Source organism: Hermetia illucens, chromosome 3 (genome assembly GCF_905115235.1).
Source record: "Hermetia illucens chromosome 3, iHerIll2.2.curated.20191125, whole genome shotgun sequence".
In the NCBI taxonomy this organism is placed as follows: domain Eukaryota; kingdom Metazoa; phylum Arthropoda; class Insecta; order Diptera; family Stratiomyidae; genus Hermetia; species Hermetia illucens.
In genome coordinates, this window is record NC_051851.1 from 103,280,013 (window position 1) to 103,413,586 (window position 133,574).

Consider the following 133,574-nt stretch of genomic DNA (forward strand, 5'->3'; position numbering starts at 1 on the left):
AATCATTTGCAGAATACTTCAGAGAATTTTTCCAAAAATTTTTTCGGGAGCCCGACCGCTTTCAAAAGGACTGCCTCACACTGTCTGTATGACCCGTGATTCTACGTATTGTTGGGAGAAAGAGTAAACACCCTAGCAGGGCATCAGCCACGTTACATCTGATGAATTCATGACTACGATTTCCTTGTTATGAGTGGAGAGATGTGAAAAAGATCAGAAAACTGATCTTACATTGAGCTCCATGCTCACAACCCGCAGAAATGTTCATCACGATTCTCAGGTAAATCTCAATCGTGAGATACATGAGATTGCCATTAAAGTATAAATTTAGAGGACAGACATTTGGCTAACATAACCGGGATATATTATGCTATAATGAAGAAGGTCATTGCCATAAAACGGTAATAAGCGAGAATGTACTCTCGGTGTTATATTTGAGTACCCCAGGGGGAACTAACTAACCCAGGAATTGATTATGATAATGAACCATATCATCAATATCCTCGTATTGAGAGTAATGATTAGCCATTAATTCAAAAACTAGCAAGGAGAGTGGTGGTGGCAGAGAGTACTCTCTCATACTGAAAATCCTTGCGGGACTAAGAGACTTTGTGAAAATTAAGTAGGGTGGTTTTAAAGTATTCTAATCATAATATATAAGCCGTTGTAGTAGTAAGTCATTGTAAGAAAATTAAATGAAGCAAATTAGAGAATTAGAGCTCTGGGACCTACCCTTTGACCACCCTAATCACGGCTTTCCATAACCATATTTTGCTCTTATGGGTCTTTTCTGGATGCTGTAATGTTGCCCACAGTCTCTTTCCCATTTGGAAAAGTGAGTGTTGTGTGGCTTAAATGCGATTTTCTTCTTAGTAGTTACTCCATAGGCCAGATATAAGCAGCAGGATTACTCTCGAGACCATTCAACATCAACAACGGTTTAAGACATGGATGCGTCCTGTTCAACCTGGCTCTCGAAAAACCGATCCGCGATGTAGATGCAAATGCAAGAAGCACCATCCCCTTCATGTCGACCCAACTACTGGTCTATACTGACGATATTGACATTATGGGGAGAACAATCCGAGATGTATAAACTGCTTTCATCCAGATCGAACAGGCGACGCGTGATCTTGGGCTGCACATTAATGAAGGCAAGACGAAGTACATAGTTGCAACGCCAGTACCAAAGAACAAAGAAGCGACAACATCAAATCGCACTGGTCAAATAAGGACAATAAAGATAAGAGACTGCAATTTTGAAATGTTGATAATTTCTCTTATCTAGGGTCGAAAATCGCAACCGATAAAGCTACTTTGATTGATATCTCACCAAATTGTCAAAGCTCTTATTGTACAACACAATAATCTTGCCAGTTCCAATGTATTCTTCGGAGACTTGGGTTCTTAGCAACAAAAATTGCGTATTGTTGGTTGCGTTTGAGAGAAGGGTCCTCCGAAAAATATTTGGCTCCCTACATGAGGATAGGCAATTCCGTAGCCTACATAACGACGAAATCTATGAGCGATATCACGACCATCTGGTTGTGGATAACATCCGGCTCAATAGGTTTCGGTGAGCGGGTCATTTAATTCGTATGGAAGAGGATGATCCAGCCCGGAACGCCTATAAGAGCAATATCTATGGTAGAAAGGACTCTGCCTGAGATGGAGGGATGTCTTAGCGTATTTTAAGCCAATCAAAAAAGTGAAGAAAAAATAGCCAAACAGATATAATTCCTTAAGGTAAAAGGGCAATCGCTTTACAAGCAAGAGGAGCGTGGAACGTGTTTCTCGGCTAATACAAGGGGCCGGGTGGCGTCTCACAGAAGTCGTTATAATTATAAAATACTTTCGAACGTCAATACTTTCGAAAAATAGATAGGAAACACAAGGCGCTCTACCTGCGCATGACCTGTTGAAGAGTTGAATATTGGGGGATTCATTAAGGAAGGCAGAGCCCCGCGGAAAGCCGCTTCGAGGGGTGACACTATGTAAATTCAGCTATACATAGATAGAGAAGATAATAGCCTGAGGCGTACCAATGCCCAGGAGGGCGCTCAGTGGTAACGAGCTTTTTGTGCATCGGTGGGCAACGGAAATTATCGAGCTGCAGAAGGAGTGTCGAACATTCCGCTATTTGGCACAGTATTCATACGATCGGGAGGAAGCAACCACCACAATGATGGTAGCTGCTAGTTGATGAGGTACAAGGAGATTCATGAAGACTTGGTTATAGACTTCTTCTTCTTCTTCTTCAGCCTTTGCCCCGTTCACAACCGGGGTCATGTCGTGATCGACTATGGGGATTGGTCGTCAAGAATTTAGTTTTATTTAGATTCACTATGAGACCGTGTTGCATGAGCCGATCATTCCACTTTTGGACAAGTTGCTCGAAATCATGATTACTATTAGACGCTAGCAAAACATTATCTGTATAAAGCATTGTATAGGGCGCTGGAGGTTAGATGTCCCGTGTGACAGTGCTCATAATAAGAACAATGAGCATTGGTGAGAGATCGCTCCCTTGATGGACACCACCAGACACAAACCGGTTTTGATATACCCGCCACACTTCGAACTTTGCTTTTTGGATCGTAGTAGAGCAATTGAACCCAGTGCACGAGTCCTTCCGGCACTAAGTGTTGTCATAGAGCATACCAGATGAGTTCGTATGGCACATGGTCAAACATCGACTCGTCGAAGTGATCCTTAAGACATTTTTTAGTTTAGAGCAAAGAGTTTCAGGGTTGACGTTATCATGGAGGTCGTGCATGCGTTTCATCGAACTGAGGCATACAGCCACCGATATCGTTGTGTTCTGTCCCCTCCTTTTCCTCTTTATCAGGTACTTTAACATACGCTGAATGCGTGGCAACTCTCTTGGGAAATGTCGAGAGCGGTTCAGACTTTCGCTACTCATCGAAAACCCCGATCATGTTTGCACCGATGTCATGAAGAAATTGATTGAAATTGGCACGATCTCCTGATTTTTGATGAGGCGGTGGACGATACCGATCACACCTGTTTTTTTTTGCGCAATGTGAGATGCAAGATGGGATTTTGCCAGGAATTCTGTGCAAACAGAGAACAGTGCCGACCAATTACGTTCGGGAAGGGATCGGTTGGCAGGGTTCAACAAACTAAGAACTTCATTTTCTCCTCCCGGATCTGAAGAATGCTTAAGGCTGGATAGGGCAAGGGCTAACCCGACGCATTGTGTCAAATGGTTCAAGGCTGGTTCTCTGGAGGGATATATGTAATTTTTTTGAAGAGTAGGCTTTATTTTCTTATTAGCGACATTTCATCATTTCCAATAGAGGAGCGCGATGGATTCATTCGTTTCAATGGGCGACCCCACTTTTCTTTTTTGCTTTTTATCGTTAGCAAATTTATATGTATAATTGATGTTTGACACTAAGGGTTTGGATTCCTTTGTGGTCCCGGGGGTGGTTATACTTACATCTGCTGCATGTAACACACAGCGTGTTTGAAGCAAACCGAAATCATAAATTGGGATGCATACAAACATATATCGTGAGTTGCAGTTCCGAAACATACTTAGGAAGTACAATTCAAAATAACTTCAACTAACAACCAAACCAGTTCTTAGTTCCTCTGTTCATTGCTACCTATTCACAAGTCTGTTTAATTAATTTTTAAAACATTAACGGCACTTTCTAGCGGAAATAGCGGCTTGCAGCTGGGACTCAAATTAAAATGACAACAACATCAACAACAAACACAACCAGCAATAGCCGAAATTTTGAAAAGGAGCAACAATAAATCCATTTGCTAGAAGCGCTAAGTTGCGACGGTCTATTGAAAAAGTAGAAAGGCCCACTGTCCCAATGGTGAAGGTGACTGGAAGTGAAAAAGGGAGTGATATTGAAGAAGCTAAGAATTCTGGCGACCAAAATGGAGATACGTCATTAAATTCGAGTTCAGAAAAGGAGCCACGAGATAAGATGACAAACTCGGAGTTGCCTGACACCCCTTTATCGGGAAAAAAGGGTGACCAACTCTCCAATCAGGCGGAGATGTAAATCATCTCACCGAAGAGGATGGACCTCATCCGAAAGACAAGAATAGAGGCAGAAAGGCTACTTAAGAAATGCGGAGTGGTCCTACGGAAAATGAAGGCTACTACCATCGTCCCGCGAAAAATCTCTATGGATGTCAAAAATGGCATAATGGAGATGGAAGAACACACAGAACACACCAGTGAAAATCGTGAAAGATCGCGAAGAGGAGCTGAGGAAAAGGTACATTGGTAGACCAGCAGCTGGTTGCCGAAAACGCAGTGCTCTCAACCCGCTGGAGGGGGGACAAAAAATCGACGGGATCTGCCGACGAAGACGCAACAAGAAGAATTCCGGTAACCAAGCGGACCAAGCAGCGTCGGCAACAGAAGAAAATTCAGCAACAACAACTATGTTGGATAGCGACAGCAGTGGCTCGACTGTTGTAAAGTTGACGTCGACTTCGACATCAGCGTCAAAGTAAAAGAGAAGGGGCCAACCACGATCAGAGGTCATTATGCCGAACGAAGGGAGATCTTTCGCCGAAGTCCGCAACAACGCTATACCAGAAAACGCTGGGGTAGATGTCAAATCTATCCGGCGGACTCGCACCAGCGATATACTTGTAGACAGTTCAGAGCATTCTAGGCACCGTTGAAATAAGGGATCTGGATTGTTTCACTAATATGGAAGAGGTGGAGGGGGCGATAAAAATGTGTGGGCAACTTTAAGGTGGGAGTTACGTCTGTTAAGTCCAGAGGATAAAAATCGGCCATTGTGACTGTCCCTGAAAAGACAGCGAGCCAACATTTTCATTGCGGAAAAATAAAGATTCGGGTGAATTATTTGCAGAATAAGGCAAAGGGCAGTTCCAATTCGCTGCTGGGTAGGGGTAGGACAGAAGCACTTTGTGTTACAAGTGTGGCGAACCCGGATGAAAAGCGAGAACTTCTGAATCAGGAAAGTGCTGTGTCCTTTGCAAAGACAGTGGTTTGCAGAAAAAATATGTGACTCATGTTCTCGGTTCTGGGCGCTGCCAGGTCTTTAAGAAAAGGTACAGACAGCGAAAAGTCAAGCACTATGATTTACATCTTGCAAGCGAACATGCATAGAGGTGCAACTGTTCACGACCTGATGTGCAAGAAAGAAGAGATGAAGCGCTCTCAGCGAACAGTATCGCTGCCATCTGGGTGAGAGACACGATTAACTTGCGAGTGCGGGCCCATGGTCTTGGGTTTTTTGTACAGAAGGACGTTTTCCAGCGTTTGCCTCACACCGAACGAATCTATGCAATCTTTTCGGAATAGGCTCGCCGCTCCCGGAGGACGAGATTAGAAACACGGAAGGGAGAATTTTATTAGGAGGAGATTTTAACGCCAGAGCCCTCGAATGGGGCATGCCTTAACCAGATTATCGAGGCGTAGAGATTCTAGAGATGGCCGCTAGGACCGAACTTATTGTCCTAAATACCGATAGGACTCCGACATGCCAGCGTCGTGGTTGCAAGGCCTTATCCTTCAAGTAATTTTGCTACGCTGTCCTTAGTGTCAGCGGCCCAACGATAGAAGGTACTGGAATATTCCATCAGTACATTTCCTTCGAAGTGATAATCGGCTCTTCCCAATTTTCCATCGAGAAAATCGACGTTGCAAAATTTGTCGAAACTTAAGAGTGGTAAATCAGCGACAAGACCCAGGTGCCGACAGAAGAACTGCAACTGAATCGCTAGTTCATTCAACAATGAGCCTTATTACTGCACCTTGTAATTATGATTATTATTCTGTTAAGGGGAAGTCGCACCGCGTCCTTAAAGAACATTGTGCCCCTGTTGCTGGTTATAGTGTACCTATTAATCATAGTATCAAGGAAGTCTATAACGGTTAGGAATTTTGGTATATTCCCTGCTTCCAGTTCTTTCGACTTGGCATCTGGTATTAAGTTTCTCCCAGATGACTCGGCATACTTTGCACAATTGCCGAGCACTGCCCTAGAACGTATATAGAGGTTTAATTACACTCCGTACAGAACCTGAAGGAACCGTCCGTAGATATCCCTAGCTTCCCTAGGTGATAGTTCAGCCGACAGTGACCTGTGAGGATTCCCACTATGATTCGGAGGTTCCTTTGGTGAGGTTTAAGCAATCTTTTGTGCGCTTGCGCTCGTATCCCCAATAAGCACCATGAACTACTCCGTTCCTGGTAGGTCCACCCAACGGTTCCTCTTCGTTTCTTAATGTCATAGCTATGAGCCCGGTTCCACAGAAGGGTTCTGGCCCATGTATAGGCTTGGCTAGTTTGTCCGCTGCCTCATTACGTTCCAACCCTACATGGCCTGGAACCCAGAGTATCCAGACCTTGTTGAACGAGCCGAGTATATTCAGTCCCCTAAGGGATTCCCATATCAGTTTAGGGTTCACCTGGTTGGATCTAAGTGTCTTGATCGCTGCTTGGCTGTCGGTGAGAATAGCAATGTTCTTCCCCCTGTAGTTCCTTTGCAGATTAAAGGAGGCACATTTGTCTATGGCGTATATTTCCGCCTGGAATATGCTAGTGTACCTGCCCATTGGCTCAAAGTACATTTTCCTCGGCCCAATGACACCGGCCGCCGCTCCCTCTGCTGTGAGGTATCCGTCAGTGTACCAAGTAATCAGTTGCTGGTTTAAGCCGTATGTCGCAGCCACGCTCTCCCAGTTTGCCTTGTTACTCCAACGTGTTTCAAACTTCTTATCGAAGTGAAACCTCGTTGTCATGTTATCCCTTGGTATCAATAATTCGGGATACACTGTAAAAAGTGTATCAATCTTCTTTCGGTTTTGGCAGCTCCCCGCCTCACTGATACTCCCGGCCATCTTGAATATTTTCCTCCGTGCCTGCATCTGTATGTGCAGATGGAGAGGGGTTAATCCTAGAAGGACGTCCAGGGATGCCGTTGGGCATATCGTCATTGCCCTACTGACACACTTGCAAGCCAATCTTTGGAGTTTGTGTAACTCCCTGCCTTGTGTGCTGAGTTCAGTTCTTTCTGTCCAGACTACCGCCCCATAGGTAATCATTGGCCTAACTATTGCAGTATATCTCCAAAGTAGTATCTTCGGGCTGAAACCCCATTTTTAAGGTTTTGTGTAAACACAAAACCTTATTAAAATCGGTTTACTGTCTGTCTGTCTGTCTGTCTGTCCGTCTGTCTGTCTGTCTTTTTTTTTTTTTTTTTTGTTGAGGAGGTGGAAATCTTCAAAAAGACACTGGTCTGGACACACCAGCGTGTGGGATTTTTACCCACTAAAACCACCCCCGACTCCCTCCCTGCCCCGCGGAACCACCATAAGGTATTACATCACGGGGCGGAGTCAGCTCACTCTAGCTTTGTCACCTTTCTTCTATACGCGGCGCACGTGACCGCGCTTTCCTCCTTTCCTCTGCCTTTCGCAGTTTATTTTGAATAGATGCGATCATGGAGTTGACCGCATCCCAATTCTCTTGATGTGCTAGCATTTTCGGTACCAGATTTTCTGGTACCAGCACCTCTCCTAGAGTCTCCTCTAGATTCCTCCTTTCTTCCACAAATCTCGGACAGTGGAAGAATACATGCTCTGGCTCCTCTGGGACTCCATTGCAATTTGGACAATCGGGTGAGGTCTCCAATTTAAACCTGTGAAGGTATTGGAGATATCCTCCGTGTCCCGTGAGAAACTGGGTGAGATTATAATTAGTCTCACCGTGTCGTCTCTCCAATCACTCCTTGATGGCAGGAATGAGCCTGTGCGTCCACCGGCCCTTTCCCGAGCGTTCCCACCGCTCTTGCCATCTATTTATGGATCTCTCCCTCTCAGCGTTCTTCGTCCGCGATGAGGAAGAGGTTGGCTTTGCATTGTATATATTCGCCATCTCATCTGCCAAGATGTCAATGGGCATCATTCCAGAGATGACGAATGCTGCATCATCTGAGACAGTCCTGAAGGCAGAGCATACCCTCAGGGCTGTCCTCCTATAGACTGAACTCAGTTTGGTAGCATTCCCTGACATCCACAACGCCTCCCTCCAAACTGGGGTCGCATAGAGCATGATCGAGGTCACCACCCTGGCTATAAGCAACCTAGAGGTATGCCGTGGCCCTCCCACGTTCGGCATCATCCTCGCCAGGGCCATACTAGCAGTGGATGATTTATCACAAACATACTGTAAGTGTTGCTTGTAGCTGAGCTTCCTGTCTATCACCACCCCCAAGTATTTGATGGTCGGCTTGGAAGTGATGATATGATTCCCGATTCTAACACAGGCGTAATTTCTCTTCCGGCGCTTAATGATGAGGACCGCTTCTGTTTTTTCCTCCGCAAGCGTCAAACCAGAGCTTTCCAACAAGCATTTGACAGCACTGATTGCCTCGCTTGAGTATAACTCAGCATCTTCAAGATGCTTTGCGACAACAACCGGCGCTATGTCGTCAGCGTAACCCACCACTGTGGCTTCCTCCGGAAGGGGAAGATTAAGTACATCGTTGTACATGATGTTCCACAATAGTGGGCCCAATACGGAGCCCTGTGGGACACCGGCGGAAACAACGTACTCCTGCGGTCCGTCATCAGTGTCATACCATAGCCTCCTTTCAGTTAAGTAACTATTGACGATAGCAGCGAGATAGGCGGGAATACCAATCTTCGCTAGGGATTTGCGTATTAGATTCCAATTGGCCGAATTGAATGCATTTTTCACGTCCAGGGTTACTACCACGCAATATTTGCTGGTACTACCCTTTCCGTGAATTGCATCTTCGGCCAAGCCAGTAACCAATTTGATGGCATCAATGGTTGATCTGGCTTTTCGGAACCCATACTGCCGATCTGAAAGGCCGCCTTGGCTCTCAACAACCGGGAGTAATCTATTATAGATTACCCGCTCTAACATTTTCCCCATCGTGTCCAAAAGACATATGGGTCGGTATGACGATGGTTCACCTGGAGGTTTACCAGGCTTAGGCAGAAGTACCAACTTCTGTCGCTTCCAAGCCGCCGGAAATATTCCTTCGGACATGCACGCTTCAAACAGCTCAGCGAACATGTCCGGCCTGGATTTCACGGCAAGTTTAAGGGCATTATTCGGCACTCCGTCCAGGCCCGGCGCTTTATTGTCTCCTATTCTGCTGCAGATCTCCATCAGCTCGTCTCTGGTGACTGGCGGAATTGCCGTCACATTCAGAGGTGGTTGGAATATGTCGGTGCTCTCCTCTTGCTGGGGGAATAACCCCTGGATGATTTTCAGCAAGAGGGTGGGACACGTGATCTGCGGAGAGGAGCGGCCTCTGAATCGTCCCATCACTATTCTGTAAGCACTCCCCCACGGGTTGATGTCCGCTTCTGAGCAGAGCTCCTTAAAGCATTTTGTCTTGCTTCGCTGGATGGCGAGCTTGAGGGTTTTGCGGGCTGCCTTATATGCGCACTCTTTCTGCCCCTGATCGACTCTACCTACCGCCCTCTGAGCCGCTCTTCTGGCTCGGTGGCAGGCTGATCGAAGACCGGTCAGTTCATCATTCCACCAGTAGTTTGGTCTTCTACTGGGGAATGAGCACCTCCTAGGCATAGACGCGTCACATGCTTTGGCGATGCATTGAGCCAGATGGACGGCTCTTTCCGTAGAGGCGCCAGCTATATCAGGTTGATCTAACCACACCTCTAAGAAGCTCTGCTCATCCAAAGATTTTGCAGACCAGCCTGAAACCTTTTTCGGTTTCGGGCATGATAGCTCTTTGCCCTGTGGCTCGACACATGTCTCAAAGAAGATTGCCTGGTGATCGCTGTGGGTGTAGCGTTCGCTGACGCACCAGGACATACCACGCGCCAGCGCAGGGCTGATAAAGGTCAGGTCCACAACCGACCCTGACCCCCCTTTCTGAAAGGTGTTTACGGCACCTTTGTTAGCCAAAACCATGTCCAGCTGCGCAAAAGCCTCTAATAGACTGCGCCCCTTAGCATTTGATTCTCTGCTACCCCACTCTAGGGCCCAAGCATTGAAATCACCAGCGACTTCGTCCCCTTGCGTCGAGAACAAGATTATCAAGCATTTGCTCGAATTCAGGCAGTGTCAAACTTGGTGGGGCGTAGCAGCTGTATACATATACACCACTTATTTTCGCCCACACAAAGCCACTGGCTGCCTGACTTGCAGTACATTGTATGGCTTGTCGACCACAAGCCCATATCGCCGCTCCACCAGTCGAATCTGTGACCCATACGCCACTGTGGCGGTTTCTGTACGGTTCACTTATGATGGCAACCTCCATCTTAGATTCGAACGTGGTCTGCTCAAGTAAATCCTGAGCGACCCTGCAATGATTGAGGTTTATTTGAATAAACCTCATTTTCTCATTGCAGTGAGCGCCTTCCTAAATTCCGGACATTTGGCACTTCCGGCAATGTGCCGGTTATCCCGTCCCTCTTTGGCTACGCACAATAGGCATTTGGGGTCCCTATTGCACTCTCTGGCAATATGGCCTTTCTCCCCACACCTTCTGCATCGATCGGACCGATCAATGTTGCTGGTGCATGCCTTCGCGAAGTGCCCAAACATGAGGCATTTAAAGCACCTCTTTAGTGAAGTTTGCTCCCTTAAACGGCAAACAACCCATCCAATCCGAACCCTTCTGGCAGCTAACAACATCTGCACTGCCTCCGCTGGCACTCGTATGGTGGCCGTTTGAGTGCCACCATAGGCTTTCCGTAGACCGACAACAGACTCCTCTGTAAGTTCTTTCAACTTGAATTGCTCCTTCAGAGCAGTACAAATTTCTCCTTTCGATGTAACTTCATCGAGATCCTTACATTGAAGGTAGATCTCATGTTTTTGGGCACGCACTGCGGCATTCTCCCCAAGTGAGTTTTTCACTTGAGTGCGAAAGTCATCAGTTTTGCCACCGCTGGATCTTTTCAGCTCGAACATGAGATCCCCTTTCTGGGTTCTTCGGATTCTGTTCACATTTCCGCTCAGATCTTTTAGGTCGGGATCAGCTTTGACCTTTTTGAGTATCTCCGCGTAGGACAGATTGCCCTTACTGGAGATAACAATCGCATCCGGACGAGTTCGCAATTTTGCTTTTCCTTTCGCTTTTTTGTTGGTTACTTTAGTCCATCCATCGTTTTCGTTCGTCTTGGGCTTCGCAACGCTGGTCGAGTTTCCTAGATTCGAGGTATGCTTTCCTCCTTCTGAACTGTTGGTGTTGGTTTTCCGGATGTCCTGTCCGCCTTTTTTTCTCTTAGGCGCCTGCTGATTATTTAAAGGATCCCCCTCTTTTTCACGTACTCGCTTATTTCGCTGGGATTCGATGGTAGTACGGTTAGGCGTCACTTGGGTCGCTTGTGATACTGTTGGCACAGCGGGGTTCGGCGTGTTGTTATTATTCTTCTCCTCCATCTGTGATCTATTATAGAGAACTCTAATGGCCCTCACCATATTCTTTATGGCTTGGTGCACGTTGTGCTTGTCCTTGATAAACTCGGACAGCTCAACTATCTTTGCCCCAAGCTGGGTGAAGGGTAATTCCTCCGGATCGGGACTCCGCTCCTTATAAGCCCCGACAGGGTTACTCCTTTTATACGCTGTTTCACTTTTGCCAGTTATTGACCTTGCCTGTACTTTTTCCTTCATCGCCTTTAGCATTGGTGGAGATCTCAAAGTTGATGAGCTTCTTTTGAATGGATCCTTATCTTGTTCCTGGAGCACCTCTTGCTGTCGCGCATCTTGAACATATGCTGTGGGTGTTGTTACAGTTTTTGTCGTCCAACGATCCATCTTCAGTTCATCCTTGGTTGTTCTTGCTACTGGTGTTCTCGGTAAGGTCGCACTTCGCTTGAACACTTCCTTCTCCTGATCCAAATCACTTGTAACATTATATGCCAAGGTGGCCAAGTTGTCCACCACCGAGGCACTGCGGTCGAGGGATATCGACGACCGGGAGCCCGCTTGCTCACTCCCAAAAGCCGCCGGTACTGGGGTTCCGAGCCCCTGCACCGTAAGTTTACTCCTTCTCTCGTCTTCCATGGTGGTTTTATGTTCTGGGTATCCTTCCCATAGCCATTTTGGTCCACGCACCAGAGATGAGCAAACACTAGCCCATACACAGTCAGAAAAGAAAAGTGCATGAACACATATTTACACATCAATAGGTATGCCCCTATCCGCCACCTGGGGTCGCGCCTGATGGGAGATCTGGTAACTCCTCTGTCTGTCTGTCTGTCTGTCCGTCACACGCATTTTTCTCGGAGACGGTTATAGCGATTGACACCAAATTTGGTAGAAAGGTGGGAACTGTGAACGCTCACGCATACAGTGAATTACATCCTTTTACGTCGAATTTAAGGGGGGGGTCCTCATACATGCAAAAGGGAGGTGTAAAATTTTTTTTCATCAAATATAGTCATGTGGGGTATCGAATGAAAGGTCTCGATTAGTACTTTTCAAAGCCGATCTTAGTTTTGACATTCGTTGGAAGGGTGGGGAGGGCGGGGGGTGGAAAGTGATCACTTCTTTAAGGGGGCCATTCTCAGGAACTACTAAACCGAAAAATCTGAAAAAAATCAGGAGGCTGCCACTATATGGTGCCTGGGCTCCGAAATACCTTCCATGCCGGTATCTGTTTAAATAAAGTTAATAATAGTATATTACTACATTTTTTTGTAATTGGTTGGAAACCCCCCTTAAGTTCACCCTAGTACTATGAAATTTTGCAGTGATATAGGCTATAATATAGAGCATGATCTTACCAAGTTTGGTGGAAATCGCACTATTACTAACAAAGTTATAATACCTCAAATTTGTTGCTTCTTTGAAAATTGAAGACTATGAATGTCAATATCACCCGAAACTGGATACTCTCACATAATAGATGGATATATTACGTGCTACGTACTAAGAAATACACAAAACCTTTCGTACCTGAAGCGTCCAGCTTCCGGTTTCCCGACTTGTTATGGTTTTGTGTAAAACAGGGAGGAGGAGTAAAACAAAAACCTTATTAAAATAGGTTTATTGTCTGTCTGCCTGTTCGTCTGTCTGTCTGTCTGTGTGTCACACGCATTTTTCTCGGAGACTGTAGCAGCGATTGACACCAAATTTGGTGGAAAGGTGGGAACTGTAAATGCTCACGCATACAGTGAGTTACATCTTTTTACGTCGAATTTAAGGGAGGTCCCCATACATGCAAAAGAGTGGTGTAAATTTTTTTTACTCCAAATATATTCATGAGGGGTTAGTTCTGTCATTTGTTGGAAAGGCGGGGAGTTCGGGGGTCGAAAGTGATCATTTATTTAGCGGGACCATTCTCAGAAACTACCCAACCGAAAAATCTGAAAAAACAGGAGGCCACTATAGTGGCTAGGTTCTGAAATACGTTTCATAACGATATCCCTTCAAATAAAGTTAATAATAATATATTATCATAATTTTCAGTAATTGACTGCAGAACCCCCCTTAAGTTTATCTTAGTACCACGAAATTGCACAACGTAGGTTATAATATAGATCTTATTTCTACCACTTCTATGGAAATTCATGATTTTGAATGTCAATATCACCCGAAAGTGGATATTCTCACATAATATATGCATATATTGCGTGTTACGTACTAATGGGACAAATTCACACTAAAATGTCTTTATAAAAGAAATACACAAAACCTTTCATATCTGAAGCGTCCGTTTCCCCGATTTGTTTTTCTTGCTATGGACCTACAAGTCATCAGAGCCCCCCTGAATGGTACTATGGTGGTTTTGGTTGGATTAATCCACAGTCCCACCTTCCTGCACCTGGCACTTGTAACCCTTAGTCCAGTTTGGATTCCTCATATTTGCCCCTACAGATTAAAATAATGTCGTCCGCGTAACCCTGGACTTATATTTCAGTATTTGTTAGGACGTACAGGAGTTCGTCCACTACCATACTCCACATAAGCGGGGATTATACCCCGCCCGGTTGACAACCTTGAGTAGTATTCATGATAATAGAATTTGTACCTGTTGGTACTTCTATTTGCCCACTCTCTAGCATTTTGCCCATCCAGAAAGCCAGGATGTTTGCCACTCCCTTGCGGCTCAGGGCATTTTGTATCTCTCAATGCGATATATTGTCGACTGCTCCTTCGATATCGAAACAAGTTGGGATACCAAACGAACATTGAGCGATATCGAGTTGCAAAAGATGCAACTTTGCAAAGTCAGCAATTTGCACCCTTTGTTCACTTAACTATAAAATATAAAGTAGAATTGATCTAAGTCTTTAGTCTTTGGCAAATTTTCGCACAAAATAAAGCTTAATTACTCCAAGTAGTTTCTCGATTCTTTTATTTTTAAGATGATGGCAAATTAACTTGTAACTATATATGCACAGATATAAATTGATCGTACCCATATTTCCGATTTAGTTCGTGCACAAAAGTATACATATGTACATATATAATACGCATATTAGATACGACTGGCCTACATACACACCTGTCTGTTTGGAGTAATTGATATTCATATACAAATAACTAAAAAACTAAAACAAAATAATTCTTTGGTAAACTTCTAAATTGTGGAAATATATTGTTATTAACTTTATTTGTATAGATATCGGAACCGGATATATTTTGAGGCCTAGATTTAGTAGAGATTTTTTTCAGATTTTTACGTTGGATATATTCTGAGAACGAGACCCGTTACACTGTTTGTGGGTCATATTTTGAGCCCGCATCCCCCTATGTTTGACCCGGTGTCCAATATGGAACCAGTTTCGAAAAGTACTAATTGAGCCCTTTTGTTTGATACTCCACATGGCCACATTTTATGAAAAAATATTGTGCACCCTCCATTCACATGTATGGAGAGCCCCCTTAAACTTACCACAAAGTAGTGCTACTCCCTGCATGTAAGGAGAACAACAGATTACACTTTTACCAATTGTCGTGACAATCGATCGAGCCGTTTCCGAATAAATCGGGTGTGACAGACAGACAGACAGACGAACAGACAGACATCGAACCGATTCTAATAATGTTTTGTTTCAGACAAAACCTTAAAAATTACGCAGTGCTATTTGTTTTGTTTTTATGGCATCCCTTAGTACATCCGTCAGCTGATACAGAGCAGTTTCAGTTGACCGTCCTGCCCGGTAAGCGTGTTGACACTGATGTAGGGGATTACGCTTTAGAACGTTAGTTCTAATATGGTTGTCTATGATCCTCTCCACTGTTTTGAGAAAGAACGATGTTACGTAAATTAGTCTTACAAATTTAGGGTGAAAAGGATCCTTTTTACACGGTTTCGGAATAAAAGCCACTTCTGCCCGTCTCCATGTCCTTGGTTTATATGCCAGGGCTATGTTGCTCCTTATCACCTTCAGAAGAAACTCGAAGATGATTTCTAGGCCTCTCTGGATTAGTGCTGGAAAAATGCCATCTACTCCGGGTGATTTTAGTGGTTTAAAAGTTCCCACTGCCCACCTTACCCAATTTTCTGAGCATACATTTTTTGCTAGTTTCCAGTTCTCCTTTCTTCTCCTTTTATTCGCTGTTGGGATGTTAGGCAGAATACTGTCACCTGCCGCCGTGGGGTAGGATCCAGGAAAATGAGTTCTGAGAAGCGAGTGTACCCTGTCCTCCCTGGCCCTTTGAGGGTGGGCTATGTTGTTGCTCAGGTGCGTTGTATAGGATTCCCAATCCTTTCTCCTGGGACTCCTTATTATTCACTTTATTTCGGAGTTACCCTAAATGTCGAATCTGATTATTTTGTGATCAGACATAGAGGGTTCATCCGACACCTTCCAACTCCTGACCAGCCCGTTCATTAGAGTATTTCCTAGAGTTATGTCTAGTACCTCCTGTCTAGTGCTGGCCACAAATGTTGGAGTGTTCCCTATGTTATATATTTCTAACTTATTGCAAAGAATAAACTCAAGAAGTTCCTCACCTCTTCGACTTCATGATGGGCATTGCCATCTCAGCTAAAGAGAAGTGGTAACGCCCTTTTTTCACAGTTCTTCACCATTTTAGCGACTTTTTCCGGTGGAACCCGGATGTCGTTTGCTGGGAAGTATCACGATGCCGCGACTGCTTCTCGAGTGCTCCTCCCGGTTTCCAGTGAGACTTGAATAGCAAGAAGGTCCCCGGTCAGGAACTCTGAAAGACATATATATTTTAAATTACGTTTAAGAATTATGCAAGCTCTTGGTTTTCCACAGGAGGAGTTCCAAATTACCTGCATGCTTCCCCCTTGCAGACCGTGAATCTGCCCCGCTACACCCAGGCTTCCTAAGCTAGCACTATTCCAGTGATTTCCTTGGAACTTGCCCTTGCAATTACTGCAGATTCAGTTTTCGCATGATGGACGTTTATCTGGGCTATCTTTGTGCTGACCATTAGCTCCATTATTCTTTGGGGCTCTTCTCCACAGTCGGAGTATCACCATCCTCCTCCGACATGGCGCTTTCCTGTGCGTCGCTGGCCACCCTGAGCCCCAGAAGTCCTAGGTCTAGGTCGTCCAGCTTCTGCTCTTCACTGGTCAGCAGATCTACTTCCCTGGCTGATCCATGCGCCTTTATGGCTTACGAGACTTCTTCGGGGATCTCGGTATGCTTTTCACCCGGTATCTCCTCCGAGATGTCTTTCCTCGGCTTTTTTTCGAATGTCCTTGACCGCATTGGCATAGCCAATGGTAGGCTTACTGATTCACCTTCACCTTCGCCTTCATCCCTGACCTACCCGGGTTTTCTCCCCTCTTTGGTTCAGGTTTGAATTTTTCGGAAACATCTTCTTCATGCGGGCTAATCTCCGCTGCTCTCCGTTTTCTTGACTCTGATAAAGATGGCTTAAGTCAGTCATGAGCCTTCTTGAGGGCCTCTTCTGGTTTCAGGACTTCCTTCAGGTAATGCAGGTATCATTTAGCCCCCGTGCCACTGAGAGCTGTCTCCTTCCTGACGTCTGATATATATATCCCAGACGTGCTTTTGCTTGTCCCTGCTTTTTAATCAGTGGTGTTTGTTGGTTGTTGTTCTCGCAGTATACCTATCTTGACCTTAGTACCACTGCTTGACGTCCCAACTTTCTCCTCTCTTGGGTTTTATCACCTGGCTATCAGTATTTCGGAGATGTGCCTTCGCCTGGTTAACTAGTTTATGTGCGACACGGAGTCCCCCTTGTTTGGTTGTAGTTTTTCTTGTTTTAAGACGGATACTCATTTGATGCCCACGAGTATGCGGGTTAGGAGGTCCGCCGTGTCATAGCCCCGGTAGCATTGTAAGGTCTAACTTACTCACTGAGGCAACCAGGTATTAGTGAGGCTCCGTTTGAATTAATCAGTAAACTATGCGATGAGCACGATTCGCCTGATACCCTGGATTGGGGGAGGTGTATTTCGATTCCCCAGTCTAGATCAGTAACATTTTGTTAATAGTAGGGTCACCTCTTACAGGGTGCGGCTATCACCATTCACTAACGGTCTTGGTAATCGAGAGGTTTAGCCCCCATGAAGAACAAAAAAGCACCAGGACCGGATGGTATTCTCAACAAAGTGTTGAAATTCGAATGTAAATACAAGCCGAAATTACTACTCGACGCTGGAAAGTTGCGAGATTTGTACTGATCACTAAGGGCAAAAGCGACCGCGGGGTGTCGTCAGCGTTTCGTCGCTCAGTATGTTGGACACAGCAGAGAAGCCGATCAAGCCACGACTGACTGACGCAATATGTGCTGCGGGGGACTACGGGTGGAATGGATACCATTGAGGAGGTGGTCCAGGCGGCAAAGCTGGGTGAGGCGCACAGTCGCCATTTTTGTGAGTGGTGCTTCTTGTGATCCCCGACGTAAGAAGCTTTTTTAATTCCGCGAAGTTTAGCTCCAGGTGCTAATTACAGATGTTAAGGGACTATTTAAAGGACCGCTTCCTACTCTACAAGACCCGAGAAGGACTGCGCCGAATGAAGGTGACATCGGGGCGGCTTTAGTCCGAACTTTTGGAATGCCTTATACGAGAGTCTTCTATGACTCGAGATGCTTGATGAGTCGCACCTGGTGGGGTACGCAGATGATGCTGCAGTACTGAGCAAGCTCAGCGCACATCGGGAATGGTGATGCGACGAGCAAGCAGATGTATGGCAGAGTATGGAATATCCCTAGCTCTGGATAAAACTTAGGTCGCTATTCTGACCGAGGAGACGGTCCTCACAGTTCATTCTATTCAAGTGGGTGAATCCATAATCTTGACGCAGCCAGGCTGTAAAATACCTAGGCGTCATGATAGACACGAAGATGAGATTCTTCGAGCCGACCCGCGACACCGTAGACAAAGCTGCAGCTAGAATGTTTGCGGTTTTCCGGCTGATGTCCAATGTCGGAGGTTACTTAGCTAGTAGGCGTCGCTTGCTGATGAGCGCGGTTCAGTGCGTCCTCTTTACAGTTTCGGAATATGAGTTGACTCCCTTAGTAAATACGCGCTAGTACAAAGACGGAGGTCTGCCAGTTTTTGACCACTTATTGTACCGTCTCGGAGCCAGCTGTAATGGTGATAGCGGGAGTTATTCCGATCGCTTTGCATGCTGCCAAACGAAGGCTTATAAACCTCGGAAAAGGCGAAAGAAATAATGAAGCTGCCACTTGTGAGGAGAGAGCCTGTACCCTCTGCGCATGGCAGCAAGAAGACAAAGAAGGAGAATCAACAGGTAGATGGACTGCGCATCTCAAAAAAGACCTGTGGCCGTGGTTCAATTGAAAGCTCGGTGAGGTTGACTATTACTTAACCCAGCTGCTCAGCAGGCATGGGTATTTTTAATCTTGCCTGCACACAATCGAGAAATCACAGTCGCCCGGCTGTATTTATTGCAAGGACGTGATGGGTGATGCCCACCCATCTTTTTCTTCTGCAGAAGGTGGGAGCGCCATCGCCATCACCTTTCGATGGAAGAGAATCTTGGGTTGCCAGATACCATAATTGAGGCCATGTTGCACAGATAGGACACGTGGATAGGATGGATAGGAGCTATACCAGGGTAGCGGAGGGTACCTGGGGGCCCTTCGGGGTCCCCGGGATTCCTTCGTGTACTGAATAGGCCTGGCCTGAGGTAAAGTGTTAAATGGTTCCGGGTTTGAGTCCTGGATACTACCCGGTAGATTGTCTGGACTTTGTGCGCAAATGCACAATCCCTCTAATGCCAAAAAAAACGGTGATTACAATTTCACGATTACCATCTGTGGCGCGTATACGGTAAAGAAATGAATTGTGCGATTAGCTGATGTAAAAGTGAGCTTCATCAGCTTCTCATTAAATTTCACAAATTCTTCAACGCTGACATCATATTGTGCGCGTGGACGACCGAAATAGAGAAAATTATAGCCATTTTTAGCGCGTTTGCGTTCTGTGTCGCAGCTTATGAGTTTCTCGTATAGCGTGAATATCAAATCGCTTCTTCCGGAGGGCTTCTTGTGAGTTTGTTCGTCTTTCCAATAACCGTACCAATATTTGCTTGGTTTGGACTATTTTACTTGCGTCCTGATAGCGTCCATACGTCAAGAACCCCTGCCAATTCCGCAACACAACCGGGGTCTGATCGACGACGTCGATGGAGGTGAACATCCAAGCATTTTTCCGAGGCTTTATGCCGTGTCTACACGCTTTTCACTTGCCGGAAACGACAAACCTTCAACAATATTTACCTTTGATTTTGCGTATCAACATCATCATCATGTGCAAGTGCGTTACACTAGCCAAAGACGTGCAACGATGCTGTAAACTAAGTTGTTGGTTGGCGCGAGATTGCACATGATTGAGCAAGTTGCGGTTGCCGCAACGTGATTTTTTACCTTCGGAGCCGTTCGGAAATTATAGTGTTAAACACGTAATAAGTCACATGTCAGATCTCTCTCGAAAGCGCATATTGAAAATCTGCTGCCACCATAGCTAAAAATCTATCAAACGAAATTCTTTGAAATTTTCACGACTTGTTCAGAACATATTTCTACGGTCCGCAAACTAGGATAATTGGGATTCGTTCAGTAGTTTTTTTTATTCATTGGAAAAGTCATGAAAAAACACCAAAATTCACAAAAAAAGTTTAACACGGCACCAAAAATTTAGTTTTTAATATTTTTCAATAATCCTAGTTTACGGATTGTAGTTAAGTCTGCACGTTGAAATGCCGTTTACTTTTTTTCTTTAAGATGATTGTAACGCTCTCTAGCGTGGCTGCAGAAAAACACCTTTTTTTGGAAATGAATGTATAAATTGCTGTGTATTTCAATAATGAACTATGCTATCTGGCTGGAAAAATTAATACGCATGCTCAAGATATTAATAAATATATGGTGAAAAATTCGTATTGGTATCTTTATCCAATTCTTCACAAAAAAATTTCGAAAAAAAGTGAAAAAACGGCCTTCACACGGGATGACTCCCTTAAGCTAGTGCAACATATTTGCCGCTTGCCGCAACCAAAGCCAGAGCTTCCATAAAGATTCATTTAGGATTAATGGCAATTGATCTTATTGCAATCTGTGAGCAAATGATTCTTCAAAATTCCTCCGTAAGAAAATTTGTGGATGTACACAGGGGAATGTATATTTTTATTCTTTTGTTTCTGTTTTCGGGCATGAGCTTTTTGGAGAGTTGTTGAATGATCTAAGCCACTTACTCAAAGCCAGTGAAACCAATAAAAGTTTTAAATACAACAGTGCGGTGTGGGAAATACAGTGGAATCCTGATAATCCGTACATCGATAATTCGTATTTTCGGCTAATTCGTACAAATTTGGTGGCCCCCAGAGTTAATTTTCTTTATTTTACACTGCCAATAATTGGTAATCCTGATATTTCCTACTAAATCGCCAGTCCCTTGTAACGAATTATAGGGATTCTATGTACTGTATTATATTTACAATATAGGTATTGTAGATATATTAAAGAAGAAATTTAAGTTTCATTTTTAAGGAGCCTTGGGTCGGAGGCAACCGAACCATCAAAGGGCTCCAAAGCAAATATGATCAGGATAGACCTATAGCATGTACCCTCGCGAGGAAGAGTCCGCGTATTTTTTTGTGTCCGGACCTGAGTTCTAGCGACCTAGTCGTGGTGAAACCTGAACAGGCGAGGGCAGAGAACGCATATATCCCTCAGAAGGAGAAATTGAAGCCTGTACACCCCTCTATGTCTGCAAGAGGATCTTTGCAAAGAAATCAAGTCTCCAGCCGAGAATGGTTCTCCGGATGTACACCGCTGTGGTGCGCCCAATCCTAACGTATGGCTCTTTTGTATGGTCACAGGCTTTGAGCAAAAAGTACAACTGAACGAAGCTTAATAGAATTCAAAGAACCATGTGTACAGATGCTACTGTAGTCCTACCCGGCAGATGCTCTCAATGTACTGTTGCATCTCCTCCCCATAGACCTCCACAATATGTTGTAGCGTGCAGTGCCGTCAGACTACGTGAGTCTGAATGCTGAGCAGCGAAGTCCTACGGCCACAGTAACATCCTAGACGAAGTACCTCGGGAAATGGGATTATGCCACACGCATGCTGAACTTCACGAGAAACTTTGAGGTGACTTTCCAACCAGGGGAAAGTGGAAGACCGGCGATGTGTTGCAAGGTTAAGGAACAGTATTCTTTACCGATGGATCAAAGATGGTTTGGGGACTCGGCGCGGGGTTTTCTCGAACAGTGTATCCGAGCCGAATGGTCCCCCGATACTGAAAGTCTGTCGATGGCTGGAGCGTGATCCGAGCTCCAAGCGTAACAAAGCCATTTTGACCGGCAGCTAAGCGGCTATCTAGGCCTGGTACTCAGCGACGACATCCTCCAGGCTGGTGGGACAGTGCAGAGACGCGCTGAACAGTTTGGGTGGCACGCTCAAGGTCATCCTCATCTGGGTTCCGTGGCATAGGAACATAGAGGGGAATGAGCGTGCTGACGGATTGGCCAAGCGGGGCTCTGCTCTTGGGAACCTTTCGGCGGGTACAGACGGTGTCCCACTGGCGGTTGTCAAGGGTGGAGTCTACTCGCACTGCTTAGCAGCCGCGGCCTTCACATGGTGAAGGTTTACTAGCTGTGCCAAGTCAAGGAGGATTTGACCCACTTATAACATAGCCCGATCACGAGAGCTCCTGTGCCACACGCGTGGAAATGCATTCAAGATTGCGACGGTCTGCACGGGGCTCTGGCCCATAGGGGACCATGCCGCCAGGCTCGGCATACGCTATAATTCGCATTGTCGAAGCTACGGAGAAGGGGGGCGGGAAAACCTTCAAGCACTTTCTCTCCAATTGCCCGGCTTTAGCTAGAGTCAGGCTACGGACACTGGGTAAACCATTCTTTGTGGACCTCAGAAAGATTTCTAGCTGCAGGTTGGAAGAGCTGCTTTCCTTCATGAATGCTACGGGCTGGCTCTCATAACACCAGTCACGGTCTTAAGAGTTTGTGGCATCAAAGGGCGCATCACAGCGCTAATTGGGCTCATCGAAACGGGCACTAATACCTACCTACCTTCATTTTCAAAGTTAGTAAACAAGGCCAAGCTACGCCTGAAATTTAAATATTCTCATGACCTCGTTAACTATATGTATTCCTGGTCCCTATGCAGAGTTTCATTTTGAATGTTGGTACATTCTAAATGGTATATCCGCTGATCAGATTTGAAATATATCTGTTTAAGGACTGGTTCTATATTTGTTAAATAAAGCCTTTAAGTTTAAGATTGCTTTCCTTTCCGTTCTGCAGTTTGTTTGCCATAGTTCACTATGTTTCTGTTCAATTAGTTTGTTGATCTCTACATGACAGTCAGTACATTTCTTATCTAGCCCGTAATGAGCAGAAGTACTTTTGCAAGCTGCCCATTTTATTTTCACTGTTAATATATTGATTTCTTCCTTCAGTTTATAAGCGGAATTCCTTTACGTTTTAGCCTCTGTAATTCTTTCGCTATTTTGCAGTCTCTGAAGTGAGCCATGTGTTGGTCCTTGCAATTTGCACACGTTTGTTGTCGAGACATCTCGATGATTCATGACCAGCAGTACATTTCACAGGGCTTAGATTTTAATTACAATAACTTTGTGTGTGGTTGAATCCTTGCCATTGGTTATAATGCCGCATTCACATATTTACTAAGCCTTAACAAAAAGACTCAAGTGCCAACGAGTGGACAGTGTGTTTCGCTTGGTTGGCAGCGCTTGTTGACGATCTGGCGCTTCCACACACTCGCCAAATCTTAACAAACCGTCGTAACGTAAACGGTTGGACAGGGTGTTTGGCTTGCTATTTGTACGTTCGCTAGCGCTTGCCGCTGATCCTGTGGACTGTCGGTTTTTTGGCACAAATCAAACAAAGGGGACCCGGGAGCGCAAAACAAAGAAAATTAACTCTGGAGGTTGGCTAATTCATTCGAATTTGCTGGCCCGCAGAATTAATTTTCTTTATTTTGCACTCCCGATAATTGGTAATTTTGATAATATACTGATAGGATCATACTCGATGTTATAGCCTACATTGTTGCAAAATTTCGTGATTCTAGGATAAACCTAAGGGGGGTTTTGCGGTCATTTACTGAAAATTATAGTATTTGAATATTTGAGCAGAAGTCGCTATGGAGAGTGCTTCGGAGCCTAGACACCAATAGTGGCGCTTTCTTAATTTTTTTTAGATATTTCGGAAGTGAAGTGAATTTGCTCCATATTAAGACCACGCTATCTCCCATTTAGCAAGTCATATTGCTAAATTTTTCACCTAACATAATGGGACAATTTCTGTCAACTTTGCAGGTTTGTAAATTTAGATGAAAAATTAATTTTAATTTTTTTTATCTTCAAAGTGATGATGACTTTTGCAAAGAATATCCATCTATAAGAAATTTTATATAGATTCTGAAAATGATGTCAAATCTGAGATTAATGATTGAGGGAGTGGAAAATTGTGATTTTTTGAGCAGGTCAAGCTTTTTGAAACTATTCACGAAAAATCCTATAACTGTTTAACGGTAAAAGATAGAGTTCTCATTCCATGGACCAATTTTCCTCAAACAAGTGGTACTATTTACTATTAAAATTTATACTATCATAATCATAAACTAGACTTGTCGGGAACTCTGGTGACGGCTACCCGAAACGTAGCACTACATCACCTAACAGCTTAAAACCCTTTGAATCGCGCTACTACCTAATAAATACAGGCAGTGAAGTCACGGTTCTCCCCGCATTGTTTTCTTGGTGCTTCATTATAGTGGATTCCTATCTCAGGCGTTGACTTCCCGTCTCACCAACAACCTCTTTTAGGTCATCAGAAAAAACCTCAACAGCTTTTTCTTGGTTTTTGATGACGGAGGGCGGACTACGGGCTTGTCTGTCGGAAACTTGCCTTCGCTTCTACCAGGAAAAGCGGAAGAAATTGAAGCTGGTGATGTTGACACAACTGGTCAAATTCCAGTATATAGAAACATATCGATGCAGTCCGGACACCGTGTACCTGAGTCAGTTCCCAGCCGATAACGACGGAAGGAAGGTGAAGTTTCTTGAGAAGGATAACATTGACGTCAACGTCATTAAGTGTGGCGATATCGGCGGAAGGTGACAACAAGATGGTAAACCCGGTGAGATCTACACTAGATGCAACTGACTTTTCAGTTTGTGGCGTTTCACATTATACTACACTTATGACAGCAAACCTAAAGGTTATTCAAATTAACCTGCAGCATGCCAAGGTCATCCGGATAGCTGAGTGGTTAGAGCACAAGGCTGTCGTACGGAAGGTCGCGGTTCAAATCTCACTGGTGGCAGTGGGATTTGTATCGTGATTTGACGTCGGATACCAGTCAACTCAGCTGTGAATGAGTACCTGAGTCAAAATCAGGGTAATAATCTCGGGCGAGTGCAATGCTGACCCCATTGCCTTCTATAGTCTACTGTAGTGTCCCGTTACGGTCTTGAATGAAGTGCTCTAACACACTTCAAGGCCCTGATCCAATATGGATTGTTGCACCAACGATTATTATTATGCCAAAGCCGCTTCTTATCTACTGGCAGCAAGGCTGGAAAAATTGCAGGACTGTCTTTATATATTTCTTTTGTAATATATGTCGTTATTTCGGCTTATTTTATACTGGGAAAAAAGACTAAGTTTTGTTTTCTAAATGCAAAAGAAAAAGTTTTTATTGCTCACATACCGATATTTCCAGGAAAAGTTGTCAGCAAGTTTTAGTCTGCTTTATATATTTCTGGTAGAAAAGCAATGGGTTCGTTTTAACAAATTCTATAGTATAGAACCAATAAAGGGGACTAGGATCTTCTTCGATGAGAGATGCTTGAAACCGAGCGTCTGCGTGCTAATGTCAAAATTGTTAGAGGCAACCATGCTGAGGCAATTCTCTTCCAAGGACCTAGTTACGGTCAATTTACAACACCAGGTTAATAGCAAGAGGAGACATGTTATAGTTGCCTCTATTTACTTACCCTATGATTCTTTGTGTCCTCCGCCAACGCAAGAACTAAGTGATTTGGCAGTGTATGCGGAATCAAGGGGTCTTGAACTATTAATAGGTTACGATGCGAACGTTCAGCATATTTGTTGGGGCAGAAACAAATGCAATCTTAGAGGAGACAAGTTGTTTGATTTTATCACTTCGCGAATGTAAGTTGCGCCGCTACGTTCGTGAGGCCAAAAAGAAGTGAAGTAATTGATAACAACCTGCACTAAGTTATTAGGGTTGATTAGCGACCGGTGAGTGCTAGATAAAGTCTGACTCTCAGATCATCGTTACTTAGAATTTAATCTGACTATTGCAGGCGAAGAGTTTATAATACAAATGCGGCAACAAGGTGCAGCTCCCTAGATGACAGCGGACTCCGCTCCACTCCGCTTGAGTGTCAATTGGAAATTCTGAATCGCACACTTTTAGAGTGACGAATTCTAAATCGTGCTTGCAAAAGCAATAAGGATGAAAATTGGCTAAACTTCCGGAAATCACAGTGTGAAAAGGCTCGTAAAATGTTCGAAACGAGATTCCTTTAGAGCATACTGTGAGGAACTGGAAGATGAAAGGGAGACCTCCCGGCTGTGCTGAGTCTTTAATAAGCATGACTCCACCAAGGTGGACTCTCCTAGAAAACCATAAGCAACTTTCAAGTTGAGTCTATACAGCCTCTCTTGGAAGTACATTATGCGGAAGAACATGTGTTAAAAGTGGGAGGAAACCTTTCAATACGAAGGTGTTGCCAAGTTCTGTCAAACAAAACCCATGCATACACTCACTGAATTCGTGGGATTTCATAGTTATGTTTTTATTTAAATTTACGTGGATTTTAAAGGGGGCTCCCCATATATATAAAGGGGAATGTTGTTTTTTTTGTGGTATCAAATGAAAGGCCTCCTTTCTCCTTCCATGTATAAAGAATCCACTTCTCCCCAGCCCTTTTTAAGCCTTTGCGTAAAACCTGGGACTTAAACATTATTGTAAGTGTAAGGCAACCTTAGTTTACTTCGGGTTAAGGCAGTTTGTAACAGTAAATGAGTTAGAAAACGCGATGGGAGAAGCATGGTCGCAAATCGACCCGAATTAAATCAGAGATTCGCTAAGCAACTAATATGCGTCTATTCATTATCCGTTTCTGCTCTGAAAGTGTCCTGTGATATACATGGGTTGCCCTATAGCTTTGTAGTAGCGACCAGTTCTAATTATTTTTCTTTTTTAAATACTTTGCATTTCTATTAATGTTCAGATTTATATTATATTTAATGGCTTTAATATTCAATCCAATAAAGACAATAAATTTACATTATTAGTGCTTGTAGTTTTCTCAATCTTGGTCTCATGTCACACGCACTTTGTAGTGGGGTGTACTTAACAGGAGGGCACGATTGCCACTGAAAGATACAAAATTCATTAAATATTTTTTAAAAAAAATCCCAACTTCTAATCATTTCTTTAATGAAATGAACTTACATACTTTGGGTTGTAATCTGGTATGCCCATTTTTTGCTTTGTGTTTCTTATAGCAAACAATAGATCGAGAATTGATGGGACTATTCTTCCGGTTCCTAAGTTTGATTGACTTTCCAAAGAACATTTCATTTTCGTGCTGCACGCAATTCCTTTGATGGCGGATTCATTTCTGGAGCTAATCTCTTTTCATTTGTTTATAATTTATCAATCAATGTCTCCAGCCACTTGTTTTCAACGTACTTTTTATATGTATTCAATGTCGCTTTATTGACTTTTAATTGAAGTGTCCAAATTTGTTTTCAAATACCGGCTCAAATGATCTCAATTATATTTGAAAGATTACTATCATTCATCCGTGATGAAGAAAGTTCCGTTTTAATCGTTCTTATTTCCGCTTGAGAATCATACATTTTTTACTTCACCTTAGTAGAGAGATCGATTCTACCTGGAGGAAAACAATCAGAGAGGTATACTTTTTAAATATGGAAGCTGTACAAAGAGGTAGTTACTCTAGATTTTTCCTTTTATTTTTTGCAGTATATCTTGACTCACCATTAGATAGTCTATATTTGGGATAGTGTTTGCCTCAATAACATTGACAAATTGCCACTACTGGTTACTGGGAGACACATTTTCATGGCTATTTAAATTTACCAAAAAGCCCAAATTTGTGGCGGTGACCGGAGTTTCGATTTTATTGCTGATAAGTTTTGGAATTTAGAAAGGAAGAAAGAAAGAAAATCTTCACTGGGTCATATATTCCAACATGAGGGAATTTTACTCACTAGCTATCCAGTTTGAATCTATACAGTAAGTTTATTCATCCATGCCTTCTTTCTGTTCACCCCTTGATGCTGGGAGTCAACCTATGGGTCCATCGACAATTTTCAACCCAATTTTAAGGTTTTGTGAAAAAACAAAGCCTTAATAAAATCCGGTGTCCGGATAGCTGAGTGGTTAGAGCGCAATGCTGTCGTACGGAAGGTCGCGGTTCAAATCTCACTGGTGGCAGTGGAATTTGTATCGTGATTTGACGTCGGATACCAGTCGACTCAGCTGTGAATGAGTACCTGAGTCAAATCAGGGTAATAATCTCGGGCGAGCGCAATGCTGACCACATTGCCTCCTAGTGTACCGTTACGGTCTTGAATGAAGTGCTCTAACACACTTCAAGGCCCTGATCCAACATGGATTGTTGCGCCAACGATTATTATTATTATTAATAAAATCGAGTCAATGTCTGTCTGTCTGTCTGCCTGTCACACGCATTTGGTGGAATTCCCACGCATACAGCGAGTGGCATAAATTTAGGTGGAGTTTAAAGGGGGGCTCCCCATACCTGCAAAGGGGGAATTCAAACAATTTAGTCGTGTATGGTATCAAATGAAAGGTCTCGATTTGTACTTTCCGAAGCTGACATTAGTTTTGACTTGAATTGCAAAGTCCGTGAGTAAGGAGTCAAAATGTACGCACTTAAAGTAAGACAGGATTCATTTTCGGAATCCGCCCAACCTAAAAATCCGAAAAAAATTAGGGTGATGCACTTAGATGAAATCTAGGCCTCAAAATATGTCCCATTCCGATATCTGCTCAAATAAACTTACCAATAGTATATTGCCAACTTTTAGAAATTTACTGAAAAACCCCCCTTAAATTCATTCTAGGTTTTCCGAATTGCACCAGCATAGAGAACAATATTTTGTATATACGTGCTAAATTTCATGGAAATCTGGCCATTAACGCCAAAGTTATAACAGCTCAAACTTGGCAATTTCGCACGAATTAACTGCTTCCAAAGCCATGCAAATAAGATGCTGACGTCAATTAACGAGAATAATTGACATTCGAGTGAAATATTAAAATCCCATTCAACAAGAATCTAATTCTCCCCAGCCTTTTTAAGGTTTTGTTTGCAAAACAAGAAGTCCCCATACATGTAAAAGTGGGTGTAAAATTTTTTTCACCAAATATAGTCATGTGGGGTATCAAATGAAAGGTCTTAATTAGTACTTTCCGAAGCCGAATTTAGTTTTCCGATTTGTTAAAAAGGCGGGGATTGACAGGGGTGAAAAGTGATGATTTCTTTAACGGACCCATTCTCAGAAACTACTCAACCGAAAAATCAGAAAATCATGAAGCTGCCTCTATATGGTGCCCAGACGTCAAAATACTCCCCATATCGATATCTGCTCAAATTAAGTTAATAATAGTATATTATGGTATTTTTGGGAAAATTGAGTAAGACCCCCCTTAAGTTTACCTCAGAGTTATAAGTGAGTATAAAGTAAGTGGTAGAGTGGTAGTAGTATAAAATACAATATGAGGCATGTTATCTCCAAGTTTGATCAAAATCATACTATTAGTAACAAAGTTACAGTAGTTCAAAGCTGTCTTTACCGTGTAAATTTACAACCCGAAATAAATCTGACATGCTAAATGCATATTCTTAACGGGCTACGTATAAATGGGATTGTTCTACACGCAAATATACTCACACAAGAAACAGACAAAACATTTCAAACCTGAAGCGTCCAGCTTCCGGTCTCCCAACTTATTTACATTTGATGTAGGTTACATTCTCGGCATTTGCTAATACATGGGTTTCCATCAAATGATTTATTTAAATCGCTTTCTAAAAAGTAGAGGGCCATGGAATTTTAAGCTATGTGACACGGAGCTGTTGTGCACACGGCGCTCCTCACCCCTTTTTCTTTTTCTTCATCCTTTGTCCCGTTCACAAGCGGGGTCGGCTCGTCGTGATCGGTTTCGTCATTTTATTTTATCAAATGCCTGATCAGAATTTAATCGCAAGTCTTTTAAATCCCGATCCAGCGTATAAAGCCCCTAATGTTTCGGCCGGCCTTTTGGTCGCATACTATCGACTTCGATGTTCAGACCAATCTTGTTAAGTGAATTCTCGTTAGTGCAAATTACGTGAACCATTGAAGACGCCTCTCTTGTAGTTTTTCCATGATCGGTGCAAACCGATATCGATCGCGGATATTCTCATTTCAGACGTGCTCAAAATGTGTCACGCCCCCAGTGCAATGCAACATCTTCGTTCCCATTACCGCAAGAGGCCGTGCATTGTCTTTTATGTTCGGCCAATACTCAGAACTAGAGAGTTGTGGAATGCCACTTCATCCAGGTTGCGTTAATGCGTGAAGCAATTTCATTACGCAGTTCTCAATTGGCTGATAGCGTTAACTCGAGATATTTAAATCCCTGAGTTCTGGCAATGGCGTTAACCTGCTCAGAACTGAACGATCAGAGGAGGAACCGGGCCCACCATAGATTTGCGTCACTTCATCGGCCAAAATTTCGATCGGCATCATTCCAGTGAGCGCGCATTCTTTGGGCATCGGATGTAGTAACTGGCGGAAGATCCCATCCACCAAGCATGGCTCAAACAAGCCCATCAAATTAAGAGCTAGTTTAAGGGCTTTGTTTGGTATACCGCCAAAGCCCAGTGCTATGTTGTCGTCGATCTTACTCCGCTATGTAGCTAGCTGGGTGGCTTAAATCAGATGGTTCACTATTTGGCCCGAAAGTTCGGCCTTCTGATACCTGAGTCACAAGCCATCGCGATGTATGCCGTAATATGGAAGGCTCTGTGAGACTATGCCTAGTACACTGTCCTGGTCCAACCACATTTCCGTATATGTCCATTCGTCAATTGCTTTCACAGACCAACCTAAAGTTCTCTCCATTCTTGGACGTACAGGTCCTCGGCCGCTCCATTTGTTGTTCAGGTTGAAGACGGTCTGGTGGTCGCACAGTGAACAATGCTCCAGGACATATCACGTCTATTTATTTACTTGCTTGTCCGTCTGTTTGCTGGCTTCTGATACGAAATTTGGTGGGAAGGTTGAAATTACGAATCTACCCACATGCAGTGCATAATATCGTTCTATCATACTTTCAGCTTAAGAGGGTCCCTATATATGCAAACTGCGAAAACATGGGAGTTGATCGATGAAGGTAAGAATCAAAGCTTGTACTGTTGTGCTGACGAGGACGGTACATCTACGCACTTGAAATCCCATGAAGTGCAGTGTAGCATGCACAATGAGAAAACGAAATCCACCATTGTGTTGATTATGGGAGTAGAAGCAGCCGCAAATAATAATGATTATTGCATACTAAATCATAAAAGAACTTGCTTTTGATCGCAAATTTTCCGATGTTTCAGTCAGGGATCGTCCGTAATAAGAAGGTGGATGAAATATAGTGCAGTAAGTCACCGTAACAGTTGGATATGGTCTGCTTCTTCAAATAAAAAGCGGAGTAAATCGATGTTGTTTCTGCTAAGCTGCTACTTCTACTCGTGGGGGCGAAATTGGAGGTATATTTGCGTTCTTTTTGCTGTCCTAACGATAATGTTACTGGAATGCATCAAACGAAGTATTATTGATCGACAGAGTGCGGCTGGGTTGAATCCTTCTGTAGTGACTACGTTAAACTCCTTCAAGTCATTAGAGAACAGTATGCGGGGTCCAGATCCCCACTCCATCTGCCTTTTATCAATTTGGAGAAAGGTTCCTACGATAGGAACAGGGAATGAGTAATCTGTGGAATGTTCTATTCAGGAGAGTTTTCGGAGAAACTAACAGTTATTATCAGAGTGACATATAGTGGCACAAAATGTTGCTTGCAGGTAAAATTTTGGAGGAATTTGAAGTTGAAAGCGAAGTTCGCCAGGGTTGGATTTATCCTACGGTAATATTCGAATGGCATTTTCCATACAATCTTGAAAACGTAGAAGATTTCAAGGGACAATGACATCTTTGTTCAAATAATTCGACCAAGCGGATGACACCCGTTTGCTCTCCCTTCAAGTCATCAACCTTAGCTAAATAGCTCTGGATTTGAAGAAAGGAAAAGGTCGGGTCGGCATGTTTCCTATCTGTATTAATGGGCAAAACATGGACCAATTATTTATATATAGGAGAATTTATTATGGCCAACGACACTGAACTGAAAGATATCTAATGGCGCATTAACAACATCAGATCCGTCTTCACACTTTTATCCGGGACAGTCATCTTAAAATCAACATCAAGTTGAGGTTGCTCCGCCGAAAAGTTCTCGCTTGCTATACGCGAACGCTTTGAGTTTTTGTCATCAATTGCGTTTTCTAACACGATTTTGAGCTGAGATTTGTTAATCAGAAAGCGGAAGTTGCAAAATATAGGTCACGTATGAAGAAAGGGGCACAATTCCATTGCTAGCTGCGCTCCGTAATTGAATCCACTATTTCAGAGTGTCTGCCTAATAACTACATTGGGCAGAACAGCCGATAAAGAGGTCAAATTTCTCGGAAAGTCTTGGATGTAGCTCAACCATATAATCGTTACAAGTAGATCAGGGTACTTTCCCACGGATCTACGTCCGCGTTCTTACAAAGTTATTTAAAGCAATCCCCAACTTCCCTAGATGCGTATCCTAAGATTTTGACTTCCTTAGCTGGTAAATCATATCTATTCCTCTCTAGGCCGTTCATCTGGCATTATTCCGTAGAAAAAGGCAACAAGTGGCTGCTGAAATACATATTCGTAAAGGAAATTAGAATCTGTTTATTTGTTCGAACATGAAATATGTCAATGCAAACACGGGGTATGCTCCAACCGCATCCGTAGGTATCAAAATAGCTTTCAACGAAAGACAGAAAACACCTTGTTCTTCCAAAAAACGGGGATTCTATAAAAATGTCACTAACTTAGGTCGTGAAAATAACCTCGATCTGGAGCAGGCGGATGACTTCTACAGAAGTGTTTGAAGCAAACCCAGCCGTGGCAATTTAGAAGCAGCGTGGCTCCAATCACCCTATGCGTTCATGGGAGACCATCTCCGAAATGACCATGCCTGACGTAACTGAAGTCGACCTAGAAGCGGCGCTTGAAAAGGCAGGAAATTGGAAGACGCCAGAAGTTAGCAAGATTCACAGCTTCCATCTAGTTCAGCAGGGATATCGGCATGCAGCTAGTTTTGGAGAAATCTCGCATAAGAACAATTGTTGGGGGAAAACACCGACAATGGAGTATGCAGCCATAATAATATCTAAATTGAGGATATCGATTCGGACGATGTCTACAAATACGTCGGCATATTGCAAGCAACCACACCTGATATGGCAATAATGAAATGTAAGTTGCTGGGGGAATTTGAAAGGCGTCTGGATCTTGTCCTGAAAACAGAGCTGTTCGGTAAAAATAAAATCATGGCAACCAACACCTTCGCCATTCCCCTCCTTCTATATATATTCGGTTTGATACAGTGGAATAAACCTATTTTGAATCGATAAGGGTAATTTTTGCAAACAATAACATGCACAATAGAGCTGCCGAAAAATTGAGGATCACTATCCCACGTCATCAGGGAGGAAGGGGGGTAATTGATTTAAAAACATTGCACTAAAATCAAGTACATTTTCTTTGTGAGTTTTTCTATGAGAAATAATTTTCTAACCAATTACGTCAAATTACCGTCAAGGCAGATAAAAAATTGTTTCCTGTAAACTTGAAAAGCAGAGAATGAGATCCCATCCCAAATATCACTGCAGTCCAACAAAGGGTCGACATGTGGAAAGAAAAACCCATTCACGAAGATCATATCAAAAATTTGTTGTTGACAGGCATTAACATCGAAGCCTCCAACAAATGTCTAACGGTGTACCATTTTATGAGACTAAAGCCCAAAACACTGCAAACGGTATATCCTTCCTCAATCACCAACTCCCGTTGTAGGTTATGCAACTGTGAAGAGGAGACCATCCAGCACATAATATTTGCGTGCGGGATGTTGAGCAGTACCGAGTAAACCAGTCGTCATAACTCCGTCTGCAAGATTCCCCATCAAAACCTTACGTTGAATTATAACTGATTGGCAACCTACACAAAGAGGGGTTGACTATTTTGATGAACTATTCAACAGCCAAAATATCGGTGAGTTATAGGTCCCATCAACTGAAGACGAAGGACAAATGCTGCCACCACCAAGTACAGAAAAAACAGTCCGTGCAATCTACCGGCTTAAAAACCGTAAATGGTCAGGAACCGATGGAATGGAATTAGCAAGGTCAGCACCAAAGAACAAAGAACCAACAACACCAAATCCCATTGGTCAAACGAAAATAATGAAGATTGGAGGCTATAACTTTTAGACTTTGAAAATATCTCTTATTTAGGGTCGAAAATCGCAACCTATAACAGCTATGACGATGAAATTCACGCACGGTTGTTGGCACCCAACAGAGCCTATTTCAGTTTACAAAAACTATTCCACTTGAAACGTCTCACTATAGGGTTAAAACTCTTTCTATACAAGACAATGATTTTGCCAATCCTCATGTATTCCTCGAAGACTTGGGTTCTTAGCAAGAAAAATTGCGAACTCTTGGTCGCGTTCGAGAGAAGAATCCTCCGAAAAGGAGTACCTTATTAAGGCAGGCTTAGACCGGATACCGGTTGTTGCGCCGTTGATGATGATGAATCCCGTCGCTGAAATTACCGCCGGGAGTCTATTCATATCGCACGCCAAAGGGCCCTTCCCGATTTTTTCCTGCTGTTTTTTAGCAGTGCTTCGGACCAACGGTACGGCTGCATCGATTATGAACACGCTTTGAGAAGCAGAATTATATTGGATGTATTATGATTAACACTGTGGTCGATGGCAATAGTGTGATCCCACAATAGTTAGACCCGATCATTCTCCAAGATTCTCTGCGGAGTATAAGTATACTATGGATGGTATGTTGAAACTAGGTTATACTTCAACGTAAGGTTTTGATGGAGAATCATACAGACGAAGTTTTGACGATTAGTGGACTGCAGATGTTATGTGCTGGATGGTCTCTTCTTCACAGTTGCATAACCTACCACTAGAGTTGGTGATTGAGGAGTTGTGAAGTATGTTCCGGGTATTTTTTTTGTTGGGAGCGAAGCATCCTAAAGTCAGGAATGTTTTGGTCTCATGGAATAGTACGCTGTGGTCACCTATTTGTGGAAGGCTTCGACACCAACACTTGGCGACAAAAAATTTTTGATATGACCTCCGTGAATGGGTTTCTCCTTCTACATGTCAACCTTCTGTTGGATTGAAGTGGCATGCGACATGGGATTCCATTCTCTGCTTGTCAAATTCAAAGGAGACAATTTATCATCTGCCATGAACGTAGCCTGATGTGATTGGCTAGGGGATTGTTTCTGATAGAAAAATTCACGATAGTGATCCTCAATTTTTCGGCAGCTCTATTGTGTATGTTGTTGTTTGCAAGAACTACCCTTACCCGTCTATTGACAGATTCTAAATCCGTATTACTTCACTGTATCACACCGAAAGTATGTAGAAGGACGAGAATGGCGAAGGTGTTGGTTGCCATGGTTTTACTTTTTCCGAACAACTGTTTTCAGGACAAGGTCCAGACACCTTTCCCCCAGCAGCTTACATTTCATTATTGCCACAGCAGGGGTTGTTGCTTGCAATAAGCCCTGTCCGGATAGCTGAGTGGTTAGAGCACAAGGCTGTCGTACAGAAGGTCGCGGTTCAAATCTCGCTGGTGGCAGAGGGATTTGTATCGTGATTTGACGTCGGATACCAGTCGACTCAGCTGTAAATGGGTACCTGAGTCAAATCAGGGTAATAATCTCGGGCGAGCGCAATGCTGACCACATTGTCTCCTACAGTCTACTGTAGTGTACCGTTACGGTCTTGAATGAAGTGCTCTAACACACTTCAAGGCACTGATCCAATATGGATTGTTGTGCCAACGATTATTATTATTATTATTATTAATAAGCCGACGTATTTGTTGGCATAGCCCGAATTCATAACCTCAATTTAGATTTTATTATGGCTGTATCCTTGGTTGTCGGTGTAATTTCCCCGAAGAATTGTTTTTAGGCGATATTTCTTCAAACCCAACTGCATGCGGATATTCATGTTGAACTTTACGGTGATGTCCAGGAAAGAGGGAAGTTGATTCTCATCTTTGGCATACAATTTTTTCTCGTCAATATACATTAAATGACTTAATGTACATTTCGACAATATGCCATGTGTAATTTGGAATCCATATTTGATTTCATGCAGAAGATGGGATAACGGATTCAAAGCCAAACAAGACGACAGTGGACTTAGAGAGTCGCCTTGGAAGATGCCACGCCTGATTGGTATCTCTCCTGATGTTTGTGAGGATACCGATAGATGTTCCCAGGAGACTCACTGTTCTCGGGTGGAAAACCACATTCGGGTTGATTTTATACAGGCGTAATACTTGTTTCATTCATTGGAATTCGGAACACTCATTTGTTAAATATGATGGTTTAAAAATTGAATTCTCACAAGGCGGAAAAGAAAACACGGTGACGTCAACGAGCAAGCAACTTGAATCTCATCTACATGAAAGCATCCGGTTTAGTGTTTGTTACTTGTTACTTTTCAAGTAATCAATCAGTTTTTAACAGGATAGTAGTAAATTGATACGTGAATGGACAATCCTTCAAGTTATTTAACAAGCCATATAGAAAATTCTGACACTTTTACCTGAACGGCAACAAAACGTACGTTTCTGAAAGATTCACAGGCTGCTAAAACAAGTCGGGAAACCGGAAGCTGGGCGCTTCAGGTATGAAAGGTTTTGTTTGCTTCTTCTGTGAGTATATTCGAGTGTAGGGCTATCCCATTTGTACGTAGCGCGTTATGTATATACATCTAGCATGTCTGACTACCCACTCTAGTGTGATATTGATATTTAGTTGCAGTAAATTTACAGGGTAAAGTCAACTTTGAACTACTGTAACTTTGTTACTAATATGATTTTGAACAAACTTGGGGATAATGTGCTTCATATTATATTTTATACCACTACCAAGTTTTATAAATCTGGGATAACCTTAAGGGGGTTCTACACAATTTTCCCAAAAATATGGTAATATACTATAATGAACTAAATTTGAACAGATATCAATATGGAGAGTATTTTGAGGCCTGGGCACCATATAGAGGCAGCTTCATGAATTTTTTCAGATTTTTCGGTAGAGTAGTTTCTGAAAATACTCTCCACTCCCCCCACTCCCCGCCTTTTTAACAAATCTGAAAACTAAGACCGGTACTAATTGAGACCTGTCATTTGATATCCCACATGACTATATTCGGTGAAAAAAATTGTTTCACCCCCCTTTTACATGTATGGGGACCCCCCTAAATCTCATCTTTTCCGTCTGTGAAGTCGCTCCTCCGCTCGATGGAGTTCGTGAGAAGTCTGCGCGCGTGCCCGCGTTCTTTGGAAATGCGGCATTATTCGTTCCGTTGCTAGCTTACATTCATCGTCAAACGAGCCTTTCCGACTCTTTTTGTGGCTGGGGCCAAGTATGTTTGTGGCCGTATTTGTGATAACGTCCTTCAGGTGGTTGTGAAAGTCATTTGTTGATGCTTCATCTCCAGTATCTCTATTGACTGCGGTTATTGCGGCATCCATTTTCCTCTTACAGGTGTTGCGGAGGCCTGTGTTGTGGATGGTTTCAGTGCTAACTCTGACCTGATAGTCAGAGGAGATTCTGGGTGGTGTTATTATTCGAGCTCGGAGCACCATGCCAACGAGATAGTGATCCGAGTCTATATTGGCCCCCCTATATGTTCTGACATTCACCATCCCACATAAATATATAGGAAGATGATAGCTATCTTAGTGTGTTCACAAATGGCAGAAAACCAAATGGTTAACAAAATAAATAGGCTCAGGATCGCCAGCAGAAATATAGCTCCATATCATTATATTAAGGGGATGTTTCGCTTGTTTTTGGATGAAATCATCACAATAGGGCTCTTGGAGATTCCCAAGCAAATTTTACGGATTCTGTTGGAGTTTCTAGTTTCCACTAAAGATAGATAGAAATAGGCAAATATATATCAAATAAAATATTTGAAAGATATTTCCTCCAAATTTCCTTATCATGAAAAGCGAATAGATCAAATTAACCACGAGGTTAGCTTCAACACTTCAATCAATTCAATATTGTAGAAATTCGTTTGACAGTTTCCGGTTATTGGAGTCATAAACTGGATTCTTATATACATAACATTAGATGTACACCATAAACTAAGTTATCTTCAAATTTTCGTAATGAATAATAGTCCACAATTTTTGTGCTCGGTGTACGTAATTGCCTTGTCATCATGTATAGGAGTATATTATTTCGAATGAAAACTGTCGCCAGCCATGGCATTTCACTGTCGATTGAGTTGGTACTCGTAACATTGGCTTCATGCTCAGCTCAATTTGCGAATGTTTCACTCCGGACCAGTTTCTGGAAAAGTTGAATCAAGTGGACAAGTCTGAGAATGGAAACTTGCACTGGCATTAACCTACAGACGGTGAATCGTAGTCTGTTTTCTGGTCATTCTACCGTCATGGAAAGCGAGAAAGGCGTTTGCAGTGAAAATTTGCGGTTTCTAGCAAGTGTAAGGGAAATTCGCAGGCAGAAGGCAAAAATGCAAGTAAACTGTATTTGTGCTACATCCTATAGTTCTACGTTTGATTTGCAGTAATGAAGGTAAAAGTTTGCCATCATATTTACATTTTTTCTAGGATGCGTATGTTTGTTGGATAAACCAATGTTGGAAGTCCACAAATTAATTAAACTTCTAGTTTTCTTTGAAAATGTGATGTTGGCTTAAACTATTTGGGGTAAGTATACATTATCGTTAGCCCCAAAGGGTTCTACCATCATAATTTGCAGCAAATACAATCGAGCGGGGTATCAAATAAGAAGTCTCGGCTAGTACTTTTCGTAGCCGGTTTTAGCTTTGCCGCTTTGTTGATAGGCGGGTAGTGCGGGAGCTATAAAATGATCACTTATTTCACGGACCTAATCTCAAAATGTACCCAACTGAAAAATTTTGAAAAAAAGTCACATAGCTGCTTCTATGCGGTGTTCAAGTCTCAAAAAGCCTGCACACTGATATTTATTCATATTAAGTTAATAATAGTATGTTACTGTGTTATCTTAATTGAATAGAAATCCCTTTCAAGTTTCTGCAAGAGTCATCAAAATCTCGATAATTATATCATCATCATACTATTGCTGACAAACAACCCAAAACATTGAATAATAATTTCCCGCTAAAGTAAGTTGTCTGGCATGTTAAATTACAAGCTATGGAACAAATGGAACAAATATACTTATACCAGAAATACAAACAAAACATTCATACTTGCTGCCGGTTTTCGACCTGTTTCATAACCAACCTCCAATGTCCTAATGTCCACATCCATATAAGTGCCAATTTTCATTTCAATGGTTATCGTAATTCCGCTTAGACATTTTAATTAAAAATCCTGCAATCCTAACATCCCGGCTTTTTGTTGTTCTCTCCTTCTTTTTCACCTTTTTTGTTCTAGTTTTTTGTTACGGATGATGGTTTCTGTTTAAGATTTATCAGGCGCCTCCGAAAAGGCAAAAAGGACGAACAACAATATATTGATTGCCCCATGCTCTCAATTTAAGACGACTTTGAACCAAATTGACCACGTGGTGATCGAACGCCGCCACCTGAGAGGTGGCTTGGCCTTGATGAACGTAAGAACATAAAAGCGGGCCAATATAGACTCGGATCACTATCTCGTTGTTGTAATGCTCTGAGCTCGAATTAAAACACCACCTACAAACCCCTCTGACAATCAGGTTATCATTGATACGGCCACAAAGATACTTGGCTCAATCGCAAAAAGAATTGGAACGGCTGGTTTGACGACAAATGTAAGGAAGCAACGGAACGGAAGAATGCTGCGTACCGAGTAATGCTGTATTCTCAAAGAACGCAGGCACGCGCAGAGAATTATCACGAACTCCGTCGTGCAATCCACTGGCTCAAAAACCATAAGTCACCAGGAGCCGATGAATTACAGCCGAATTGGTTAAATATCGAGGCGACCAAGTGGTTCAACTTGTGCTCAAGGTATGGGACAGCGAATCAATGCTTGACGATTGGCAACGAGACATTAACTGTTCCATACATAAAAAGGGGTATATCACGCAGTGCAGCAATTATAGAGGTATCGCGTTGCTGACTACCATCTATAAGATATTCTCCGCTATATTGCTAGGCCGGATAGCACCATACGCCCAGAACTTCTTTGGTCTATACCAAAGAAACTTTAGTCCAAGAAAATCAGTAACAGATCAGATTCTCTCTGCGACAAGCGATGGAAAAATTGCTGGAATATGGTCATCAGTTGCATCATCTATTCATCGACTTTAAAGCCGCCTATGACAACATAGCCAGGGTAAAACTGTACACCGCGATGAGAGCATTCGGTAACCTGACGAAGTTAATAAGACTGATTAGGCTGATCCTGACCAATGTGCGAGGCCAGATCAAAATAGCAAGATCACTCTCGAGAACATTCAACATCAACAACGGTCTAAGACAAGGGGGTTCCCTATCATGCATCCTCTGTAACCTGGCCATCGAGAAAGGTATTCGCGATGCAAATGTAAATGCGAGACATCATCCAGTTCAAGGCGACCCAACTACTCTCTACTCTACTTGACATCATAGGAAGAACAACCTGAGATGTAAAATCTACCTTCATCCAGATCGAGCAAGCGCGCGAGATTTTGGGCTGCACATTAATGAAAAACGGAAGAACCAACAACAGCGAATTGCACTGGTCAAACGAAAACAATGAAGATAGGAGACTACCACTTTGAGATAGTTGAAAATTTCTCCTATCTAGGGTCGAAAATCACAACCGATAACAGTTACGACGATGAAATCCGCGTCCTGTTGTCGGCTGCCAACAGAGCCTATTTCATTTTACAAAAACTGTTTCGCTCGAAACGTCTCATCATAGGGTCAAAGCTCTTGCTGTACAAGACTAACATATTTCTCGGAGACTTGGGTTCTTAGCAAGAAAAATTGCGAACTATTGGCCGCGTTCGAGAGAAAAATCCTCCGAAGAATTTTTGCCGCCTATATGACGGCGAAATCTATAAGCCATCCTACGACCATCAGGTTTGGATACAATCCGACTCAATAGGTTGTGATGGGCAGTTCACCTAATCCTTATGGATGAGGATGATCTAGTCCGGAATGTCTATAAGGGCAATATCTATGGTAGAAAAGGAAGACGAGGCAGACCCTGCCTGAGATGGAGTGATGACGTAGGTGAGAACACCAGAAAACTTTTAGGGATATTGAATTGGTGGATCTCAGCGCAAAACTGGGGTGTCTGGAGTTCCATATTAATGCAAGTCTAGACCGGATACCGGTTGTTGCGCCCTTGATGATGATGAAGTCTCCAGGGCTGTTTGTTTCCACTATTTCTTGTAGTCTAGTGATCTACACGAGCTTAGAAGCTAAATAAGTCGAGAAATCGGAAGCTTGATGCTTCAGATATAAAAGGTTTTGTGTTTCCCTATGTGAGGAGCATAACGTAGTTCTCCATTGGCTGATAGCATTGACCTGAGATATTGTATTTAAATCGCTCAGTTCTGGGCAGGTTACTACCATTGTCAGAACTGAGCGATTAAAATATCTCAAGGGGCAGGTTACTGTCATTGCCAGAACTCAGGGATTTAAATATCTCGCGTCAATGCTATCAGCCAATGGAGAACTGCACAATGAAAGTGCTTCATGCATTAACGCAACTTGGATGACGTGGCATTCCACAACTGGTGTGCTTTGTGATCAGCCCACGTCCCAAATCTAAAATTTACTGCAATGTTGTCCGTCTGCCGCTCTCTATAGTTCTGAGTGTTGGCCGAACATAAAAAACAATGAACGGCGTCTTGTGGTAATAGGGACGAAGATGTTGCATTGCACTGGTGGCGTGACACGTTTTGATTACGTCTAAAATGAGAATATCCGCGATCGGTAGGGGTTTTCACCGATCGTGGAAAAACTGCGAGACAGGTGTTTTCGATGGTGTGGTAACGTATTTCACGCTAACGAGTGTTCACTTACCAATATTGGTCTAAACATCGAAGCCAATGGTAAGCAACCAAAAAACCGGCTGAAAAAACGGTGGCTTGATACGCTGGATGAGGATTTAAAATCCTCGCGATTACATCCTGATCAGGCATTTGACAAAATAAAATGACGAAACTGATCACGACGGGCTGACCCCTCTTATGAACGGGACAAAGGCTGAGGAAAAAGAAAAAGATGTGAGGAGCGACGAGTGCACGACAGCTCCGTGTCACATAGCTAAAAATTCCACTGCCATCTATTTTTTAGAAAGCAGTTTAAATAAATAATTTGACGGAAACCCCTATATTGAAAATAGTCAACCTCATCCGCTTTACACTCTGAGTTTAATATTATTAGCAAATGCCAAGAATATAACCTACATCAAATATAAAACAAGTCGGAATACCGGAAGCTCGAGCTTCGGATATAAAGGTTTTGTGTTCATATTATGTAAGAAACTTCAACGCATATTTTTCTATCCATATATCCAACACAATCCTTCATAATTTTACAAACTATAAGACATGCATACATATTACAGACATAGGTATTATGTTCACCCTAAACAAACAAACTGCCTATTACCGAATACTGTACATATACATGCCCGTACATATATAAATGGATCGTACCCACATTTCCGATTTACTTCGTGCGAAAAAGCATATATAAGTACATATACAGCACGTATATTAAATACGGTTGGTTTAATGTACAAATATATCTACCTGAATTAGGCACTAGACGCAAACTTCATTAGCACGCATATACAATATACCTACACACGTCTGTTTGGAGTAATTGATATTCATATACAAATGACTAAAAAACTAAAACAAAATGATTCTTTGCAACCCCATTCATACGAACTCCCTTCGGTGTGGTGTTGACGTATTGATATGTGATGATGCCCTCATACAGGTTGTAGAGTGCACGAAATTTACAAATATATATATATAACTTTGTTAATAATGATTCGATTTTCTTCAAACCTGACCAAATTATGCACTATATTATTTTTTACACCCACTTCTGGGATCAATATAAAACTCCCCCCGGGTAAATTTCTAAAATGTGGAAATATATTATTATTAACTTTATTTGTACAGATATCGGAACCGGCTGATACTCCACATGGCGACATTTTATGAAAAAAAATTCGCACCCTCTATTCACATGTATGGGGAGCCCCCCCCCCCTTAAACTTAACACAAAATGGCGCCACTTCCTGCTTGTAAAGGGAACGATAGATCACATGCTCCTATCAATACCAAGCAAATCACTAGCACAGTCCTTAACTGCAGAAAACGTATTGCCCTCAGTCCGCTAAAGCGTCAAAATACAATTAATAGAAGGGAACGACCAAACGGACTAAGTAGCGTCGAAAAAAGGAGAAAATTTACCAATAGTAATGTAAGTTGAACAGCGACGACAGTGGCTCCACTGTAGCATAGTCGAGATCAACTACGACAGCAATATCAGTTCCAAAGGAAAAGAGAAAGGATAAATCGCGATCAGAGGCCATTCTATCAAATTGGGGCCGATGGAAGGTCTTTCGCGGAAGCTCTTCGATAAGTCCGGGACAATGCCAAACGGGAGGACACTGAAGTTAAATTTAAAATTTAATTTACGCAGCAGGCTCAAACCGGCGATATATTTGTCGAGTACTTTCTAGGAGACAGCCCAGAGCATTCTAGGTACGAAATCAGTAGTCTTCAAATAAGGGATCTGGATTGTTAATCGAACGCAGATTCTTGATTGCAACTACTCATGACCTGATGGGGCAGATGGTGCAAAGAAGAGCTGAATTATGGTCGAGGAGATGGTTTCGTTTAGGGATCATTGCGTGGGAATGAATTTTTTCAGAGTTAGCCTTACACATAACCTATCTGTGCCCACCTTTCAGAATAGGGAGTGTTCTATTTGGAGCAGACTTTAACGCCAGAGCTGAATGGGGCATACCCAAATCAGATTCTCGAGGTATACACATTGTTGAGATGGGCATCCTAGTGCCAATAGTGCAAAGATGGAGAGGACTGGAAGATTTCACGGCCAGTGATCATCAGCAAATTTCTTTCGAAGTGACAAATGGCTCTTCATAATTTTCTGACGCCAGTTAAACACCTATCGAGTGGAACATCGGGAATATCGACGTTGGGTAATTTACTGAAGCCTCTCAAGAGGGGTAAATGAGCAATAATATGAGGGGGGAGGGGGACGGATAGAAGAATTGCGACTCAATTGCTAGTACATTCAACAATAAGCGTTATCAGATCAATTTGTCTCCTGACTGGTGGGCGCCTGAAATAGCAAGTCTACGAGAGAATTGCCTCAGACTTTTTTTTTGTTTTTTGGGGTAGGGTAGGTGAATGCAATTATGCACACAGTGTTGGACTCCCGGGTCGGTATGTCGTCGGACGTACGTCCGTTGTCACGTTACTTCGGGCTAGTCCCCGTACTTTCCCGCCTTGCGGAGCCTTCAAATCAGGGAATTCCTTTCACCAACGGGAAGGGAGAGGAAACAGTGCCATCCGGCCTCTCCACCGGTCGAGATCTATTTTCTTAGCAACGAGAAGGACCCGAATAAAAACTTGCAAACTTCCATGCCCACTCAAAAATTGGGTAAGGAAATAGTAAGCTTCACCATGCTTCCGAATCAGCCACGCACCTAGTGCCTCTGGTTTCATTTTGCCGAGAGAGTTGCCACTCGTCTAGAGTGCGTTGCCATTCTTCACGAGCAACCACCTCCCTTGGGTTATCTCCTTTGCGCTTGTATATGGCTTGACGCTCCTTAGCAAGAAGGGCAACGGAAACAACTCCCGCGATCACCATCACGGTCGGTTCAGAGACAGTGCCGTACGCAGACGCCACCCGCAAAGCTTCCCGTCCCTGCGAGATCTACTTCCTTTTTAAGAGCGTCAGCCCATACCTCTGCGCCATAAAGCTGGGCAGACTGCGTTGAAGTCATCAGGAGACGTCGCTTGCTAGACGTAGGACCCCCAAGAGTCAAAAGTCAACCCGAGGTACTTTACCGCCGGTTTTGACTCGATTATCGACTCGCCGAACGTTATGAGACGCAAGGTCGGAATTCTCTTTTTAGTCAGGATGAGGGTTTTTTCCAGTGCAAGTTTGCAAGTCTCGCTTACCCGTTGCATCAATATGCCGAACCTGCTTTCCACCTGTTTGACACTGCGTCCAGCAACAAGCGCCGCGACATCATCTGCATAGCCGACCAGGCACGACTCTTGTGGCATGTCGAGTTTAAGTAGACTATCATAGGTAGCGTTCCAGAAGTCCGGCCCTAGGATGGATCCCTGTGCTACCCCCAACGTGACCTTCATCCTCCTTTGACCCTCTAACGTTTCATAGAGCGGGGGCGGTTCCACAGATAGTCCCTCAATATGTGTAAGGGATAGTTCGGCACGTGGAAAGTATTGTCTAGTGTGCCTCGAATGTCTTTACTTCCTACGGAATTAAAGGCGTTTCTGACATCAAGCGTTACGAGGAGCACCACCCGTCGAGTTCGGCGGCTATCTGCCTCCACTCGTCGAACGGCATCTACGACTTGCATGCGAGCATCAATTGTGGATCTTCCTGCTCTAAAACCAAACTGCCGGGGAGATAAATCTAAGGTAGCGCGTATCGCTTTAGCGAGTCTACTTCTGATGAGCTTTTCAAGCACCCTCCCAGCAGTGTCAAGCATACATAGTGGGCGGTATGAAGACGGCAACTCGGAATCGCCTTTCCCTTTAAGGATCAGAGCAGGGAAAGTGCCCTCTTTCGGGCAAGCGTTGAGTGCGCCGAGTAGTAGGTCTGGCCGGTGTTGGAATATTAGTTTGCATACCTCTCCTGGAATACCATCGGGTCCTGGTGCCTTCTTGCTTTTCGTAGAGAGAGTTACAACCCTTTTATGGAGAAAAGTGGATAGTCCTCTGCGCCCACCGCACCGACGTCATCACCCCATACGAGGTGCGCAGGGAATAATGCCCTTACAATGCGGTCCATCTGCTCGGCCTTACGTGAACAGGGCTTTCGCAGAGCCCCGATTTTTCCGGTTACAAGTTTATAACCGAATCCCCATGGGTCCCCATTCACCTCGTCGACCAGATTTTGCCAGCAGCGAGCATTGCTCTTGTTTATTGCGCTGCGGAGTCTTTTTCAGCTGATTTGTACTCCGTCATGATGGTACATGCCTTCTCCCGGTCGCTTAGACGTTGTGTTAAGCGGTGGAGTCTGTGACACTCCTTCTGGAGCTCTATGATTTCCACTGTCCACCAATACATAGAAGGTTTGCCGCGTCTCGATGTCATCTAGGGAATGGAGGCTCCGCAGGCCGTCGTTATCAGGTTCATAACTGAATTTACGACAGTTTCAGCTGCGGCGCCACCGCCCCCAGGAGTACCCTCCAGCGCGGCCTCACTTGTTCCAAGAGTTTCGACAAACTTCTCGGTTTTCACTTTCGTGACGTTCCATACACAGAAAGTTCGCCGGGGTGGTGCACACCGAGAATTTCGAGAGGTCTTCCAGAACTCGCCACCCATCCACCAGCGACACCAGTGATTCCGACGCGAAGGTTACATCTGGAATGCTTCCATTGCAGCCTGGGCGCCGGAACGTTGGGGTGGATCCGGTGTTTATAATTGCACTCCGGTACATATTGATTTGTTGGATGCGAATCATGATTCAAGCTCTTTCTAATTCTGTTCTGAAAGCTGGATACCGCCCCGAGCCAGCAGTGTGCGCAACGTTCTCATTAGTCGCACCACGATCCCTGCATAGGACGCAGCTTTCCTTTTCATTGCAGGTGTTGGCTTTATGGCCTGCCTAACCGCATTTAGGGCATGTTGCCTTTCTGTCAGGTCGCCAACAGTTTGCAGATGTGTGCTCATAATCCAAACATCTGTAACATTTGGTTGAGGTGGCCTGGAGTCGTATCTTACACACTACCCAACCAATTCTTATTTTCCTGCTGTTTAGAAGCTTCCTCGTGAACTTCCACCACAGCGAGTTTTTGGCCTCGGGGGTTCGCAGAGGTGATACCAATCCGGACATTGGTTACCTCTGGACATTCGCGTTTGATGGTCTCTTCTACCTCTTTCTTTCTTGTGAGACATTCAAGGTCTCGACGTCTCGGGATTTCAAAAGAACACGTGGGTTCCAGGCGGGAAACCAAAGCTTTTTCTCCCAGAAGCCCCTTGTCTGCTTCGACTAGGACTCCACCACCCTTCGTTTTACGAATGGAAGACACTTCTGTTCCGTTATCTTCGGGTTTAATCTTGTAACGGATTTCACTGAGGCTTTTTTTCCACTTAATAACCAGAGCTGAAGGTTTAGTCCTCCTTCGTCTTCCCACCTTTTCTTTTGGTGCTCCGTCCTTTGTGGCCGTCTTAATTTTAGGTAGAGGCTTTTCTGATGGCGCGACGTGTTGTTGTCTCTTGTTCATCTTCTCCTTCCTCTTTTGAGCCCAGGAGAGTACCTGAGTGAAGTCTCCTTCAGATGTCCCTTACTCCTTTCTTTTTTTCCCAAGTTCGTTCTGCAATGGGCTGTCAGCGATCCGTTTGGTACTCGTAGTGTTCCCGTCGGGAAGCGTGGCTGTTTCTGCTTCCCGCGGATTTTCTCTTACTTTCCATGTCCGCCTATAATATGAAATTCTGTGCAGGAGCTCCTCTAGTTCCATTAGCCCGTTTTTCACTCCCTTGCCGATCTTTTTCTGGAGAAACGTCGCAGATCGCCTGCGTTTCACAACTGCCGCGCATTTCTTAATAAGCCTTTCCTCTGCAGCTTGCGCCCCTGAGCCATCACCAGGATACCGTCATCTCAGTATATTGGACGGGGCAGGGAAGTTACTTGAGAAGCTCATCAAGCCAAGGCTGACTTTCGACATACATGCCGCTCGGGACTACTCACGAACACAACATGGATTTACAGCGGAGCGGTCCACAATTGATATGATTGAGAAGGTGATCCAGGCGGTGAAATTGGTTGAGGCACACAGTTGCAACTGTCGGCGAGTGGTACTTCTTGTGACGTTAGATTTAAAAACACCTTCAATTCTGCGAGGTGGTGCTACATGCTTGATGTACTGGAAAATCGTCTTTATATTCTAGGCCAGATTTTGCATTGCATTGAGGCACTATTTAAAGAGCCGTGGCCTGCTCTACAAGAGCCTGGAAGGACAACGTAAAATGAAGGTTACATCGGAGGTGACTCTGGGATCTAGTTTCGGACCTTTAGAGCGCTTTATACGATACTCTGCTACGACTCGAGATGCCTGATAAATCGGGTCTGGTCGGACTGGTGCATGATATTGTGGCACTGCTTGCCATGCACAGGATTGAATAAGCTCAGGGCCTGCTGGGAATGGTAATACGTCGAGTTAGCGAATGGATGGCTGATGATGGATTAGTTCTGGGGAAAACCCGGTGTCGTTGTCCTGACCAAGAAGAGGGAAGAGGGTTGCCACATTCCTTCCTATTCAGATTAGTGAAGCCCAGGCTTTTTCGATGCCTGCGATAAAATACCTTGGCATCATGATAGATACGAAGATGAGCTTCTTCAAGCAGATTCGGAACATAGACAAGGCTGCGGCTAGAGTGTTTGCTATTTGCCAATGTCGGGGTCCCTTATCCGGTAGACGTTGTTTACTGACGAGTGCGGTACAGTCCCTCCTTCTTTACGGTTGTGAAGTATGGGGTGACTCCCTCCGTAAGGAGGGTGCACTTAGCGCAGTTTACTGTGATTTACTGCGCTTAATCTCTGGGTACCCCTACCAAGCAAGGAGTGTCAAAAAAGAAAAAGAATGCGGGTTTGGCAAAGCCAAGAAGTCAATCATGTGGCCAAGGAGATTATCATCATCAACAACCGATATCCCGCCTAGGCCTGCCTTAATATACAACATCCCGGGTCGCGCCGTGGTCCTTAAATTTGATATCCCCAAAAGCTGTCTGGCGTCCTGGCTTACGCCATCATTTCATCTGAGGCAGGGTCTATCTCGACTTCTTTTTCTACAATATCTATGCCCTTATAGACTATCCGGGCTAGATCATCCTTATCCATACGGATTAAATGATCCGGACACCGGAACCTATTTAGCCGGATTTCATCGTTATATCGGCAACGGAATCATCCATTCTCTTGTAGAGCGCCAAAAATTCTTCGAAGTATTCTTCACTCGAACGCCACCAAAAGTTCACAATTGTTCTTCCTAAGAACCCAGGTTTCTGTGGAATACATGAGGATTGGCTAGATCATTGATTAATAAGAGCTTTGACCCTATATTGAGACGTTTCGAGCGGAACAATTTTTGTAAGCTGAAATGCCGCCAACAACTGGGTGCAGATTCCATCGTCGTAGCTGTAATCGGTTGTAGTCTACTATCTTTATTGCTCTTATTTAACCAGTGCTATTTGATGTTATTGTCTTTTGGTTTCTGGTGCTAATGTTGCCACCATATATTTCGTCTTGCCTTCATTAATGTACAGATCACGTCAGTATAAGCCAGTAGTTGGGTGACAGCAAACTGTTTCTTCTATGATCCAACCCGCCGATATTCTGGTTGTTGAGTAATTCATCAAAATACTCAACCCATCACTCCAATATGCCCATTCTGTCGGAAATCAGATTTCCCTCTTTGTTTCGGCAGGATGAACATCAAGGTGTATAAGACTTAATTCTGCTGAGTTATTGGTAAAGCTTCCGCCTGGCGCGGTTGCTGTCTATACTTTCCGAGTTCGCGGACCTGTTTCTTCTCCCAGACTTTCTTTTTCCGTCTGTGAAGTCGCTTTTCCATTCGACGAATTTCGGGATAAATCTCTGCGAGAATGCGACTTTACTCGGTATGTAGGGTTACATACGCGGCTTCCCACGTCAACACAATATCCCCTAAGCCAATCTTCGCTTACGACGCGTCCCATGCCCCAGAGACAAAAGCATTTGGTCACAATCACTACTAGTTACGACCCGACCAATGCCCCAGACACAAAAGCGGATGCAACACAAATTAAAAACTCGCCTCGCATCCGCCTAAGGAGAACGTTATCAGCCAGCTTAATTGGAAAGTCAGATCAGCATCTTTCCTCAGGAGTACGAACGGAGGATCTAGCAGTCCTGTTACAACGGTGGAAGAGCGAAGTGCTCTGGTTGAAAAACCACGTCTCGCGTAAAATAACCCTTAAAGCCTAAGTCTAAATTTGTGAAATAAACGGAGTATTTTTACTTTAATAAGCGTTTAACTTCATTTAAACTTAGTTGTTTGAAGATCGGATCCCCTCCGATCGAGTGAATAAAGACAGTGGGAACATTGAATGATTTAATTTCATTTAATGCTCGATTGAACACGTAAATAGTAGTATTCTTCCGTTCTATTGCTAGCTTACATTCATCATCGAAGAAGCCGTTCCGACTTTTTTGCGATTGGGGTCAAGTATTTTTGTGGCCATATCAATGATAACGTTTTTAGGTGATTGTGAAGATCATTTGTCCATGCATCATCTCCATGATTGCGGCATCCATTTCCCCCTTATAGGTATTACAGAGGGCTCTTTTGTAGATGGCTTCATTATTCACGCTCACCTGAGGGGATTCTAGGTGGTGTTATTATTTGAGTCCGGAATACAATTCCAACATGGTAGTAATCCGAGTTTATATTGGCCCCCTTTAATGTTCTGACATTCATCAAAGTGGGAGGGTGGTGGCCTTCCACCAACACGTGGTCAATTTAGTTAAAAGTGATCACGTATGGAGACGTCCACGTTTGTTTGTGGACTGCTTTCCGCGCAAACCAGGTACCTCCAGCAACTATTTCGTGCATCACTGCTAATTAAATAATCCGCAGTCCGTTATCATTGGTATCCTTATGTAAGCTATGGGAGTCAATGTATCGCCTGAATGCGGGCCCCATCCCTAGTTGGCTGTTAAGATTTCCAAGTATTATTTTAATGTCATACCTAAGACAGGCTTCGAGGATTCGTTCTACTGCCTCGTAGAAGGTAACCTTCTCCGGTTCTGCAGTCTCCTCTGTAGGGGTGTGAACGTTAATGAGGCTTATATTTGTATAATAAATTTGTCTTCCTTTATCTTTTCAAAGCCGATGACAGCAGGTTTCATTTTTTGACTGGTCGTCACTATAATTTATGGTGTAGTGGCTCTTCTCCAGGAAACCGGTCTGTGCCCAACGAACTTCCTGTAATGCTGTTACATCAACTTTATATTGGGACGGGGTACTGGTTAGCTGGGGGCAGCATTCGATCTATAAAGTGAGCGCACATTCGATGAGAAAATGCGCAAATCGTTAGTTGTTAGTTAGAGTGCTTTGCTACCCTGTTAGAATATATTGTAGTGACCGCGGCTGCGCGACGGGAGCGGAATCTCATTCGGCTTTTTCTTAATTAATTTGCTTAAATAATGCATTTAATAATGTGCAATTGCCCTAATGTTCGCCGCAGATTGCACATTATTGAATGCATTCGGGCGAATTAATCTTGACAAGAGGCGAATGATTTGCCGCATCCGCAGGCGCATGTGCATGTTGCCGCAACATTGCCTAGAGAGAGTTGAAGGCAATGTAACGGCAAATGAAGCGGTGTTGGAAAAAACAGGAGGCGAAGCGGGGCTAGAAAAGAAAACGGAAGGCCGAGGCCCGAGAGTTCTTTGTTTTTGGGTGATCGGTTGGAGAAGAAAAAGGAGAGGTTTTGTTTGGTGAACGATTGGCGTGAAAAAAATGGAATTTGTTTGGTGAACGATTGGGGTGAAAAAAATAGAATTTGTTTGGTGAACAATTGGCAGGAAAAAGGAGAGGTTTTGTTTTGTGAACGATTGGGGGAAAAAAACTAGAATTTTATTTGGTGAACGGTTGGCGGGAAGAGAGTTGGGTGGAAGTCGGAATCGTTTGAAAAGATCCCGAGAATAATTTCAAATCGTTGGCAAAGTAACAAATGGTAAATCCACAGTGATTTAAAGCAAAAAGGAGAGGCCTAAGACCAGGAAGGCTGTTTTTTTTTTGTGGCATGTGGCACGAACCCCTTGTCGTCTCTGTTCCGGACAAAGGAAGCCTTCGAGACTGCATCAGGAAACCGGAGAAGAAAGGAGAAGAGGCGGCTCCAGTGGAGGTGAAATTTTCGGGCAGTCTTGCCCGCAAGTACACATTCGCCTGGCGGATTCGGTAGAGAAATTATAATAAAATAAATAAAAACAGAAGAATCACAATCAATGAATTAATCTATTATAAATTATTTTAGAATTTTCATAGGGTCATGCTAACAACTTTCTTTGTACCAGAATCATCCTTCGAGCTCGGAGTGACGACCTGCGTAAGTTTTTCTTTTAATTTTCTTTTGGTTTTCAGTAAATTTTTTTTCCTTTTAGTTTTTTTACTTCCTTGAATTTAATTTAATTATTTTTTTTTTATTTTGTTATTATTTATATTTATATATTTGTTTTTATTTTTTTTTGCTGCGTAATTCAAAATGATTTTTGAGTAACTCTGAGGACTTCCTCCCTCTCTTTTCCTCCGTGCTCCCGCAGACCCCCTATCGAAAGGGACATCCTCAAAAATGATAAACTGGCCTGAGGATGTCGAGGAAGGGTGGGAAACTCAGGGGCCGCGCCTCATTCAAAATCTGAGGCAGAAGAGGCAATAATTGGGACTGTGATCCGTCGTGGATCTTCCCCTCCTTGATCGCGGCACTCGGGTCCGAAGACTTACGGCTCCACGCGCGTGGTCGAGCGTTTTTTTTTTATTTTCCAATTTTAGTTCGCGTTCGGGTTGCTATTTGATAGGCCGTCGCGAAGTCCCTATTAATGTCTATTTTGGAATCCGGTGCGGACCCACGCATCGGAATAGACACGTTGATTTGTAGTAATGAAGCGTGAGGAATCAAAGGACCGCTCAAAGGCGTGCAAGAACGTGTCGAGCGTGCACTTTGATGGAGTTTCAATCTTTGCGGACGGACCTTCACGGTTAACTTAGCCAATTTTTTTTAGGTTTCTGGGATAGCTCTGCCCTCTAGGTCATTGTCGGCCACTTAGGACGATCAATCTGATCATTCTATCCTACTTATATCATTACAAGATGTTCAACAAGTGGGATTGTATCTTTGTCCGTTCTTTCAAAGAACCTAAGGTTGACAACAAAAAGGTTTTATCTTTACTCGCCGATATAATCCCTCGTTGTCCTGCAATTATAGGGCAAACCAGTACAGTGACGTAAGATTCGGCGTTCGAATACCTCAGATCTTCGGATGGCAAAACAAATAATGGGCAATATAATGGTTTTTGAGAGGAGTGGGCTTTCTTTCAGGAGTATAAACCTACTCTCCTATGAAGAATAGCGTGAATACTACTAACTGGACTCCGTGCTTTGCTAATAGTGAGCTCAATATGTGGGTTAGGTATCAGAAATTCATGCAATTTAATTCTTAAATTCTTCATCGTTCTTAAACTGCTTGTGCCCCTGACGTTTAATTTCAAGTGTTTAGCTCTTTTGTGAACAGATTTAGATCGACTGAATCTAGACGGTCTCCGAAGGGTACAGATTTGGGGTTGGTTACATCGATTTTTACACCCCAGCTGCGATGGTATTTGTCAACAGCTTTCGATTGCTTTGGCTGCGTTGCCAGAACGAACGCTCGAAGGGAAGATAAGTATGTCATTGGTAAATTAGAGTGCATCTATGCCGTTCTTAGGAATTGGAATGTCAGCCGTCACATTATTGTAAAGGGTTCGACCTTGAAATAGACCTTGTGTGTAAATTTTGAAACTTTATTGTCACAGGAACCTCAACAGCGTCTTGGATAGGCACTGAAATCGCGCATATGAATTTCGGCTATCGAAAATGGACTATGATTGGTTTTGGGAATGTGCGTTCCGCAAAAACGGTCGCGAGGGCCTTCAGAATGCACGCTTTCTCCGATTTGACCAGGAATTATAACTATATAAGCTGAACATCCTAAGCGAAGTAAAATAGTGGGCCCCGGAGAGTATTACTCTCCCTTTTGAAGCAATATGCTTTTGTACTGTGGAAAGCCGAGTGTTAGCAGATGCGAATCTGGAGTTGGATTGTTTTCGGTTTTTACCGCAAAGAGCGCTTTCTTGGCCTGGGAGGCGGTTTCTGACAGACAACTAACTGTTATGCATCAACGGGAACTCCTGATCTAATGGAAAGGAATGATCTCTGTGAGATATTACACGCAGTTCAGTAAAGGCTTTGCAAATGTGACAGCACCGTGTTTGGACATGTGATGGGGAAACGCGATCTTGGCGACCGTAATGATAATGTAGGAGGCTTGTGGATTTCTGCACTTTCCACCGCCTCATTATTTGTGGCACATTTTACGAGCATAGAACTTGCCATAAGATCAGTTGAGTTTCAACCGCAACCGGAACCGTACTAGCAATCAGATGGACCTGCTGAGGTTCCTCTTTTTGTTAATGTAATGGCTAGTCATGTTAACATACGGATACGGACTGTTCCTCCAAGAAGAAGAGAAATCATTTCGGTCATCAATGCACTCAAATAGAGTAAAGCCGCTGGCCTTGACGGTCTCCTTGCTTATTGTTGCATCTGCAGTTACTTCAGATCTGCTACTTCCACTCGTATGGAAATTTTGGAAATACGAGAACTTTCCTAGAGAGTGGAAGAAGAGGATGATCGTTAAGATTCAAAAGAAGAGCATCCGTTTCGAGTATGACAATCGGAGGGGCATCTGCGTGTTCCCTGTTTTTACAAAGACAATAGCTAAAATAATCCCGGTACTCATCAAGGAACATCCCGAAAGCTTGATTGGCGGAGAGCAGGTTGATTCCAGCATTGGTCATATCAACACCTTACGAATCATTTACGGAATTTATATTTCCGTTTCCCCTATTCTTCATCGATTTCGAAAAAGCTTTGGATTGATTGAACAGGGAGTGTATTCTCTACGCATGGAGAAACTAATAGCAAATATCATTTGATAGCGTAATTGTAACGCGCTGTATCGATATAAAATCTGGGATTAATTTTTGGTCCGCAGTGGTGCAAGCTGCCACTGTATTATTTCTTCTTATTTTCGGGGACGTTCTTCATGCTACCTTTTTCGGAGAACGTGGAAGAGTTCAATGGATGATGACATCTTTCCTCAAAGATTTCATCTACGCGCATGACATTTGTTGTTTGCTCACCGCTTCTCAGTCTGGCAGCTCGTCATACATTCCCTATCTGTATCAATGGGCAGACCATCGAGTGCGTTTGGCACGGAACTGAATGTTGCTTGATGCATTAAAAGCGCTTGATCCACTTTCGCTGCCTTGTCGTGAGTTTTACACTCCGTATTAGGTTACTTATAGTACATACGACTTTCTATTAAACCTAAACGGGATGTATTTACTTTTGTCAAACCACAGAAGTGAATGACAGAAGTAGAAAGTAGGCTATTTTCTTAATTATTTTCGAATATGAACGATTTTGTTCGCTACTCACAATATTCCGCTCTAAATTTAACCGATTCATTCGTGTATTTCGCGACATCCTCCTCCAATGGTGTCGCGTTTTTGTACTTTTTTTCGATTTGCCAGTTTCCGCAGGGGGTTGTTCCACTTTATGTCCAACTCGGTGGGTTTCTTTATACCTCTTATGACGTGCTGGACCTTTTTCACCGAAACCGTTACTTTGTTTTACGATTCTACAGAAACTTGAACCTGTTTCACGAAGTGACCACAAGCAATGTAATGTTATCGGTTGAACTTTTCGGTCATTCTATCATCACATATATTGTGATATTGCCAAATATTAACTTCGTTTCCGGTCCGTTGAAAAGCAATGAGGAGTACCCATTTATCTGAGAAAGTACTGAAAAATGAATCAAATTAGGTATTGATAAACTTGAAAAGGCACTAAATTTATTACTTTGGTACTAAAAAGTCAACACTGATGGGTGAGGATTACCCAACTTGAAATGTCCATAAGGGCTAGATGAAGCGATGGCGTCGGCCAGTGGCCCAGCGAACTTTTAGGAAAATCAAATTGGTGATGTGTCCGGATAGCTGAGTGGTTAGAGCACAAGGCTGTCGTACGGAAGCTCACAGTTCACATCTCACTAATGGCAGTGGAATTTGTATCGTGATTTGAAGTCGGATGCCAGTCGACTCAGCTGTGAATGAGTACCTGAGTCAAATCAGCGTAATAATTTCGGGTGAGCGCAATGCTGACCACATTGCCTCCTACAGGGTACTGTAATCCTGTAGTGTACCGTTACCGTCTTGAAAGAAGTGCTCTAACACACTTCAAGGCCTTGATCCAATATGGATGGTTGCGCCAAAGATTACTATTATTAAACTGGTGAGCCTCGGAGGAAAACCGGGATTATTGGGGTTCCGTACTAAGGCCGGCCTAGACTAGTTGTTGTGACGTTGATGATACGATATTCTCGCATCGTGCTAGACACGCGGAAGGTTTAAAAATATTCCGGCTTGAACACTCCTTGAGACAGGAGGTAGTATCTCAGTCTAATCTTGTGGTGTTTTTAGCGATTAAATTATTTGTAATTTTTAGACGTTTTTGGCTTTTTCGCTAGTATTATTTATTTTATTCGTATATACTCCAATTATTAGCATTGGTATGCAAAAACCGTCTAATTACTTTAAACAAATCAAATCATCATACCACTCCACTTTTCGGTACATCTACGTACTATTAACCGCGTCTCACTTCGGAATTTTCCTTGCATATTTTTGCTTTGCCATCATCAAATATTAACTACCACTTTTTCCCTGTGAGTAATATTTAGGCGTGCAAAGTAGATAATACAAAAGAAATTACATTCGCATCAATATCTCTTTTGATCTTCAGATTGTTAAATTCCTTCGGAGTTGCCTCAGGAATGTAGCACCTCGTTTTTGATGCAGTTTGTGCAGCGGAATTATACACTTTTGCGTCTACTTTTGTAAGCATCATTGTATGTTTTATGCAATACAACCTTCCTTCCAGTAAACATATCGTTTTGATGACATTCTGAACATAGTGAATTTCTTCTTGGGTTATATCCACCGTTTCTTTTACGAACCTGATTCGTCGACGTGTTGATGAGGAAATGTAACTGGCAGTGGATAGGTCACGCGTTGAGGAAGGGCAACAACTTCATTGCGTGGCGTAGCCAGCGTCGCTACAATAAGTTATTCGACAATAGGGTAATCCCAGAAACTAGATGACACTGGGTGAAGAGAGCAGGCTTCTTGAAAAGCCCAGAATGGGTCCAATTTTGTAACTTTTTGGGGAGGTCATAAATTGTTTAAGTATACTTAGGCATTTTTTCCAGATATTTGTAAACGACTTTGACGATCGACCATAATTGCTAGGCTGCACTCTTACTATTTCGAAAGTCTTTCTTAACCACTTGCCGTTAGTTTGAAGAACCCTAGCTAAATTCTAACAATGATTCAAACTCAGATCAAACCAGAAACAATAATTTCCAACCTAAAAATTTCATAATTCAAGTCAATATCGTCACAAAGCCAACAATAATTATCGCGGACAATCTGACAAAAATTGCAGACGTTTTGACACCAGACTAAAAGACAAGGACATTTCAATAACAATAACCCTGGACATAACAACTTTAATAATTCTGGCTATAGCAACCAGGGTCAAAAGTCCCTTGACCCAACGGAAATTGAAAATATTCAGCAACAAGAAGTAAATTTTTCCACAGAGCTTTTGGAAACAAATCGGTACCAAAATGTTTAAAGCCTTGATCGAAACAGGATCGGGAACTAACATCCTTAAACCCAGAGGAAAAGTTTCCAAAACCCCTCTTTTTCTCTAGTCTAAATGGAATCAACGAAGTCAATAGAAAAATGGTAACACTTATACCTTCTGAATTCAAAATACTCGGAACATTATTTTGGAAAATGATGGACTTAACAGGCAAATACGATGCGATTGTTAGTCAAAACATTCTTATTCCACTAAAAACGAAAATTAATCTAGAAGACGGATATCTAGAAATCAACAGCAATAAAATATCTTTTGAATATAGCCACCACCATTGGTTATTAATGAAATTTTTAATTTAGAATTTGGTAACACTGACCATATAAATTTTAATCATATAAATATTGTTGAGAAACATAAATTGATAAATTTATTAAGGGAATACCAAAATTTCATCTATAAAGAAGGAGAGCAATTAACCTGTACCCATGAGGTTCAACACGAAATCGTGATAACAGTAAATGCCCCTATTTATTCCAAAATTTACAGGTACCCTCGAATTCACGAAAATGAAATCGAGAAACAAATTAAAGAAATGATGGACCAAAAAATAATAGTGCCCAGCAGTTCTCCTTAGAACAGTCCCTTCTGGACAGTATCTAAAAAACTAAACAATTCGGGTGAACAAAAATGGCGTGTGTCTGGATAGCTGAGTGGTTAGAGCACAAGGCTTTCGCAGCAGTTGACTCAGCTGTGAATGAGTACCTGAGCCAAATCAGGGTAATAATCTCGGGCAAGCGCAATACTGACTACATTGCCTCTCAAAGTGTTGCTGAAGTGTACCGTAACAAACTTCAAGGCCCTGATCCAAAATGGATTGTTGCGCCAAAGATTATTATTAAAAATGGCGGATAGTGATTGATTATCTTTGCCTAAATGAACTATAGGTGATCAGTTTCCAATACTAAATATTGACGATATTTTAAATAAATTGGGCCACGCGCCATATTGGATTTGGCAATTTGGATCGAAAGAAAACGGTATTTTCTATTCCTTCTGGTCATGACGAGTACGTAAGTTTGCCATTCGGGTTGAAAAATATGCCTGCCACCTTCTTCCTTCTGAAGGAGGTTATAAACAAAATTTGCGTTGTTTACCTCGATGAGATACTGATTTTCAATACGTCGTTAGAAGAACATTGAGACAACTTAAAACAAGTCAGGAAACCGGAAGCTGGACCCTTCAGGTACGAAAGGTTTTGTGTATTTCTTAGTACGTAGCACGTAATATATCCATATATTATGTGAGAGTATCCAATTTCGGGTGATATTGGCATTCATAGTCTTCAATTTTCAAAGAAGCAACAACTTTTACGTATTATAACTTTGTTAGTAATAGTGGGATTTCCACCAAACTTGGTAAGATTGTGCAATTGCACTAGCCTGCTTAACGATTTCCGAGTGTAATTCCGATTTATTTGAAAGGAAAAGCACGATGAGACCAGAGCACGGAGTAATCACAAATTTCAAATGACGTCGTTACGAATTGAAACTTTTATTTAAACAATCGAAAATAATTTAAGAAAGGAAAGAATATATTCAAACAATCGCAAATAATTTACGAAAGGAAAGAATAATGGAAACACTTTTTGAACAACGCGAGCGATCCGTCGTCGTTTAAGGCTGGAGGCAGAAGAGCACGAACCGTCTCCATGTGGTTCTTTCTGCCCCCAACTCATGGCCCACTTTCCTCACTAGTCCTCCACTCCCGTGGCGAGCTCTACATAGTGGAAAGTTCCGTGCCATCTATTTGTTCGCATTCGCAACATTCGAAATAAATTTCGAATGCTGCGAATCCTGCCGCGCCACATCACTCCGCCCTCAGGTGAAACCTAGGGGTTTCGGCGACTGATCCCGGAACTTCGTTCACCGTCAATCCACAAAACGGACACGACGCTGCTTCGGGGCGCACACGGGTTTCAGCCCCGCTCGAAAACGCGGTATGGGCCTTCATATGGAGGCTGCTGCGGCTTCCGGATGGCATCCGCCCTGACCAGAACGTGCGTGCACGTGTCCAGTTCCTTGGGCGAACAGGCAGGTGTGAACGAGTGTCGGGTGGGTGGTGCGGCTTTGATGCGTCGGAGATTGTCCCTTAGCAGACGCATCAACCCCGACTCTGTGAGACCCGATCTCTTATCGAAAATCGGATCACTTGGGAGTCTTGGGTTCTCCCCGTAAACCAGCTCCGCGAGGCTAGCAGCAAATTCCTCTCATCGTGTTATACGTAAGCCAAGTAGGACGAGAGGCAAGACTTGGGACCAGGATGGATCACCGCGTGCCATAATGGCGGCTTTCAGCTTCCGGTGCCAAGGTTATAGCATCCCATTGGATTGCGGGTGATATGCAGTAGTCCGCTGGCGTTTAAAACCCAGGAGTTTGCCTAACTCGGAGAAAAGCGTGGACTCAAATTGCATTCCCTGGTCAGTGATGACCACTGAAGGGACGCCAAAGCGAGGTATCCACTCTCGATAGAGGGCTTCGGCACAAGATTGCGCCGTAATGTCTTTCAGAGGTATTGCCTCAGGCCACCGCATAAACCTGACGATAATTGTGAGACAATACCTGTAACCGTGCGAGTCTCGCAAAGGCCCTACTATGTCGAGGTGTATTGTGTGGAACCGCTTGGTAGTGCGGAGGAATGAGCCCACTTCTTTCCTTACATGCCTGGTGACTTTACACTTTTGGCTTGCGATGCACTCTCTGGCCCAGGAATTGACATCCTTTAGTATTTATCGGTGACTAACCGATTTGTTGCCCTGTTGCCTGGATGGGCTAAGTCGTGAAGCGCGTGGAACACTTCCTCGCGAAACGTGGCCGGAATGTATGGCCGAGGTCCCTTTTCCGAGTCTTCGCAGCAGAGAGAGATTCGAGCCGAAAATGGGCAACTCCCGAAATTTGTATTTGGGGTTGGATTTGAGGCTCTGAAGTACTGCGTCATCCTCCTGCGCCTTGGCGATAGCCGAGAAGTCAAGTGATGGGGGGATAACCTCGGAGACACGTGACAAAGCGTCAGCAACTATGTTGTCCTTGCCGGACACGTGTTGGATGTCTGACGTAAACTGGCTTATAAAGCTCAGATGTCGAAGCTGACGAGGGGACGCTTTGTCGGGCTTTTGTTTTAAAGCATATGTGAGAGGCTTATGGTCCGTGAACACTGTGAACGGTCTGCCTTCTAGGGAGAAGCGGAAGTATTTGATGCTCAAGTATGCGGCGAGCAGTTTGCGATCGTAGGTACTGTAGTTCCGTTGAGCGTGGTTCAACTGCTTAGAGAAGAAGCTCAACGGCTGCCAAACTTGATCCACCTTTTGGTAAAGGGCAGCACCTACTGCATCAACAAAAACGGCTAGAGGTGCATCTTGCAAAGGGAATGCCAAGAGTGTAGCGTCGGCTAGTTGTTGACGGGATTTGTCAAACGCGCGGATAGCCTCTTCGGACCACACGATCTCTCATGTGTCCTCAGTTTTGGGGCCAGACAAGTACGCGTTCAAAATGGACTGGTGTTGAGCGGCCTTGGGCAGGAAACGACGATAGAAGTTTAGCATGCCCAAGAACCTTCTCAACTCCTTCACTGTCTTTGGCCGCGAGAAGCTTGTTATCGCTTGCACCTTGTCTGGGTCGGGCTGTATTCCTTCAGGGGAAATGAAGTGGCCGAGGAATCTCACCTGTTTTTGGAGAAATTTGCATTTCTCAACGTTTAGGACTAAACCGGCTTGAAGGAGACGTTGAAAAATGCACTCGAGATGGGCTAAGTGCTCAGACTCAGTGGAAGAAGCGACCAAGCATCATCCAAATATACGAAACAGAAATTGAGGTTTCGCAGGACTGAGTGAATGAACCTTTGAAAGGTTTGCGCCGCATTGCACAATCCGAAAGTCATTCGGGTGAACTCGAAGAGGCCAAAGGGTGTACATATTGCCGTCTTTGGAATGTCTTCAGGAGCTGCTGGGATTTGGCGATAAGCCTTGGTTAAGTCCAAGGTCGAAAATATGCGGCAATTCGCGAGGTGATGCGCAAAGTCGTGGATGAGTGGAATTAGATATCGGTCAGGAACAGTCTGTGCATATAGCCTTCTGTAATCCCCACATGGGCGCCATTCGCCGTTTGGCTTAGGGACCATATGCAATGGGGAAGACCAACAGCTGTTTGAGGGCTTGCAGATACCCTGTTGAACGAGTTGTTCAAACTCTTTCCGTGCAATAGCCACTTTCTGGGATGGTAGAGGACGCACCTTCGAGAAAATGGGGGAGCCAGTGGTGTTAATGTGGTGCTGCACATTGTGCTTCATTGGTTTTGAGAGACTACACTCGATAGTAATCTGGCTGAACTTTTGGAGGAGTGTCCGAACACGAGAGTCGGTGATGTCTTCCAAAAGAACGGAAAGGTTATTGTCAGTGTGAGATACTATTTGGCCCGACAAATTAAGGTTGGTCGTGGGGTCTATAAGGGACTTATTTTGCAAGTCTACCAGCAATCCATAGTGACACAGGAAGTCTGCGCCTAGTATGGGGAAGCTGACATCCGCCAGGATGAAACGCCACGAAAACGTCCTACGCAAGCCAAGACTCATGTTCACTTGCCTATACCCGTATGTGTTTATGCGGGAGGAATTAGCTGCCGCCAGTTTGAGCGGTTGTGGAAATAGTTGATGTTGCCGAGGTACGGGAAAAACCGAAACCTCCGCACTAGTATCGATGAGGTAGTTGCGCCTACTGAGAGGGTTATAAATTGTTAGGCGACGTGGCGCTGCTTACTGGGTGGCCGTCGCCAGGATCCCCCGCGGACCTAGTTTTTTGCGGCAGGCGTCAATTTACATGGTAGCGTACATCTTGTCGCTTTATCCCCGAATCTAAGATGGTACCAGCAAATACCTTTGGGCGCAGGCTGTTTTGGCGACCTAATACCCGAACGCCCTTTTCGAGTGGCAGACCGTGAGCGAGCTCGCGTCCAACGTCGCCCGCATCTCGGCCACACTGACTGTTAAGGCGGCTATCTCGCGCCTCAAGCCGTTCACCTCATTCGACGGTGGTTGAACAGCCGCCATGGTTGGGCGTACGTACACCTCCTGCACCTGGTCGGCCGTCGCTGCCAGTTCCTCCAAGGAACCGAAGACGCCAGCGAGGATCGCCTGGCTGCCCTCCGGGAGCCGTCGCAGCTAGAGCGACTTGATCAGGTCATCGCCGATCTTGCTCCCACCCAATTGCCTCATTTCGCGAAGCAATTGGCTGGGAGTTCGATCACCCAATGTTAAACCCGCCAGCAAGTGGTCTAATTTTGCCGACTAGCTTGCCGACAGGCGTTTGATCAACTCGCTCTTGAGCTGCGGGTATGATGTCGACTTCACTACGTCGGACACCAGAAGAATCGACTCTTCATCCAGGCCGACCACCGCATAGTTGAAGTGGGTCGCGTCCGATGTGATTCCGGACATTTGGAACTGCGCTTCCAAATGTATGAACCACAGCTCCGGATTCCGCCGCCAAAATGGAGGAACACGCACGGCGAGGGCGGTCACCTGCCGGTCCAATGGGCCTGCCGCGTCTTTGTTGTCAATCGACATCTTGACTAACAAAAAGAAAACTTCTTTTCGACGCGAATGTTAAAGCGAAGACGCGGTGAAACTGTTCTAGTCGACACGGCAGGCCGAACCCACAAATGCACGCACGCACAAAGAAACCACCTCCCAGAATTTCGCCCAGAGAGCAGACAACCAACGATGACGAGCACTTTAAAGACCTCCGCGCCGTCTCCTGCAGCGGATATAATATTTACTGATTTTTCAAAACAAATTCAACTAAAATAAATTAAAATTCAATTAAAATAAATTACAATAATGATTCGCTGCTGCGGCGGCGATGGTGACGACGGCTGCGGCGTCTTTGGTGAAGACGGCGTCGATGGTGAAGACGGCGTCGATGTGAAGGCGGCGGCGGTTTAACTTTATTCTTCAACTAAAAGAAACGGCGGCGTCTGCTGCAGCGATGGCGGCGAAGTCTTCGGCTTCTGCCTGATAACGGTAGCTGCGGCAGTGATGCTGGTGTCGGCTACAACGGTATCGTTTACGGCGGTGATGTTGACGGCGGCTACAGAGTTTGAGATGGTGATGGCTGCGGCTGCGGCGGCAGCAATAGTGGCTGCGGCAACGATGGTGGCTGCGGCAGTGACGGCAGCGGCTACGGCGTCGGCGATGGTGGCGACGGTTCCGGTTGCTTTCTCGCCTTGTTGGTGCGTGTTCCGGGGTCACCAATTGTGTAATTGCACTAGCCTGCTAAACAATTTCCGAATGTAATTCCGATTTATTTGAAAGGAAAAACACGATGAGACCAGAGCACGGAGTAATCACAAATTTCAAATGACGTCGTTACGAATTGAAACTTTTATTTAAACAATCGAAAATAATTTAAGAAAGGAAAGAATATATTCAAACAATCGAAAATAATTTACGAAAGGAAAGAATAATGGAAACACTTTTTGAACAACGCGAGCGATCCGTCGTCGTTTAAGGCTGGAGGTAGAAGAGCACGAACCGTCTCCATGTGGTTATTTCTGCCCCCAACTCATGGCACACTTTCCTCGCTAGTCCTCCACTCCCGTGGCGAACTCTACAAAGTGGAAAGTTCCGTGTCATCTATTTGTTCGCATTCGCAACATTCGAAATAAATTTCGAATGCTGTGAATCCGGCTGCGCCACAAGATCATGCTCTACATTATAGCCTATATCACTGCAATTTCGAGGTGCTGGGATAAACTTAAGGGGGGTTTTCAGCCAATTACAGCAATTTTTAGTAACATACTATTATTAACTTTATTTGAACAGATATCGGTATGGAAGGTATTTCGGAGCCCAGGCACCATCTAGTGGCAGCTTCCTGATTTTTTTCAGATTTTTCCGTTTGGAAGTTTCTGAAAATGATCCCGTTAAAGAACAAGAAGAAGAATCATTTTCAACCTTTAAAACAAATGTCAAAACTAAAACCGGCTTTGAAAAGTACTAATCGAGACCTTTAATTTGATATCCCATATGACTATATGTGATGAAAAAAAATTTTACACCACCCTTTTGCATGTACGGGGGCCCCCCTTAAATTCAACGTAGAAGGATGCAACTCACTGTATGTGTGAGCGTTCACAGTTCCCACCTTTCTACAAAATTTGGTGTTAATTGCTATAACCGTGTCCGAGAAAAATGCGTGTGACGGACAGGCCGACAGACAGTAGACAATTAACAATAAATGACAATTAACAAAAATTTTGCTAGTTATATCATAGCATTCGATAGATTGAAGGATATCATTACAAACTATCCAATTCGTAAGTACCCTGAGTTTAAGGAAAGGTTTAAATTAACGACAGACGCTAGTAACTTCGCTCTATGTGAAGAACCCATTTCCTGCGCAACGCGAACACTTAACGATCACGAAAGGAATTATTCTGCGATTGAAAAGAAATGCTAGCTATTGTCTGGGGAACAAAATATTTTAGACGCTACTTGTTTGGTAAAGACTTTGACCTTAAAACGGATCACCAGCCAATCAAGTGGCTAATATCTCTTGGAGAATACATCATGAAAATAGAATATATTAAAGGAAAACATAACAAAGTAGCAAACTTTTTAAGCAGAATAAATGTTGAAAGAAATGAGATTACCCCAACAGAGGCTAAGAATTTGAATCCCTGTCTACAATAAACATATCAAATAGAGAAAACCAATGAAACTAAAAATGAAATAAATGCCCTGGATAATGGATCATTAGAAATGCAAACGTTTCACTCTAAAGAGGAGAATCAATGATCATATATCAATCTTAGAGACAGTTGTTAATCGATTCAAAACTCAAATTATTTTAAAGGAATCTAAAGAGACTGAAATCGAATATCCATTTAGGAAAAGAATATTCGTGGATATATCGGATCTGGAGACGGTAACGTCAACATCTTAGGGCGATACATTAGTAAAGGGAAAATAGGCACCTACTCGTATATAAACGATCATAAATATAACAAACTACAGCAAATCATAATTAATTTAATTTCGCAACGGACATTGAAAACGAAGAGGAACTGATTAAACGATAACCTTATTTCACAAAAATAAGACAGGTCACTCAGAAATCATTGCAACTTATGAAGGAATTAAGAGCAAAATTTACAACCGAAAGCTAAAGGCAGCGCTACTTCAAATTATCAATAATTGCGATGTCTTTACAAGAGGAAAATATGACGGAAATTCCATTAAAAAGAAATTTGGTCTAACAGAAACATCTTCAATTGTTGACGAAATTGTCTGTATCGACCTTCACTTCATTTGTAAACACACATTTATCAATTTCATTGACTTCTACTTAAAAAGCAGTAGTAGTATAACACTTATAGAAAAAATATTTATCTATTAAAGGAAAAATAAAAAAATTCATTTTAGGCAATGAATTTAATGCAATCAATATAGAGAACTTTCTAAAAGAAACCTAATAGCCATACTGCAATCTCCGATATTGAGTGTTTCCTTAGGCCAATTGGTGAACGTATAAGGACTGTGAACCTAGAAGAAAGACTACCCATACATATCCAGATGCTAAATACTGTAAATTACTCTAATTGTACATATCATTCAACAGAATCAAAGAAAGAAGAAGAATCAAAGAAGTCCAAGAACATAAAACTGATCATAAACCAAAGAATTGAGAATGTAAAGCAAGGAATAATAAATAAAACAAACAAAGAAAAAGAAAACTATGCAGAAACTAGAGAAGGTTTTATAAAAAAATTACAAATCCCTTCGACATAAAGAAGAACCTAAGTTTAGAATTAGTAAACTTAAGAATGTTCACGAATATAACATTAAGAGACCTTCAAGGTTTGACAATCACTCCAAGAAACATAACGACAATAGCGAAATAAGCTCAGAAGAGGACGGATTTACACAAATGACTGTTCAGTAGCAGATCTTATACAAAACACCAAGATAAGGTTTTAGTAAGCAAGTCCAATATGAACATAACTAGACGTGATCTCAATATGCTTGTTACTGATAGATGGTTAAATGACAATGTTATAAATTTCGACCTAAATTTAATCGCAGATCGTAGTGAAAAAGAAAGAAATCATCATTTCACGAAAGTGTATACAATGAACACATTTTTCGTAGAACGACTTCTACAATCCGGTTAGGAAGCTGTTGAGAGATGGACCCGAAAAGTTAATATCTTTTTCTTCGATATTATACTGATCCCGGTCCATATTGATCAATCTCATTGGTGTCAGGCTACTGTCAACTTCAAAGAAACAAGTCGGAATACCGGAAGCTGGAGCTTCGGGTACATTTTATGTGAGAAACTTTCCACGCACATTTTTTCGTTCGTGTATGGCTAAAAACCACTATTCTTCCATATTTTTTTCAAACTATAAGATATACATACATATTACAGACGTAGTTATTATGATCACCCTAAACAAACAAACATTCCTTATTACCCAATACTATACTTATATATATATGCATGTTTATGAATTGATCGTACACCTATTTCCGATTTGCTTCGTATAGTAAGGCAAAGTATATCTCGGTAAAGTGTACCGCTTTATTCTGAACTGATTGAACGTATTGAAATTTAAATATATTATATTTCTATGATATTGTTGTTAACATAATTTTTTTTGCAATAAAAGACTCCAAACACATCCAAATACAAAGCGAACAACAGACTACACGCTTTCATCAATTTTTATGACAATCGGGCCAGCCGTTTTCGAATAAATCGGTTGTGACAGACAGACAGACGTCGTCTCGGTTCTAATAAGGTTTTGTTCCACACAAAACATTAAAAGCAATTAAGTATTACAACTAAAGCCTTAGCTTATTATTTAAATTTCGAATCTTTAGATAAACAAAAAACCTCTTTCAACACATCAGATTTCATAAAAAACAAGTCGGGAAACCGGAAGCTAGACGCTTCAAGTATCAAAGGTTTTGTGTATTTCTTTTATAAAGAGATTTGAGTGTGCATTTGTCCTATTAGCATGTAGCACGTAAAATATGCATATATTATGTGAAAATAACCACTTTCAAGTGATATTGACATTCATAGTCTTGAATTTGCAGAGGAGCGCAGATTTTACCTAGTATAACTTTGTTAGTGATAGTTCGATTTTCACCAAATTTGGCAGGATCATGATCTATACTGTTGCCTACATTGCAATTTTGCGATTCTAGGGTGAACTTAAGGGGGATTTTCCTGTCAATTACTAAAAATTATAGTAATATACTATTATTAACTTTATTTGAACAGGTATCGGTATGGAGGGTATTTCGGAGCCTAGGCACCATATAGTGGATTTTTCGGTTGGATAGTTCCTGAGAATGGGTTCGTTAAAAAAATGACCACTTTCAACCCCCCGCACTCCCCACCTTTACAGCAAAAGTCAAAACTAATACCAGCTTCAAAAAGTACTAACCGAGACCTTTAATTTGATACCTCACATGACAATATTTGATGAAAAAAAAATTTACACCCCCCTTTTGCATGTATGGAGACCACCTTAGATTCATCGTAAGAGGATGTAACTCACTATATGCGTGAGCGTTCACAGTTCCCACCTTTCTACCAAATTTGGTGTCAATCGCTATAACCGCCTCCGAGAAAAATGCGTGTGACGGACAGACAGACAGACAGACAGACAGACGGACAGACAGACAGACAGTAAACCGATTTTAATAAGGTTTTGTTTTACAAACAAAACCTTAAAAATGTCCAAAGCATCCCAAACAAATGGAAAACGTGGTGTTGTATGTATGCCGAATACATTCCCGAAATTACAAAACAACTTTCTCTCAAAAGATTATACCCTATTCCCGGAAAAAATCATTTTAGATATGTATAGTACAAAATAACCTTACCCAATAATAAATCCCAACTTGCAGGTACTGATTGCGACAGGGATTCTCATATTACTATTTCTACCCACACTACAGATAATGGTAAATGAGAAGATTACTACTGAGTCAGAATATGCACAAATTAGAACACAACAAGTTGAAATTGTAAATAAATGCGATCTTATTTTACACATCATCCACACCGCAACATTGGAAATTGTTAACACATTAAAAACAACTATAGTAAAGTCGATTCAAACCAACTCAAATAAAGACTTGGCGTTCCTCCAAAGTGAAAGTATCAGAAATACCGTCAAAAATCCCATTCCACATAGATCCAAACGAGGACTTATCAACCTTGGTGGTTCAGTCGTACACTGGGTTTTTGGTGCAATGGACAATGACGACCAACAGAACATTCTCATATTCTCATAACAATTTAAGCATCGTTGCCATGAACAAATCACAACATAATCGAACGAATAAACTGAAAAGTAAAAATTAACGACAAATTCAATAAAATCTTTAACCTTCTTAAAAACGCAATAGAACCGGGTTGTGAAAGGTGAAAGGAATAAAATTTAATCAAATACACAGATTAGAAGAAAGTCAATCATCTTTTTGATTTTTCTGGCCTGTTAGTAATCACTAGTGAAGCCGTGTTTTCTTTCATTTTATTTTTTTTATATGTTAAATAACTTTAACATAAAACTCGCGCATTAGTCTGAAGGGACTGGGAGCCAAGTTTCAATTCCAGTGATAGATGCATGCTTTCTTTTTCGAAATCGTTTCAGAAGAATAGACTCCCCGTTTCAGAAACGTACGTTTTGTTGTGTTGCCGTTTAGACAAGAATGCAAAAATTTGCTATAAAGCTTGTCACTTTTACTGTCGGAACGAAAAGTAATTTGAAGGATTGCCCACTAACGTATAAATTTCCCACTTTCCTGTGAAAAACAGATTGATTACTTGGAAAAGTAACAAGTAACAAACACTAAACCAGTTGCCTTCACCTAGATAAGATTCAAATTGCTCGCTCGATGAGGTTTTTTTTTTCACCTTGAGAGAATTCAATTTTTAAACCATTAAAATTAATAAATGAGTGTTCCTAATTGTTTTTTTTTTAAAGGATATGATAATTTGGCAGGTGAAACTACTGTTTCGGCTTAACAAGCATGTAGCCATTTTCCAACGCGGGAAGTCTATTTTTGCACTTATGGGAGCCTATTCTAGGTAGAGGACCGACTTTCCATGTATATGTACTGTACTGTATGTTGTACAAATAAGTTCATACTGAGGAATGTTTTTCAGTATTCTTTCAAAGGGATGTTTAGGCAAATGAATGTAAATGAGTAGACACAAAATTCCTTGGCTCGATATATTGTTCTTATATTTTCAACAACTTTAACTTCTCACACATAAATCAAAAGCGAAGCGGAAGAGGCGATTATTCCTGAACCGTAAACGTCAATTGTTTACTCCTGCTGCTTTCAAACCGATTGGGTGGTTTTATGTCCATGAGCGCAGTAATTCCAATCAAGGTTCCAAAGAGAATCAAAAAGGATACAAAAATGCCTGACCATATCGGTGCAGTGGTGAATCCGATGCAGTCGATAGTATCATTGAACCGTTTGCCGCCTCCCATGAAAGATTGCAACTGGCAAAAGAAAGAACGTTTGGTGTAGATTTGAGCTTTATGACTACGTATAAACAATGAAGTTAGATAACGTTAGTTCCGACGCATTCGCGCCGTACTGTTTTGCATAATTTACACATGTCGGTGCTTCCGACAATTAGGTTACTAAGAAAGCTGGGAATAAAAGAAAGCTGCATGAACTTAGCCAGCGTTGTGCCACTTCTTACATCACATCAACAAAACTATGATTACATCTATTTGGAAGCAACATTTTTATCCGTAAAGGCAAGCACTCTGCGTGCGTTGAACTACCTTTCGGCCGAAAATATATTTACCTGCACATTGTACATTGTTAAATTGTTCGTGCCATTCGCAAACACAATGTTCATACACTTATAAGAGAAACCTAAGGGGGCTTCTGGAACTGCTCCAACTGCTACTAGTTCGATGATTTTCGACTCATCATGGGAGACCTCCACCGACTTCATTGCCCAGTACCCCGATGATACGTTAAATTTGAACCGAAGTACGGTCTGGAAATTGCATGATAATTACGTGAATGCTTGATTTCAGTTTTGATTGCAGGTTATTTACCTTATTCACTCCGTCGGCGAATGTAGCGAATAGTTTCCATACTTGTCCGCGCTTATCAATTGTAACACTCGGATTTCCAGAAAGCACTTTCATAATTGAGTAATTCCTATTGGTGACGTTGTAATCAAGGAACAGGACGGGGGCCAACTCAGTATATATAATTGCTTCACCTGTGGGGTAACAAAATGTGAATCCCGTTGCCAGCGCAAATTATACTTATGATGTACGTAAGGATATGCTATTGAATATTTAATAAGGTTTATCAGAATAATAAATGCCAGTATGTGTGTTCATTCCGAATTAAAACAGTCGAACATGACACTCGTAGTTTTCCGGACTGGAATGGTTGTTTTTCCGTTCCAAGATTTGATAAATTAGATGAGAATGTTTGTCGAAGGATCACCTCTATATCTAAACATACCCTTAGCGTAGTAGATAAAATCCCTCGCCTGCGTGTCATTTGTATCAATAGCCGGCACTGAGGGTTCTTCTGCTTCCCGTTTGCTTCGCAGACTTCCATCATCATCTGCATTGGCTAGGATGCCAATAATATTCCCTCTTCCGTCTGCGTCTCGGATACGGTCGAGTGTGCTTTTTATCACTTTATCTTGAGCGGCAGCTGCTCCGGTCAGGGGAACGACATGTACCTATATGTAAAACATGCATGTGAATTACTGCATCAGGATGAAGTTTAATGGGTTTACCTTTACATTAACTCCTTTTGGATGCGGTATCCTAGGTTGAGCTAAGTAAACTAAAGACTCTTTTTCTACGATGCTTTTCAGCTCCGGAAAACTGTTACCGTCAATCCTATCCGAGGTGTCTGTGACAAATACCACGACGGATTTTACCTTTTCATATAACGACAAAAGTGCCCCATCATTAACCACTCCTAGAGCAGGTGATTTGATTTCTTCTATCACACTTGGACCCCATATAAAGAACGGCCCATGGTACTTCAAATCTTGGCACAAACCTATTGTGAGAATAGCGAAAAACACTACAAATTTGAACATCTTCGTAGCCGTCAAGCAGACTTCGCCTTTCTTTATGAACTATGCACTTCACTAGTTGTCCGGATCGATATTGCTTTTCATCCTTTTAGGGCATGCGCCCGGCAGCTTTAGGAGTGTGGGCGCTCTGCTTCTTATTCACTCGAGGGGTGGACGTCACGTGCTGCTGTTTACAAACTTGGAAGCCGCGCCAGCCGGATGCAGTTTAGCCAAGGGTAATGGACCAACAACTCTTCGAATACGCGTCCGCTAGGCCGCTACTGCACCTATTTATAAATTTACCGCGCCAACTAATTATAGCCTCATGTGATTATATCACATTTGTATGCTTCCCAAGCAGCGTTTTAGTTGTTTTTCATCTTAGAACCCGAAAGTGATCGTCTCACTTTCAAGAGATTGTCTTAGATTATCGATGTTATTTGCGAATAATTTCGCTCACGGGAATTATCATTACTCGATTATTACACTCCCGTTTTAGGATATGTGGGCATTTGATGTGATCGTTTTCTTGTGGGGACGGTCTTTTAAGTTAGAAAGTGTTGTTGCACATATTTCAGAATCCCAGCGGAAAGAGCAACTTTCCCACATTTCATCAATTTTATAACTCCTTTTGCAACTGAGACACAATCTTTTGAATAGGAATTACACTGGGAGTCACACGGATTTATTATTATTGACTAGCATCTTCTCGCGAAAGTGCGAGTATCTGTAAGACGGGATATAATGCGATCAATTTACTACAAACGTATCAAATTGTTTGTAAAATAATTAACGGAACGTTCAATAGCAGTTGTATGAACTTTTACTTCCGAATACTTCGTTTACAGTGCTAAAACTATTGCATCTTCAATATCTTCAGCAAAGTATTTCAATCAATTTTAGCTGCCTTAAACGGAGTAAGTTGTACAAGCAACACAATCGGAGATAACGACTTCAAATGCAATCATGAAAGTAGAAAACATTCAAAACGTTTTAATATTGAACCTTTTCAAATAACATACAATATTATTATATAATCATCCTCATTTACATCAAGGTGTGCTGGCCGCTGTTTTGATCCAATCAAACCCAAACCAATGGTTAGTCATCCATTGCCTTCACAGCCAACTTGATGTAATCCTTATTTCTGGCCCGTAGACCGTCAATTCTTCACTTGCTGATGACTATTTTACGGGTTATTAAAGGATAAAGGAAGATTAAGTTCAAACCTGCCCCCCTTGTTCCGGTAGGATTCACTTCATCCTCACTAGTCAATATAAGATCCAGCTGTCCGAAAGTTCACCAACATTGTTCACTAGTATTCGTTAGTGTATGTCGCCAATTTGTGACCCATGCGTTGAAGGGCTTCCGGTTTCTATCCTCTTATATTCGAAACCACTATCATATCCGTGAACAACACAAGCTTATCATCCAAACTAGATGCGGATTGCCGTGTACATTCCTTTATAGTTGGCTTACAACATGGCCATAAGTAGTATAAATATGTATGTTCTAATCCACTTTCATATAAAAATCTTGCGGTTTTGAGACAGCATGTATGTTCGAATCCAGTTTCATATGAAAATGTTGTGGTTAGGGGCGGCCGGTTTGGCGCGTGCCGGGGGCGACTTTTAGGGAAGCGTAGTTCGTAGGGCGTCGTCCGCGGGGGTTCGGGGAGCGTCGTTCCGGGCCGGGGCGGGTTTTGTTTAGGTATTGGTCGGTTCGTTGACCGTTGTTTTGAACTCCCTACAGTAGTATAAATATGTATGTTCTAATCCACTTTCATATAAAAATCTTGCGGTTTTGAGACGGCATGTATGTTCGAATCCAGTTTCATATGAAAATGTTGTGGTTAGGGGCGGCCGGTTTGGCGCGTGCCGGGGGCGACTTTTAGGGAAGCGTAGTTCGTAGGGCGTCGTCCGCGGGGATTCGGGGAGCCTCGTTCCGGGCCGGGGCGGGGCGGGTCGGCGTGCGTTTTTGTTGTTGTTGGATGTCATGTGCGTATTGCTTGGGTGATGGGGAATTGCTTATCAGGTTGACGTATTTGGGAGTGAATATTAGACCGTGGGTGAATATGTAGTAAGTTTGAAAATGATGGTTTTTGTAGATTTTAAATGTACTTGGCTGATTTTGTTGTTGTTGTTGCTGTGGTTGCTGATAAGAGGCGATCGTTTGGGTGCCATGTGCTAATTGTTTGGGTGACTTGAAATCGCTTATCAAGTTGATATATGTTAGGGACTGTGTGAATATTAAACCGCAGGTGAATATATTGTAAGTTTGAAAGTGATGTTTATCAGTTGTGAAGGAAAATTAGAAGTGTTAAGCGATAAGCCATGTTTTGGATTGAGCGGTTATCGCATAGAGATAAATATTGTATATGTGAACAAGTATGGAAGAGTTTTAAAATTATCAACGTGAAGATTGATTCGGGTTATCTGGAGGTTTATATGACACCTGAGGATGGTTCAAGGGTGCTTGTACTAAGCTTAAGGAATGGAGAGGATTGCAAACCTGGAAATTTCGATACGACATTTACATTTCAAATCTGGCAACATGTTAAGATTGAAGTATTTGGTGAGTGGGATGGTGATGAAGGGAATAGTGTATTTTTATTGCAATTTTGGTGTTGTTGTTTCAGGTAATGGCGAAATTACCATAATGGGAAAAGTGTTGCCAGGTTTGACTAGATGTAAGACGAAAAGCCGATATCCGAAGGGTTGTCCGTTCAACGACATAGATGGTGGTGATGATGTTGAATGGGTGCAAAAATATGGAATAAATGAATTTGAAAAAGGGGAAGAGGAAAGAATTAAAGAGGTTCTTCGCCGAAATGGAAGTCATCATGATTATTATGGAGATGATATCATACGAATTCAGCGGGAGTTTGATCGATTGATTCGAAGAAAACAAAATAAAAAATCTTTATCGAGTAAAATTATTGCAAAAGAGGAGGGGGAGAATGGAAGATCTAAGAAAACGTTTCGCATAAGGAGTGGTTATCTGGAGGCTGTTGATGAGGGAAATCCTGAAGTTGATTTAGCTGAAAGAGAATTTTAAATAGTCAATGATAAATTTTGAAATGTGTGTATATCCAACCTGATTGTTTTTTTTTTCTTGTAAATATTTGTTTATTGTTCATTCTTTTTCTTTATTATATAAGTTTGAAAGGCTTTCACTTGAGGATATTTATAGATGACATGACAATGTGGTTTTGAACAAAACCATCGAGACTTCAAAATGATTTTCACATTTTAATATAAGAATGGACGTAAACTAGAATAAAATGATTCATATGATAATAATCACATCCAGTAGACTAGGAAAAAAAAGTTTTCTTTCTCTCTCTTTTTTATGGAATAGAAGCAGCCGAAAGGGTAGGTAATTTCAATCGTTCAGAGCCGTATAAATAGATCTCATGACGGTAAATATACAATTAGTTGGTTTTCGCAAATCGATTGGAATAGAATGGAGTTTTTAAATATACTTCTTGTGTTAGGTTTTGGTGTGCCTTTTCTTTTAGGTAGCCCATTGCCAGTGGTTAATCTTAATACCAACGAAAGTACAAACAATTTAGCGTTTAATCTCGTGCTACCTGATAACAATACAGCGCAAGTGACATTATCTTTTCGACTTATGACTGTTAGTACAGTTTCAACAGAAACGAACACGTCGTTTCAAAATGATGCCGATGTTGCTATTTCATCATCATCATGGCTGACGTCGACGCCAACAACAACAACAACAACAGAACCGTCTAGAAGATATGTTACAGTCGATGAAGCAATAGAAGGATTTCGGCAAGCTTTGATTAAGAAGGAAATGGAAATAGCTGGAATTATCGAGAGCGAAAATATTTTTTACAGGCACTTTAAATTAGAGTTCGATGATGACAAAATTTTAACAGTTCGATGTACATATGATAGCAACTATTCCATGCGCTCACTGAAAATCGCATGTTATGAATACCATGAGTTCGAAACCGAAAGAATACTCAGTAATGGCGAGGTTGAGTATATAAAACAGGCAGATCCAGACTGTAGGAGCAATATAGAATTTCTGAACTTGAAGAAAATGAAGCAAACCTATTTTATGAGTATTGCTTGAACCGCGAACCTGTGCACAACGAATTAAAAAATGGCGACGACGAATAAAAATAACAACGATGTGGACGACGACCTTCAACGTTCTATTGAGGAGTTGAAACAATTTTTTTGTACCAACAGATTGCTAATTCTTACGGAGCACTTTAACCAATTTATAAGCAGCTATACGTTTTTGAAACCATACGCTGAAATGTCGCAGAAAGTCAGCCAATTTGGAAAACATTACGTGAGCTGCCCGTGGGCATATGACGATGCAAAATGCGGACCAGACACTTGTGAATGTTATAGTGTTCGTAGGAGAATAAATGAAATGAAAAACCTTGTTCAGTTTTACAAAAGATTAACTAATAAATAAATTTTATTCTTCAATCAAAATTACAGTGTTTCATTGTGAATCTTAATATATCATATCCTTGGTATTTATCCAGGAATTGTGTTTCGTTGAGAACCCTAGCCACTTCACAAACGCTTGGTTACCATTCCTTTTCAATATTTTTTCCACAAGATAAATTGACGGATGCTCAGCTTTCAATAGTTCAGGCTCATAAAAACCACCTTCAATTTTATTTCCTTCGTAATCTTCTAATAGATATGTAACGGGATTGGTAATACGAATTTCGCGAATCTTGAAAATTTCCGTGGTCCAATTGGGTGTGTAGCCCTTTTCAAATACATGCTTGTATTTACTGATTCGAACATGATCACCCACATTATATTTAAATGGACCCATCACCTTAATGTTGTTGTATACGGTAGACAGGAGTAATTTTTCATTGGAACTATTCACAGCAGACGGAGCCATTTTAATTGTTCGGTGTTTTTTATTATTGTAGGCGTCAACTATATCATCGACTTGATTGATCCACTTGTAGTTTCCATTCATACTAAACTCTTTCCACATCATATTCTTTAGGGTACGATTGAATCGTTCAACAATTGATGCCTTAAGTGGACTATACGTGGAATAATGGTTTATTTGATATTTTGTCATAACATTTTTAAAATGTTTGTTGTAGAATTCTTTTCCGTCGTCTGTTTGTAGGTTTTTAGGAATGCGTCCTCGTTGGAGAATCTGTTCAATTGCTATAGCAACTTCTTTACCCGTTTTTGTTTTGATGGAAGCCGTCCACGCAAACTTGGAAAACGTGTCGATGATCGTAAGAAGGAAACGGAACCCCGTATTGTCGCTAACATATGCTCCCATTTCAACTAAATCGGCCTGCCACAAGTCATCCAAACCTTTAATTATGACTGGTCGTCGGTTAAAATTTTTTCGAGCTGGCCTATGTAATTCGTTGACTACTTGCCGTTTGCTCATTTTAGAATGAACTGAATTTCGTAATATGATTGATAGTTGTATTTGTTGTTTTTAAGGTATGACTTTGAACTGTCATCATCATCATCATAGTTTTGTAAGTTCGTCGATTTCAAGTTGAATTTGTCTGTCTATATATTCTTTGAGTTTCTCAATGTTAATATCAACGTAGTTCTTTGTAGAAGCATCAGCATCCTCAACGGGTTCTCCAAGATTCTTGAGTTGTTTGAATTTGATGTTGTAATCACCGCTTTCCGTTTTATTAAATCCCGCACCATGCAAACCGTGTAGACCATCCTTACGAGGTTTTCCTTCTGGACCTCGGGGACCCGAGGGCCCCTGCTGACCTATAGGACCTTGAGGACTTTGAGGACCTGGGGGTCCTTGAAGTCCTTGCAAACCACGTTTTCCTCCTCCAGTATCGTTTGAAAATCGACCAAATTTATCAACACCCATTTAATAAATGATGTGAGCTGCGTGTTTATTCTATTATTTGTGATTCTTTCAATTCTTCAATGATTGATATAATTTCATTGTTATGATTATTGTGACCGGCTTGCAATGAGTAACCGCAATCGACTTACTAGTTCATTGGGATCATCCCAATATATATAGTCAATTTGTTTGTTAGACGTTTCCATTAAATTAGGGTTTTTGCATTTAATATTAGGGGTTCGTGTTAACCCTTTTCCTTCTTTTCTATTTAACAATTTAGAAATTATTCTTGTATATTTAAAGCTTCGATTTCCATTGACTTGACTGCTACTGTCATAAGAACGCCTGTGGGCATTAGAGTGTAGAAGAATACTTTTATAATTCTCTAAATCATCGTCGGAATATATTGTTTCATCTGGATACTTCATAAAAAGCAGTTCATATAAACCCCGACTTCCAATGTAAGCTTTTTCATCTACAATTATATGATTATCATCGATTGCGAAATCTGAATTTCCTATTTTCCACTGATTTCCATCATTGTCATCCCTATATACCCCATAAATACTGTCAATTACAGATGGTTGATTTACATAGATATCTAGATATTGCCTAGCAACATCTGAAAAATGATTTTGCTTCAGGTATTCTCCCAGATATTCTTGCCCTTCCGGAGTGGCAACATATTGGCGAACAGCTTTTGTAGAAGACTTAGGAGTTTCAAAAATGTGTTCATTTTCTTCATAGACACGATCTCTCTTTAATTCCTCATCTTTACATTTAATACGAGCTGATGAAGACTCTTCTTTAAACTCTTGTTTTTTTATGTCTTGTTCCTGCAATACTTTAGCTTTCTTAACAAATTCTTTGAGGGGTTCCGTGATGGGCTTAAATGTTTCTTCTAACTGAATCTCTGTTCCGGCTTTGTTAGCTTTCAGCTGTTGATGCACTCAAACCGTATTGAACTGTTATCGAACTGTATTGAACAGCTATTGAGCTGCATCAAACTGATCCTTTGAACTGCTTTGAACTGTTCCTGAACTGATTTTAACTGCTTTGAACTGCTCCTGAACTGCTTTGAACTGATGCTTCTGAACTGCTTTTGAACTGCTTCTGAACTGCTTTGAACTGCTTTGAACTGCTCCTAGACTGCTAAGTTGGTAATGATGCTTTTAATAGATGGGGGGTTCTTTCCATACTGAGGATTTGCTTTTATAGTATTATGAATATATCGAATCCCTTTCGATATCGACCCTTCTCTAAAGAACTGTCTTTATCAATTACACAGAATCCATATTTATCATTCCAACATTCAGCACAAATGGTTCTAAACTGTTCGAAAGTCATGTCGGTGTTTACGTGATCATTGTAAATGTGTCTTAAATTCATATCATCCTGTTTGAATATAATCAAAAAATTTGCGTTATCTCGAATAAGGTGTTTCGGTATTCTTGTATATGTTTGACACAGATAAAAGCTATCAATATTATGATGTCGTCCCATACAGAAATATGATCGAATATTCTCTTGTTTCTCGCTGGCAATATCATCGAAAATGAAAACAGAGTCAGATTTGGCTTCTTCAGGCGAAATCACCTCACTATTATTTGAGAATGTATGGAAGCCCAATCCGGAAATAGCTTTAACAGCCTGCTTCAAATGTTCATATTTGGGTTGATGTAATGATTTCGAGTAGATGTAAATATTTTCAAATTTTATACCATTTGGGTGCTTCAATAGAGAAAGCATAACGTTAGTTTTGCCGCAGTTAGAAGGACCCGTAATAATACCCCGAATATTATTAGGCAATAAATTGCTGTGTTTAGCTATACAGCTTTCATTTGTAATGTCAGTGTTTTCCACCACCAACCTTTGTTGTTGTTGTATAAACCGCATTATCAGTGCAACTAAACAACCAGACTGAAAGTAATTACGTTGTTGCAAAAAGTGTTATAGTCTGCGAGAGTTGTTGAACCGAGCAGGATTATACGCATACATAGACGCAAAGAGAACGGTCACTATAAAATGATTGATCATAAAAATAAATATACTAGTACAACACGAAAAGCGGTGAAAGGAAGAGGTGTGATTAATACCCTAATCAATAAACTTCCAATTGAACTGCATCTACCTGGTTATCAATACTGTGGTCCTGGTACAAAACTAAGCGAGCGGCTTGCTAGAGGTGATCCAGGAATAAACTTATTGGATCAAGCCTGTAAAGAGCATGATATTGGATATTCAAAATTTAAAGAAACGGCTGATCGTCATATATTAGATAAAATATTAGCTGAAAAGGCATGGCAACGAGTCAGATCAGCAGATGCAGGATTGTCAGAACGAGCTAACGCACTACTTGTAACCAACATGATGAAAGCTAAAGTAAAATTAGGAATGGGAATGAAGAATAAACCGAAATTTGGAACAATTGTTTCCAAAGTCCGAAGGATTGTCAAAAGAAAGAAACCCGACACAATGAAAGCGAGTATTAAAGTAGCCTTAGCTGCTGCAAAGAATATAACAAAGGGACGGAAGAAGACTCTCAAGACTCCAAGGATAATACCCATTCCTAAAGTTGGTGGAGTTCTACCTTTTCTAGTTCCTCTTTTCGCAGGATTATTTGCTATTGGTGCTTTATCAGGTGGAGCTGCGGGAATAGCGAAAGCTGTTAATGATGCTACCAATGCCAAAAAGACCTTAGAAGAAAAACAGCGTCATAACCAAAAAATGGAGGAGATAACATTAGGCCGAGGATTGCATTTAAAACCGTACAGAAAAGGATTAGGGTTGTTTTTGAATCCTGCTTCAAAAAACTTTTAAAAACGCTACCCAAGAGAGCATTAAATGAGAATGATTTAAAGAGATTCGCCAGATTCTTGTCAAACTTCAGAGGAGTTTTCATGCGAAATAATTTACCGAGGGGAGCTGCAAAGCAAAACGAATGTGGTATTGTAAATCTGGATAATATGCAGGGTTCTGGTACTCATTGGGTAGCATACAAAAAACAGAATCGATATGTGGAATACTTTGACAGTTTTGGAAATTTACCCCCACCGAAAGAGCTAATAGATTATCTAGGTTCTAATATAAAATACAACTACAATGCATATCAAAGCTACGACTCATATAACTGTGGACATTTATGTTTGAAATTTTTGTACAATCTTTTGTAAATATATATATATAAATATTTTTAAAACTGAAAATCAATCATTGTTTTATATGCTGCCATGGCACTTACATTAACTCTAAGCGGAAATTCATCCATTCTTACAACTGAATATTTTCCACCAATCGATTTACAAGGTGGTTACGTATGCGGACTTGTTGATTTTCAAACATATAATTCTATACCTAACGTGGATGAAAAAAATAATTTATTTCACATTGGGAAGCACATTATAGAAATACCCATTGGATCGTACGAAATTGATGATATTGCCAACTATCTGTATAAAGAATTAGCGAAGATCAATGACAAAATAATTCTTTTAATACAGGCTAATAATAATATAATACACTCAAAAGTGAAATAAAGTCAAATGCTCCAATTTACTTCAATGAAGAAAGATCCATTGGTCAATTGTTGGGATTCGCTAAACGAGAATTGAAAATCAATGAAAAACATACTTCTGATCTACCTGTGAGTATAAGTAAAGTGAACGTAATACGGATTGAGTGTAACATAGTTGGAAATTCTTACATCAACAATATTCCCTCACACACAATCCATGAATTCTCACCTGAAGTAGGACCAGGTTATAAAATAGTGGAGGTTCCTAGTAACGTCATTTATTTACCGGTAAGCCTTAAACGAATAAGCACGCTAACTCTTAAGCTGATTGATCAAAACGGAGATATAATAAACTTCAAAGGGGAAACAATAACGATTAGACTTCATTTGAAGCCTCAGGATGCTGCTTTATAACGACGATAAATACCTGCCTGATAATGTAGATAGAACCAGTTCAATCAGAAAAATCGAACGAGCTAGACCGCGATTAACATTGCAAAATAAACAGTATCTAAAGTTATTGGGATTCAAATTGAAACAAAAATAATGAGCGATATCCTGAACGTTACACGTAAAATCAGTTTTGATAATAGTATATCAAAAATCGAATACCATAGCTACTCTCCATTCTTATCATCATACAACTCCAGTGATGAAATCCGAATACCCATACAACAACAGGATTTGTGTATTTTGCCGAGTCAGAGTTTCATTTACATTGAAGGCGCCTTAACTAAAACAGATGGAACAATATCAGCACTAGCTAAATTGACGAATAATAGCGTAGCTTTCCTATTTGATGAGATAAGATATGAACTGAATGGAGTAGAAATCGATCGAAACAAAAATGTGGGAATAACATCCACGTTAAAAAATTATATATCACTTAATGAAAACGAAAGTAAAATGCTTTACAATGCCGCTTGGTCACCGAACGAATCTATCACACCGTCAAGTGGTTACTTCAACTTTTCTATTCCGCTAAGAAAACTTTTGGGATTTGCCGAGGACTACAAGAAAATTATTGTAAACGCTAAACACGAGCTAATTTTGGTTCGCACAAGAAGCGATGAAAATGCATTTATTTCATCCACTGATAATGTACACATCAAAATTTTTAAACTACAGTGGAAGGTGCCCCATGTTAATCCCGATGGCGCTGAAAAATTGTCAATGTTGAAATATATTGAATCGGGACATCCGATTCAAATAAGCTTTCGAAATTGGGAACTGTACGAATATCCAGTTCTACCCACAACAACAGATCATGTGTGGAATGTGAAAACCACAGGTCAACTCGAAAAACCTCGATATGTTATTTTAGCTTTACAGACAAATCGAAAAAATCTCAAAGACAAAGATGCCAGCAAATTTGATCACTGTGATTTAACAAATATCAAAATACATTTAAACTCCGAATCGTATCCTTATGACGATATGAATATTAAATTTTCCCGTGATCGATTCGCTCTTCTCTATGATATGTACTGCAATTTTCAACAATCTTATTACGGTGTACAACCTCAGCCACTACTTTCACAAAGCGAATATAAGGAATCTGCACCAATTATAGTAATTGATTGTTCACGTCAAAATGAATCCATGAAATCTGGCTCAGTGGACATAAGGTTAGACATGAAAACATCTGTAGATGTGCCTGCCTTAACAACAGCTTACTGCTTGCTCCTACATGATCGTGTGATAGAGTACAACCCACTCACTTCTTCAGTTCAAAAACTTGTATAAAAACTATGGAAACTATAAATGTTAATCCAGTATCACGTTTACATTCTGCACGCAAGCAAACTGCACCATTTCATCACCATGACGACGATTTTCGTTATCGATATGCAAGGATTTAGAGGATGCAACAATACTTTCATCATCAAAGAGTTAGCTGTCGTAAATGTAAACGAAAATTTTCATCGACACTTTATACTGAAACCTCCCTTCAGTTTTTCAACACTATCAAGAGAGCTGCAATCCCAGGCACACTGGGTATACGAAAATCATCATGGATTGAAATGGGAAGGTGGACTAACAACATTTTGGGAAGTGAAAGAATATTTACTTCTAAACATGAAAAATACAACCATCTACGTCAAAGGAACAGAGAAGAAAAAATGGCTGGATGATTTGCTGGGAAATATTGCACTAGTATTCAATGTGGAAGATCACAGCTGTCCGAATCTAAAATCACTGAAACAAAATTATCCCGACATGTTACGCTGTAATGCCCACAGCGGATGTTGCGCGCTACAAAACGCATTCCTTCTGAAAAAATTTATAACTCAAAATAATAATCAAATGTAATAAAAAGAAGTTTTCATTGTAAATAATAAATTTTGTTTTTTTTCTTTATTGTAAGTAATTTTTCTGTGAATAATAATAATAAATGTTCACATCTAAATCTACATTTTCATGGTTTATTATTATATATGAAGATGGAATTCCAAGTTTTTGGAATTGGCCGCACCGCTGCAACTCAAGGACAACTTCCCTGTATTGAAGTCGTCCAACACATTATCGCTACATTTACTATAGCGCGATGGTAAAAATAGCCGCATAGTACCCTCCAAATCCACGACGATAGTCTGTCCATATCTATAGAAAAAGCAATGAAAAAAAGAACTTGTTAGCAGAAGCAAAGTTTAATTTTAAATTCTAACTTACCGTGTTTCCATTCTCTCGCCTCCAGTGATGTGGTACCGCTTTCCCACTTCCAACTCTGACGTTTTAATATAAATGAGCGGCTTGCAGCCCAATAATTCGTTAATCGAATCCATCCTCTACGGCAACTTTTCACTTATAACAAAATCTTTTCACAAATTCCACTATTTATATTAATTTGTCATCCAAACAATTAGCACATGGCACCCAAACGATCGCCTCTTATCAGCAACCACAGCAACAACAACAACAAAATCAGCCAAGTACATTTAAAATCTACAAAAACCATCATTTTCAAACTTACTACATATTCACCCACGGTCTAATATTCACTCCCAAATACGTCAACCTGATAAGCAATTCCCCATCACCCAAGCAATACGCACATGACATCCAACAACAACAAAAACGCACGCCGCCCCGCCCCGCCCCGGCCCGGAACGAGGCTCCCCGAATCCCCGCGGACGACGCCCTACGAACTACGCTTCCCTAAAAGTCGCCCCCGGCACGCGCCAAACCGGCCGCCCCTAACCACAACATTTTCATATGAAACTGGATTCGAACATACATGCCGTCTCAAAACCGCAAGATTTTTATATGAAAGTGGATTAGAACATACATATTTATACTACTGTAGGGAGTTCAAAACAACGGTCAACGAACCGACCAATACCTAAACAAAACCCGCCCCGGCCCGGAACGACGCTCCCCGAACCCCCGCGGACGACGCCCTACGAACTACGCTTCCCTAAAAGTCGCCCCCGGCACGCGCCAAACCGGCCGCCCCTAACCACAACATTTTCATATGAAACTGGATTCGAACATACATGCCGTCTCAAAACCGCAAGATTTTTATATGAAAGTGGATTAGAACATACATATTTATACTACTGTAGGGAGTTCAAAACAACGGTCAACGAACCGACCAATACCTAAACAAAACCCGCCCCGGCCCGGAACGACGCTCCCCGAACCCCCGCGGACGACGCCCTACGAACTACGCTTCCCTAAAAGTCGCCCCCGGCACGCGCCAAACCGGCCGCCCCTAACCACAACATTTTCATATGAAACTGGATTCGAACATACATGCCGTCTCAAAACCGCAAGATTTTTATATGAAAGTGGATTAGAACATACATATTTATACTACTGCCATAATGTATTTTCCCCTGCGTTGGTCACCCATACGTTGTTGCAAGGATTTGCTGTTGTAGCCATTTGCGTCTCCTATTCATAGATGCGATGAGGGAGCGATCTCCCAGTAGTGGTTGGGGTTGATTAGAATAAAATTCATTTTCGGATTGCGGTTAACGTCGTTTTCAATTCAGGACATTTCCCACTCCCGGTAGCGTACCTAACCCTGGGAATATAATTCTTTTCCCAATACTCTCTGTATCGACCAGATCGATCAATAACGTCTGTACAAGTAGCCCGCATAAGATTCATATAGATCTGCTCTCTTTAGTAACAAATCACTAATCCAATGCGGACTTTTCCCAAGACTAGAAGTTTTTGATGTACCCCTGCCAGCAGTCTTATTGTAGCCACATGTATGCCATGATCTGCCTTACTCGGGGTTACAATAGATGCATTCGGTAAATTTTACAGTAGGAGCTGTTACCAAAAAACGGTCCTGTGAGTTGGGACTTAAAAATACACTCAAAGTCTTTCTTGCTCGTCATTAGAGGCGACTAACAGGGAAATTTGTGGGCTAGCAACCTGCAAACTTTGAAATAGCTATGATCTTTGGCTATCAAAAACGGACTATGATTGGTTTCTGGAATGTGCGCATGCTCCTCGGCAACGGTAGCGAAAGTCCTCAGAATACTTGCTTTACCCAACTCGAGGAGAAATTGCAAAGACATAAACTGAATCTTTTGGGCCTAAGTGAAATAAAATGGGGAGTGTTACAACGACCTTGCTCGAATCTGTGATCGGGAAACACGGTCTTGGCGACTAGAACGATAACGGTGGAAGGTTTGTGAATTTCTGTATATTCCACCGCTTCGTCATTGGCGACACATTGTTCCAATACAGAGCTTGCAATAAGGTCAGTTGGGTTTCAGCTAACCGACACCGTACGAGCAATAGATCTGGGAGTTGTCTCCTGGATGTGTGTTACATGAGGGGTGTTGACTACGGCCTCGATAGGGATCACTATTCGATGGTCGCTTACGTCCACTTGTCTTGCATGTTGCGTTGGCGCCGTTGGCATTTCTCATATGACTAGAGGGCTGCGACTTCTCAAGTTAGTGAATGAAATGGCTAGTCACAGTAACATGCGAATACGGATTGTTCCTCCAAGTAAAGGAGAATCATTTCCAATTATTCCAGAAAAGGGCACCCGTTTTGAGTGTAGCAATTGAATGGGTATCTGCGTGCTCCCTGTCGTCGCAAAGGTTGTAGCTAAAATAATCCTAGAACGTATCAAAGAACATCTCGAAAGCTTCATCGACAGAGAGAAGGTTGGTTTCCGCTCCGGATCCTCTGCATTGACCACATCAGCACGCTACGTATCATTTTGGAACAGTGAACGGAATTTAGATCTTAGACGCTCCTTTCACTCCAAATCTCCAAACCTACGACAACATCTGTCTGTAACGTATAAGTCACACACGAAGGCAGGCGATAGTTGCATTGTTGGTTATGCCATGCAGCGGAACACACTCTCCCAAAATGCTCGGAGTGTAAACGCGAATGAGTGTAACTTGTATTGCCTGTGACATCCTTGGAGGAAAGTTCTAATCCTTTCATTCACCGCCCCTTTTCCACAACTTATTATATAAAACCCTGATGATCTTCAATATGTGCTTAATAGCTTGGTGTTGCTTGCGTTCGAACAGTGAAATCATTTTGGCCTCATGCAGTGTGAAGGGTGATTCTTCCAGGCTAAGGTTCCTCCTCCTTTCCTTTCCCACGTTTCGCATGTATTGATCTTTTTCCTTGTTTTCCCAAATTCAGGTATACAGATTTTTCCTTGGCCTACGCATTCCGCCCTAGAGTTAAAGACTTCAGGACCTGCAGTCAGCACCGAGGATTCGAGTTTCTGCACCAAACGTTTCCTTCTCCTCTCGTCTGCACTTTCAGTTTTTATTCTGCGTGTTCCTCTCGAAGTATGAAAGGAAATGCAATAAGTTTGCCCTCCAGAACCTATCCACTCCTTCAAACACTTCGATCCCTCACGTGTCATTGCACAAAAATGAACTTGTCTTTTTAACCAATACGAATCCTGAAAATTCTACAAATAAGAGTATTCACGTGAGCCTACCGACAGATCATCACGCGAGCTAAAACGAAAAGATAAATTCTTTCATGAAATTGTGGGGCGGGGGTAGAGGGTGGCATATGAAACAAAAGTTATATAGCGCCGATGTGCGCCCCCTCCAGAGGGCTATGACACCCCCTCCGGGGTGGAAAATCGATTAAATGGTCGATTCTAAGCAAACAATTTTTAGTGAAAATTTGTCGTACAAGTAGTAGTTTTCGAGTTAAAGGTATGTAAAAGGGGGGTGTAAAATTTTTTTTCACCGAATTTAGTCATGTGGGATATCAAAGGAAAGATCTTAATAAGTACTTTTCGAAGCCGGTCTTAGTTTTAAGGTTTGTTAAAAACGCGGGGAGTGGGAGGGGTGGAAAGTGATGATTTCTTTAACGGACCCATTCCCAGAAACTACCCAACCGAAAAATCTGAAAAAATTCATGAAGCTGCCTCTATATGGTGTCCAGGCCTCAAAATACTCTCCATATCGATGTCTATTCAAATTAAGTTAATAATAGTATATTACCATATTTTTGGGGAAATTGAATAAAACCCCCCTTAAGTTTATCCCAGAGTTATCAAATTGGTAGTAATATAAAACATAATATGAAGCATATTATCACCGACCAAAATCATAATATTACTAACAAAGTTACAGTAGCTCAAAGTTGTCTCTCCCTGTAAATTTACTGCAACTATTATAAATATCGATGTCACATTGAAGTGGGTAGTCAGACATTCTAAATGCAAATACATAACGGGCTACGTACAAATGGAATAGTTCTACACTTAAATATGCTCACGGAAAAAGCAAACAAAACCTTTCATACCTGAAGCGCCCAGCTTCCGGTTTCCCGACTTGTTTCATGTAAACTGAAAGTAAGCCGAATCCTTTGAGGGTCTACTGCATTTAACTCCTTGCAATAAATTCTGAAAGGGACGACGAGCGCGGTCAAAGTTGTTCGTTTTGGATTGTAAGCGTTTACCTGTCAAAACGGAATTTTGAGGAGGTAATTATTTAGGAAATACAATACTTTGTGTATGTATTATATGCAATGTGATTTAATATGCTGTTTTTTCCTCAGCGGTGATTAAAAACTGGCATAACGCTCGCGGTTAGACGCAAATCTCAAACGGTACGCCTTGCGTGTATACCGCGAGACTCGCGAGTGCTATCGGCACGCAGCTTATATTTCTCACTTATCTTGTATTCGAAATGTACAATGAAAATGCACAATCGGATGAAAATTATGTAATTACATGAAGCTATGTGGAAGAGGTTTAGCTAAACTTATAGGACGAGCATGGTAACGCGCAATTAGTAGACGTACTAACTTGTTACTATCGCCTGCAATCATACACAAATAAGAAAATCGAGAATGGGTCTTGACGAATATTTTCCAAAATACATTGGTGTGGCGAATGTGTGTGTGAAAACAGGTTTGGCTTGAAACCCTTCCACTTGTCCAGTTTTAGGATTGAAAGCCGGTACTGTAATGATCATATCATAATGTAAAAATTTTAACGAACGTAAATTAGAGATCTGCCAAAATTCATTCTCGGTCATAATCACATTGACTCGTTTGAATACTTGACATTTCGAGTTAATGTTTCCAACACTTCCCACTTGCTTACACTACTTCGCAAAAACAAATTTCAAATGACATTTCCTAAAACATCTGTGTGACATTTCCTATGATAAATTTGGTTGTTATCGAATTTTCTGTTTTTAACTTAAGTTTAACGAAACTCCCGGAAGGGAACATTTCACGACGTACTTGCAATATAGAAACATTCCGTCCTGTCGCTCTCTATGGTTCTGAGTGTTGGCCGACTATAAAAGACAATGAACGGCGTCTTACGGTAATGGAGACGAAGATGTTGCATTGGACTAGTGGGGTGACACGTTTTGATCACATCCGAAATGAGGATATCCGCGATCGTTATGGGGTTGCACTGATCGTGGAAAAATTGCGAAAGAGGCGTCTTCGATGGTATGGTCATGTAATTCTTACTAACGAGAATTCGTTTGCCAAGATTGATCTGAACATCGAAGTGGTGGTTTCATACGCTGGATGGGGATTTAAAAGCCTCGAAATTGCACCTAGATCAGGCATTCAATAGAACTAAATGGCGAAACTAATCACGACGAGCCGACCCCTCTTGTGACCAGGACAAAGGCTGAAGAAAAAGAAGAAAAGGAAGATTAGCTGTGTTTAATTATATTAAACATTTTTAATCCTTATACTTGCCCCAAATGTATAATGTGACGCGGCCGTTTAAGTTATTTCCCTGCCTACCCTTACAATATTTTTTATTCAAGGATACCCCTCTTGTTATTGTGAGAATTGCAGAGTTAAATAGAAGGAGGGGAGAGGATGTGCTCGAATCAGAAAGAATCATCTCAACTTCATTCCATTATCGAATAATACATACCAAAGCAAAGAGAACAAGAAAATAAAAGGAATAAAAAAAGTATAAATAAGAACTCCGTCGTAGCCGGTCCCCAGTCTAAATACCTGCTCGCCACCGCAGCGTCTCAGGGCGTAGGTGAGGAAAGTGCAGAAACTTTGCAGTCTAGCAGATTACTGACTGAGGAAGCTATCATCACACCTGGCAAGTCCGTCTATGAGAAGAACCAGAAACGGATACCCGGCGGGAGTCTTCTGACTTGGTGAGTGGGCCAGGCTCCCGCAATGAACGGCATGGCATCGAAACCGCTAGTCGTGGGGCGTTTCGACGTCTAGGCATCACGACGGCCAGAAGCATTTCTCCGCAAGCTATTGCTGCTTCGCCACAATCTATAGTGACCACTTCAGCAAGTTGGCGTAGGCAGCGGAGATGAACCTCTTTATCATCTGCTCCGACTACGAAATAACGGCGGGGGCAGGCACAACATCTTACCGCCCCTTGCTACACCAGAGATTCGCCTAGTATTTACCGTAATCCGCGCGCGTGACTGTGCAGCGAGTCGCAAACCTATACCGTTTTATTACTCGCACCGACATTATCTCGGCCATCATCAGGGAGCGTATTCGGGTTGAGGTCATTGTCGAAACTGGTGGCCAACAGTCGATGGAGATAGAGGCAGCAGAATCAACAACATCACGCCGCACTGCAGGCAACAGTTTCAGTACTTCCGTGGCACCCTTCTCCACCGTCCAGCTGAAGTATCCGTGGAGGTTCGGGACGAATTCCAACGAGTATGTATATAATTCTCGGAAATCGATCCTTTGCATAGACCAGGTATTCCCAGGCTCAATGCATCTCCAGCAGCTCCGAGAATTCTATCTCAAATCAATGGTGAGATTACATTTCGGCTGTATGCTGATATGTCGCTGCTGCAACTACAATCACTTGTGTATTGTTGTCCAGTTACGGCTGTCAGTGCCCGAGGAGATCCACCATGGGAAATTCGTCTGGAACCTCGGCGGAACTCACTAAGCCAGGACATTACCAGACAGATTCCAATCAGTTCTTGCAGTGCCTGCAGACGGATGAGAAATAAAGTGCAGAGGGTTATCGAAACTGTCCCATCCCCGGTGAAACACCCGTATTTGAAATTCTGGACACACTAAAGCAGAAACTTCCTGTCATATGCAATTGGTTACCACGGTAGAGTGAAAGTCACTCCAGCCGTGTCCAGAATGCAACTTACGCGAAAGACCAGCGGAGTTGTTTTAAATCACGCAACGAATCCCAACAGAGCGTCCAGACAGTTCAGTTTTCGGTGAGTGAAGCGAAAGAATGTTGGGGTGGACTTTGGAGGTTACCGGTTGGCATAAATCAGGTCATTAGTCGGCCGAAGGAATTTCCACCCTTCCTCACTACGGGAATTACCTCATCCTTAAAAAGGACACAGGACCCCATATACACAACACCGATTACTTGCTTACAAACCCTCTAAAAATTCATAACGCCCATTATCAGTGGAAGCGTTAATGCGCAACTCGAGACTAACAGCACTCTATCCGAGGAGCAGAAGAGCTGCCGAATTGGATCAAGGGGTTGCAAAGAGCAATCCATTATCGACTCGGTAGTTGTAGGACAAGCAACTAGAGGCCAAAGAAACCTTTTTAGTTGCTGTATAGATTATGCTAAGCCTTTTGACTGCGTCCCACATAGCGGGCTAATCGATATCCTACATCTGTATCGCATTGACCCCAAACTAACAAAGTTTTTGGTGACAGTCATGGAAGGGTGGCACACCACCTTATTACTGCCATATAAATATGTCCGGTTTACCGATATGAGCCGCAAGCAGTACTTGATAGTTCTGCTTACAGCATGTATTAGGATCGTCAAGTTCTAACTGATTGCCACATACCGCACAACAAGCCCGACGTGCTCTTGATTAACACGACGGGTCGCTCCGCGTATATTATTAATGTTAATATCCCCAGCTGCTGGGGATCAGCAGCAGTAGCAACATTGAACGGAAATACGTGGAGAAGAAGGTGTACTATGAGCCACTGGCTCGGGAAATCAAAGAAAATTGGCGTCTCGAGCGGGTGGTTGTAGTTCCCATAATATTGTCAGCTACAGGTATTGTATCCAAATCTCTCACGCACACGTACAGTCTGGTTCAAACCATGCAGAAATACACTATTCTGCATATCTACCCGATGTAGCAGGAAGTTCTCGATGAATTTTCCCACTGAACTACGAACGGACATTACCACCAGCGCCCCCTTATCTTTGAAGTAGATAGGATCGTCCGAGCCTAACTGCTTGGCAGTGCTAGTATTAGGTAAGATCCGGCACCTGTCGAGATTGTGACAACTCGGAAGAATAATGGGTTCATGGGGTTGAATTGGTTCAGGTACACAAGGTAAAGTTCCTGATCGCCGTTAACCAGTGACGATCCTTGTCCATGGCTGGATCAAGTCGACTAGTGGTAGCCCTGAATAACCATTAGACAACCGTCGTGTGGCAAACAAACATAACCGGCGGTCTAATACACACTCTAATAGAGAGAGCTCTGAATCTGGCAAGAGGTATAAATTTCTTCATCCATTTGCAATGGGACAAAACAATGGAATATATATTTTGAGAATGATGCGGTCCTAAGTCCGCATCAACTTAATGCTGGATCGGACCAAATGGGGAGCAATTTACTCCCTCAGAGTAAGCAGAGGTGAGGCAGCGTCTGACGATTTGCCTCTGCCCTGGTAAGAAACTGTAAAGCCGTCATCGCTTGACATTTCAATGGGATATATACACATACAGGTGGCAGAGCAGTTGTACTGCAAAATCCACACCCTCAGTAGGTCGGTCCTACGGATTCTGGGGAGGACTTTTTATTGCATTTGATCGAAGTTCGAGGAGATCACCACTATCGATCAAAAACGTAACCCAAATAACAAATAAAGAATACTAACATCAAAGGAAGGAAAACCTAAAACTATAAACTATAAAACCAATATAACGAAAACATTTCAGAAGATGGAAACTGGGCAACTGCGCGAAAAACACAACAAGCTAGAACACATTAAAGCTTAATTCGCAAATTAAAGAACTACAGCAGGAAAACGAAATCCTCAAGAGAACAACTCAGGCCAGTTCAACGAAGTGCCGCAGCCCTAGTGTAAATGAACCAAAGGGATACCAAACAGATAAGGAAGAATTAGCCAAAATGACCGAATCCTACAAATATCAAGAGCGTTTAAGAAAAGAAAGGCGAACTCGCCACCGGAAATCATTAGGCAAAGTCCTGTGAAAAGTGATAAAGCGAAAAATCAACCAAAATTGAAAATGCAACTTACTTCGCCGATTATGATTAACGGAATCGATAAGCAGCAGAAAGTTAAAAGCCTACAATCGGCTCTAACCAGCAATGTTTCGAAAGTACACCCATTAAAAGCAGATGCCTACAGGGCGACCTCGACAAATTGAATGGTAGGCATACCGAGACAACAGGCCTCTCAAGGTTATGGTTAGGGGACTCCACCCAACGTGCCACAAAGAAGACATTGTAAAAAACCACATTTAACAGAAACCCTTGAAAAGGGCTGGGGAGAAGTATAATACATTCTTTATGAATGGAATTTTAATATTTCACTCGAATGTCAATTATTCTCATTAATTATGGCGTTAGCATCTTATTTGTATGGCTTAGTATGCGTTAATTTCGCACAAAATTGATAAGTTTGGACTGGTATAACTTTGACAATAATAACCGCATTTTCATGAAACTTGGCATGCGTATACACGAGTCTGTCCTCTATACCGGTGCAATTTACTACTTCTAGGATAAACTTAAGGGGTTTGTGAGTAAACTTCTAAAAGTTGGTAATATACTATTAGTAAGTTTATTTGAGCCGATATCGAAATGACACATATTTTGTGACCTAGATTTCATCTAATCGCACCACCCTGATTTTTTTCGGATTTTTGGGTTGGTAGTTTCTGAAAATGAGCCCTGTCTCACTTTAAGTGTTTACATTTTCACTCCTCACTGGCGCACTTTACAATTCCAGTCAAACCTAATATCATTTTGGGAAAGTGCTAATTAAGACCTACCATTTGATACCCCATTATATTATCCGGTGAAAAAAAAATGTTAAATTTTCTCCGGGGACGACCATCTATCTATTTTGAATAAGCATTTCGTCTAGATATAGGTACTCTCTGCTCATTCGCCCTTGAGTTGTTCCACTCGGTCCATCAACTTCAATACATCCATCTGAACCTTCTGGATGATAGAATTTGCCTCGAGCGACGCGGTATAAACTTTATCCGAAGAGACAGATCGACGTGCAGCCGCCCGGTCCCGAGGGCGTGGTGTGGTACGAACTGCCTAAGGATGTCATGAGAGCTAGACTTTATGTCCTTCCCATGAAACACCCCCACATCTCTCCCACGATCTTCCATCAACCGGTACAGTCGCTCCTTCATTGCACTGGGCAACTTCAAGTCCAGCCTGGCATTATAATGTTTATTAAAATCGCTTTGCTGGAAGTTCATCGGGAACACCCTGCCACACATCTCGAAGGTAGATAGTCTTGCCTTCAGTTGCTTCAAGTTGCTTCGCTGTGCCAATCACACATGCTCTTGGATCTCTTGGTTTAGTAGGAGCTCCGTCCTCGCATCACTGGAAATGACCAAAAAAGGATCCTTAAGGAGGTTTAATTGGCGCAACAGACAGTAGATCACTCCATACGATGATAGTTCCGACGTTTCCCGACTTAATTCGTGGATACGAACCAATAAGGTCGATGAACAACTTTTGGAACGGCCTATCGGGAAGTGGGAACCATAGGAGGGCGAAGTATTTCATTGGGCGCTTTCGTGGTTTTGCACGTAGTACAATTGTCCACATATGACTTTACTTGTTGAGCCATACGGGGTCAAAAGTACACGCTTTTTAGACGATGTAAGGTCTTAGCAAACCCCCCATGAGCCGAGGCGTGTTCTGTTCTTTTGTAGATGTACCAACCGACCACACGCAGATCCGGAAGTTCCTCAGGGATCGTCAGCGGGCTTTAACGAGTCGCTTACAATACGGGGTGTGACGTCCCCGAGTTGCCCGAGTAAGTAGTTAATAGCCTCGAGAAAGCTTCTCAGTGAAGAGTGAACCGCGAATGACCAGTATACGTCGGGACATACTGGGAGTCTATGGAGCCATCGATAATTCTCTGTCGACGTCGATGGGGTGAGGTGAGCGTAGCTCTGCCAAGGTGGTAGTTTTGACGTGTATCAGGAGCCAGCCCCTTCGGGACCCTGGTCGGGTAGTGTGCATTGAACCGCTGGTAGTAGACCGAGTTGCGCCGAGTGAGCGCTAATTCGTCCGTGAATTCCGGAATCAGCTAAGCATAGGTTAGACCTCAAGGAACTGGGGTAGGGGTTGTGTCCCCGAGGGTGCACCCGTTCCAGCGCAGCGCGCTCCTTGCAGACGATGCGTTGGTTAGTTTTTCATGGAGAATACACATAAATTAGAAAAAAAATTTACGAAACAACAGAGAAGGAGCAAGAGCTGAGTGCGTTGGGACGCAGCACAAAAATGCGTCGTTAACAACAGCGATCAGCGAAAGAGACAGCGAGGGCTGACAAACCTGATGTGACACCAGATCGCCCAAACAAAGAGGAAGCCTTATCAAGTGGCGCGACTGACCCCGTGGAGATGGCAACTTCAATACCTTGTAGTGCCCCATCCCGAAAGAAAGACGGAAGACGATTGGAGAGCAGAAACAGCCGCACTCGCCGCTGAGAAGGCTGCTTCCAGATAGCCCACTGCAAAGCAAACTGGGGAGAAAGCGGAAAGAGGACGTCGTGCCTGAGGGAGGCTTTATCGAAGTAGTTTCCAGAGCCCAAAAAAAAGATGGCGAAGAAGGAAAAAAGGAAACAATTGACTGCGCCGTCAGAGACAGGTCTGTCCAAAGACAAAGAGGCCAACCAAAAGCCACGAGCAGAAAAGACAAAGAAACGAAGAAGGACTAGACCGTCAGCTCTGCTCATTAAGCCGAGTTCTCGTCGAACTGGGCCCAAAGGCGACTAGCAAGAGAACATTCTACGAAGCGGTCAAGTATTGGGGGAGGAGGCGATAAAGCGTCAAAGTCCAGAGGTAACCAATGCCCACATAGGAATCATCTATGTAAATGCTCGAGGCCAAAAGCTCGCCGTGGTCGAAGTCCACGAGCAATATACGAGGAAACTCCTAAGCAGCAGGAGAAACAAAATTGGATGGGTAGTATGCAGGGTGCGAATGCGTATAGTATCCACCAAGTGCAACAAGTGCCTGGACTATGGGCACATGTCAGCAGCTTGCAAGGGACCGAATAGGAGAATTGCGTTCTATGTAAGGAATCGTGGCGCATCTTCGCACGCACTGCGGGCTCGGGATGGTGTCCAATCTTCAGGGCGGAATTCGAAAGGGCTAGGGTGCGAATGGCATGATACACATTTTACAAATTAACATGCACCGGAGTGGAACCGCTCACCAGTTGCTAGCACAGTTCCCTGCGGAAGTAAGTGCTGATCTATTGCTAATTAGCGAGCAATACCGAAACAAGGACTCGGCTTCATGGTATCTCGGCTTACCGGGCACCGCTGCCATCTGGGTTCGGGATAACATTCGATTTCGTATTCTTGCCGAAGGCCGAGGTAGCAAGTTTGTCTGGATCCGGTATTTAGGGATAACGTTTTTTAGCGTTTTACCTGACGCCGAATGAGATGATGCCGGACATTCGGCGCCCACTTGATGTTTTGGAGGACGCCGTTTCTAGCACGGAGGGACGAATACTGATAGGCGGTGATTTTAATGCCAGGGCCCTTGAATGGGGCGTACCTCAGTCAGGCTCCAGAGGGAAACGGATTCCAGAAATGGCGGCAAGAATCGAGCTCGGAGTTTTAAACACCACGCTTGACATCACTTTTGCGTCGCAATCTCTGGTAACATCGGTGGGCGGGTGGCAATTCCTTGAAGACTTCTCCGTAAGTGATCACCAGTACATCGCGTTCGAAGTGGTTGACGCTACTTGCCGGCGAGCACCAACGCGACGCTCCTCCTGCCCGTGGAATTCCGCGAGGGTGAAGTGAGTTCATTGAAGCTCTTGAAGCAGGCAGGGAATGAGGACCCGTGGGGACTTCGCTATATGCTTGTCACGCGGAAAAGCGGGGATCTGCAAAGGCCCTGTTTACTAAGTACCGATCACATGGACCGCATTTTGCGGGCATTGTTCCCCAGACATCCTGTATGGGTTGACGTCAATAGCACGGAAAGCGTTGAGGATTGCCCTCTTTTTACAATGAGAGAGCTCGAAGAAGCAAGAGAAACAAAAAGGAGCTAGGTGCTGACTGCATTCCGGCGGAAGTTTACAAACTAGTGTTCCGCCAACGGCCAGAATTGCTGCTTGAGGCGTTCAATGATTGCTTGAAGGAGGACATTTTTCTTTGTCGCTGGAAAGTGCGTGTCGATCAGCAAGGGTAAAGGAGACCCGGAGCTCCCGTCTGCATACCGGCCGCTATGTATGATTGACACGGCTGGGAAAATGCTCGAGAAGCTCATCAAAGGTAGACTCGCTGAAGCGATCCGCGCTGTCGGGGTTATTCCCAAGGCACTTCAGGTCCAAAACTGGGAGATCCACAGTGGCTGCTATTATGGACGTCGTAAAGGCGGTTCATCGAGCCAAAACACACAGCCGCCGATCTCGACGGATAGTGGTTCTTATAACGCTTGATATCAGAAACGCCTTCAATTCCGTAAGATGGACAGATATGCTAGGCACATTAAAAAACTCATTTCACGTGTCAAGTTATCTCTTGCGGATGTTGAGGGATTATCTGGAAGACCGCTCCCTGCTCTATGAGACGCTAGAGGGCCAAAGGAGGATGGAAATCACGTCGGGAGTAGCACAAGGATCCATCCTAGGGCCGGACTTCTGTAACGCTTCCTATGATAGTCTGCTAGACTCGATATGCCCGAAGGGTCGCGCCTGATCGGTTATGCATTCGATGTTGCGGCACTTGTTGCCGAACGCAATGTTGAACAGGCGAAGAGCAGACTTGGCATATTTATGCGACGAGTAAGCGGATAGACGACTTCTTACGGTTTCAGCCTTGCGCTGGAAAAAACCGAAGTAGTCAAGGAGATGCATCGTAAGCGCCTTGCTCAAGTGCAGTGGCGGGGAGCTTTGCGATATTTTGTTTGATTTGAGAGAGAGACTTTGCGAGTGGCGTCTGCTTTTCGCACTGTCTCTGAACCGGCCGTGGTGGTGATCGCGAGAGTTGCCATCCTTGCCAAAGAGCGCAAAGCTACCTCCCGCCGTAAGGGTCAGAAGTGGTTGCCCGTAAAGAACGTCAGCGCCTTCTCACTGAGTGGCAACTTTCTTGGCAAAATAAGCCAAGGATTAGGTGGACTGCCCGGCTCATCGACAATTTAACGCACGGTGAGATTGTTTACTTCCTTACCCAACTTCGAAGTGAGTATGGAGGTTTTCAGTCTGCACAGGATTGGGAAGGCACGATATCCTGATTCTGTGTTCTGCAATGGAGTGTCGAATGACGCTGAGCACACCTTTTTTTCTTGGGAGAGGTGGGACGGCTTTTGTCTGGAGCTTTGTGCAGACACAGGGCAGCTCTCCCCAAACAACATTGTCAGAGAGATGCTGAAGAGCAGCTGGAATCGTATTGCGCATTATGTTCGGGCTCTTCTTATTGCGAAGAAAATTAAACTCGACTATCGGAGGGATCGGATGGTAAGGGGTTCCTTGAACTAACAACTCCCTTCTTCCCCTCTCGTTAGTGAAAGGAATTCCCTGACTTGAAGGCTCCCAAAGCCGGGAGAGCGGGAGAGCTAGCCCGCTCTAACGACAGGGAGGTGTTTAGTTGGTAGTCCGCCAGCGTGCTGTTGCGAGAGTCCAACACTCGTAATGCGTAAACGCATTCACCTACCCTACTCCTAAAAAAGGTAGATAGGCTCCATACAATGATAGTTCCGACGTTTCCCGACTTAATTCGTGGATACGGAGCAATAAGGTCGCTGAACAACTTTTGGAACGGCCTATCGGGGAGTGGAAACCATAGGAGGGCGAAGTGTTTCATTGGGCGCTTTCGTGGTTTTGCACGTAGTATAATTGTCCACATATGACTTTACTTGTTGAGCCATACGCGGCCAAAAGTACACACTTTTTAGACGACGTAAGGTTTTAACAACCCCCTATGAGCCGAGGCATGTTCTGTTCTTTTGTAGATGTACCAACCGACCGCACACAGATTCGGAAGTTCATGAGAATTGTCCTGGATTCGAGCTATCAATAGGAGATATTTTACAGATTTAAAAGCGAGAGAGTTCAAATCGAGTTCAGTGGAGTTCTCGTCGCTGAGCGCTGACATTTCCAAGGCGTCATGAACGCAGAACAGAGTGTCAGGAAGGACAAAGCCCTGACGATGTCGTAGTGAGATTACGAATTTAATGGACGAGGAAAAAAAATTGACTGTAAATTTACGGCATTTGTGCTCTTCCCCAACTCCCAGTAAAAACGTTAGTTCACACAGAATGAAAAAATGAATTCTCCCATGAAGAAGACTACTACCCCTCGACCCCGTAAATGAATCAGCCCAAAGCCTTCTAGGGAAGTAAAGGACAGGTTTGGGGCAAGTAAATGGACAAGGTCCATTCTACTTTTTTCTACATCTTTCACTCAGGCACCTTGGTAATAGTCTAGTCGGCTATACAGAGGAATCCGCGCTGAAGGACCCTATTTTGAGCATCAAGCTCGACTTTACAAAAGGATGTTCACTTACTAACCAAAATCCTCCCAAGTTCGTTTAGGCATCAAAGTATTCGCAAGCGAAGGAAGCTGTGATCCTAATACTAACAAGCCCGGCGAGTGTAAACCCCAAAAGATAGCCGAAATGTCACTTTTCGGGTGCCACGTTGGCCGCCACGTACGCAACAATTGTGGCCCCAATTTAGGTGCCATCCCTGCTACGATGAGAGTACAGCGTTTCCTCACCTTGTCAGCAACACGGTCACTAGGGCTGTCAATCAGCCAAACTCCCCTAACAAGTTTGCCAGCCTTGAACACCGTCTGCGCAAGATAATATATGGAACCGGACAGCACGTGCTGGAGCTAACCAGAATGCTAGCAGTTTGAAGAGATGTGGGCCGGGGTTCTCGGTTCTCACACATTATCTCCCTGTCAGGACAGAGAGATTTAATCACGTGCCTTGACTCAGGAGTCAACGAAACAAAACCCACCCGGGGTAAACTATTCGAATAGAGATATGAAGTCTCGAGGCGGAGTTATACCACCGAGGAGTTCAATACCCATCAGGTAGAATGCCTAAAGGCCAGATAAGGAAGAGGACTATCTTACAAAAACGTAACATGCGAGGAACGGACGGGGAAGGTTCACTTCTGAGCCGATTCGGACATCTACCCGGCGAACGGCCCCCGTCCTTCTTTCTTCTTCATGGGAGCCAGCTGATATGGTAGCCCTGCTGCGGCCCATCCTAACCTAATCGTTCGCCCCCTGCCTCCCCCCTGTTTCCTGGGAGAGGGTTAGGGAGCAATAAGAACTCTAGAGCTCAAAAGATTGCAATAATTATTTTTTATGAAACATACAAAGGCAATCTAATGTTTCCAAATTCTTACAGACAACAAAGCTTTCTTCGACTAGTGTATCGCAAACAAAATATGTTCAAATCTTTAATTTTCTTCTGTCCATATACTTTCACTTCTTCCATTTAAATTCGTCATTTTATTTAATTATTTGTACTTAGATATAGCTTCATTATCAATCAAAGGGTAGTATAGGTCCCAGGGCGAAACGTGCATTGGTACTCACGGTGGAGCATAAAACCTGGGAAATGCCTGCTGAACCAACACCAACAGCTCTACTACCAAACCCTATCTCCAGCTCCACGTGGTGACCACTGGGAGCTCTTTCTTAACGAAAAGCTGCAGACGGAGAAGGATGAAGGCGAGTCTCCCGCGCCTAAAAACGGGACAAATTGTATCAACTGGTCCTCCAGGTTGGGGGTTGGGTAGGGCTGATAACCCTACACGGAAAACCGATGTTACGAAGCCACGAAAGGAGCCTCGGACAGGATTGACTTTACAACGACGAACCGGGCAACAACAACGGATTAACGATTTGCGGATTTTCTCATGGAACGTGCGCTCCCTGTACAGAGATAAAGCTGATGAGCAACTAGCCGATACCCTGTCCCAATATAGGGCTGATATAACAGCGTTGCAAGAGATGCAATGGACAGGGACCGGTTTCCTGGAGAAGAGCCACTACCCCATATACTATAGTGGTCATCCAGTAAACCATGTGCTCGGAGTAGGTTTCTTAGTCAGCCAAAACATGAAACCTGCTGTTATCGGCTTTGAAAACAAAAGCGAACGACTATGCACTCTGCGCTTGCGAGGCAAGTTTAGAAATATAAGTCTCATTAACGTTCACGCCCCTACAGAGAAGACTGCAGAGTCGGAGAAGGATACCTTCTACGAGACAGTAGAACGAACCCTCGAAGCTTGTCCCAGATATGATATCAAAATCATACTTGGGGATTTTAACAGCCATGTAGGGAAGGAGCCCGTATTCAGGCGATACATTGGCTCAGATAGCTTACACGAAAAAACAAATGAAAACGGACTGCGGATTATTCAATTAGCAGTGTCACACGAAATGGTTGTTGGAAGTACCTGGTTTGCGCAGAAAGCGGTCCACAAATATACGTGGACCTCTCCAGACGGGACCGCTTTCAACCAAATTTGACCACGTGTTGATCGAACGCCACCACCTCTCAGCCTTTATGAATGTCAGAACATACAGGGGGCCCAATATAGACTCGGATCACTATCTCGTTGGCATGGTGCTCCAAGTTCGAATAACAATACCACCTAGAAGCCCCTCTGACTATCAGGTGAGAGTGAATACTGAAGCCATCCACAACACAGTCCTCCGCGGCACCTATAAGAGAGAAGTGGATGCCGCAATAACCGCAGTCAACAGAGGACCTGGAGATGAAGCATCCACAAATGATCTTCACAACCACCTGAAGAACGTTATCATGGATACGGCGACAAAGATACTTGGCCCCATCCGCAAAAGGAGTCGGAACGGCTGGTCTGACGACGAATGTAAAGTAGCAACGGAACGGAAGAATGCCGCATACCGCGGCACGCGCAGAGCCTTATTACGAACCCATATTAGGTCATATTAGGACGATGGGTTGAGTACCTTAATGAGCTACTGAACAACCAGAAAATCGGCGAGCTGGAGGTCCCGCCAACTTAAGATGACGGACAAATACTCCCACCACCAAGTTTAGGAGAAACAGTCCGTGCAATTCATCGGCTAAAAAATCATAAGCCGCCAGGAGCCGAGTTGGTTAAATATGGAGGTGACCAGTTACACCAAGTGGTTCATCAACTTGTGTTCAAGGTACGGGACAGCGAATCAATGCCTGACGATTGGCAACGAGGCATTATCTGTCTCACACATAAAAAGGGAGATATCACACAGTGCAGCAATTATAGAGGTATCACGTTGCTGAGTACCATCTATAAGATATTCTCCGCTATCTTGCTAGGCCGGATAGCCTCATACCCCAAGAACATCATTGGCCCATACCAAAGAGGCTTCACTCCAGGCAAATCAGCAACAGATCAAATTTTCTCTCTGCAGCAAGCGATGGAAAAACTGTTGGAATATGGACAACAGTTGTACCATCTATTCATCGACTTTAAAGCCGCCTATGATAGCATAGCCAGGGTAAAACTGTACACGGCCATGAGAGAATTCGGTATCCCGACGAAATTGATAAGACTGACTAGGCTGACTCTGACCAATGTGCGCGGCCAGATAAAAGCAGCAGGATCACTCTCAAGACCATTCGACATCAACAACGGTCTACGACAAAGGGATGCGCTATCATGCGTTCTCTTTAACCTGGCCCTCCAGAAAGTGATCCGTGATGCCGAGGTGAACGCAAGAGGTACGATCCTCTTCAAGTCCACCCAACTACTGGCCTATGCTGATGATATCGACATCATGGGAAGAACCACCCGAGACGTACAAACTGCCTTCATCCAGATCGAGCAGGCGGCGCGAGATCTTGGGCTGCACATCAATTAAGGCAAGACAAAATATATGGTGGCAACGTCAGCACCGAAGACGAATCAACCAACAACATCAAACCGCACTGGTCAAACAGGAAGAATAAGGATAGGAGAATACAATTTTGAGACAGTTGACAATTTCTCCTATCTAGGGTCGAAAATCACAACCGAAAACAGCTACGATGATGAAATCTGCGCACGGTTGTTGTCAGCCAACAGAGTCTATTTCAGCTTACAAAGACTGTTTCGCTTGAAACGTCTGACCATAGGGTCAAAGCTCTTACTGTACAAGACTATGATCTTGCCAGTCCTCATGTATTCTTCGGAAACTTGGGTTCTTAGCAAGAAAAATTGCGAACTCTTGGCCGCGTTCGAGAGAAGAATCCTCCGAAGAATTTTTGGCCCCCTACATGAGGATGGACGATTTCGTAGCCTACACAATGACGAAATCTATGATGGATACCATGACCGTTGAGTTGTGGATAAAATCCGGCTCAATAGGTCACGGTGGGCGGGTCACTTAATCCGTAGGGATGAGGATGATCCCACCCGGAAAGTCTATAAGGGCAATATCTATGGTAGAAAAAAAAGACAAGGCAGACCCCACCTAAGATGGAGCGATGGCGTAGGTCAGGACGCCAGACAGCTTTTAGGGATATCGAATTGGTGGTTTCCTTATTAAGGCAGACTTAGACCGGATACCGGTTGTTGTGCCGTTGATGATGATGATAATAGAACGACATTGCTCCTCTCCTACTTGTATAGATTTGTAGGAAGGAGAAGCAAAGAGATAAGGAGCGTAGTCCCATTCTCCCACAAAAATTAATCCTAAGTTCTAAGATATACAAGACTACCAGTATTAATAAACTAGACAACAAAATTAATTAGTAGTAAACTTATATTAAGTTCCGCATGTCCATCAGGGTGAACAGAATGTATCCGTGCAACTAACACATCAAAAATCGCTCCATTGTAAGCTAAACATAGTGATCTCGTTTGGATTAAATTAGTCTCTAAGTCTACGCACCGTTGCGCGTTTAGTCCGTAAAGAGTTCCTTACAGTTAGTGCAACATTACACACTTACAATTATCGAGTCCTTTCATTTATTGATCAGGGAACTTGATCCTTCATATGGTTGACTTTATCGTCGACATGGTGCCTTCAATCTCGACAGCGGTCAGATTCGCGATGGATTCGATGGAAGATGTTGTTACCGCGGATATAGCAGCATCTTGCACAGATACTGCCTCTGTACGGTTCGCAACGGCGGTCAAGGTGCTACTGAGGCACACATCGATGCCTGCGCCAGACACAACCACTAAGAGGGTGGCTAACATAACGGTGACAAAGGCTGTCATGAAGAATAGAAATCTCTCAAGTTTACGCTTGGAAATTGCCGCACACTTTCCAAAGTGGTAAGAGCGCTCTCCTGCGCGAGGCGCATTTATTTACTCGTAACGCACAACTTATCACCACTAATCCGCTAACAAGAATAGAAAATAACGACGTTTCGCACTCGATAGGAAAACGTCCGACACAATCGCGATCCGCTTTTTACATTTAAGTGGCTTTGATCCGCCGGAGCTTCCTTTTCGCCCATTTTCTCCCCGGGCGACCAACTATCCCCTATTCTTACAATTTTCGATATCCCAACCTCAAAAAAAAATCTACACGGCACACTCCGCACATCACCTTCCTCTTCCACAGTAGATCTACTATAGGCAGTACCCTTACAAAAATGACCCCACTTGCAAATGTGCTTGCAGAAGCTTATCTGTACACATCAGAGACGCTAAAAAAGGAAAAGGCATAATCTTCGTCAAATCGTATTGGTAAGAGAGAGATCGGTGAGCTTTTGCTATTCTGGTACTACGGCGTGCTCACCCAGTTCGCTTCGAGATCTCGTAGTGAACGGACGTGTTGCGGAGCAATTCAAGTGTTCTAGGAACGAAAATTAAAAAGTGACAAAAGTGACGGAAGTGTTAAGTGGAGTGCTCTGTAGAGCAATTAAACAAAGGAAGTATCGTTCTGTTAACAATATACAGTGGATCTCAATATTATTGAGACACCGTATATTAAAGTATAATTTACATGCGATTGTTTTTTTCTGTTTTCTTTTAGTGAACTGAATTCCTGACATCCACGCAAGACGGGCTTGGGGACAAAATGTCCGCCAAGAGGGCGAAGACAGGGGGCCCCTCTGACGAAGAGGGGGGCCCGAGCCCCGGAGACGAGAATCGAGCAAATCTGCTCGAGATAATCAAAATGCTGAAGGAGGAGATCGCGGAGCTCCGGGCAGAGCTCAGAGCAGAACGGGAAAAACGGCAGGAGAAGGAAAACCTGCAAGCCGGACAGCCCATTGAAGTGGACGACATCGTGGGATGTGCGTCTGCTTTCGCCGGAGATGTCTCGGGAGAGCCGACCAACTTACAAGCCAGCAACATCGTAGCCGGCAACATTGAAGCGAACAACGTTGGAGCCAACAAAACCGTAACGAACAACATCACCGTTGCAACATCGGAGGACGAAGACCCATTCAACTTCGTCACAAGACGTAAGTCAAAAAGGAGTAAGGTTAGTGCCAAAAGTGTTAAGATTAGTGAAAGCACTCCCCAGGCAAATATTATCCCAACCCCCGCTCAGAAACCAAAGAAGCAGAAGATACCGGTGATTACCGGATATTCATTAAATGTTCCTGTTCTGCTAAAGTCCCTTAAGGCAAAAGGGATAAAGGCAACGTTCAAGAACACGAGGGCGGATAAGACCCTCATTTTCGCCGAATCCATCGAGGATCACGGCAAAATCTTCGCTCTCATCAAAGAGCAAGGCTTAAACGCCACAACTAGCACCCCTCAATCCCTGAGGACGCAGTCCCTCATTATTCGAGGATTACATCGGGAAACCGATGCTGTAGAAATTCTGGCGGAGCTCAAAGCTGAGCATCCGCAGCTCAAAATCCGGTCTGTAGCCAACTTCCTGACAAATCAGGACAAAGCTCTACATAAGGAGGATCCTTCTCTTCCAATGAAGTCTCAATCGGGACTTTTTATAGTGACCTTCGAGCCCTCTCAAGAGCTCAACGACGCCTTCAAGGTGAGATACATTCTACACCAGAAGGTTTCCTTAGAAAAAATAAGACCGTTGGGACAGATTCAATGTTTCAATTGTCAAAATTTTGGGCACGTTGCTCAAAATTGTACAATTGTACATCGGTGCGTTAAATGCACCACAAAACATCCGCGTGGCGACTGCCCACGCCCCTCAACGGAGGTGCCGCAATGCTGCAACTGCGGCAAAGTCGGACATCCCGCCAGCTTCCGCGGTTGCCCAGCATATAAAGATATGCTGGCCCGAAAAGAAGCTGCCAAAGTCCGCAAATCTAAAGAAGCACAGCAGACCAAACAGGCAGTAGCACATCTGTCGCAAAGTTTGGCCAAACCAGGCATATCTTACGCTGAAGCCATGAAACAATCACTGCCCCGCGTGGCTCCTGCACCTCCACCTCCAACAAAGTCTCTCCCAAACCAGCCGGCTGCATTCCGTGAATTGGTTGGAGCCCTCACCTCAGCCAGCACGAATGAACAACGGCAATTCGCTGCCATTAAACTTATTCTTAATTTATGGAGTTAAGTATCGTTACTTTTAACTCCGCGTCCCTTGTATCTCACGCCAAACGTGCCACTGCCCAGGTGTTGATCGACTCTCTGAAAGCAGACATTTATTGCGTTTCGGAGACCCATCTTAAAAGCAGGCATAACGTGAACTTCACCGGATATAATACCATCCGGGACGATAACAACACCGGCTCTGCCCTATTAATCAAAAAAGATTATGAATTCGAGGAAGTCGCCATAGGCAACCTGCTAACCTGTTCCGCCGCGGCGGCTTTCATTAAAACGGCTGGCAATAAACGGATTCTCATTGTCTCCGTTTATATTAGGTGCCAATCTAGAAATGAGGAACTGGGCCATGACTTAAAAGTCTTGAACGATCTCCAGTTGAAATCTAATTACCTTGTCTTTGGAGGCGACTTCAACTCCAGGCACACTCACTGGGGCGACACGGCCATTAACTGTAATGGGAAAACCCTGCTCAAATGGATCCACGACCCTTTCTCGCCTACCAATCTCGTGATGATCTTGCCGAATTCTCCGTCAAGGCCCAGTAGTCAATCTATATTAGACTACTTCCTTCTGTCTATGCAAATGAAGCAAAGCTTTCAGGTAATATCATGTGATACCTTACCAGGCATGTCCGACCATTTCGCGGTCAATCTCAAACTGTCCTCACCTTTTTCTCTGCAAAAGAGAGTAATGACCACAATTAGGTCTTTCGCCCACACTGACTGGGATAAATTCAGGGCTGAGTTAGCACCAAAACTCAACTTGAAAAAGCTCTCAAATAATCGCAATCTGTCGGACAAAGAAATCGACGAGGCTATTAACTTGGCATCTGACGTTATTGACACTGCTACACGCAGAAACTCTAAGCTGATAAAAGTCGATGAGTTTGAATTCAATTCTCTTCCACATGAGATAATGCTTCACTTGAAAGTTAGGCAGATTTGGAGGCGTAATCTTAAGCGCAAATTTCACGAGTACGGGAATAAAATAAATGCGGAATATAAAGCATTACTCTCCCGGATTAACTGTCTCAGTACGCTAATCCGTGGTATGGTGGCGACCTTCCGTAGCAAGGAATTGACCCGCAAACTTGCAGACATTAAGCCTGGAGCTAATATGTTCCAAAATATCAACAGGCTAACCGGGAAATACAAAGCCCGCAACTTTGTTCTAACCCAAAACAAAGTGCGAGTCTGCAGTGATGCTGAGAAAGCAAAAACACTTGGGGAATTCTTCGAGCGACAGCTCAACGCAACACCTCCGAGCAACAGAACGGCTCTCACTAAGACTGTTGATTCAACAGTCAGAGATTTCACTTCTAGGAACTGCTACAGAATCACGTCTTTTTCTGCCCAGAACCCTTCCAACAAGCCTACTGATTCGAGCAAATTTCTGAGTTTATCACAACTCACTGCTATTACCCATAACCTTAACGGTAAAAAGTCAGCAGGCCCAGATGGAATTACGAATTTTGTCTTAAAAAATCTTCCAGTAGCCTCCATTAAGTTCCTGCTTGCGGTTTTTAATAACTGCATTAATAATGGCTACTTCCCATCCACCTGGAAAATAGCCAAAATTATAGCCATTCGCAAAGGAGGTGTCTCTTGTGAACCTGGTAATTTCAGACCCGTTTCACTTCTATCTAACCTGGGGAAGCTTTTTGAGAGAGCATGGATCGTAGGGCTGGTCCAACACTGCAATCTTAACAACATTATTCCAGACCATCAGTTCGGTTTCCGTGCTAAACACGGAACACAGCACGCCCTGAGCTACCTCCACGATACTGTGGCCAGCAGACTTAACGTCAATAACAAACCCACGGTAGCTTGCGCTCTAGATTTAGAAAAGGCCTTTGATTCCGTCTGGATAAACGGGCTAATCTATAAACTGATCAAATACGAATTCCCAATCCCGACTATCAGACTTGCCATCAGTTTCTTCGAGGATAGACATTTTTACGTCAGTGTCGGAAATGAGATTTCCGATCTCTTGCCGGTCACTTCTGGGGTGCCGCAGGGATCCATTTCTGGTCCTACTTTATACAATATTTTCACTGCTGATGTTCCCTCCCCTGAGGTCGGTACAGAGCTTATTCAGTATGCCGACGACACACTCGTCTACTCCTCTAATTTTCGCCCAGACAAGGCAGTTAGCGATATAGAGGATTACTTGGTTGACCTCTGCTACTACTACCAGAGCTGGGGTATTAAAATTAACTCAACCAAGACACAAGTCTGTATCTTCAGGAGGAAATTTACATACTCGGGATCTAGATCTATCCACAGGAAGGCTAAACGCCTGAAACTGGAAATCGGGAATACAATAGTAAGAGGGTCGAAATCGATCAAATATCTAGGAATCAATTTCAACGAATTCCTAAGATTTAACGACCATGTTAAACTCGCCATTGGAAAAGCAAATGGTGCATTGCGCAAGATCTACTTTCTTCTTCGCAAAAAAGTGGGTCTAAGCACCAAAACTAAGCTGATCCTATATAAGACTCTCATCAGGCCCATCATATGCTACGGAGCCCCCTCGTGGATCACTTGCTCTTCGAAAGCCATGGATAAATGCATGTCTTTCGAACGCCGTGTATTAAGACATTGCACTGGATTGTCTTACAATTGGAAGACTAAGAAGTGCGGCAGGAACGCCATAGTATACCGGCGAGCAAATATAGACCCCATTAGAGAATATATTCTCAACATTACGGAGCGGTTTTTCAACAAACTTGAAAACCATCCAAACCCAAAAATTAGAAGACTGCATGAGCAGGGCAAAACAATCCCACTAGCGACTTTCCTTAGGCCGTGCCAGATACTGAACCCTGACCTAAAATCAATAATCCTGTCCCTCTTCGATACACCTTGCCTGGTAGGAGTGCAAAGAGGCTAAGCACTATATGAATATTAAGTGCTATTGTATATAGTAGAATTAAGTATTTATGTAAGTAAATGTAAGTAGTAATAAGGTAGATGTAAGTAAGTAAAACAAAACCTTCTCGCGTCATTAGTGCGGACGCAGTTTTGAAAATAGGTTAAGTAATGTTTTAATTAAATACAAAGCCAAGGAACGTTGTAAATTACAGTTTGTTTTTACACAATAAAGTTAATTACAGAGAAGGTCGGGTAGGCCAAACAATGTATAGCCACCCATTGTAATAATTCTAAGCTAGCTAAGCTAATTCTAAGCTACTTTTAAGCAAAATGTATCAGATGTAAGACACTAATTAGAAATAAATAAAATGAAAAAAAAAATGCGTGCTCACCCATATAGCAAAAAGTTGTTTCACGTATTCACTTATGCATAAGCAAAAACTTGCCAATCTCACTAATACATTGGCAAGTCCGGGCGGTATGTTAAACACAGCTGATCGGGTTTTCGGTACATCTCGCTCATGCTCAAGGGCAAAACAATTTAAAATCGTGTGTACTCGCACTGATTTCCCCCCTTGAGGGGCAAGGGGGAGTGAGGTAGCTGTCTAGTATCTAACTGTGCCTCTTCTTCTTCTTCTTTTTCGTTTCTTTCTTTCCCCGAAAAAAACACTTTCCCAGCCATGTAGCGCGGTAAAGCAGAGCAGGGCGCCACACGGACAAATTTCCTTTTGAAATTTTGAATTTTAATTTCAAATTGGAATATTAGAAGGTCAAAAGCGGCCAGGAATTACATCCGCGTAACATATTGCTTTGTAATCCGTTTTCATATGAAAAGCAAGAAACTCGGCCCGTCAGGTATAAAAGTTTTGTGTTCATTTTATGTGAGCAAGTCTCTTTGAACCTTTCTCAATTGATACATTCATGCAAGAGTGCAAAATATTCCGTCATATATTACCAAACAAAATATGCATATGCACATACATATTACAAATATAAATATATAAATATAAAATTGATCTAACATATCTTCACGCATTTCCACTTTACTCTGTGCATGAAACATACATACGTTCACACAGGCCCATTTTATTGAACACTACACGGAAATTTCATTAGCATACATGTACACACCCATGCCTGGTTCCAGTAATTGATACTGATATTTAAATACTAAAAAAAATGAAAAATGAAAAGGGAAATGTTTTCTATGGTCCGCTCGTTCATATAAATTCACTTTATACATATGATAATGACGTCATACATATCCTAGAATGCAATAAATTTACATGAAATGCAATAATTTGACATCCAATAACCTTCTCAATAATAGTTGGTATATCACCTACACTGTTGCATGAATTTTCCACTTCTAGGTTGGGGCAAATTTCTTAAACATGGTAATATATTAGTATTATCTTTATTTGTGCAGATATTGGGGCGGGATATATTTTGAGATTTTTCGGGTGGATAGGTTCTGAGAACGAGACCTGTTTCACTTTTTGGGGCGCACCTTTTGAACCCTCACTACCTTTTGTTTCACGTAATATCAGAAATAAGATCAGCTCCGGAAAATACTAATCGATATCAATCATTTGATACCTCCATATTCGGTGGAAAAAAAATGTACAACACCTCTTCACATGTGGGAAGCCTTCCTTCGCACTCGATATAAAATGGCGCTACTCGCTGCATGTAAAGGGACACACAGACTGCATGTTCTCACCAAATTTCGTAACAATCGGTTCAGTGGTTTGGGAGTAAATCGGCGGTACAAACAGGCAGACGGACAGACAGAAGTATAAATGTTTTCTATTATTTTTTTCACTTACCTGAATTGGAATTCAACCAGTTTCACAAAACCCTTCACCCGAACAGGGCACCCAAATCCACTTCCGTTGTTGTCGATCCCATAACTAAGAAAAGTCACGATTGAACCTCATTCACATCCTCGAAAGCGGCTTTTGTATAAAGCCTCTTTCGCAAACTTCTTCTATTCCTTTGGCCTTTGTCCCGATCACAAGCGGGGTCCGTTCGTTGGGGTCACTTTTCATCGAATCCAACTGCACACAAATCTTGGCAAGTGAATTCTCATTAGCGCCAATTACGTGACCACACTATCGAAGACAATATGCTTCGAACAACAAAGCACTCTAGTCGATACAAAATGGGTTAGCATACCATTGTCCAAATACTTTTATAGAATAAAATCCTTTCTAGGAAAATACGATACAAAAGTGGTCGGACCCAGCAGAGACGCAAGACTTAAAAGACAATTAGGAAGCGAAAATGACCCATTAACGGAAGAGGAAAAGAGTAGGATTTATAAAATCAACTGCAATGATTGCGAGATGTTCTACAAACAAAAGGGCTCATCACGACAAGGTTCCAAGAACACATAAAGGAAGTAGATAAGGGGGAAAGACATAGAAACACACGGTACTTATGCACGTTATCGAAGAGGGTCATTCTGTGACGTTTCCAAATCTGGAGCTGGTACGACAAGTGAATAAGCCACGTACCTTGGACGCATGGGAGAGCTTAGAAATATTGCGAAGGGATGCGACAAAACTGATGAACACAGATGAGGGGAACTGTGCATCGCGGCTAATTAAAAAACTTGCTAACAAATATAGGGACTGCACCACTCACTAACTACTGATAATTGGTGGTCATTAACGCAAAAATTATAAGATCATCATCCTTACCTGTATGTGGAACTTTTTACCTTTTAGAATGTGTACCCACATGTGTATCTTTAACTTTCAAAACAACTTTTTACAATTCGTACCTACAGACCTTTAACTTATCTCTTTCCCTCATGTCAGTATTTTATTTTTGCTTTACTAAGGATAGTACAAAGTCGCCTCAAACCCTCCTCCTTTAACTGAACTTGGGACTAACATGCTATGTAAATAACACGGAGGAGTTAAATCCTCTTCTGGAATGATTCCATAGAAATCATTTAAGAGCAAAATGCACTTTCCGGTATGCGTTGAAATACGTTTTCGTTATAAATCGACTTCCGAGGTTTGGGACAAACGATTTAAAGTTGTTTTAGTTTATGATCATTAAAATATGACTACAAAGAGCACAACGCCCAATTACGATCAGTCCTGCTTTGTTTACAAGCATGAGCATAATTCCCAATTAATTCTCAGGTGACAATGATTCATCAATTGGTAAAACAAAAAATTCAGTATTCAGTAGATCAGCCGCGTTTCGATAAACAAATTCAAACAAATCCTTTCCTTCAAAACCCAGAACGCACTCCACTTTGCCCGAAAGACAAAAGCAAACACATATTGTTTTCCTTCGCATTTCACGCGGGAAATTAATATTGGAAGTTTTATATTTTTATAGTTGAAAACTACTGAGATTTCTTGGGTCGAGTTGTGACGTCACACAATATGACACGGGCTTTTCAGTGCGTTTCAAATTGGTTGAAATTTAAAGTATTGATAATTTAAAAACTATAAAAAAAGGCAAAAAGTTGACAGACGGTTTCGTCCAGGGCAGAGGCAATTCATCACGTCTCATCATGGACGAAACCGTCTGTCAACTTTTTGCCTTTTTTTCGTAAACTTGGGTTTTACTCAAAAAAGAGGAGTCCGAGAACTGCAAAAGAGGGAGTATGTTGCTCCCCAAGTGGTTCGGTCCGTCACTACGTGGGTGCGGACCTAGGACTCCCAGCATCCTCAACAAAATATATTATATAAACTATAGTTTTTTTTTTCAAAAACGGTCTTTGAGAGTTTTGTTATAGTAGATTGCACCATAGAAATGATTTCCGTCATAAGTGAAAATAAAGCGGGAAGTCTATCGTCAGTTTTTTTCTAAATAAGTAAAATTAATTACTTTAAATGTTAGATATCGGACATAAATAAATGTCGGGATGGGAATCATGAAATTGAGAAGGGTAATTGGAAAGCTAAAGGATGTTAAAGTGAGATAAAAGAGAAAATATTACATATTATTGAATGCACCCTCTTGTCAGATTGACCTTGGAAATGGCGAATGAAATAAAGCCCATGTCGTAAAGCCACGGATGCTAGATCTTACCATTGGGCAATATTAGCAAAAATATGTATAGACTGATTCATTCAGACCTTTTTTTAATTCAAGTAAAAGACATGAAATCGAATGTTATGGACAAAATTATATTACAATTGGAAGAAGCAATCTATGGCATTTAGTTTTTAAAATCTATCTCGTTTAAATAGCGCTCGCGACTACACTTTAATTTGCCCATCCTGATGGTCCAATTTTGTACTATGTGTTCGAGCATAGCACTCGGGGAGCGCCTCCACTACACAGTTGAACAATTCGATGACATTTTTACGATGTTCTTTTTTCATAAATGACTTTCCAAACAATACCGAATAAAAATCCCATGACAGTTCGACATCGGTCATTTGCGATCATTCAAAAAGCCTACTGTGAAAGAAAGGTCAAATGAATCACCCTATAATTTCATTGCCTAAAAAGGCACTGAGTAGTTGATGCTGCTATTTAAGCGTTATAAAATTCATCATAAGCATGAGCTGCATTATGCCTACTATTTTAAGCAGGATTTCTTCTTACAATGTTAAACCACGATCTGGGCATTAGTTCCATTAATTCACACATCAATTCATCAATTCAATCATCAATGGCGCAACAACCGGTATCCGGTCTAGGCCTGCCTTAATAAGGAACTCCAGACATCCCGGTTTTGCGCCGAGGTCCACCAATTCGATATCCCTAAAAGCTGTCTGGCGTCCTGACCTACGCCATCGCTCCATCTTAGGTAGGGTCTGCCTCGTCTTCTTTTTCTACCATAGATATTGCCCTTATAGACTTTCCGGGTGGGATCATCCTCATCCATACGGATTAAGTGACCCGCCCACCGTAACCTATTGAGCCGGATTTTATCCATAACTCAACGGTCATGGTATCGCTCATAGATTTCGTCATTGTGTAGGCTACGGAATCGTCCATTCTCATGTAGGGGGCCAAAAATTCTTCGGAGGATTCTTCTCTCGAACGCGGCCAAGAGTTCGCAATTTTTCTTGCTAAGAACCCAAGTTTCCGAGGAATACATAAGGACTGGCAAGATCATAGTCTTGTACAGTAAGAGTTTTGACCCTATGGTGAGACGTTTCGAGCGGAACAGTCTTTGTATAGGCTCTGTTGGCTGACAACAACGGGATTTCATCATCGTAGTTGTTATCGGTTGTGATTTTCGACCCTAAATAGGAGAAATTGTCAACTGTCTCAAAGTTGTATTCTCCTATCCTTATTCTTCTTCGTGTTTGTGTTTGACCAGTGCGGTTTGATGTTGTTGGTTGATTCGTCTAATGAAGCTTTAGGGTAGTGCCTAATCCAGATAGATATATTTGTACATTGAACAAGCGGTATTCAATATACGTACTTTGTATTCACATATGTATACTTTTATACACGAAGTAAATCGGAAATATGTGTACGATAAATTTATTATACATGCATTTTTCTTGTAATTTTTCTTGTAATTTTACAAAAATATGAAGGAATATTTTGAATTTTTAGCCACTTATGAATGAAAAAATGTGCGTAGAAAGTTTCTCAGATAAGATAAACACAAAACCTTTATACTCGAAGCGCCAACTTCCGGTATACCGACTTATTATAAACTTTTCACAATGCAGATTTTGTGACAACAAAAAGCGACCTCCTTAAAAGTGTTACAATATTAATAGTACGCACTATTCGTTTTTAAGTTTCTCTGTAAGACAAATTTGCGTGAAGTCCTTCCCATATATGCAAAGGGGTGTGGAGGCCCTGCCATTCAGGGCCGCTTAGCGGAGAGTCACCGGAGCTCCACAACAAAGTAGCACAGCTCACCACGACTCGAAACTCAGTCGCCTGAGTAGCTCGCCTACCTTGATAGCAGATTGACAGCCACGGGGCCGACGTAGAAACCGTGCAGTTCAGTCTTCCGTCAGCCATCAAAGAGAAAAGAAGGAGAATAAAAATTAATAAAACACCATGCACAGTTACGGCTATAGACAAGTGGACGTAAGTCTAGTTCTTCGACGAACGTTTTCATGGCGTTTTGTTATAGCGGGCATCAGCAGTCCCATATTAGGCACAGACTCTCTAGGACACTATGAATTGCTAGTGGATCTGAAGAATTCAGGAAAACTTGCCACCTGCTCTACTGTCAGTCTTTCTATCATTTTTGAAGAAGTAGCCGACCCGCGCAATCGCGCCCTCCTTTAAAAATACAGCAACATGATTACCAAAAGTAGTCTCCCGCAGCCAGTTAAGCATGATGTAAAGCACCACATCCGCACTGCTGGCTCCCATATCGAAGGTACATCCATTACCGCCCCAGAAGCTCGCTATTGCCAAGAAAAAATTCGACATACTTTTAAAGCAGGGTATATGCAGACCGGATAGCTGAGTGGTTAGAGCACAAGGCTGCCGTACGCAAGGTCGCGGTTCAAATCTCACTGGTGGTGGTAGAATTTGTACCATGATTTGACGTCGGATACCAGTCGATTATTATTATTGTTTGCAGACCATTAAATAGCTGCTGGCCTTCTCCACTACACATGGCCCAAAAACCCAATGGTGAATGGGGACCATGTGGTGATTACAGACGTCCGAATGCTCAGACCATTCCTCACCGCTACTCCATACCGCTCATCCACGACTTTACTCTAAACCTCGCTAACTGCCGTGTCTTCACGACCTTGGACTTACCAGGCCGAAAGAGATTCCGACTTCGGACTGTTCGAGTTCAGACGGATGTCTTTTGGTCTGTGCAATGCAGCGTAAACTTTTCATTCGCTCTGTCCTGCGAAACATTAAATTTTGTTTCATGTACTTGGATAATATTTTCGTCGCCTGCATTTTTTAACGTCTCCTTCAGGGTTTTTAGGCCACACGATTTCCCTCAGGGAATACACTCGGATCCAGGCCAGGTTTAGGCCACCACAGACTTCCCATAATCTAAAACAGTCAAGGATCTGCGGAGGTTTTTGGGACTCCTACAGTCATTTCTTGCCCAAAGCCGCACAACATCAAGCGATCCCCAACGCCTACTTGTCTGGACCCAAGACCAAAGATTCACGCGAGAGAGAGAGGCCGTCCAGGTATTTGAGCTAGTCAAATGGCATATGCCAAATGCTAAACTCCTAGCATATCCTCAACTTTAGCCGTATTCGTCGAAGCATCAGACATCGCAGTAGATGTTGCCTTCCACCAAAAGATGAACCAAATTTGAATACAGCTCAACGGAACTACTGCATCTACGATTGTAAGTTATTAGCCGCGTACATGCCAATCAAATACTTCCAATATTCCCTAGAAGGCAGGCCGTTCACAGTGTTCATAGACCGCAAGCCACTTACCTTCGCTTCTAAGCAGAAGCCCAATAAATTGTTTTCTCGCCAACTTCGGCACCTGAATTTCATAAACTAGTTTACTACTCAGCAAGGACAATGTAGTTGCAGATACTTTGTCACGCATTTGGTAGCAGGTTGACAGCCACGGAGCCGGCCTAGAAACCGGGCAGTTCAGTTTTCCGTCAGTCGCCAAAGAGAAAAGGAGGAGAATAAAAATTAATAACTTACATAAAATAGGAATAATCGAATTTAGTAATTATATAATATTAAGATAATTTAATAAACAAAAATGAAAAATTTAATTGTAATTCTCTTAATGTAGACACTTGAGATATCAAATGAAAGCAGATTTGAGTTTGCTTCCTCGAACACCAACCGGTCGTAGTGTTTGTGCAAGTTTACTACTATACTAAGGGTATCAAAAAATATATGAAGATATGGTCATAAAGGATTGTAACTCTCCAAATGGTAAAAAGTCATAAGCTTCGAATCCACCCACAACTTTGAGAAATCAGACCGTAGCTGAGATATGGATTTCGGAGACCTCACCAGATTCATGTTCCCCGCCTCCACCAGGAAAAGCGGAAGAGAGGGACGCTGGTGATGCGGATGCAACTGGTATAATTCCAGTATGTGGAAACAGATCCAAGCAGTCCGGACACCGTGAATCTGGGCGAAGTTTCTTGGGAATGAAGACACGGTCGTTGTTCCACCACCAAGTGTGGCGATATCCGCAAGAAAACGGAACTTTCGGCGCAAGATGAGGATAAGCTGATAACCCCGGTGAGATCCACACTGAACGCAGCAGACTTTTCATCCTTTGATCACCTCGAAAATCGTTCAAGAATGTAGAAATCGATTGAACTCTGTTTCTAGATTCAGGACGGTGGATTTACTCTGGATAGTCGGTCAACGTTGTGTAGAGAGAAATGAAATCTCGAATGCTTTAGCAAAAGAGGGTTCAATTTCCCCTACACTCGGACCGGAACCAGCAATTGGGACGCTTTCAAAAACTGAGAACAAGATTTTCATAATGTCAGCCGGCTGAACCTTAATGCTGCTAAACATGCCAAACTTTTCCTGCCAGAACCAAAAAAAAGTGTGGCAAAGTTTATCGTGTCGAACAGCAGGATGATTTGCCGAAGTATTGTGGGTAATCGGACAAGAAATAATTCACAACCTGGGCATATGATCAGAATAGGAATTCTCCGAGATGATACATGTCCATCCAGTAATGAGGAAGTGGAATCCACGGAACATTTTCTCTGTGAATGCCCCGCCTATGGACGCACCAGACATCAGATTTTTGATGCTGATGTGCTCCAACTGCAGCGGATAAGCATCACATCCGCTAACGGAAACCTGCGATACATAAACGAATCCGGGATATTCCGTTAGACGGAGGAATCGAGTACAATGGATCACTGAAGTCTGAATGCTCAGTGGGTTTGCCTCTCCCCTCACCTCAGACACATACACACACAAGAGGTGAAATGTGTAAACATAAAGTGAGACGGGTTAAGTCTTCATCACATTTGTGCATAAATTAACTTACAGATTCAAACATGGGAGCTATTGAGAAGATGCGATAGAGAGACTGCAAATGATGCATGCTAACAATGATTCGTTGACTTATTCACGTGTCTTCCCTTACACCATGGATGCGTTTTTCAGTGCGTTTCAATCTGAATTAAATTTGAAAAGTTTGTACGTATAAAGCAACAATTATTTGTCAAAAACGGTTACTGCAAGTTTTCTGAAACTGCACTAGAGAAGTAATTCCTGTCATTACTAAAAAGAAGGTGTAAATTGAAGTAAAGTAGTAAGAAGAAGTAAATTGACATACAAGTGCCATAACCAAGTCCATATACGAAGAAGCTACTTTTCCCTAATCTTTTTTAAAATTTTGTGAAAACAAAACCTTATTTAGATCGATTTATTGTTTATCTGTCACAAGCACTTATTACAGAAATGGCTGCAACGACTGACGCGAAGTTTTTTTGGGAAAGCTAAAATTATGAACATCGTGCAACATCTTTCTACAGCTTTTCACGGAATATAGTCATGTGAGGTATCAAATGAAAGGTCTTGATTAGTACTTTCCGAAGTCTTTTCATATTGGTTACACATAGGGGGAGCTTGGAGGTTAGAAAGGGGTCACTTACTTGGGCTTTCTTCCGAAACTAAAGAGACGATAGTGAAGGCGTTAAGCCAAGGAAGATCTAAACCGGCTGGCCTCTGCCTGCTCCTACCACAGCAGTCATGGCCTTTGTAGCATCAAAATGTGCACTGACACGCTGATTCGACTCACCGATACCTGCCTTCACCACAAACTACACTAGCAGGGATGAAAATTTGTTTTTAGTTACTCTTAATGGACTCTAGCAAAAGTAAACTTTCGAAAAAGAACTTTCTTAAAGAGAGTAAAATATATGAATAGTTCTTCCATAAACATGAACTTTTGGATAAGAAAATTAAAATTTTTTCTTACGAGCTCAGGTACCGACTTAATCTGAAAACAAAATTTCCATTCCACGCAAGTTACAGACATTACTGAAAAGTCTGACAGGAACACAATCCCAGCCTGCGAATAATTGCTGTTGTATTCATTCCCCTGTTTTACAAAACGTCCCGTCCCATCACCTCACAAGCTGCGTTTCAATTTGCGAGCGGTGTTATATCATTCATCCTAAGCGAATAATAACTTCAAAGCCCAATTTCCAAAAACAACAAGGCCAAAAATTCATATTCCAGCAAATTTCTCGTCCCCAATATCATCACACGAAATCGAACCCTTATATAACAATGAAGAAAATGAGAGCAAGTGATTAATAAATACTTCTATATGCACAATACAACAGAATTTTATTCAAAAACCACAATATAAAAAAGAATAAATATAATGCTGTGGCTTTCTGCTTCAAAATTTTCAACAAATAAATTTTTTCTCCTTCAAAATTTTCAACAAATAAACTTTTTCTCCTTAAATTTCATTAAGAAAATCTCAACGGACAAAAAAGTTATAGTAATTTTTGTAAGAGTAATAGAAACCGATTACTACTTAAAGTGGAGTGCGGCGCGCCAGTTTTTCTTTTTACACTGGATACACTTCGCATATTTATGGATATATTCCCAAAAGGAGGCCTGCTTGATTTTATTAAAAATTTGTTAAAAATTGCATAGAAGCGTTGTAAAATATGCCCCAAATCGGGGCTCATTTTAATAATCATTTAATAATCGCTCCAGAGCAAATGCACTTAAGGGGGTATTCGTATGTGACGGTTTTCACAAATATTTTATATATGTTTTGAAAGTAAAATATGTTGGGGGTATATTGTAGAAATTTTAGACTGAAATTCAAAATATTTACCAAGTTACAGCAAATGAAGGGTACACGCCATACTGACGTGCGTACAAAACGAAAACTTTGAACGCGTTTCTCTCGAAAAAAACATTTTTAAGCTTTTTATTAGAATCGAGTCGATGTCTGTCTGTCTGTCTGTCATACCTGATTTATTCGGAAACGGCTAGACCGATTGTCATGAAAATTGGTAAGAACATGTGATCTGTTGTCCCCTTTACATGCAGCAAGTAACGACATTTTGTGTTAAGTTTAAGTGGGGGCTCCCTATACATGTGAATGAAGGGTGCAACATTTTTTTTCATAAAATGTGGCCATGGAATCAAATGAAAGGGCTCGATTAGTACTTTTCGAAACTGGTTTCATGTTAGATATCGAATGAAAAATAGGGGAGTGAGGGCTCAAAATATGGCCATAAAAAAGTGTAACACATCATATTCACAGAACTTATCCTACCGAAAAAGCTGAAAAAACACGGTTCTGATATCTGCATAAATAAAGTTAATAATAGTATATACAAATAGTATATACAAAATTTTGTATTTGTGTAAAGGACGACATAAGGCATAAGTTTGAAGAAAATCCAACCATTATTAACAAAGTTATAAAGGGGGAACTTTGCCATTTGCTGTGAATTTCGTGCATTCTACAACGTGATGACGTCACCACCCCATATCAATTCGTCAATATCACAACAAGTCAGCTGATATGAATGAGGGGTCACAAGGAAACATTTTATTTTAAGTTTTTGGGTCATTTGTATATGAATATCAATTACCCCAAACAGATATGTGTGTATGTAGGTATATTTGCATGCTAATGAAGTTTCTGGGTAGTTGATCCAGACAGATATATTTGTACATTAAACTAGTGGAATTCAATATATGTACATATGTATACTTTTGTGCATGAAGTAAACCAGAAATATATTTATACACGGCTATGGATAGGTACAGTATTCGGTAATAAGCAGTTTGTTTGTTTAGGGTGAAAATAATATCTATGGCTGTAACATGTACGCATATTTTATAGTTTGGAAAAATATAAAGAAATATGTTGATTTGTAGCTATATGCGGATGGAAAAATGTGCGTAGAAGTTTCGCACATATTTTAAGATGAACATATTATAAAACCTTTATACCTGGTAGCTTCCGGTAGTAATCTCAATTGAAATTTCTTCCAAACACATTAGTAGTTCTGGCCCGAACCGCGGTTATTATTATTGTAAAGTAATTTGGTTGTGGATTTTCCTTGAAAAAAAGATTATTTTTTAAGTTTCGCGTAAAACAAAACCTTATTAAAATCGATTCATGTCTGTCAGTCACAAGCATTTTTCTCCAAAACGGCTGAACCGATCCGAACGAATTTGGGTGAGCATGTGGGAACTATGAAATCTCACAGTGAAGCACTCACATTCACATGAAGTTTCAGGGAGCCCCCCCCCCATTCATGCAAAGGATGTAAACTTTTCTCATCGAATATGGTCATCTGGTATCAAATGAAAGGTCCCGGCTAGTACTTTCGGAATCTTATATTAGTTTTGACATGCATTGTAAAATGTACGAGTAAGGAGTCAAACTGTGTGCAAATCCGGAAAAATGAGGATGGTGCGCTTATATGAAATCTAGGTTTTAAAATATGCCCAGAAAACTTACTAATATTATATCGCCAAATTAAGTTCATCCTAGGAGTACCAAATTTTGCAACAGCATCGTTTTATGGAAATCTGGCTATTATTTATGAAGAATCTACTTCTCTCCAGCCATTTTTAGTGTTGTGTCTAAAACCTTTATATGAAATCTAAGCCTGAAAATATGTCAAACCCCGATATCTGCTCAAATAAACTTACTAACACTATATTACTAACTTTTAGAAACTGGCTGAAAATCCCTCTCAAGATCATCTTGAAAGTACTCAATTGCACCGGCACACGCATGCCAAATTTCATGGAAATCCGGGTATTAGTGCCAACGTTATAACAGTTCAAATTCATCAATTTTGTGTGCATTTACTGCATCCTATGCCATGCAAATACCATAAGACGCTGATGCCATAATCAACGAGAATAATTGACACATCCATTCGGGAAAATATTAAAATTTCATTCATGACAAATCTACTACGCTCCAGTGCCTTTTACGGTTTTGTGTTAAAGATAACTCTATTAAAATCGATTCCGCCTGTTCGTCTGCTCATCTGTCCGTCTGTCCGTCTTTTCTTTTTTTTTTTAAGGAGGTGGAAATCTTCAAAAGACTCTGGCCTCGGCACGCCAGAGTGTGGGATTTTTACCTACTAAAAACACCCCCGACTCCCCCCACCCTATCCCGTGGAACCACTCTTAGGTATTACATTACGGGGCGGAGTTAGCTTACTTTCGCTAGGTCTCCTTCCGTTTTCCCGCGGGGTTCGTAACCGCGCTTTCCTCTATTTTCTGCTTTTCGCAGTTTTTTCTAGATTACTGCGATCTTAGAATTGATCGCATCCCAGTTTTTCTGACAGGCTACCATTCTTCGGACAAAATTTTCCGGTGATAGCACTTCACCTAGGTTCCTCGTTTCTTCCACGAACCTAGGACATTGGAAGAAAACGTGCGCTGAGTCCTCTGGGATCCCGTCACAGTTTGGACAAATTGGCGAGGTGTCCAATTTAAACCTGTACGGGTATTGACTGTATCTTCCATCGCCGGTGAGAAACTGGGTGACATTATAATTGATCTCCCCATGCTCTTTCCAGTCACACCCCGATGGAAGGGATCAACCTGTAAGTCCAACGACCCTTTTCTGACCGGTCCCATCGCTGTTGCCATCTGCTGAAGGATCTCTCCTTTTTGGGCTTTCTTCACCTGAGATAAGGGAGATATGGACCTGGTGTTATAAATGTTCATCATTTCGGTTAAACCGTACTCAGTTTATGTGTATTGCCTAAAACCTGCAGTGCTTTTCCCCAAACTGGGACTGCATACAGCATGATAGAGCTGACCACCCTGGCTATGAGCAGCCTGCAAGTATGCCGCGGGCATCCTACGTTCGGCATCATCCTTGCCAGAACCATACTCGTGGTGGATGCTCTTTTACAAATATGCTCTATGTACTGCTTAAAATTAAGTCCTCCGTCTATCATCACCCCCAAGTATTTGATGGCAGGCTTGGAGGTGATGATACGATTCCCGATTCTAATACAGGCGTCATTTCTTTTGCGGGACCGCTTCCGTCTTTTCCTCCGCGAGTGCCATTCCAGGACTCCCTTACATTGCATTTTCGGCCAAGCCAGCAACCAATTTCATGGCATCAATGGTTGATCTAGCCTTACGGAACCCATACTGCCTATCTGGAAGGCCCCCTTGGCTCTCGACGACTGGCAGTAACATATTATAAATGACTCGCTCCAACACTTTCCCCATATTGTCTAGAAGACATATGGGCTCCCATGGAGGTTTGCCAGCCTTAGGCAACAGCACCAGCTTCTGCCGCTTCCATGGTGTAGAAAAGATACCTTCGGACATGCACGTTTCGAACAGCTCCGTGAACATATCCGGTCTACATTTGACGGAAAGTTTGGGGGCCTTATTCGGTTTACCGTCGCCTATTCGACTGCAGATCTCCATCAGCTCGTCGCTGGTGACTGGTGGAATCGGCGTCACATTCAAGGGGCAGTGGAAGGTGTCAGTACCCCCCTCTTGCTGGTTAAATAACCCCTGGATTATTTTCAACAAGAGTATAGGGCACGTAATCTGCCTCTGAATCGTCCTGTCACGATTTTATAGGCGCTACCGCACGATCTATGTCCGCTTCCGAACAGAGATCCTTAAAACATCCCCTCTTACTCTGCTGGATGGTGAGCGTGAGGTTCTTGCGAGCTTCCCAATAGGCATGCTCCTTTTGCCATGATCGATCCTACCTATTGCCCTCTGAATCGTTTATCTGGCTCTGTGGCAAATCGATCGAAGGCTGGCAAGTTCACTATTCCACCAATAATTGGGTCTTCTAGTGGGGAATGAGCATCTCCTAGGCATCGACGCGTCACATGCTTTAGAGATAGTCTGTGTGATATGGAGAGCTTTATCCGTGAGTCTAGCCACACCTCCATGAATGTTTCCTCATCCATCGCTTTGGCAGAACATCCTGGTGTTCTTCTGGATTTCGGCTTCCGGGGTGCAGGTCTCCTGCCTTATAGCTGCGTCCTTAGTTCAAAGGTGATTGCCTGGTAGTCGGTGTACGTGAAGTCCTCGCTAACTTGCCAGGACATATCACGTGACAATATCTGACAAAAGTCAGATCTACAACTGAACCAGTTCCACCTTTCGGATAAGTATTTACATCGCCTTCGTTAGCCAGAAATACATCCAACTGGGCGAATGCTTCTAATAAGCACTGTCTCCTTGCGTTAGTCTCTTTGCCGGCCCACTCGATAGCCCACGCATTAAAGTCACCGGCTATAACCTTTGGATTTCGTCCACTTGCGTCGTGAACAAGATCGTCTAACAGGTTTACGAACTTAGGCAGTGTAAGGCTCGGTGTGGCGTAACAGATATATACGAATATATCGCTTATTTTTGCCCACACAAAGCCACTAGCCGCCTGACTCATGCTATATTGTATGGATTGACGACCGCACGCCCATATCGCCGCTCCACCAGTCGAATCTGTGAGCCATACACCACCGCAGACGTTTCTGTACGGTTCACTAATGATAGCAATCTCCATCGCGGATCCGTAAGTGGTTTGCGCAAGTAAATCTTGTGCGACCCTGCGATGATTAAGGTTTATTTGTATTAGCCTCATTTTTTCACTGCAGTAAACGCTTTCCTAAATTTCGGGCATTTACCACTTCCGCAATATGCCGGTTATCCCTTCCCTCCTTACCTTCGCACAAAACGCACTTGGACCCTTTATTGCACTCCTTGGCAATATGTCCTTTTTCCCCACACCTTCGATGCCGACAGTGCATGCCTTCGCGAAGTGTCCAAACATTAGCCATTTGAAGCACCTTTTTAAAGATATCTGTTCCCTTAGTCGGTAAACAACCCATCCAATCCGAACCTTCCCCACGGTCAACAACTTCTGCGCTGACTCCACTGGCAGTCGCATTGTGGCCGTTTGAGTACTCCCATAAGCTTTTCTTAGGCTCACGATAGATTCTTCCCTGAATTCCTCCAACTTGAATTGTTCCTTCAAGGCAGTGCAGATCTATTCTCTGGATGTTACCTCATCGAGATCCTTGCACTGTATATAGACCTCATGTTTTTGGGAACGAACCGCGACGTTCTCCCCAAGTGAGTTTATAACTTGGTTACGAAAGCCGTCAGTTTTTCCTACGCTGGATTTTCTCAGCTCAAACATGAAATCCCCTTTCTGGGTTCTCCGGATTTTGCTGACATTTGCGCTTAGGTCTTTTAGGTCGGGGTCAGATTTCACCTTATTCAGTATCTCCGCATACGTTAGATGTCCTCTGCTGAAGATAACAATTGCCTCCGGGCAAATTCGCACCTTTGGTTTTCTGTTTTTTTTTTATTCACGACCTTAGTTCGCTAGCCGACTTTCCTACTTTGGGGACTTTGGGCCCTTCTGAACTTTTAGGTCCGTTTGTTGGACTGGTCAAGACCCCTTTTTTCCTTTTTTAGGGCCTGTTGATTCCCCAAAGCTTCCCCCTCTTTGTCTCGCCCTCTTTTACTTGAGCGAAGGTCGATGACTTTGTGCTTGGGTGTCACTTGGGTCGCCTGTGACACTGTTGGGGCTGGGATGTTCGTCTTTTCCTTAGGTTTTCTTATTTCTTCCTGTGACCTATTGTAAAGCACCCTGATGGCTCTCACCATGTTCTTAATGACTTGGTGCACGTTGTGCTTGCCCTTGATGAATGCGGACAGCTCAACTATTTTAGTCCCAAGTTGAATAAAAGGTAGTTCTTCTGGGTCAGGGCTCCATTCTCGGTGAGTTCTGGCCAGATTACTCCTTTTACTGACTCCTTCACCTTTTTCAGTTCCTGACCTCCCATGAGCTTTCTCTTTTGCCGGCTTTGATATTGGAGGAGATCGTAAAATTGATGAGCAGCTTCTCCTGAATGGCTCAATTTGCTGCTCCTGGAGTACCTCTTGATAAAATCCGATGAGTGTCGAAATCGCTATCTCCTTTGCAATTGGTGTTCTTGGCAGAGTTGTGCTTTGTTTGAAGACCTCCTTCTCCAAATATAAAACAATTGTAGTATTAGATGCAACGGTGGCCAAGTTGTCCAGCACCGAGGCACTGCGGTCGAGGGATAGCGACGGCCGGGAGCCCGCTTGCTCACTCCCAGAAGCCGCCGGTACTGGGGTTCCGAGCCCTTGCACCGTAACTTTACTCCTTCTCAATTCGTCCATGTTGATTTCATTTTCTGGGTGTTCTTCCCATAGACATTTTAGTCCACGCACCAGAGATGAGCAAACACTAGTCCATGCACAGTCAGAAAAGAAAAGTGCATGAAAACGTATTTACACATCAACAGGTATACCCCAATCCGCCTGCTCGGGTGGCGCCTGATGGGAGATCTGGCCAGTCCTCACAGGCCGTTTGTCCGTCTATCTGTCTTCCTATTACCTGCCTTTTCAAGCGCTGCTTCTAAGTCTGCTTCAGTTATGTCAGGCATGGTCATTTCGGCGCAATGCTGACCACACTGCCTTCTGTAGGTTATCTTGTAGTGTACCGTTACGATCTTGAACGAAGTGCTCTAATACACTTCAAGGCCTGATCCAATATGGATTGTTGCGCCAACGATTATTATTATTATTTCCGGGTTATCATAATCTCGGCAGATGCCTGATTTTACCTAATACTAGCACTAAGTGCCAAGCATTTAGGCTCGGACGATCCTACCTACTTAAAAACTAAAGGGGCACTGGTGGTGGTGGCCGGTGGCAGGTCAGTGGGTGAAGCCGTTGAGTACTCCCCGCAACATCGAGCACGTATGCAGAATGGTGTACTTCTGCATGGTTTGAACCAGACTGTGCGAAAGTCCCAGGACATCAAGGGAAGCCGTGAGGGATTTAGGTACAATACCTGCAACTGACAATATTATGGGAACTACAACCACCCGCTCGAGACGTCAAATTTCTTTGATTTCCCGAGCCAATGGCTCATATTTCACCTTCTTCTCCACGTATTTCCTTTCAATGTTGCTATTATGGGGGATAGCAACATCAATAATATACGCGGAACGACCCGTCTTGTCAACTAACAGTACGTCAGGCTTTTTGTGTGCGGTATGGCGATCAGTCAGAACTTGCCGGTCCCAATACATGCTGTAAGCAGAACTATCAAATACTGTTTGCAGCTCATATCGGTAAAGCGGACATGTTCCCGTGATCAGCCCATGCTTATATGCAAGGTTTTGATGGATAACCTTACATACAGCATTATGCCTGGTGATGTATTGCACCGGTGCCATAACAGTACAGCCAGAAATGAAAGGGTCCAACATCTCTAACGCCGAACCACACATTCTTCACTGGTCGTTCTCCACCCGTTCTTTCATGATGAGCTTTTATAAGCTCGGGTGGCGACCACGACATCCCGAATGGCACACATGAACCCCTCCGTCTCAGCAAAGAGCCCCCCAGCACACAGCCATCTGTTCGACAGATGCAAATCGACAAATGGCTGCCAAAGACAATTCACGTGTTTACCGTGCATTGCCTTTGACTTCCATTCATCGATCCGCTCTTGGTCCGACTTCACTCCACTCAGAGGATTGAAAGATCGATCCTTCAAGTTAAGTGGAGTCAGTCCACAGTCTGCCTTACAGACAGCCCCATGCAAGGGACTCGCGTGCTCTCTGCTGTAAAAATAAGCGCGCAGCGAGTCGACTTGGCGATGATGTTGTGCCGCCACGTCAACCACGCCCCTACCTCCGATGTCACGAGGCAGGTTCATCCGCTCCAAGGCAGACTTTGGATGATGCATTCGGAATTTGGACATAGTTGTCCGTATCCGCCGCTGGACGTTTTCCAGATCGGTCTTCATCCACGGCAATATTCCGAATGCATAAGCCAGTGAAGGGATGGCGAATACATTCAACGCGCTTATTTTATTCTTCCCCGAGAGATGCGATTTCAGCACCAGCTTTACACGTCGCAGGAATTCGGACAGCAGAGCTTCCTTCAGATCACCAACTCGAGCATGGGTTCCTTGCAGAATTCCTAGGTACTTTTAGAAGTCTGTCTCGGTCATATCTTCGATGTGGAGGTCACCAATGCTATGTCCGGCATGTGGCTCGTGATGACCTTTGCGGATGGCTTGGATTCGACATTTGTCTAATCCAAACTCCATCCGAATATCACGGCTGAACATGTCTATTATTCGCAACAGACTTCTAAGATGGTTGTCAGTACTAACATACAGCTTGATGTCATCTAGGTACATCAAGTGTGTCACTTCGCACTTAGCACGTAGGCCATACTTTATTGCAAAACCATGCCCTCTAGCATCATTCAATAGCCATGAAAGGGGGTTCAGTGCCATACAAAACCAAAGGGGACTCAACGAATCCCCCTGGAAGATGCCCCTCCGTATACGGATGAGCTCTGAGGTATTAGCAGCCTCAGATGTACGCACCGATAAGGTGGTATGCCACCCTTCCATGACTGTCGCCAAAAACTTTATTAGTTTCGGATCAATGCGATACAGATGTAGGATGTCGATTAGCCAGGTATGCGGAACGCTGTCGAAAGCCTTGGCATAATCGATATAGCAACTGAAGAGGTTTCTTTGGCCTCTAGTTGCTTGTCCTACAACTACCGAGTCGATAATGAGTTGCTCTTTGCAACCCCTTGACTCAACTCGGCAGCCCTTCTGCTCCTCGAACAGAATGTTATTGGTCTAGAGGTGCGCATTGATCCTTCCACTAATAATGGACGTGATGAATTTGTAGAGGGTTGGTAAGCAAATGATCGGTGTTATGTCTGCGGGTTCCTGCACCGTGTCCTTCTTAGGGATAAGGTAGGTAATCCCCGCAGTGAGGAAAGGTGGAAATTCCTCCGGCCGACTCATGACCTCATTTATACTGCGTGCCAACCGACTGGGTATACTGGTAAATTTCTTATACCAGAAATTCTGCACCCGATCCAGACCTGGGCCCCTCCAGTTCTTCGAGCTGTTTATGGCTCGTCGAACTTCCTCTTCGGTAACATCCGCAAAATTCATGCCAGGTGTATTGGCATGGCAGGTGCCTTCGGCGGTGATCCATTCAGCATGCTCAGCATGCCGGGCGGATAACCCCCAAAGTCCACCCCAATACTCTTTCGCTTCCGTCACCGAGAACTGTATTGTCTGGGCGCTCTGTTGGGATTCGTTGAGAGATCTGAACAGCTCCGCTCGTTCCTCGCGTATGTTGCATTCTGGACACGTGTGGAATAACTTTCGCCATACCGTCGTAACCGACTGCATATGACAGAACGTTTCTGTTTTAATGTGTCCAGAATTTCAACTACGGGTGTCTCACAGGGGATGGCATAGTTCCGGTAAACCCTCTGCACTTTATTTCTCACCCGTCGGTTATTATTATTATGGTCATTTTGGGGAGGGCCACGTATGATAAGATGTAGAAGCATTTGTTGGAGGCTTCGATGTAAATGGCCGGCAACAACAAATTTTTTATATGACCTTCTCTTTTCACATGTCAACCTTCTGTTGTCTGTGGATCCCATTCTCTGCTTTTCAAGTTCAAAGGAAATAATTTACTATCTACCATGAAGGTAGCCTGATGTACAGGGTGCAGCAGCATAACTTCCTTTTTTAAAACGCGCGCCACTCAGTTAGTTGATGTCATAGCGGAGCGCTAGTGGTCTCGTTCAAAAGGGGAGACTGTAAAGTTTTGCCCCGACACGGTTCAGTCGCCATCGTGTGTTGGAATAGTGAGGAGCGTGCCTTTGCCGTTGAGGTTTACTTTTCAAGCGGATGTTCGGTCATTGCAACACAGCGTGCTTTTCGGAATCGCTTTAATTTAGCCCCGTTGGCTCCCGTCCCAGACCGCAAATCAATTGTTACATGGGTCATTACATTCAGACAAACTGCAAGTGCGACAAAAGGAAGAACTGGAGTCCCTCGGCCCGTTAGATCACCTGAGAACGTTGAAGCAGTGAGAGCGTCAATGTTGCGATCGCCACGGCGTTCTGCGCGCAAACACGCATCTTCCCTTGGACTATCCGATCGTTCTGTGAGAAGAATTCTTCGTGATGATCTTCATTTTCATCCCTATAAGATGGCGATAGTGCAGGAACTTTCAGAACGTGACTTCAATTCTCGGATGAACGCGTGTGAGCTTCTTCTTGATGTCGTTCCCGAGGGTACCATTGTTTTTTTTAGCGATGAAGCCCATTTTCATTTGTGTGGGTCGGTTAACAAACAAAACATGCGCTACTGGGCTGACACCACCCCTCGAGAATTGCATCAAAAGCCTTTGCATTCACCCAAAGTCACAGTGTGGTGTGCAATTTCCTCAGCTGGAATTATTGGTCCCTGGTTTTTTGAGGAAAACGAGGTTACAGTGACAGTGAATTCGGACCGGTATGTAAACATGCTACAGAATTTTTTTTTCCCACGGCTAGAAAATTTGGATTTGGGAGACACTTGGTTCCAACAAGACGGTGCAACAGCACACACTTCAAGAGCATCGATGGTTGTTTTGAGGGAACACTTTCCAGAGCGCCTTATCTCAATTAGAGGCGATTTGGAATGGCCGGCACGCTCTCCCGATCTGTCCCCTTGTAATTTTTTTCTATGGGGTTTTTTGAAATCCCGTGTTTATGTGAACCGTCCAGGAAGCCTACAAGATTTGAAGACCAACATCCAAGAAGAAATTGCCAACATAACACCTGCTATGCTAACAAGAGTCATGACAAACGCCAGAAATCGGTTTACGCAATGTATGGAGAATGGGGGCGTCACCTAACAGATTTGATCTTCAAAACAATGTAAATAAAAACTTTAGACATGTACCTACATTATAAAAAATAAATAAATATTTTCCGATGCATACAATAGTTTTTATTGAGTTTTGAGAAAAGGAAGTTATGCTGCCGCACCCTATATAATATTTGGCTAGAGGATTGTTTCTCGAAGAAAAACTCACGAAGGGAACGCACTTGATTGTAGTGCAATGTTTTTAAAACAAGTATCCCCAATTTTTCGGCAGCTCTATTGTGCATGTTGTTGTTTGCAACAACTACCCTTACCCGTTTATTGACAGATTCTAAATCCGTATTTTTCCACAAACAGTCAAACAAATCTTTATTTCTCACGAAGTAATAAACCAAATCAACCGAAAAGTACACCATTAGAAAAGGGAAACATAGAGCTTTCAAGCGAAAAAATATTATTCCAAATAGCCGCCGCTGGCAACTATACAGGCCCGAAGCCTGTGAGGCCATGCGTCGTTTGCTTCACACTCGGTATGAAGCGACATTTCTCGAGTTGCACGCACGATGCTGGCAGTCAAACTCTCCAAATCGATGTAAGTTCCATCCCAGGTAGCCTAATCTAACTTAGTCCAGAGGCTACAGTCGAGAGTCCAGTCAAATCTGAGCTGCCTGAGGCCAATTCATCCGCGATTATGAAGTCCAGAACATGCGCCGCTAATCACTGCAGAATTATCTTGGCTTTGTGAGCGGGGGCCGAGTCCTGCTAGAAACACAATGGCTTTCCAGCGAATAGAGATTCATTCAATGGCTTAACTACATCCTCTTACATCTTTTCGTACACGCTTGCATTGGTTTTGATGCCGGCCTTGCAGAAATGAATATCAGTTACTCCATGATATAAGACGCCCCACCATACCATGGCACAAGTCGGGTGGTGACGCTTTAGACTAGCGGAGCATTTTCTTTAGCTTCATAACAATTGTGAGCATGTAGTCGATCATTTTGTCGGTTGAATTTTTCCTCGATGGCAAACATTTTTCCATCAGAAAATATAATTTTGCGATATTTTTTACCGGGAAATCGTTGCAGAAGAGCAGCCCACCGAGTTCGTCGTATTTCTCAGTTTTTGCGATAACATATGCCTAACACACCGCATCTAACGCACCGAGACCGAGATCTTCTCGAAGAATACAACTCATACTACGAGTTGAAACGCCCATTTCCGCCGATATTCGTTTCTGCTTGCGGAGAGGATTGCGACGAATACGTTCATGCACAACATGCACGAAATTCGGGCGACGTACGGAGCGCGGGCGCCCCTCCCGCCACGTGGCCTGTCAACCACATCAGCTGTTTCACGGTATCGAGCTAATGTCTTAAAAACGAATCGTTCGTTTGCCGGCAGCTTTTTTAACAAGCTATGAACTTTTTTCGGCGTATTCCCATATTGGTGCAACACAATAATCTCAATTCTTTTTTCGTAGTTACCTAACTTCATCGTATTGTCGTTCTCGTGCCACTAACCATCGAAACCTCAAAGTCTGACGGAAGTGGGGTATGGTTAGGTACTCTCTGTAAGCAGTGTTCGGCGGCCTAACATTTCTCGCTATAAGTATTGACAGAACTTATGGCTGTACAATGTAATAAAATTATTAATTTGGATTTCATTTTTAAGGTTTTTTGTAAACACAAAACCTTATTAAAATCGGTTTACTGTCTGTCTGTCTGTCTGTCTGTCCGTCTGTCTGTCTGTCTGTCCGTCACACGCATTTTTCTCGGAGATGGTTATAGCGATTGACACCAAATTTGGTAGAAAGCTGGGAACTGTGAACGCTCACGCATACAGTGAATTACATCCTTTTACGTCGAATTTAAGGGGGGGTCCCCATACATGCAAAAGGGGGGTGTAAAATTTTTTTTCATCAAATATAGTCATATGGGGTATCAAATTAAAGGTCTCGATTAGTACTTTTCGAAGCCGGTCTTAGTTTTGACATTCGTTGGAAGGGTGGGGAGCGCGGGGGGTTGAAAGTGATCACTTCTTTAAGGGGGCTATTCTCAGAAACTACCAAACCGAAAAATCTGAAGAAAATCAGGAGGCCGCCACTATATGGTGCCTGGGCTCCGAAAAACCTTCCATGCCAATATCTGTTTAAATAAAGTTAATAATAATATATTACTACAATTTTTTGTAATTGGTTAGAAACCCCCCTTAAGTTCACCCTAGTACCATGAAATTTTGCAGTGATATAGGCTATAATATAGAGCATGATCTTACCAAGTTTGGTGGAAATCGCATTATTACTAATAAAGTTATAATACCTCAAATTTGTTGCTTCTTTGAAAATTGAAGACTATGAATGTCAATATCACCCGAAAGTGGACATTCTCACATAATATATGGATATATTATGTGCTACGTACTAAGAAATACACAAAACCTTTCGTACCTGAAGCGTCCAGCTTCCGGTTTCCCGACTTGTTATGGTTTTGTGCAAAACAAAACCTGATTAAAATCGGTTTACTGTCTGTTCGTCTGTCCGACTTTTTTTTTTAAGGAGGTGGAGATCCTCAAAAGACTTATGCCTGGGCACCCCAGAGTGTGGGATTTTACCCATTAAAACCACCCCCCCCCCCCCCCCCCTGTCCCGTGGAACCACCCTTAGGTATTACATCAGGGGTGGAGTTAGCTTACTTTAGCTAGGTTCCTTCCACGAATTTATGATATTGGAAGAATACGTGCGCTAGGTCCTCTGGGACCTCGTCACAGTTTGGACAATTTGGCGAGGTGTCCAATTTAAACCTGTACAGGTATTGACGGTATCCTCCA

The 133,574-nt window shown here is 42.8% G+C and overlaps 3 protein-coding genes and 1 long non-coding RNA gene across 4 annotated transcripts; 1 reads left to right on the forward strand and 3 right to left on the reverse strand.

Annotated features, from left to right (window-relative positions):
• Positions 1 to 26,798: 26,798 nt before the first annotated feature.
• On the reverse strand, positions 26,799 to 68,718 carry LOC119653074. Its single transcript, XR_005249637.1, has 3 exons — positions 68,559 to 68,718; positions 26,951 to 27,395; positions 26,799 to 26,871 (listed from the first exon to the last, which is right to left on the reverse strand). It is a non-coding gene; the product is annotated as an uncharacterized LOC119653074 (long non-coding RNA).
• Positions 68,719 to 69,899: 1,181 nt separating this feature from the next.
• On the reverse strand, positions 69,900 to 72,015 carry LOC119653085. The gene is made up of 5 exons (XM_038057578.1): positions 71,470 to 72,015; positions 71,187 to 71,412; positions 70,766 to 70,935; positions 70,507 to 70,704; positions 69,900 to 70,192 (listed from the first exon to the last, which is right to left on the reverse strand). Exons 1-5 carry the CDS (start codon positions 71,779 to 71,781, stop codon positions 69,983 to 69,985), a joined length of 1,116 nt encoding a protein of 371 aa, XP_037913506.1. The 5' UTR covers positions 71,782 to 72,015; the 3' UTR covers positions 69,900 to 69,982.
• Positions 72,016 to 77,262: 5,247 nt separating this feature from the next.
• Positions 77,263 to 77,631, reverse strand: LOC119652084 (short-chain collagen C4-like). The gene has a single exon (XM_038056021.1). The coding sequence runs from the start codon at positions 77,629 to 77,631 to the stop codon at positions 77,263 to 77,265; it is 369 nt and encodes a 122-aa protein (XP_037911949.1).
• A 4,039-nt stretch (positions 77,632 to 81,670) lies between these two features.
• LOC119652085 lies at positions 81,671 to 82,870 on the forward strand. Its single transcript, XM_038056023.1, has one exon. The coding sequence runs from the start codon at positions 81,671 to 81,673 to the stop codon at positions 82,868 to 82,870; it is 1,200 nt and encodes a 399-aa protein (XP_037911951.1).
• The last annotated feature ends 50,704 nt before the right edge of the window (positions 82,871 to 133,574 follow it).

Coding starts and splice junctions, on each gene's coding strand:
- LOC119653085 (XM_038057578.1), bottom strand. CDS start 71,781: ATGTTCAAATTTGTAGTGTTTTTCGCTATTCTCACAATAGGTTTGTGC. Junction 71,413..71,469: donor CAAAAGGAGTTAATGTAAAG/GTAAACCCATTA, acceptor TTTTACATATAG/GTACATGTCGTTCCCCTGAC. Junction 70,936..71,186: donor TTTTATCTACTACGCTAAGG/GTATGTTTAGAT, acceptor GTTACCCCACAG/GTGAAGCAATTATATATACT.
- LOC119652084 (XM_038056021.1), bottom strand. CDS start 77,631: ATGGGTGTTGATAAATTTGGTCGATTTTCAAACGATACTGGAGGAGGA.
- LOC119652085 (XM_038056023.1), top strand. CDS start 81,671: ATGAGCGATATCCTGAACGTTACACGTAAAATCAGTTTTGATAATAGT.